The following is a 141,521-nucleotide window of genomic DNA, read 5'->3' on the forward strand; positions in this document are numbered from 1 at the left end:
GGCCTCTATCGATTTAAATATAACACAGGGAAGACACCCATTTCTCCACAGCATCTTTCTCATCCATCCATCAATGACAATTGACAAACAAACATTCATTCCTAATCCTACTTCATGTAGAGTCTTCTTGTGCTTCTTTTTTTTCACCTTTGTGAAAAAATTAAAGTAATACTTCCAACGCCATTTGACTCCCTCCATTCTGTAACATCTCCACCACCCACCTTCCCAAAAAAATAGTCCATTCTCTTCTCTCCTTGAAAATGAAGAACCATAAAACAAAGAATTGGCCTCAAAATTTTCCCTTTGCCTCTTTCTTCAACCCCTAGGTCACTGCCACTAAAAATCTGCAGAAAGAAAAAGAAAACCCACATTTTGAGACAATCTCACAAACAAAGAAAAGTCGCTGAAAAATGATTAGAGAGAGAGAGATAGAGAGAGAGAGAGAGAGAGAGAGCGGAGCCAATTTAGGTTAGCTTTTGTTAAACATACCATCATGTTTCTTCAGCAGACCCCTGGCAAACAGCAAGCAAATGACCAGAAATCCAACCCCAGCAGCCCCTCCTAATATAATAGCCACTGTCTTCCCTGTGTTTGACCCTGACCCTACCACCGTTTCATTAAAACTTTAGCACTAATCCTCAAACAAACATGTTAAAAAGACAGAAAGCTTCACAACACTATCTTGAGGGATAACAAAAAGCTATGAACTTTACACAACTATAACAATTTTGATAGCAAAAAATTCCAAGAAAAACACACGACTTGTCCTGTTTTTTTATCCCCACATTATACAGCAGAAATTCAGTGTGGCCTAGGGATTTAGTGTATATATGTTCTAACTCATTCTCTCCCTCATTACCTGATGAAGAAGACGAAGACGAAGAGGAGGAGGAGGAGGAGGAGGTCGATCTCATGGGAACCCCATTTGGGTAGTAACTATAGCTCACGAAGCACTTGTGCAGGTAAATCTGCCCTGAGATGGAGCTCCCACATTCCACCTGAGCCCGCTGGACAGCACTCTTCACACAATCGCCACAGTCGGAGTCCCCAACATCCCCCTCACACTGACCCAACACATACATCGCCTGGTAGCTCGTAGTGTAGAACCCGTGACCTGACACCACGCCGTTCTCCAGCACCGAGAAAGCCGTGTCCCTCTTCTCCTGGAACCCCGCCCCTGCATTTGCATTCGCATATCAAATTCGGGTCATGACTTCTTATCGGTTTAGGTCGTTTACTAGAACATAATAACTTGGCTAAAAGAAATAGCTTGACATTTCCTATATTAACATTACACAGCACAGCGCTTTCACACTTGATTACAACAGAACAATCGTAACATCGTAAAAACATCACATTTTAAGACATGCCCTGTTCCATTTTCCATGGAAATGTGTCAAGATTGTGCCTTCTTTTGGTAACGAAAATCGACAGCCCTTACCTGCGATGTTGTTGGCCCCGCATGTCTTGTACAGCAACTCCATTCCCGAGACCTGAGTGAACCCAGAGACCTCGTAGAGCAAGTAGCATCCTGATAGCTGAACCCTCGCGGCGATGGTCCGTCCACAGAGCTTGTCGGTCAAAACGGGGAGCCCGCTGACGCAGCTGTAGCAGTCGGTGTTGCTCAGATCGCCTCGGCACTGGAACAGCCCGGTGATGCTGGTCTGGCCCGACCCCGAAGTGGTCTTGAAGAACTTGGATTTGGTGGACTGAGACACCAGAGATCCGAACAGGGCCGAGAGGGATTGCGAGTAGACCCCTGTCGGATCCACGAAGGCTTGCTTCGCACACCCTTTGTAGACCAGTGAAGTGTAGTCAGTGGCAGATTTGGCAAGTGGGACTTGAGGGAGGAACAGCAATGCAGAGAGAGAGAGGAAGAGGAAGAATAAAGGCGAGGGCTTTACGAAGAAACCCATATTTCAGGGGGGTTTGATGGATCAAATCATGGCTTGCTGCTTCTTGGAAGTGAATTTTGGGGGTTTTGGAGAAGTGGGCTTTGGTTGAATCTGGGGAAAGATTGAAGGGTTGTGCTTGAAGCTTTGATTCTTTAGCTTCCCTGTTGCAGCTTTTCTTTTTTCACTTGGAAAAGACTGGGATTTTTGGGTGTTTCCGTTGGGGCGCTTGGGGATTTCACTTTACTTTTTCTCGGCCTCACAAGGAGCCCCAACCTGCCTCTGTAGATGTGCAGAGAGATGAGGAAGCATCTCTTTTTTTTTATTTCCCCCTTTTTCTTTTCTTTAGGGGGCTCTCTGTGCCTAGGGAAGGATTTGCAATGGGGTGCAATTGGTGGGAGAGAGAAATTGGAAAGATAAAAGAATTGTTTTCATGCCTGAACAGGTGGCCTTTTTTTTATTTTGTTTTTGTCTGCCTCGTTTAGAATTTGTGAGGAGAATGAGTGCAAGATGGTCTGAATCTGAAAACTACTTTTTCTCTTTTATGAGGAAGAACTGTCTTTCCACAGAGAGAAGACAATGAGGAGGGTATGAATGGAGGAGGGAATCTGATTTTGTGACTTGGAGGAGCGTGTGAAGTTTGACTCACAGTACTTCGTTACCATCACTTAAGCTAGGGTTTTGAATCGAATTGAATAATGGAGTAGCTGTTAAAGTCTGTTTCCTAGTTTTCCTAAAACCAGCACTATTGTCATTTACTCTGCATTGAAGTTTTTGGGTCACTGGCACACAAGAAACAGGTGATGGGGTCAAGATAAAGGAGGACAGCATTCAAGATCTCTCTAAACTTGAGGCTTGGATTGGAGCTATGGTCTCGCTTAACCTTTTCTTTGACTCGAATCATTGATTTGGCAGATTGATTTGTCTAATATAATTGCTGCCTAGGCTCCATTTTGTCTGATTGTCATGTGCTTTTAGAGGTTGAGAGTGAAGCAAGAATCCCTCTTAAGCAGAGATCAAAGGGGGTATTAGATGGTCTACTGGTGTTGCATCATGACAAAATGGTGTTAGCGATTATGGAGGAGGAGACAAATTTGGAAGTCCAGAAACCAGTTGTTAAGAGTAAAGATTTAGGAGGTTGGTAGGCTTCTTCTTCTTCTTCTTCTTCTTCTTAATTAACTGTGCTAAAAATATTGTTATGTTTGCCAATTGGCACACGCAAACCGCGTGAAGGAATAAGTAATTTGATGGTAATTTCTTATCCTTGCCTCTTTATTCATGTATGTTGTCTTGTGAACGGCCCTGTTATTTTCTTTAATATTTTTATGATCTTTTTCCAAATTCATGTTATTAGAGGATGAGTTTATAGAGCCCATCATAAGTATATCAAATGATTTTTTTTAAGAAAGGGAAAATACCATCGAAATCCCTAAACTATGCACCCTATAGCTAAGGCTATGCAACTGATCCGGCTCTATCCGAGAACTGAACTGAACTGACCATGGAAATAGGTCTAATTCCCGGTTCCAAAATTTTGGAATCGGTACGGTGTGGGTAGGTTTCAGGTTTTGGGTGCTACCGATCAAAACCTATTTAATGAAGTTAGAAGAAGATAATTTATCGTTTTTAAATGAACTTAACTTTCCTATTGCTTTAAATTTATATTTGTTTTGTATCGATATTTTATGTAGTTTTGTTGCTCATACTATTTTGCCGTAATTGCTATTTGTCTCAGTTTGTAAAAAAAAAAAATCTATTTCTGAGTAGACCCTAGAACCGGATCAGAAAAATAAGGCAGGTTCCCAAGCAAACGGGGTAGATTCCAAATTTCGAAAACTAGGAACCGGTTCTAACACGATAGGTTCTAAGTTCCAAGTTTGGAACTCACCCACCCTAGACCGATCACCCCTAACTATGACACCGATATCCCAAACTTTTTTTGTCATAAAAAATCCTAAATTTTTCCAATTACAACACTAATATCCTAGTGTTTTTGTCACACCGACTACAAGTTTTGGTTATAGGTGACACGAAAAAAAAAGTTTGGAGTATTTGTGCTACAGTAGACAAAGTTTAAGGTTTTCAGTAGAAATTAAGGGTACTTTTGTCACGCCGGAATAAGTTTGGAGTATTGGTGCTACAATGGACAAAGTTTAAGGTTTTCAGAAGTAGTTAAGGATATTTTTGTCACACTGGAATAAGTTTGAAGTATTGGTAGCATAGTAGACATACTTTAGGGTTCTTGGCAATATTAGCCCTGTAAGAAATAATATCACTTAAATGATGCTTTTCACAAGAAATGTTACAGCAGTAATAATTCTTAGATAAATGATTAAGTGATTTGTCTTTAATCTACTGTGAGATTGATAGCCTATTCTAATCCATAAAAAAAATTGTAAATTGTTGTAGAGTATACTCTTTCAAAAATTTGTGGCTCACTATATATTGTTACTCTTATAGTGGCCTACAGTCAGTTATGCTAGCAAAGCTCTAATTCATAAGTCGAAAACTTCTTGACAATTTAACCAACAAGTCAATTCCGAGAGTCCAAAACACGATACAATGTGAATAGGAAAAGCCGCTATCTGGATGAAATTGGCCATACTTCATGCAAAACTTTTCAAAAGTAAATAAGATTTGCTTTTGTTTAGTTAGCTTAGATCAACAACTCCTCCTCTCTCTTTTTTTTCAAAAAATGTGAACATTACTGGGCCAAGTTTGATTAAACGCCCAATGACCATAGTATAGTTGAAGACAAGGCCTAGGTTTCTTCTGAATGACGGCCCAGGTTTTTCAATAGGCCGTTTGACTAAGATTCAATGAATTCATTATGCTAGGAAGAGTGATAGTCCTGTGCATGAAAATTGACTCAAGATATCACCATACTACTATGGTTAAAGTACATGTCGTTACGCCCTTAACAGGTAAGCGATCCATTGGATGGTGATTAAAAAACTGCTTTCAAAGGCGAACAAGTACTTTACCATATTTTAAGTTAAGTTTGAATGTAAGTGATGTTCATGTTTAAAACCGCTAACCCGAGACCTAGTTGGAAAGCGGAGGATGTCATCTAGTTCTATGATATGTTTGGATGGAGTAACATATGAGAAAAGAAGGAAAAATAATAATTACTTCAAGTTATTTGGACGATAGGAAAAGAGTTGAAAGGAAAGAAAGAATACAAGCATAAATTTAATAAAATGATATAAAGCATGAATAACTCTCAAAACCCTCGAAATCAATCTACTTTCCAATAAAAGTTCTTTGTTGGGAGCCCTAGCATTATCTAGTTCTCATTTCCATTACCATGAAAAACAAGTTGCAGATAATGCCCTTTGATTGACTTCTGATGTGGATCCAAAAGCGGTTCAACGGCCAGAAATATAACTATTTATTGAATTTGATCGACAGAAATGAGATTAAATTGTGAAAAGTGTCCAAAAAGTCTTAATCCTATATTGTACGGCGGTCAATTCAATCATAAACCTTTCAATTATGCCAATTTAGACCAAAGAACTTTGACGATTTGCCAATGTAGTCCTTCCGACCAGTTATCCAATTAATAAATTTATGACTAAATTGGCAAATTTTCAAAAAGTATAGAACTAAATTGACAAATTGAAAGGTTTATGACTAAATTGGTAAATCGTCCAAAGGTTTAGGACAAAATTGACATAATCGAAAGGTTTAGGACTGAATTGGCTGCCGTACAATAGGTTTATAACTTTTTAGACAATTCTCCCGTATTAAACTGTAGCCTGCTCTCAAGTATGACAAATGTTTTAACATTTAACTCGGCATTATTAATCAATGTTCGGTACATTAGGCTCAAATCCGTGCAATAATCCCCCCTTGAGAAATGAGAAAAATATCTAAAATAGACTCCAAAAGAGGGTGGTGATATATCCTCACTTGAAGAAAGGGAGTCATAGCCAACATGGGAAAAGCTAAACACTCGTGCTTCGCTACCCAAAGAATGGAATATTGCGACTAGTTTGTCATATGATGTGAAGCCTCTTTACAGGTAGGGAAATGGCGTTTCCAAAGAGGTGAAGGACAAAGGATGCGTTATTGGATATTAGTAATGTGAAAACTGTCCAAAATGGGTAAAATTAGGTGGCTGACAGAAATAATCTATCTGTCTTTGTGATAATTCAACGAGCATCTGCCCTGTTGGGTCCTCCATGAGTAAGGAAGGATCTCTTGAAATGTGGACATGAAATTATCAGTAGTATTGCTCAATGTAGGGTTTGATTTTGGTGCTCTTTCTCTAGATAGCATAGTTTTTGTATATCTCGAAAAAGAAGTTTCATCGAAATAAGAAGTTGGGTCGACAAGTATGGAGACACTTATTGATGCCTCAATAAGTTTCTCATTGTTTAAAATGGACACTTACAGTTCATCAAATCATGTTGTAAATTATCGGTTTTGTAAGTTTGTCTTTGAAACCCTAACCCCATTGTTCATCTTGAAATTAGAGACAAGCTAGGGTGAGATATATTTCTTAGATGGTATATCTTGTTCTCAAATAGATGAATTGTGGTTTGCTCATAGAGATGAGAATCCTTTTGTAATACAAGCTGTCTTAAGACAAAACTCGTTTTTTTCTTTATAAATTCACGCAGGTTATAAAAATTGCTTACTTTGTGTGCCTCTTAAAATCGATACAGAAATACTACAACAACGATGATGAGGAGAAGAGTTGCGCCGACGAGACTTTTCCCATTAAGTGGGGCTAGCTAATAGCTACATGGATTTTCTTATATAGTCATACTATGTACTCTATTTAAGGCACATATCAAAAATTGTGCTACTCATCTCTTCATATTTCGATTACTTCATCATTGAAAACGCGCATGGTCCGTGTAAAGATTATATTTCGAGTTTGAACTCATCCACCGAAACTCGACCGCATAAGGAAAGCCTGAAAGTGGACTTTCATGACCGACTTGGTGTTTGACGGAAGTTTGGTCTTTTGGTTTCTCCATGTGCATTGTTTTATGGGTTTGTCATTCACTTCCACGGTTGTGCAAGTGTTCGTTGAATCACATCCGGCCAAAAAATCTAAGATCGCTTTCGAGTTAATGTAAGAACTCGTGCATTCTATTGCAAAATCGGGATATTACTTTGCGAGGAGTTCTGAGAGCTAAACCCTATGTGAAATGTATAAACAATAAAAGTACTTGAATGGCTCGAGTGTAATTTTAATTTATGTTATACCGTTCGATCTATTCTATACTACTCACCCTCGCAAAGTAAGCCTTATCGAGCGAACCGTGTATGTCAAGTGTCCAATTTCAATCTGGGCTTCCTTATTTTTTGCTACGGTCCATTTTATCCCAAAGGATCGGTGTTGCACCTTTCAAAGTCATGTCATCATATACCCTTTATCTTCATATCCGAACAATAAAATCGGGACTTTGGGAGTACATATCCTCAATCATAATGCAACTGAATTCATCTTTTTTGTTGGGTGGCTCTTTCGAGGTAGTCATTTCAATTTTGGCGAGGACAAAAGAATATTCAGAAATTCGAAGGAAATTATTAACATTAGGGTTTCCGTAAGGTCTATTTATACCCAAAGGGGAAGTGATGGGGAGCCTCTTAAGAAAATGCATTGACCGGATACTATTCTCTTGCCTTTCCGTGGCATTATCTATATTCTTCACTATGCTTTTTCTTTCTTTTCCTTCCTTTTTTGTCTTTTTTTTTCGGATTAATATCACGAAAAATTCCAAACTGATACACATGCGATAGATTTACCCCAAGCTAATTTATTAACCACCAAAAATCTTAAATTTGTACCCCTTTGACAAATTTACCCATCATTAGTTTTCGTTAAATTTTACTAGCAAATTACTAAGTTAAATGACACGTGAGAGCTGACGGGTATATTAGTTTGAGATTTTACCCTCCGTTTATCACAAATGTATCAGTTTGTGATTTTTTGTGGTATTAATCTAATTTAACGGAGGGTAATTTTGTCACAAAATATACCTATTTTGGGCTTTTGGCAGTCAAAAAATTATTTTTGGGTAAATTTGCCATATGTGTACCGGTTTGAGATTTTCGGTGGTTAAAAAATTAGCTTTGGGTATATTTGTCCGAATGTACCAATTTAGAAATTTTCGTGATATTAATCTCTTTTTTTTTTTATCTTTTTCCTGTCAATCCATTTAATTTTGTCTCTATCAATTCTGTAATTGAAAAGGCGTTTCAATGGAGGCCAAATTCGAGGTCCTGCTCACCGATTTTTCTTCTTGTGATTTCATGGAGGTCGCCCTCAAACTGACATTGCACGTGAAAGGCATCTATCCAAATCACCTAATCTGATTGACCCTTTTGCTATGTTTTTTGCTCCATTCATATTGTTTAGTCTTTGATTCTAGAAGTTAAGTTTGTGTGCTTCTTAACTTGTGAAACAATGCATGTCTTGACTAAACGAAATAAAATAAAAAACCTTTTTTCGGTATATTATTAGTGTCGAAATCAAATTAATCCCTTTTGCTAGAATAACAATTTGAAAAGCATAGAACATGATTTTATAGGTAGCAATCTATGGAAAAATAAATTGGCTAATTGTTGATGCTGTGCGATCGATACACCTTACATGTTGTCATTTGTTGTCATTCTCATTAGGAAATGAAACATCCACCTGATTTTATAATAATGTCTTGAAAGCTGTTATTAGAGTAGATTTGCAAACATTACTTCATGGATTTTTTTTTCGGGTTAACTGCTGATGCAAAAAAGATAATAATAAGTTTCGCATAGACCGTTGGATGGACGACACGTCATTCTACACCCACAGTTGACCGAATAATACCGTATATTCTTTTTAGGTTATTCGATTCAAAATTAAAGATGTTACATCTCGCCATCGCCGGAATGCCACGTGCTTCGCCGGAATGCCACATGCTTGAAACGAGCCTACGCGAGAAAAAGTCAAACACACATCCAAAAAAATTAAACACCCTAGTTACCACTTCTGAACTATCACGATCACCTTTTCTGGGAGAACTTTTTGATTAATTTCTTGTCAATCATCTTTTATGATTGACGAGAATCAAGCAACACCCCTCTCATGCTTATCTTCTTGAAAACATTCTCAAATAATGAGAATATAAACTTTATAGAAATGGTCTTAGATGCTCCATTCTATAGCGACGTCCTTAAAACTATTTTCTTCCTGTTCGCTTCCGCTTCCAAATTGAGCCCATGCTTAGCCCTTTGCTTTGCATATTTTTCCTGAGTTTATCTAGATTCTAGGGTCAAAATCATCTTGATGTTGCACAAACTTCGTAATTTAACCATAGATTTTCATGAATAGTAGATTTATCGTTGGTGAAGTTGCGAACATTTCGTCATTAATTAACAAACTTGAGAAAGGCAGCTCCAGTCATACCACATGGAATACGAATTGCTCTTTTAACTCATTTTTATGTTGTCGAACTAATAATATAGATGAGATTAGACGCGTTTTAATACGCTAGAAAGTCCAATCAAATACTTAAGCTATCGGATAGAATAATATTAAATGTATGTAATATACGGTATACATCAAGGACGGCTTTGGATAATTTTCTTAGTTGGGTCCAAAATTAATTAATGACAGATCACAAGAAAACCAGGCGAATATGTTTTAGTAATTAAAATAGGGTTCTTGAGCCTAAAAAGTCCGCTAAAGATTAGAATTTTCTAAGTTTGGTTTATCCTAAGCAACAATGCCATTGTAAGTTGCTGTACATTTAAGTAAATGATTTGTGAGGGCATTGTGGAAAGAAAATATGTAATCTCTGCTTGACTGCAATATCTTTTGAAAAATTGCCGGGAGCAGAACTTATTTTTTAGGATAAAATTACTTAGCATGGCTTCAAAACCCTTAATTCATTCAAACTATTAGAAATATGACTCGTACATAATTTTGTAGACGAAAAATATGAGATACTTTAACACAGCCTTATCGCCAATAAATTGACGAATTGAGCGACGTGAATATGGCGTCACGTAAAGAGAGAGGGGTGAAGAATTGAAGCTTAATTCCAACTTCATTCGCGAACGCCGTCAAGGCTAGCATCGGATGCGCCACGTCAGCGGGGAAAGGGTTGAAAGGCAAATGCGGTGAGCCTTCAATTTCGGGTTGACACAAACAATTAGCCAAGTTGACAACTAAGTATGGACAACCCCCAATTCCCTATATATAGCCGGAGCTTGACAACCCAATCCTTCCATTTTCTTAGCTATCTACAACCTTCCCTCCCTTCTTCACACATATCATTACAAAGCTTCAAACACATCTCTCTCTCTCTCTCTCTTTGAAACCCTATTTTTCTCTACCTTTGATTTGTTTCATTCAGATTTTTGCTTGCTGAGGATGTTCTTTGCTGCTGCCTAGAAAGTGAGTCTCTCTCTCTCTCGGGTCGGAGCTTGCGAAGGGGAAAGGAAGATGATAGAGGACGTGATTGGCGATCCAGAACAAGTGCAACTTCCGATCGTAATATATTCGAAGCTCTCGAACTCGTTTTTTTTTTTTTTTTCTGTTGATAATGCATATGCATGCATGCATGCTTTCTTCCGGAAACGGCGTGAATATACATGCGAAGAACATAGCAACTTCCAAAAAAAAATGTCGGATGATCTGGTCATTTTGATCTCAATCATCGTTTAGGTTTCCCTGTTTGGTTTGACATTTGCAAAGAATATATGTTAGAGATACCGTAGAGATTGGTTCATAAAGGGCTGTTCCAGCTTTCACGAAAAGTAAGTTCTTACATGCACGTAGCTTTTACGATGCTGAAAAAGCTTCCTTGAGCACAGATACACAGAAATGCGTCGCTGTTCTTTGAGCCAACCTTATTCTTCATTATCAATGTTCTTGGTAGCGTTTCTGTTACCTTTGAGCATTGCGAGTTGCTGTCTTCTTTTTGAGTCTTGATGGAATTTTTCAGTCTCCTGAACTTTCTTGTCAAGTAACACACGTCAAGGAAGAATCTGAACTTAATAATACAGGTCCGAGTTCCCATGCTCGTCGGCAAATTATTCACGACCTTTACGAACATTTAGAGAGTATCATGAACATCCGTGGATGCCTTGAATGACGCAGACGCAATTTAGATGGGCAAGTAGAACGAGGGAACTTTCTGTACGAACCGGTCAAGTGATGAGTTCGATGGCGTTCCCTTTTGAGCTTCAATTAGATAACGATGTTTCGGTGTCGTATATGCCCATAATATGTCATTTTCCAAGGGTCACAATCACCACCCAAAGCCTTAGTTTAGTTGATTCCATTCATTCTTTTCTAGTTTGGGTTGAGTAGCTTTCAATGCTTCTTCTTCAAGCTTTCTCTGGTTGAGCTTATTTGAGTTAGGATTAACTTTTAAGTACCGTGAAATACATCTAATAAGCGCGCACCGATATTCCGCTTGTAGTATAACAGAGTCGTCGTATCTATGCACCGTCTAGGGCGGATTAAGTCGGGTTGGCCACAAAAGAAAAGCTTGGTTGTTCACAGCATGCCATAAGTTCTATATTAGCTCCCTTGATACTTTTCCATTTGTATAATTCCTGCTTCTTACATTTAGTAGAAGTGTCTGTTTCCTAATTAATCTCACAATGCGCCAACTATCCACCTTTTTAAGCCTATGCACAAGCACAATGCCTAACACATACGGCTAATTAATGACATTAGGTAAATCCGCTACCTTGACGATGACAAGCATCTGAAAATATTGACCATAATAAGAGAACACATAGGCTTATGATCATGAGTTATCGACTATCTTAGAGAGATTACTGATTTTTCTTTACACTAATTTTACAGGAGGAACTTTCAAGCCCTCTGAGTGCTCAATTACTGGAGTATTGTGAGGCAGAGCTATTAGGAAGCGAAATCATGCAGAGTTCTGAAACCACCTCATGCTCAAATCGTTGCTATGAAGACAACACCTTCAGCACTCATCTCTGCTTGCCCCCAGACACTGAAAACATCAATAATTTTCAAGACAACAATGGCAATGGTCATTTCAACAGCAACACATTAATGATCACAACTCCATCCACTAGCAATAACATCCCCACCAATGTAGCTCACAACAACAATTCCAATTTCTCAACGCTCTTCGGTGATTCCCCGGTCGATGAAGTCGATGACATCTCTGCCTCAATCGACTTCTCCACCTCCCCTCCCTTTTACGTCCCTCCATTCTCCAGCACGGCTCAACAAGAGCATCAATTCGACTTCTCTCCGGCACAACCTCAAATCCCGTTAACCGATCACATCATCAACGGGGTTATTTCCCCATACCCACCGCCATCGACCAACCAAGCAGGAGCAATCTTATGCCCGGCTCCGCCCCCGATTGTTGAAAACTGCCTATCTTCGATCCCGTCTTACATCCCTTTAAGCCGGCCATTGCCTTCTTGCGCTTTTCTAGGCCCAAACAACTGTGGGACATATAGTAATAATGTACCTGGGAACTTATGTGGCGACACTTCTGGGATGTTCATGGGAAGTCTTCTTGAACTCCAAGCACCAGAGCTGGATTTTCGAGGAGATAGCGCTGGGATTTATTACCCGAACCAAAACCCGCAGATACTGATCAATCCGGGCGACATGCAGGTACTAGAATTTTTTTTCCTACTTGACGTTGTCCGACTTAGACTTACGGAAAATGGTTAACGATTAGCAATAATAACTTCAATTTGAAGGCCCTTAACACGCTTGTATAGCTCTCTATTGAGTCACTTTTGAAGAGAAAAGCAGTAGATTTTCTTGATCTATTTCACAGAATTTGTGGCCTGAAAGTTAGTTTTCTTTTTTGTGGTGAAGGCACTTAATATTGAAAGTCAAAAGCTGATTAATGGCCCGGCAAGCTCTTCTTCACCATTAGCGACAGAGGCTTCAAGCTTTGAGGACTCAGCATATAAAGTGGGGAAGCTCTCCATTGAGGAAAGGAAAGAGAAGATCCATCGGTACATGAAGAAAAGGAATGAAAGGAACTTCAGCAAGAAAATCAAGGTCCTCTCTCTCTCTCTCTCTCTCTCTCTCTCTCTCTCTCTCTCTCTCTCTCTCTCTCTCTCTCTTTCTCTCTCATATCAGTATCGGCCTCTTTGCCTTGGCAAATAACTCATCAATCAATCTTATGTTGATATTGTAATTAAACTGTTTATATGCAGTATGCTTGCCGCAAAACTCTAGCAGATAGTCGTCCTCGGGTGAGAGGAAGATTTGCGAAGAACGACGAGCTCGGAGAAGCATCTAGGCCTTCTTCTAGCACTCATGACGATGAGGAGGAGGATGAAGTAAGATTGTCTATGACTGTCACAAGCTAGCATTGCTGCTAATCAAGACGCTATCGCTAGTTTTCAATAATTTGTCGTCTTGTTATTGTTGATTTGCTTTCGTACTGACACTTATCACTTTGCCGCAGGTTGCAGTGAAGGAGGAGGAGGAAGTGATGGATTCTTCAGATATCTTTGCTCATATCAGCGGCTTAAATTCCTTCAAGTGCAACTATCCGATCCAATCATGGATCGGACCAGCCTCAGGATATTGATTGTGCCTGCAATAAGCAATTTTGGAAGACCCTGGTTCAATCAGGATCTGGCTTTTTCCAGGCTCAGGGAAGGAAATGAGTGAGGTCTTGGTAGGAAGATGTTAGTTTCAACTAGAATATAATGTAAAATTGCAATGAGAACCTAGTTTGTTCTACTTTTTTCCCTTTCTTTGTTTGATATTGCAAATGACAATTTACAACGAGAAAATCCATATGATATTTGCAAGGAACACCATGATACAGTGTTGTGGTTCGTGTCCCAGATCCCGCTCATTGATATGCTAAAAAGTAAAGCGATACATAGCGCCATAATTAAACAACAAAACCAGGGGTCTTCCATAATTCTTTTGGTTGATATTCAGGTCGCGAAAAAACTAGCCCATTTTCGCATTCAGAAGAAGGGCGCATTCAGCACCTAAGATTGTGCATTGTCAATGCTTACTAAAACTCGCAGATAAAAGGTTTTGGGTATAGAATGCGTTTGATGCATAGCGTTAACAGAAACGGGTCATTTATACACAGGTTTTTTTTTGGGGGGCCGAAAATTTATACACGGTTAACTCACTTGACTAACGGAAAATCTTCTAGCTCGTTCATTATCCAACATCCAAACAAGATAGAAAAACACATCTCAAGGGCTCTCCACTTACAGATTTTGACATCTCCATCTAATCTCAAAATAGCGTACAGCATGTCAACTTGACTTCAGATAGTTTCTTCTAAAAGCATCAACCATAGTTGGTACCCATCGTTTTCCTAGGTCAATTGGAAACTCTATAATACTAGGTATCAAGAAAAAGTCATCTAATCCAAAAGCATCAACCATAGTTGGTACCCATCTATTTCCTAGGTCGATTGGAAACTCTAAAATACTAGGAATCAAGAAAAAGTCATCTAATCTACGTCAGGACCCTCAAATTTTAGGTATAGAGAGGACTGTATCATCTCACAGATTTGATTGGTGCATGTGCATGCGTGCGTGCATGTGGAGAGAGAGAGAGAGAGAGAGAGAGAGAGAGAGAGAGAGAGTTTACAAAAATAAGCAACAAAGTTTTACTAGATAAAAGAGACAAACATCCACATTCTACAACAAATGCAAGACAAAGCCCTCGTGTTTGTCCACGATAACAGAAGACCAACCTTTTTATTACCATACCCAATCCGCTATAGACACCAGTAGTTGGCCCTTAAATCAAACAGCCCTCCTCAACATAAGCTTCAGATCTTACAGGCAAAGGTAAGCCCTTCTTCTTTCAATTGCTCCAAACTTTCAACTGGAGGTTGAAGCCTTGCAATTTTGGCAATGGCCTTGTTCTCTTCTGGGTTTCCACCTTCAAGAAAAGCTCCAACAATCTTATCATCTTTGATCCAATAAGATCCGAATTTTGGCTTTGGTGACGTGGGATTGTTGTCTCCGAAAAGCACCGTATCCCCAACATTATCACCGTAGAACTGCCATGAGAGATCAAAAGAACGGGAATAGAAGTACGGAAGGTAATCATACTCATCAATTGGTTTTCCCTCCTCACTTGCCTTTATGGCCTGCATAACAACAGAAATAGCATAGGTCAAGACTTGAATTGTCATTGTCTATTTATACCAGAATCATGAGATGTGCCTGAGAAGTAGAAGGAATGCTCATAAAAACTCGGGAAATCATCTTGGTTCCAAAATTCGTGTACCAAGACAAACGACAATAATAACCATTTGTTTTTCCACACTTGAAGTGAAAGCGAAGATGCTCAAACCATAGAGATGTCGATATTGGTTATCCACAATTCAAACTAAAGCAAAAATATTTAAATATGAGAGAGAGCCTGTACCTTTACAGCCTGCTCAGCTGATTTACGAGCATGATCGACATGTTCAACTCTTCTCATTTCACCATACAACTTCATCGGGAAAGTAACAACATCTCCAACAGCATACACATCAGACACACTTGTTTTAAAGAACCCATCAGTCTGCAATCAATAGAACAGCATCAACAAATTAGATCTGTATCCTTGCCTCGGCATAAGCCCAGAATGTCGAAAAAGAACACACAGATTAAGCTTCCCTGTGGATGATTACAAACATGTCGCCAAATATTAGAGAGACATGCACTGTTTCATAGCCAGAACAACCGGTACCCATTAGCACATAATGCTTTCACACTTTGTTTAGATGATCTATTCCCTTTCTTGCCAAAAAAGATATATATCTTCCTCAAAAAAATGAATTGGGCGCGTTGCACTCATAAGCCCTGAAACTAAATCTCTATGGAGAGTATGACTTAGTAATGTAAAACGTTGTTAAGGCCCCACTAACCTTTATTCCACCTTTCTCCTCTTCAACTTGCCCTTTGAAAAGTTTTGTGAGGGGCCTACCACCGACACCAACCACTACAATGTCAGCTTCCAAGACCCTGCCATCCTTGAGTTTCACTTCTGTTACCTGGACAATGGAAATAACAATAACTCTTGGAGTAAGAAAATGCCCAATTACATGAAACTGCTGGAAAGCAAAATTAACAGATTGGAGAACATGCCTCTCCGTTAGCATCAGAGGTAAATCCAACAGCAACTGTTCCCTTGATAATATTAATTCCTTTGTTAGCATAATAGGCCTCATAGAAGGAAGCTATACCAGCAGTAAAAAGCCGAGGCACTGCAATAATAATCTTTTTTAGGGTGGAATCCACGAAAAATAACTTGCCATGAAACCAAATAATTGTCGATAGGGGTCTTTATGTATACTTACTGCACCATGGTTCAGGATAAACCATGACGACATCCATGTTGTTCATTTTCATAACTGCACCAAGCTCAAGTCCTATGTATCCTCCGCCAACAATGACGCATTTGCCATTCTTTTTAGCTTTGATGGCTTCAATTAGCTGATCGGCATCATCAATATCTCTCAAGTAGAAGATGTTTTTGGCATCAGCTCCTTGAACACCAAAATCTGTCAACTTAATCACCTACAACGATGGGTTGGCGTATCAGTCTCTCCGCCCGGAGGACAGAAGAGAGCTTGGAGCTTCAAAGAAAATATACTTACTGTCGAACCGGTCGCAATGATCAAAATATCATAATTGAAGATCTCTCCAGCAGCACTTAGAAGAGTCTTAGCAGCAAGATCTGCTTGCACTATCTCTGTGCTAAGAATCAATTCTATTCCTGCAATCATCCATAGAGAAATACATGTGACTACTTTGAGAATGATGTTTATCCTATGACGTAGATTAAAGGGAGCAAACTCAATGCTCTGTCAAGTGACCAGGGAAGAAAGTAAGAATAAGAGCATTACCTTTCTCTTCGTACCACTCAGGAAGCAGTCTCTCGCCACCACTTCCAACACAGCAATGGAACCCCGGGAGTCGTGCAAAACCTGGGAGGGGGGGAGGGGAAACGCTCAGCCACTATTATATTCAAACAGATGAGAGTTCAACAATAATCAATATATTATCTTAAGTATTGGGCCTGTTCGTTTAGACTAATGAAAACCAACAAGTAATTGTTTCTTTTCTTACTGCAAAAATCTAAACAATTATTTAAACTTTAAAATATAAGGAAAACTTAAAAAGGGAATCTACATGTCAACATTTATATATTATAAAAGTTTCAGGTACCTAAGTTTAAAACAAGGTCAAGATGCATACGCTGCGATAATTGGAAAAAACAGATAGTAAAAAGGCAGAAGTCGCTCCAGACACATCCTTATATCATTTGAGAGTGTCTACCATATGGTGTTAAAAGTGCGCATCGCAATATTGCTTGAATTTTCTGATATCCATGGTCGCTTGCTAGACAACTTTAGAAAGCTACTTATAAATGTGAAAATGCCAATAAATTTGAAGAAAACAACGTCAGTCCATTAGCAGATAGTAGATGCTTACCCACATATATTTACAAATTACAAGAAAACAATATTCGCGTGCCATTGAGTTACATTCCATGTAAATCACAGAAGTCGCATATCAAAATATTTCCAAAAGTTACTACTGTATTATGCGTGACCATATTGCTGAAAGCATTCTATCCAAGATAGTGTGCATTTTCTAATATTCGAGGTCATTTACTACAGAACATCAGAGAGCTGCTTACAAACACGAAGATGCCTAGAAATTTGAAAGAGAGAAACAATGTCAAATGGACAATTCAAAACGAGCAGATATGTAATCCACATAGAATTACGAATTTGAAGAAAAGAATGTCCCATTGCCATTGAATTACGTTCCTTGAGTGTAACCAATAGTTGCGCATCAAGATTCTTATTAGCACTATTTTGTCATTGGCTAGCATGTCAAATGGACAAAAAGGATGAGCCCAACACTAACCCTCTGGAAAGAGATATGCTTTGCTGAGTGCAGGGCGTTCATAAGGGGCCACCTGAAGTACAGCATAAATAAAGTATGAACAATGAGTTTAACCATCAAAGCATGGAACAAAGCGTGTAACTATGACGCCCAATACATGGGCTAGTTCTAAATAGAATAGACAGAACCTGCACCGGAAAAGGGATGAAGACAATGACACACAGATAGGCGGAAAGCATTCTTAGACGAGGCACAACGGCGAAACGAACAAAACAAAACCCCCCTGCGGATCTTATCTCGCCTCAAAAGAGTACTACCACTACCAATTACTCGGCCACCCCATCGGTAGCAGCAGAAAATGCACACGCCTCGCTATTCAAGAGAAAAAAAGCTTACGGCTTCTTTGGATATGATCGCAAGCTCGCCTGGCTCAAGCCCCTGCTTTGCAAACTCTCTGGCTGCATACCCCTGCGAAATCGCAGCACCAAGCAAAAATCACACAAAGCTGCCTCATTTTGCTACTAAAATCTCACTTCAATTAACACACCCACGTCCAAAAAAACGGCCCCACACACCAAAATATAAAAAGACGAAAGCAAAACAGAAAGATGAGCACTTCCATGCATAAGAGAAATTAACACTACAGATGACCAGAGACCCAATGTTGATCTATCAAATCTGTCTGCACTTTCCCAAATTTCAGTACGTTGCCATAACCACAGAGCAGAGCAATCTAGTAGGGGCTTCAAGCGGTCAACGCCATCAAGAACAACATCAGAAAGTCTCCCCGGCACACGATCGCGAACCATCTCCCCCCATACGACCGTCGATCGACAGGCCCAGGCACCAAAAGCAACTAAATATAGACCAATCGAGCTCGCCGCCGACCCGATTCGCCGAAATCGAGATCCACAGGCACCCCGAGCCGGAATCGGGACCACGTTTCCTGAACCGATTCTCGCCGGGGCAATGAAGGCCACAAACAACACACAAAGACAAGCGGCGGAACCCCCGACGAGAGACGGGAGACGGCTAGAGAGAGAGAGAGAGAGAGAGAGAGGCGGAGGGAGGGAGGGAGGGGGAGCCACTCACGGCGGCGACGCCACCGCCGACGATCACGTACTTGAAGCTCTTCTCCGCCATTTCGATGCCTGCAGAGAGAGAGAGAGAGAGAGAGAGAAATTTTTTAAAAATATATATATTTGCAGGAAATGATGATCGGTCGGGCTCGGCAATATATATAGGGGCGAGCTCGCCCTCCGATTGGCTGGCCTCGTTGGGGGGAAAATCGGACGGTGCGGACGGGATCGCGACGCGTGGCGGGGCCAGCTGCCGTCCGTTGCGGCCGACGGGCGCGATCGCCAACGACCGGCGCCGCGTGATCGGTTGACCGCGAAAGATTGTCCGGATGGAGGCGTTCCGACCGTCGGTTTATGTTAAGGTTTTGAGGATTGGATTTCCTTTTATTAGCGTTCTCATTCCCCCTTTTTTTTTGGGGGGGCGTGGCCACGGAAGCGCTGCACATGTGACTACAAAATGTTCGATTTGAGCTAATGACTATTCAGTCGGCCCCGTAGCTATACGAGCCCGTCACTGCTGCCGCCATTGAAGTGCCGGAAATCAAAACGTCTCTCGACACGAGACAGCAAATGCCCCGAGGCACGGGTCGCCAGAAAGTTTATTCACGAAATGGCCCGAGCTTGTAATCGAATATCTTAATGTGTCAATTCTTCCCCTAACGACATATGTGCATATCGTTTTCAAACTTTGACTTTCATCGAGTTCAATGTCCGGATCTATCATCGATTTCCTTCCTAATTGTGCGGTAAAGTTATTACCGTATCCAATTTTCCTTTTTATTTGCCTTCCTCCTTGTCGAAAGCAATTTATATTAGAGGTACGTACACGCGCAGACATGGGGCGATACATTTAATAGATAACGCAGTCAGCATATGCTAATCCGCCACATTTCATAAAATATCTCGGGAATTCGATAATTAAAGACCAATTCCTTACTAATTTTACAAAGTCGTGATCAACGGAGAGGATAACACAAGGTCGATCTTTTGAAGTACGAGTCCACGATGCCGGGAGCAAAATCCCAATAAATTCACCGTGCCCAAAACCCGGATGGCGGACGAGATACATGATCCGACCGACGTTGACAAGCTTGGATCTGACGGTCGACAAGGCCATCGATAATCTTTCCCGAACATAAGATCACGGGGAGGGTAGCCTCGAACGGAGTTTCTTACCATGTTCGTATTTGAACTTTTGCCGACCTTATCCGTTCATGTATATGGCGACGAGGATGTATCGGGTTCAATCGGGAAAACGAAATTACCAAGAATCAATGCCAATTCATGGTGTTGATAGCTCCACCAAACATAGTCTTCAATGGGTCAGCGTCGGAGTCGTACATGTTAATTTATTTCGTTAGATGTTGTCATTCTCAACTCATATTGCAGAAATGAATGAAGTGAATTACAAGAAAATAATGTGAATATATACATATATATATATATAATTTCGATAGTTGTATTCTTTCCTATTCTTCGATTTGTGAATTAAAATCATCCGTTTGAATTTCACTGACGGTTGATAAAAAAATTTTGGGAAAATGACACAAATAGTTCATGAACTTTGGCTCGATGTGTAATAGGATTCATGAACTTTTAGTTTATTTAATGTGGTCCCTGAATTTTTAATTTGTTCAATGTGATATTTGGACTTTTTGTACATATTCAATTTTGTTTATGAAGTCTATGAAAATGTTCAATATAGTCCTTCTATTTAAAAAAAATTCAAGGACTACATATAGTTTAGGGACTACATTAAATTAAATGTGTATCAAAAGTTTATGGACCATATTGAGTATTAGGTTTAAATTCAGAGACTATATTGAACAAATTAAAAGTTCAGGGATCGCATTGCGCATCGGATCAAAGTTGATGGATTGTTTGCATTATTATCCCAATTATTTTTCTTTCTTTCGTCTCTATGCATTTCATATTTCCACGTGTGCACTGCTATGTCGTGACACGTGGTACTTTCTTCTCGAAACTCAAACGTGCAGGTTGCCAATTCAAATACGACAGAACAAGAAAGGGGGATCTTGCTCTGTTCACACTTGTCTTGTGGACCGTCAATTTCAAAGGATTTCTATTTTTTTATTTTATTCAAATACGACATAAAAAAATTAAATAAGATTAAATAAAAAAAAATCCAAATACGACAGAACCAGAAAGGGGATCTTGGTCTGTTCACACTAGTCTTGTGGACCGTCAATTTCAAAGGATTTCTATTTTTCAATTTATTTTATTTTATTTTTATTTTGGGGAAAATAATCTCCAAACGTGAGAAGCAATTTGACAAGGAAACAAGTATTTGCCGTCAACGAGATGGCGTATGCCCGGTTGGTAATGACTAGGGAGAAACATCTTTTAAACTAGAACTTTCAAGAGCAAACCGGAAATGTAGTTGCAAAGGGTGCGATCGCTTCGCGAAAAATAAGTGTTTGGATAAGAAGAAGCTCTTGTATCGTCTTCAAAAATGAATAAAACAAAAAAGGTATCTTCATCGTTCACGGAAGTATTTAGACATAAATTGTTGTCGATGATGAAAATATTTTTCATTGACGGATTATTTCAAGTGATTAATTTTTAGGAAAATATAATACAAATCATCCATTTTTTGCGAAACAAACGGAGCTTAAATCTCAACGGGAGTTCTTACAAATTGCATTGCATGATAGGAGCGAGCAATATGAATCGCCCAAACCGAGAATCGCTCGGACGGGATGGAACCGGCCTGTTCTAAATGGTTCTCGGAGGCACCTGTCCGGTTCCCGATTCCAACAAATTCGAACCTGTGATTTTCAGTCCAGTTCTCAATTTTGGTTGTGGAACCGCCTAGTCGGACCACCAACACTGGACTGATTTGTTCTTTTAATTTCTTAGAAATCTGTAAAAACTAAAAAGCCCTAATCGCATTCTTCATCTTACCCTCTACTCAAATCTTACCAATTACCCTTTGCCGCTCGACTCTTACCCTCTACTAGCCTTGCGTTGCTCGCTCTTCGCAAACCCTAATCGCATTCCTCATCTTCACAACTTTACTCGCCTCTTCTTTGCAAGTATTAGCTTTCGTTCCCTTCTTCTCCTCAACCCCTTGAGCCATTGCTACTTCCATCTCATCCTGATAAAGACCAAAGCAACACGAAAACCAGTTAACAATAGTCCTGATCGTGGCGGACATTCTTAGGCGAGCATGTTCCACAATGCAAAACCAACAATTGCTTATCGAACGAATCACATTGTAGCATAAGAACTCGCGGCAAAACAAACCGAGCTGCTGAGAAAGCATCCGAAGGCAATAAAAGCGAAGAGAACTGAGTAAGAAAGGAAAGGCAATGAAGCATCGGAAGGTAAACTCGAATCACCAGTTTCATTAGCCCACCCGGGAACCGCGATCCGGTCCAGTCTGTTTCCAGGACCAGGTGGGTTCGAGTTTGGCAATACCATTGTCCAAACCCGCCCAAAAAGTCTTCGGGCTCTTGTGGCTCTGGTTGGGCCCGAAACTCCCCGAGTGCTGGACCAGTTGAGAAATTTTTACCCTTTTTCATTGGGCCTTCTTTCGTCTCATTAAGCCTAGAAAGACGAACGGCCCAAGGGAGGATTGGCACCAAGAGGGGGATCGCCCAACCGAAAATTGCATATATTTTTAGGCCCAAAATATTTTCAATTATATATATAATATATATGTGGCATGCTCAATTTCCCAGTTTGCCATGGGCCATACAATTGGACTTCAGGCCGAAAGGCAACACCCGGTGAGGCCTCCAATCGGCGACCACGATCGGGGCTGCCATGCGCCGTCCTTTTCGTCGGGCCGACTTTGCACGGCCCACGAATGCTTCTCCAAAACCCTACTTTGGGATTAGACCAGGAGAGGTATATAAAGGTAATGATAATAACCTTAAGGTGTAAGTCTCATATTTTTCTGCCTCTAAGGGTCTCTTCCGTAAGCAGATCCTTTCTCAAAGTTTCTCTCTTTTCATACCTCGTTTACCTACTCACGTATCATACGGTCCTCTCGAGGTCAAGCTCACGAGCTCATGAGAAACCGCGCATCGTCACATACTCAACAAAAAAGTCGAAATTTTTTTCAACGGGGGTCTCGTTAAAGAGTACCTCCGGGACATCCATTAAACATATTTAATGAAGAACATTTCAATTTTCAAGCTAGCGGCTGAAAATCACGCTTTCGGAGGCCGAAACATTTAACCCTTGTAACAACTGACCTCGATATCGGAAAGGGAATTCAAACAGCTTTCGAATCATGAGACCACCATTCTTAAGTGCCACCAAGCAATAAACTAAAGGTGGAAGAGGACGTGACGACGGTCCCAAGAACAGGGGCATGAACAGAGGAATGTAACGTAAGGCTTAGCCCGAGGCTTCGTCCCACGCCCTTCTGCCTTCGTCGTTTCCATCCCTTTCACGCGTTGGCGGAATCATTTACGGAATGCAAAATCACGGAATTCAAAGCCAAGATGGAGACAAAGGTCGACGTCGGATTCCGCAGCAACAAGCATTTGATAAGTCGGTACAGTAAAAGTCAACATTGACCGTGTAGTTCTTGAGCATCTGATATGATTTAAATTTCTCTATAGTCTCCATCTATATAGCCCTTTTAAATTGGGATGCTGACGCTGTTCGAGTATCTAAACTTCTTCTTTTTTTCTTAGGCACGTTGTTAACTTTTCTTATGAATTCCTGGCTAATGTCAGTCCAATCTCGAGCCGAGTCCGTCGCGAGAATTTGAAGATTTAATGTAGACATCATCATTGTTGAATACAAATGCATCGTCGCAAGGACGCGTGTCATATTGCCGTTCTATAAGGGCAGATGCCGCCGGAATTTTTGCATCCTCCGTACCATAGTCGGCTAGATGCTTTGTTGGTTGCCAGGCGTATTCGAGAGATCGCGAGATTGGCATGGAGAGATTAATTTGTGGGCTGCTCGAACATGGAGATTTGGACGCAAAGATTACTCAAATGACTACTCGCAAGGTTTAAAGGCCCCATTTGTTTCGAGGAAAATGAATGATTTGAAAAAATATTCTCCTACAAATGATCTCTTGTATCAATTACAAAAACGAATAAACGGAAAATATATTTTTATCGTTTGCGAAAATGTCTAGACATAAATTCATTGACAAAAATTAGTAAACTGTGAACTAAACCCTAAGTGAACTTCATTGACATAAGTTTATTGACAAAAATTAGTCCAATGTGAATTAAACCCTAAGTGTTTGATCCAAAAAAAAAAAATTAAACCCTAAGTGACCAGTTCTATTGAACTGGACGGGGAACTGATCACCCCTAGTGCATATCGTTTTCAAAGTCTTTGGATCTTTTATCGTAATCCTTTACCTTCATCGAGTTCAATGTCGGGATATATTATCAATTTCCTTCCTAATTGTGCAATAAAGTTATTAGGATATCCCATTTTTTCTTTCTATTTGCCTTTCTTTATCAAAAGAAATTCATATCAGGGGTACATACACGCACACATCAGGCAATACATCTTATAGATAACATAGTCGGCATATGTTAATCCAGTACATTTCATAAAAATATCTCGGGAATTCGATAAGTAAAGACCAATGCGCTACTAATTTCACAAAGTTGTGATCAACGGAGAGGATAGCATAGGGTCGACCCTTCGAAGTACGAATCCACGATGCCGCGAGCGAAATCTCAATAAATTCATTGCGCTCAAATCCAACGATCGACACTGACATGTTCTAAACCGGATGGCCGACGAGAAACATGATCCGACCGACATTGACAAGCTCAGATCTGACGGCCGATGAGACCGTCGGTAGTTTTTCCCCCGACATAAGATCACGGGAGGGTCGACTCGACCGGAGTTGCTTACTATGACCTTTCCATAGGATGTATCATTTCGCAAAAGGAAGTACAGGTTCAATCGGAAAACGAAATTACTAAGAATCAATGCCAATTTATGTGCCGATAGCTCCACCGCCAGGAGACTTCAATACGTAAGCGTCAACGTCGTCAAGACGTAACTGGTGATGCCAAAGATTGTGGCCTACTTTCCTCAAAAAAAGAACGTCGCAATCGAACGAGTCGTCCATGTTAATTTATTTCATTAGTCAATTTATATTCGAGAATTTTCGGAATATATGACGGAAGTGGATTAATTGAATGAGTCGTAAAAAGAACGTCACGATCGAAAGAGTTGTACATGTTAATTTGTCTCATTTGATGTTGTCATCGTCAAATTATATCGGAGAATTTGTGGAGTACATGAGCGAAGTGAATTACAAGAAAATAACGTGAATATATATGTATATATAATTTCGATATTTGCGTCGTTTTCTGTTTTTCGATTAAGTAATTAAAATCACCCGTTTGAATTCCATTAATTATTTGATAAATATTTTTTCCTTCCTTTTGTCTTTCATGCATTTTATGTTGCCACGTGTGCGCTGCCGTTTGTGACACGTGGCACTTTCTTCTCCGAAACTTGAAGGCCAATTCAAATACGATAGACCAAGAAAGGGGGATCTTAGTCCGTTCACACTTGTCATGTGGACCGTCAATTTCAAAGAATTTCTATTTTTTTTTATTTTGGGGAAAATAATCTCAAAATATGAGAAGCAATTTGACTAGGAAACAAATATTTGTTGTCAACGAGATGGCGTATGGCCGGTTGGTAATGACGAAGGAGAAACATTTCGTAAATTACAAGTTACTAGAACTTTCGAGAGCATCCGGGATTACAAAGGATGCGTTCGTTTCGCGAAAAATAAATACTTTGAAAAATATTTTGGTAAGAATGAGCTCTTGTATCGCCTACAAAATTGAATAAACCAAAAGGTATCTTCATCGTCCACGAAAGTATTTAGACAGAAATTGTTGTCGATAATGAAAATATTTTTTATTGACTAATTATTCCAAGCGATCAATTTTTGGGAAAATACAATCAAAATCATTCATTTTCCGCAAAACAAACAGAGATTAAATCTCAACATGAGTTCTTACAAATCGCACTGCATAATAGGAGTGAGCAAAATGAAGTGCCCGAACTGGAACCAACGGACAAGATGGAACCAGCCGGTTCTAAATGGTTCCCGGGGTCACTTGTCCGATTCCCGGTTCCAACAAATTCGAACCTATGATTTTCGGCTCGATTCTCAATTTTATATGTGGAACCGCCCACTCGAACTACCCAAGCCTAATCGATTTGTTTTTTTAATTTCTTAGAAATCTGTAAAAACTAAAAAGCCCTAATCGCATTCTGCATATTACCCTCTGCTTGACTCTTACCTAGTACCCTTTGCCGCTCGACTCTTACCCTCCGCTCGCCTCGCGTTGCTGTCTCTTCACAAACCCTAATCGCATTCCTCATCTTCATGACTTTGCTCGCCTTTTCTTTGCAGGTATTTGCTTTTGCTCTCTCCTTCTTCTCAACCCCTTGAGCCATCGCTGCTTCCATCTCACCCCGATAAAAGACCAAAGCAACACAAAAACCAGTTAACAACAGTCCTGATCGTGGCGGACATTCTTAGGCGAGCATGTTCCGCAATGCAAAACCGGCAGCTGCTAATCAAGCGAATCGCATCGTAGCATCAGGGCTCACAGCCAAAACAAACTGAACTGCTGAGGAAGCATCGGAAGGCAATGCAGCGAAGAGAACTGAGTAAGAAAGGAAAGGCAATGGAGCATCGGAAGGTAAACTCGAGTCACCGGTTTCATTGGCCCACTCGGGAACTGCGATCTGGTCCAGTCCGGTTCCAAGACTAGGCGGTGTCGGGCTCGGCTTACGTATACCGTTGCCCAAGCCCGCCCAAAAAGTCTTTGGGCTCTTGTGGCTCGGGTTGGGCCCGATACTCGAGGACTGCTGGGCCAGTTGAGAAATTTTTACCCTTTTTCATTGGGCCTCCTCTCGTCTCATTAAGCCTAGAAAGACGAACGGCCCAAGGAAGGATTGACACCGGGAGGGGGATCGCCCAACCGAAGATTGCTTATATTTTTAGGCCCAAAATATTTTCCATATATATATGGCATTTACAAGAAAAAAAAAAAGAAAAGATTTTTCCAGCTCCTAAAGCTCAATTTCTCAGTTTGCCATGTGCCATATAATTGGACTTCAGGCCGAAGGCGAGGCCCGGCGAGGCCTCCAATCGGCGACCACGAACGGGGCCTCCATGCGCCGTCCTTTTCATCGAGCCGACTTTGCGCGGCCCATTAGGCTCACTAGGGGTGTCAATGGGTCGGGTCGGGTCGGGTCGGGTTTTCGTGATACCCAACCCGATCCAAATATTGGACATATGTGTTCGACCCGACCCGAGACAAGACCCGAACAAGATAAAGCTACACGATCGGGCCGGGTCATATCGGCTCGGGTCGGGGCGGGTTTTGTGTTTCAAACAATGAATTCAAAACCCTATTCTCATCAGAATGCCAACACTCAACTCCAGTGAATCGACATATGAAGCCTTCAGTGGTGTTCTCGAAATTCCATGTATAGTTCAAGTAATTCAGGGGATCCTGAACCGACGCTAAAGCTCTTCAAGCAGTTAATATCGGTCACGACGCAGTCGATCACGCAACAACTAAGCAAGGCCCAGAGAAATACCGCCGCCCTAAGTCTCAAAACTCGATTCTGCAGCTCCATCCCCCGCGAAGAAGCCTTTCGACTTCCACAAACGGACACCTCCTCAATTCGCTACTGCCACATGCTGAAATGGCTCGATTTCGGACACTCCTCCCACTACGAACGCAGCCCAATTAATAAAAAAAAAAAAGAACCAAGAAACCAAATCAAGAGAAGCAGAATATCCAACCCAGATGCACCGTTTTCTCAAACAAAAGCACCTAACAGGAGACATATCTCAACCATCGGAAGAGCCACAAAACCAATCAGCACACAGATACAGGAACAGAAGACCTCCCGCGGACGACTCAAACCAAAGACCCACGACCCAAAAGTCGCCGACCGCACGCGAATTCCATCAGTTCAAAACACAAAAGACGAAAGAAGCCGTGGGGGACGGGGGAGTCGGGGGCGAGGAGGAGGCGGTCGAGGTGGACGAAGTGGCCGAGCTGGAGGCGGTTGGAGAGGATGAGGTCGGCGTCGCGGTCGGAGAGGGAGACGTAGGTGGAGTGGAGGGAGTCGGAGAGGTCGAGAAAGAAGCCGTGGTTGGGCCAGAGGAAGCGGTCGCCTGCCGGAAAGGGGAAGCGGTCGCCGCCGCAGGCGTCGGCCGTCGATCTCGGCAACGCCGCTGAGGGTGATGTTGCCGGCGGCGGTGGCGGCGGCGCGGCGGAACCCGGGGAAGAAGAAGTCGGCGGCAGAATCCTAGGAGGAGGAGGAGGAGGAGGAGGAGGGATCTTAAGGGTTTTGCTTATTGTTTGGGTTGGCTTATTATTTGGGTTGGGCTTGAGTACCCAAGCTCAATAGATCCAAACAATACCCAATTTTTTTTATTGTTACCTAAACAAGTTGAGATCCAACCCGATCCAATAAGAAAATTTCGTGTTCGGATCGGATCGGTTCATGTTTCGGTTCGGATATTGTGTTTGGTTTTGACACCCCTAGGGCGCACGGCCCACGAATGCGTCTCCAAAACCCTACTGTGGGAATAGACCAGGAGATGTACAGAAAGGTGATGATAAGAACCTTAAAATGCAAGTCTCGTATTTCCTTGCCTCTTTGGGTCCTCTTCTCTAAGCAGATCCTTTTCTCAAAGTTCTCTCTTTTCCTTCTCCGTACCTCGTTTTACCCAGCTCACGTATCACACGGTCCTCTCGAGATCAAGCTCACGAGCTCGTGAGAAAACCGCGCATCATCACATACCCAACAAAAAAGTTGAAATTTTTTTAAGGGGATCTCGTTAACGAGCGCCTCCAGGATAATCATTAAGCAAATTTAACGACAAAAAAGGTTTCGATTTTCAAACCAGCCGGAGGAAATAACGTTTCGGACGCGAAACACCCGACCCTTATAATTTGATTCCGCAGCAACAAGCGTTTGATAAGTCGATACAGTAAAAGTCAACATTGACCGTGCAGTTCTTGAGCATCGGATATGATTTAAATTTCTCTATAGTCTCTATCTATATAACCCTTTTGAATTGGGATACTGACGCTGTTCGAGTATCTAAACTTCTTCTTTTTTTCTTAGGCACGCTGTTAACTTTTCTTATGAATTCCCGGCTAATGTTAGTCCAGTCTCGAGCCGAGTCCGTCGCGAGAATTCGAAGATTTAATGTAGACATCATCGTCCGTGAATGCAAATGCACGTCATATTAATGTTCTATAAGAGCGTACGCCGCCGGAATCTCCGCATCCTCCGTACCGCAAACTCGGCTAGATGCTTCGGTGATCACTCGATGTGTTCGGGACATTCGCGAGATTGGCATGGAGAGATTAATATGTGGGCTGCTCGAACATGGAGATTTGGATGCAAAGATTACTCAAACGACTACTCGCGGGGTTTAAGGTTCCGTTTGTTCCCTGGAAAACGAACGATTTGAAAAAATATTTTCCTAAAAGCGATCGCTTGTATCGCTTACAAAAACGAATGAATATCGCATTTTTCCATATATTATCCGGTCAGAATCTTGGCAAATATCGCATCGCCCCTTGGAAAATTAATGTAACACACTGGCCGATCTAAACAGATTGGAAATGTATGATATTAATCATAGTGAATTCACACTACAGTTTTGCTCGAGGTGAATTTTACTTTTGAATTGTGATATTTTATTAATAGATGGTGCTGACAATTGCCTCCTATAAATACATGTTGAGCATACTTATTGTGGGAAAACTTCAACTTTCAAAAACATCGGTCAAGTGTAATACTTAGAAAAATTCGGCGCCATGAAAATTATAAATCGGTGACTTACTTAACAAGTGCCTTTAGGGGACTTTTCTAATATCTTTACTTTATAAATTTTGCGGCTCGCGCACTTCAACTATTTAGAGTGTGCGACCTATTTCGAGACTAATCTCTATAAAGGTCCTCTCGTGTTGGGCTTGCATATCACTAGACCCTACTAAAGCGCCTACCGGATAAGAGCCCTTTTATACTATGGCTCCGTTTGTTTTACGAAAAATATTTTCCAAAAAAGTCGTTTTCTAGGAAAATGATAATATTTTTTAGTATTGGGCCGAAATCTAAAAAATAATCATAAAATATATTCCATCATTTGGAAAGGAAATTTTGATTTGATTTTCATATATAGATATACATTATTTGGGTGCTAGTAACTTGCGCACAGGTAGCCGGGAAATCAAGCATGGGCATCGAGGCCCCAAGTTCTGTCGAGAACCCGATCCCAAGTGTTGGGGTCCGGAACTCTGGCTCGATGGACCCCGGCTCGAGCTCTAAGGACTTGGTCCCGAGCCCGGCCCCGATGGACTTGAGCGAGAGGGATCCGGGCATGGGCACTGGTGTCTTGAGCTTGGATGTTGGTGACTCGGGCATGGGCATTAGGGTCTCGGGCCCAATCTCGATGGACTTGAGCTCAAGTGTCAGGGACATGGGCATGGGCATTGGGGTCCCGAGCCTCGAGCTCCATGGACCTCAGCTTGGCATAGGAGATCTAGGCACGGGCATTAGCGTCCCAAGCTTGACCTTAATGAACTCATATTTGGGCTCGGGTGTCGGGGATCTAGGCATGGGTTTTGAGATCCTGAGCCTGGCTTCTATGGACCCGGGGCCAGCCTCCATGGATCAAGGCGTGGGCACCAGGGTCTCGAGCTTGGCCTTTGTGGACTCGGCTCGGGGCGCCAAGGAGCCAAGCAATGGTACAGGGGTATTAGGGCGGCCTCAATGGACCTAGGCTCAAGTGCTAGGGACTTGGCCATGGGGACCAAGGTCCTGGGCGTGAGCGTCGGTGCCCCGAGCCCCATCTTTATTGACTCGAGCCTGGCCTCTTTGGACTCAGGCTTGGCCTTGATGGACCCTGGTGGACCTGACCCCAGCCTCTAGACCCCGGTCCATTACGAAGGGCCCGGGAACAAGCGATGAGGTTCTCGTGACCAAGCGCAGAGTTTCAGGTTCAAATGCCGATTTTTAGTTATATTTTGGAAAAATGATTTTCAATTTTTTAAAAGAAGTAACATTTTCTTGAATTTAAGTACAGGTTTTCCGTTGATTAAGAAAATATTTTCTATTGACTCATTACCAAAGCAATCCAAATGCCGCCTGGAAAATGAGGAAATTTTTTTTTCGAAAAATATTTTCAGCGAAACAAGCGGAGCCTATGTGTTCGTTCAGAGGTCAACTGATTGGATTCGTCGGATTCGAACCTTAGACCAATTGAACTTGAAGGGAAACCCTTTTGAAGTAAGCTTTTATCCAACTATAGATATAAGCACTCGCTTGTAAATTTACGAGCATATCGAATTGGGCAAATCTTCGAATACTTAGATTTTCGTTGGTTTCACGCAAAACGAATGAAATGGTCACCTGTATTCATTTGCAATAATTAGTTAATAAATTTTTCTTTTCATTACCAACAATAATTTATATCTAAAATATTTCGTTAACGATGAAAATATTTTCCGTTCATTCATTTTAATAAGCGATATAAACAATCATTTATGGGGGAAATATTTTTTTAAATCATTTATTTTTCGCGAAACAAACTGAGCCGACCGCTCTCAAAATCAGACAAGAACCACACATGTCGAGGCAATCAATGATATAATTCGAAAGCAAAATTATGAAAAATGTGAGGACTAGTCAACAACTTTGTACGATGGGGGGGGGGGAGGAGATATGGGCACGGGTGGAAGAATCTCGATGTCTTGAAGTGGGTTTTGGTCTCGTCAATGGCACGGAGGACTTCGATGGAATGATCCATGATTAGATCAAAACCATGTGATCTGTCTCCCGGTACTTTAATGTTCTCGTGCCATAATTAGGCCTTTTTTTTTTATTTTTTTTATTTTCCGCTGTTTGGAGGTAGCCCGGTGGAATCATGCAACCGATGCTTTTAAGGTGAACAGTGATTCAGATGGAAAATTTAAAGGAATTAATCACTAAGTTGGATGATCGATGCTCGGACTCGGGTGTTTACAGGAAGAGTAGACTTTAATAATGCTCGGGAACTTCGTCCAACCCTATCGCGCATGGGGCTCATCCTTGGTCGAACCATCAAGATGGGTTCCGTTTGCCGCGTATGAAAAAACATCGAGTGTGGTGCGATGCAGGTTGGGAGATATATTCTAGCGAAAATTTTCGGGGTTGCAATTGAAGAGAGGTCTTATGTAATTATAAGCTTTCGACTATACATCTGGAAGAGGCGGAGCGGGCCCTAGTCGAAAGCTTACGACTGCGTTACTTATTTTAACGTATTGGTACCCGCACGTCTAGCTCCCTAATCGGAAAAATAGTTTTTCCTTCCCTCTCTTTCAGGAATATCCCCGAATTTTACGTCCCAAAATTCAGGCGAAGTAGTTTTAGGGCTTGCTCAGGTCCATATCTAGTGAAGTATTAACAATAACAAAAATCGATGCAAATCTTTTAAGCTCTAGATAAGCATTTAAATTTGCGGGATATAATTAAACATACCACGTGGGAGAAAAACTATCGCAATGTCAGACGAAGTAGTTCCAGGACTTGCTCGGGTCCACATTTAGTACGGTATTAACAATAACAAAATCGAACTATAAAATTACTCGCGGCGCAATATTTTAAGCTCTAAATGAGTATTAAAATTTATGGGGCACATCGAAACATACCACATGAAAAAAAAAAAAAACCCTATCACAACGTCGTCCTTCAATTTTAGAGGATTTGTACTCCTAGCCCTCGTCGCCTTCCTTCTGGTCGGACCTGAAATTTAGACTTTTCCCTATTTTGGCTTCGCGCAAATTTAATTAAAAAAAAATAAAAAAAGGGGAGGAGGAAAATCACGCGGGAAAAAAAGAAATCGTTTCTAGCGACGTGGGCCCCACAGAACACGGTAAATCCCCCGCCCCGCATGTTCTGGTCTTTGCTCCAGCGCAATTTTCCCAACGACGAGACAACGTGGCTTACGACCGCCCGTCGTGGGCCCCGCGCCACCTGTCTGTCTCCCTCTCCCTCCATCTCTCTCTCTCTCTCTCTCTCCTCCGTTTCAGTTAAATCCCGCACTTTCTCTCTCTCTCTCTCTTGCTGCCTCTCCCTAAACCGGCAGCAGCATCAGTTGGGTTTTAGAGCGCACGGACCAATGGCTTAATCAGCCCAGCGCGCATTTGCTTACTTTTCCCCCCCCCCCACTTCCCCCCTCCTCGCGAGCTCGTGCTCTCTGCTGCTGCTGCTGCTGCTTTTTCGGGAGCTCTTTCCGGGCTCGCAAATTCGCCTCCTTTCCCCCCCGCGTTTTCGCCCCCCGCGTTTTCTTGGTTTTTCTTTGGCGAGGGGAGAGAGAGAGAGAGAAGGAAAAAGCTCGAAGCTTGGAGGGGTCTGATGCCGGGGAGTTTCAAGAAGATGATGGCTTGTTGGGTGTGAGCTGGAGGAGGGGTCGTTCGTTCGTTCGTTTCTTGGATCCGTTTCTCTCGAGTAAGGAAGCAATGGGTTCGATTTTTTATTTTATTTTATTTTTTTGCCATTCTCTTTTCGGTGATGTGATGATTGTGGTAGTTTGCGACTTTTTGCTGGGTCTCTGTTTATTGGGTTTCTTTGGGTGTGTGGGGGGTGGATATTGCGACTTTGTGGGTCAAATGGGGTTGGGACTGTTCTTCTTTTGACGTTCTTAATCGAGTGGGCTTTGCGGGGTTGTGGGGGGGTTTTTTTTTTTCACCACGAGAGAAAAAAGGGTAAAGTGGAGACGGAAAGGAAAGATTGAATCTGGGCTTGGGTGTCGAGAGACCGATCTGGAGGGGATCCTTGTGGTGTTGGGTCGCTTCGCCTTTAAGGAAGTCCAATTGGTTTGAGGTCGCGCGAGCTGCATTTTCCGTTGAAGTTATCTACGGCTCGAGTCTTAGCATTCCCCTTCTGTTTCGCATGATATAAAGCAAATTAGACGTGTGTCCTCGTGATGATGTGTAGGGTTTTAAGAGAATGTGCCGTGTCGGAATGTTGAATTTGGTTCCCTGTTTGCTTTGCTGCTCCCGTCGTATTGAAACTTACTCGATCGTGAACTAGTCAGTTTGTTTTTCGTATTGGCTATCGCAAGACGGAGATTCATATTGTGCGGCTACTTGGCAGGTTTGCCTCAAATTTCTGGAAGCTGCGGAGGGAACGGTGAGTTTTACGCTGTTGATGCGGGTATTATATTTGGAGGCGCGATATGGAAGATGCTCGTGCAAAAGCTTGGAGAGGTGACAAGGTGAATCAAGCCTCGTCATGTAAGTCACTGGAGCAAGCTTCTTTGGATTCCATGGGAAGCGTGAATCGAAACCAGTCTCTTGTATTAAATGTCAGGAGATCAAGAAGCGGCAAAAGATGCATAAAAAGCCCAACTTACCAAGGCTTCTGTAGCCTAGATAATTCGATTCCAAAGCATTTGCTGAGTCTAGATGAGAAGTATCTTCGAAATTGCCTTGAGGCAATACATCTCAGGGCATCGAAGGCCACGTCGTGTAACATCTCTTTGAATTTGAGTGCTTCGATGACGAGCATCTTGTCCAGTGGCTTGTACCTGGCTAACGTATTGAATGAGAATGACCGTGATTCTACCAAGCTTGCTTTTGCTCGCTCATTGGTAATTGGGGCTCCAGACGGAGGTGAGAGCCTTGCTGGCAGTTGGATTCTAGGTTCGATTATGGGGAGCGAAAGCATGCTTAATATAATGCATAGCCCTTTAATGCACCGGGTTGGTGCCCTCGAATGTGGAGCTAACTTTAGAAGATCAAACGTAGATGCGGTTAAGGATCGTTTGCATCACGACACGAGTTTTTCAAACCAGTTAAGCATCGGTTCCTCACAGAAGCTAGAGAAGGAAACACCAATTTCGGGTTCATTTAATTGTGAACCCGAGCCAAAGCACACGAGATTCTTTTCGATGTCAAGCGTGAACTCCATGAGTTCCGAACTATCTTCTTCCTCATCCTCCTCATCTTGCTGTTCTTCTCCTGCTGCTTCTGTGTCTCAAGGAATGCTGCATTGCACATGGAATGGTGGCATTCCACATTTTGTTTTCTCTTTGGGTGATCAGACAGAACTGTACATAGCTGATCTCGCAAAGGTTTCGTCTGCTTTAGAGACACCGGGTTATATGTACTCTTTCTATTCCAAAATTCAAGGTCGAAAGGAAAATGCGGTCCGTCAAGGGGAGAACCCGGTTGTTGGTATATTGAAGGTATCGAGGAGAGTCGTTTGTTGTCAGAACGATTCAAAGATCAATGAGACTGAGTTTGTACTATATGGTTGTGAAATTTATGCGGGAGGTGGAGAGACGGAACCTTCAAGCAAGAACCTGAAAAAATACAAGAGTTTGTCAAAGAAGGTGATGGAAGTTTTCAAGAACGGCCAAATGCACAAGCAAGTAAGTGTTCCCATAGTTGGGGGAGGTAGTACCATTTTGGAAAATCACTGCTCTAATAATTGTCAGGATCTCTCCAATAAGGTCGATGCTGGTAATGATATTCAGGAACACTATCTTCCTACGAACCTTGAATTGGCTGCCATTGTCACAAAGGAGCACGTCAAAGAAGATAAAAGGGAGCGTGCAGGAGGTTGGGGATTGAAATTTCTTAATAAGTTTGGACACAGTCAGAACCTTGATTCCCCAAGACCGTCGCCACCTTCCCAACATCGCACTCAAAACAGAGGCCATAGCTCAACTAGTATGGATGTTATAATCTCAGCAGGTATCCATGGTGGTCCAAGAATCCCGAATGGTGGCCCTTCTAGTCTTGTAGAGAGATGGAGGTCCAATGGATGTTGCGATTGTGGTGGGTGGGACCTGGGGTGTCCGCTCACTATACTAAGCAACGCATCAAACAAGGAAGAGATTTTGCCACAAGAGGAAGGGCAAGGAAAGTGCAAAGAATTCGATCTTTACAAACAGGTGGACATATGCTTTGTACATCTTTAACACTTTAACATTTCGAATGGCATCTTTTTGACAGAATTAGCAGATTAAGTGAGCAGGTTTAGTGAGCTTGCCGCTACATATCGTCTGAGAAAGCTTTCCATGTTTGGAGTCTTGCCTGTCTAGATAATTCTCGCACTTGCACGGTTGTAACTGTTGTTGATCTTGTTGTTGCAGGGTTCGGAGCATTGCCTCCCCACCTTAAGGGTGACAAATGTGAGCGACAGTTTGTACGTTGTACATTTTCAATCAACTCTGTCGGCTCTGCAGTCTTTCGCAATCGCAGTTGCATACATTCATACACAGATCCGCTCTCTACTACCCAAAAATGTACAGGAGTTGAAGTAACAACAAACAGCGGTTCGGTCTATACCGCAGTTCTAAGCTTTTTTTTTAACCAACTAAAGTGTGAGGTATATTACAATTGTTGTGATTGCTTTGGCAGGGTCTGACGTTGTTAGTCTTTGATTAGGTTGTCCTCTAGGTATTTTAGCTATTTATATCAGGTACAGAAATTGGAGTTCTGAATCTGGTAGTCAAAGATCATGTAATTGCTCTTCTTTTTGACTGAAGGTTCAAATGGCAAAAGGAGTAGATTTTTGGGATGCTTCTGCTATAATTTGAGTTTAAAATGTCTCACCTGGGTTGTAATGAAACTCGACTTTGAAGTTAGCAGCTTGAAGATTGGATTTTGTTTCTTACCGTTTACCAGTTTTGTCGATATTGAATTCCATCCTCAGGATTTGATGATAATTGGCATTAGATACTCCAGAATATGCTTTGATAAGAATCGCTAATCGAACTACTTTTTGGTCCGTGGATGCAAATTTTTCGTAAATTTGAACGTTTGTGGCAATGAACATTCTAAGGTGGTATCGGTCAACAGATCATTGACTAAACTTTGTCAGAGGTTGGTGTACTTATTTTGTGGCATAAGTTTTCCTCTTTAAGCCTTGTGCTCGGCATTGAAGGGTACTTATTTAAAATTTGCTACACTAGCATGTGACACGAATGTTGTAGTGAGAAAGATATCGCATTCATGCTTCTGCTGCCTTTTCTCTACATTCTAGAGGATTGCTGCAGTTTGTTGTAGTTAAAATCCTACTTTTGTGAAGACGCATCGCTAGCCCAACCGTGCAGAGTCTTACTATTGAGCTGGGCAAAGGAAAAAAAAAACCCACTTTCAAATGTGATTACCATTTGAATTCATATCTGTTTCCCTGCATCTTGTCATAAGAGTCTTAGGTTTTTCAGTGACCAATGATTTGTTACAACCCCAAGATGTAATGTTTGCCATGTAACTGGAGATGCACTGTCATCAGGCAATTTGCTTCCTACTGAGAGCACTTGTTTCTGTATTATTTGTGCCATTCTTCTCCTGGACAACGTGGACAAATCATATCCTTGGTATTGAAACTATGTTCTGATAATCTTCTGATGCATCTATTCTTTTTTCCTGATCTGATTCACTTCCCTTGAATGCCTATAATGCCTTGTGGCTGAGAAGATACATCTGATGGTCCTCTGGGTTCAGCACAGCCCATCAGGTAATTACAGTGAGCTCGTGTTCCGAAGTGTAGGGCACTTTAAAATTCGTTGCAGAGGCTCGACGTTAATGTTTATAGTCGGTTTCTGCATTTCCATCGCCATCAAGTTACGACGTTGGTTGTTACCGCTTTCATGGTTGATCTTGAACTTGAACTAGTTGAATTCTGGATCGGATGACGTCGTTTGTGGGATGCTATGCGCTTCCTGGCTGGGTTCACTTGCGCAGGCACTTCCGGCTTGGTAAATTTAACTGTTTACGGTTTGGAACTAGTGATCATACTCTTGTGAGTTGTCGGCGAAAACGATTCGATGATGAGAACAGGTAAAAGGTTAGGGAGGGCAAGAATGGGGCAGATGGTGTGAGAATTTATTATGAGATGGCTAAAAATGTCCTTAAAACTTTCGGTTGGTTGATGAAAACTATCTTTATTTGACAGATTGGTCTAAGTTAACTCGATAAAATGAATATGCCAACTTCTTTGCTGTTTCTCCATTAAGCTATGCACTTGTTGCACATCAATCTACTAAGAATCAGTAGGATCATACTGAGGGCTAATTCCCTTAGAAACCCCAAACGTTAGGTCAATCTCAATTCTATCCCGTTTTTTTTTTTCAAGTTTCACTTTAGTCCCCAAATCTACCCACTCGTTCAAAAATTGCTACTGATTTTTTGAAGACTATCAATATTGGAAGGCTGTTATAGTTCCGTACAAATGTGAGGGTGTTGATGAAGACGCAGGTTTTAATAACGAATTTTTAATTGGCCTTGATGTTGATAATTTTGACGAAACTAGTGGGCACGCATGGGCAGATTTGAGATAAGAGCGAAAGATAGGGATTTTTTTTTAAAAAAAAAAAATTAATGCAAAACTGAGATTAGACCTGAAGTTTCAGTTTTTTTATTTTTTATTTTTTTTTGAATTAGGCCATCCTACTGGTGATAAACAGAGGCAAATTGTTGGACAGAGAAAGAATTCTTTTGCATTAGAAAAGAAAAAAGAAACAAAAGCATTTTGGATTGTCACATATTTTTCCACCCCCCCATTATTCGATTATCCTTTAGACTTGGTTGTCTTAAAAGAACCTTGTAATGATAAAGACATCGAAAATGCGTGACTCGTGAAGACTTCCATGTATGATTTGGTTTCTTAAGTGATTTTGCCAGAATATTATCGGTTCACTAGTATGATCCACTTGTTTGAAGGGCCAATTACAATCCGACACGTTACTTAGGCTCCGTTCGTTTGGCGGAAAATATTCTCCTTTTGGAAAATATTTTCCCGGAAGTCATTTTCCTGGAAAATGTTTTCCCGGAACATAATTTTCCGGTGTTCAGTGATCAATATGAAAAAGTTTCGGAAAATATTTTTCGCCGGTGGTAGCGGCGGCGGCGGCCGGCAGCGACCGGCGGCAACCGGCGACCTTAGTGAAGAAGAAGAAGAAGAAGCTCCAGAAAATGACTTCCGCTTCTTCAGAAGCGGAATTCATTTTCCATAGACTTAGGCTATTTTGTGACGGGGGAAGGAAAATATTTTCCCACGGAAAACGTTTTCCGCCCCCCGAACACCGGAAAACCCGGAAAATATTTTCCGGAAGAATATTTTCCGCCAAACGAACGGAGCCTTAGTAAACGAATTTCATGAGGCGAGCTTAGAAAGTCTAGCATTGCTTGATGATTGTGAATTACGGGTCAGAAAAAACACACTTTCGCTTGGTGTTTCATTTCATCTTCACTCCATTAATAAAATTGTGTATAAAACTTATAATTTGCTGCTTCGACCAGGGCTATGAGGAAGATGAGCCCGTAATCGGCATACAACGGGCATTCGAGTGGCGAAGAACGCTCTCTTCAGCACGAGGGTCGGCTCACGAGCCTCGGCTATGCTTCGAACTCGTGACCTCGTGAATAGATAGGAAGTATTCGCGCCACTCGGCCTATCGTGCTCGGTCATCGTTTTAGGGTGCGTTTGGTCCAGCATTCTCGAGGGACTTTGGGGGAATGCAAATACCTTTTAACTTAAACTCCCTTGGGGAAATGGAAATTGCGTTTGATAAAAAAATCCTCTGTGAAACTATTTTGGCTCAAGCAGTATTTGACAAATCTTATTTTGCAAAGGACTTTGGGATTTTTTTTATGAAAAAAAAAATCGTCCCGATCTGGCCTCGGGCGGCTCTGGCCGGTCGCCCTCCGCCCAAAGAAGATGAACAGTCATTAGGGGCAAAATTGGAATATTGAAGAATCAGCGAGGGTAGTTTGGGAAGGAAAAAAATTGGTTTCAGTATTCCCAATGCTAGCTTTTGGCCGAAAGCTCATTGGAAATGCTCGCTAAATGCCTCGGCATTTTCCCCAAAGGGGTTTTCGAGGCCGAAAGCCCCTTGGGAATGTTGAACCAAATGCATCCTTAATGAGTTTGAGTAAACAAAAATCGAAGATATCGAGCCGCTTAAGATTTGGGCCCTTTTCCACGTTAAAAATCGAAAAGTACGCACTAATTTTGGGGATCAAGGAAAAAAAGAGAAGGCGAAGCCCAAAATAGTGAGGTGAATGGGGGGCCGTCATTAGACTTAATCAAGCTCGATGGGACTAATTTGGGATTACCGAAAAGATGGGGGACTTCAATGGAATTAAGCAAATCTTCCCGTCAGCCTCGTAGAAAACCCTAGCCGTCTTCTTCTTCTTCTTCAGCTCGCACGCTTATATAAAAGCTCAAAAACCCTAAGCGTCACGGCTTCCAGTCTCTCCCCTCTCAGACGGCGCGAAGATGTCGAAGCGAGGTCAGCTCTCTCTCTCTCTCTCTCTTTCTCGCTTTTCTAGCTTGTCGATTCGATTCGCAGTGTCTCTGTTCGACGTTTCGCGTTGTTTTTCTTGCAAAACTTTGGAACGAAAGCGAGGGGATCGCTTGCTAATCATAGTTTTTGGCTGCTTCTGATGATGGAGTTGAAGCTTTTCGTTTGTCGATGGAGGCGTTTCTTTGTTGGCCGATGCCTTGGGTTTTGTGTTAAGGGGCCAAATGCTAGTACTTTGAGGTTTAGATGGGGAAAGATCGCTTTTTTTTTTTTGCTTAGGGAGCAACGAAATTGGCTGGGACTCCACTGAATTCGAAGAATTGACTGGGACTCCACTGAATTCGAAGAATTGACTTTGTGGGTGCTTTGATCGAGTAGCTTTGGGATCTCTCTGGGTGCTGATTTAACTAATGTCTGATCTAAAAAGTGCATGGTTAGAAATCATATGTTGTGGAAGTGGAGGAGCTTGAAGCAAGCCTGGAAGAAAGGAATGATGTGTAATGAGTTGGAGGATGTTGAATTGGTGGCCTAAAACTGCTTGTATTTCTTGGGTTCCAGGGCGCGGAGGTTCGGCGGGTAACAAGTTCAGGATGTCGCTGGGTCTGCCGGTGGCGGCCACGGTGAACTGTGCAGACAACACCGGGGCCAAGAACCTGTACATCATCTCCGTGAAGGGAATCAAGGGGCGCCTGAACCGTTTGCCTTCCGCTTGCGTCGGAGACATGGTGATGGCCACCGTGAAGAAGGGGAAGCCTGACCTCAGGAAGAAGGTGATGCCGGCCGTCATTGTGAGGCAGCGCAAACCGTGGCGCCGAAAGGATGGGGTTTACATGTACTTCGAAGGTGATGTATTGATTTGTGATATTGCGAAAATATATCTGACTGTTTCTTCTGACACTGGTTACCGTGTCTTGAGTGTTGGTATGAACTCTGGTCCCATTACCATTTGTCTTCTCTGTTATCGCTTCATGTTTTTGGAAGGAAGCAAAAGGAAATTGATCAATGCACACTTTTTACGCATCATTAATCCTTTTCGAGTGTTTGGATCCAATGAAGCAGAGAGAGGGAAGTGGAAGGAAATCAGTGGAAATGAGAGATCTGAGCGACTTTCCATTTAAATGAGATCTGAACAACTTTCCCATTCTGTCAAACGATTCCATTCCCCTGTTAGCATTAATCCTTTTCCAGTGTTATCTCGATAGCCTCTTCTTATCCCTTCAGTAGATTTTTTTAGTGTCTGATCATTCTTTTCAATGTTGGTGCTCTTTTACTGACATGGTCCTCCAACACTGGGTTAATTACCAGCTTTTGATTTGAGTAAGGTTTTTATGAGGATTGTAGAGGCCTGAGGTATTTTCCAGACATAAGTCCAGGTATCTGCCTTGGTTTGGTGGTTGATACCATTACGAGTCTGGGGAAAGTAAGAGAGTCCTTCTTCACAGATGTTTCCGCACCATACAAGGTTGCATCTGCTCCATTTGGGCCCACATGTTTTTCCATATATGATGCTCTAGACAACATGCTCTAGCTGGCCCATTGCCTGCCAACTCCGATTAAAGATGCTCTCTATCTTTAGTGTTATTTCTCTTGCAATTCTTTCTTCATTACCTCATTGGAAGAAGCTGGTTTTTGATCATGTCTGACTTTAGTTGCTGCCCTCTTATTTTCTGAAGCAAGATACCATTTTCTAAGCGGAGATCTGCTCTTTCTTGCAGATAATGCTGGGGTCATTGTTAATCCAAAGGGGGAAATGAAAGGTATGACTATTATATAATACATAAGCAGACATCTGATATGAAATGATAGGATGTCTCTCTTCCATTAGGGGTAATAACTAAATCAAACCTAGGTTGAGTATGTCAGTAATTATCTCCGCACATGAGTCCGTGCTTTGGCAGTTGTGTTTGTATGTGTTCAAGTCATTGAAGGCTTGCTGTTGTCATGTCCAACTGCATTATTTTTTACTGTATTTAAGAAATGTTCTCAGTCATTGCTTTTGAACTTATAGGTTCTGCTATTACTGGCCCTATTGGAAAGGAATGCGCCGATTTATGGCCGAGGATTGCAAGTGCAGCGAATGCAATCGTTTGAGAGTTTGGTTGCTCGGTTTTCACATGACGACTAGTGGATTCACTTTTTGATGAAGAGTGATGTGGGTTTGTTTGCAGTTACCGAATTTTGATAGGTATTGTTTTTTATGTAGGACTTTTGTGTTGGATGGTGTTGACGTGTCAATGCTTAGCTTCGGATATCTGAACAGTTTAATGCCTTAAGGGAATGACTTTATGTTTAGAGATGTGATCAATGTTCACGAGGATATGGTTCTTTCTTTTCCACTGGGTATAATTGCACGTTACTTCGCGTATCATTAGGTCTGAAATTGTTTGACATCCTTACTGGGAGGAGTTGATGCAATATTCTCCTCGGTTCGTTGGAGATGTTTAGATATAATCATCAAAGTCTAGAATTTTTGTAATGGTGAAAGTTGGGACAGAGAATTTGTCGTGCCTGGGGTTGGAGTAAACTTCTTCCTGTCGAGACTTGATTACAGCATGTTGCACCACAGTGTTACAGTGCAACACAACTCCAAGTTGAAGAACAAGGACTTGCAGGGAACTTGAATTTGAAAGGTGGGGAAGAATTTCTCCTTAAAAAAGCGCATTACACCTCAAACTAAAGATTAGCAAAGTTTTGGCCGACTCAGGCAGGAATGCTGCAGCCAAAGATGCAGGGTACTTAAATTTGAAAGGTGGGGAAGAATTTCTCCAGAAAACGCGTTACACCTCAGGCTAGAGATTAGCAAAGTTCTTGAAAGAAACGGAAAGTTTTCTGCTGAGGTGAAGGGATCGGAGGTGCACTAGCTTGGCCCAAAGATGAAGGGATCGATCCAGATAAAGCCATTGTTTTGGAGGTCAGAATGCCATTAGGATAGAATGGTTTCCCGAGCTTGATTGAATAAGGCGCAATTGAAAAGAAGGCAAATAAAAGCCGGTAAAAAAATAAGAAAAATCGGCAATAAAAATGTCCCTCATATGAGAATCGGTAACTCAAATGCTGCGTGGTAATTTAACGGGTGAAAAGTTGGTGAGTTGTGTTAATTTAAGTTACTAAAAAGACTTTGTAAATGTAAGGGATTGCTACCTAAGGTTAATAAAAATTAGTGATTCAATATAAAAAAAGTCGAGGAAAATTTCGAATAAGAGCTCAAATGGGTCATTTTCTCTCAAGAGGGTTTAAAGTAAAATTTATCTTAAATAAGGGCCTGAACTAGTCGGCTGAACTCGCCGGTCTTTCGGCCGCCGGAGCAGGAACACTTTTGCCCAATAAAATTATGAGTAAAAAATAACAAAAATCCCTAAAAACAGAATCCCCCGAAATTGGTATTGCTGTTCCTCTTCTGCAATTTTTCTCTACAAATTTTCAACTGTAGCGGACCTCCTCCTCGCTTTGCTTTGCTTCGAAGCGGCCAAGAAACCATTCTCACATGGGTGGGACGGGACAAGAAAATTACTGGGCATGAGCAATTCTTTACTCGATATCGCTCTAAATCACAGATATTGGATTTGGACACACCTCTTGCCATCAGTGAATACGAATTCGTAAACTAAAAAAGTACGATCATCGGTGAATAACTTAAACGAGAATTGATAACCCAGAACTAATTGGTAATTTAATCAGACAAAAACTAGTAAGTCACTCAAATTTAGATTGGTAATTCAATAAAAGGGTCAATAATTTCGAAGGGGTAATAAATATATATATAAACAAAAGTTGGTAAATTAGAACAAAATTGTAATTTGCCTACTGTAAAAGAAAATTTATAGTTTTATATAAGTGCTGGCAAGTTAATAATAAGTTACTTGAAAAATAAAAGTCACCAGTACGGTTTTTGGACACTTACCGATACTTATTGAAATTTAGTAGCACGAAAAGAAGATCCTTTATTATTTAGCACGGAACAGAAGAATTCTGCTAATATTATGTGCACGTTTCCGAGTACATATATAAAAGCTGAAGATTTTTTACAGCTGAAACTGCTTATTCTCTGTATATACAAACGCTTAAAGTCATGAGAAATTTTCTTGACATGTTTTAGAGTTTGATGGCTTCAAATTGCCTCCGTATACGCAGAGTACATCATCAATCTAATTTTGTATACTTAAATGCAGAAGAGAACTTGGGAACGGTTAACCACCGTCGGCGGAAGCGCCGGAACCCGTGAATTTTAATCGGGGAGCGCATTCTCTTGACCTTCTTGGTGAAATTCCGACATTTTCGTCTCAGCGTGTTAGTTTTCGAAACACTAACGAAACTCTTGATGCAGCCACATCCTGCAACTATTACAAGAACAGATACTTAACTGTCTTTGCATATTATCTTAACTACTTGTACATATGGCAGGTTAAAATACAGTGATTTAAGACATCTTGGTCACAAGTTTTTGTTCTTCCTTCTTAGATATGCACGATTAACTTATAGTCGAACTGCATGGTATGTGCTGAGATAAGGCTAACTAAGAGAGTACCTTGGGCATCATCGACATGTCCACCCTCTTCTGAGCTTGCCATGTGCAGAATCTGCAATTTGCAGAAAGGGGAATATCAAATTTGATGAAGGATAGAAAGACTGGTTTTTCTTAGTGTCTTTTAGTTCATCACCTTGACAAGATTGTCCAATCGCTTTCGCATCCTCCTCTGTATGAATCCCCGAGTGCACTAAATCGGAAACACGAGCTAAGTCAGTTTCCGGTAACATCTATCAGAAGCTGAGAACTGAGCCAGTCTGTGATGATCAAAGTCATACGGATCACCTTAACGTGATACTTTACGAAGGCGTAAAAGTTCAGCAGATTCCACACGGTTTTGTCCAGTCTTTTGCCTTTAACATGATGTGGCAAAATATCTGTGCCATACAAATGCATGTTAGATCACCTGAAGGGATTCGAGGTTTCAGTGAATCGATCAATCTGAAATGGTATATGTGAAGTTATATGCTTGTCAAGATGAAATAAAGCATGACCGCATGAATCATGTTACATGTATGATTTAACATGCCGAATGTGCTTAATCAGTACTCCTTACCGAAGGAGACGAACCCGCAGTTGGTGCTCAGGTCTTCCATTTGTTCTCCTCTCAACTCTGGAGGTGGAATCGGCGACCATGTACAGAGGGGTACCTTGGCCCACGCTTCAGAGCTTCCGACGTCCATGAGTTCCTGTTAAAGCCACCAACGCCGAATCTTTAGGACAAGCAGACCTTAAGAACTTCAAGTTAACGGTAGAGAAGCTGACTAGCTTTTCGGATGCCACATGCACCTGAAAGAAGGCAGTCGCGATGATTACATCCGTGTTTTCTTGGAAACGCATGGGGAACACTGCAGCGGTCTTTTTGGGCTGTCAACCGCAAGTTTCTTCAATTCAGTTAAAGGGCTCTTTCATGAAGACTCCAAGCTATTGAGCATCGGAAATCATCGGTCCGAGCACAAAAACAAGTGCCCGCCTATGTCTGTGTTTTGATATCAAGAGACTCTTTCTTTTACCGTTCTCACGAAAAGAAAATGATCATATACATATTTTACCTGTTTGACCACAAAGAAAGGCTCTCTCGGGTGATACACAAGTTTAATCGGCTTGTACATCCCTTGAGATGTGTCCTGTGAGGCGACATTGCTCAACATTTCTTTCAACTGGCAACTCAGTATCGCCGCTTGAATGCCGGCGAGCTCTGTTATGATTTTGGAAGATTCTGATTGCAAGGAGTGATAATTCAATATGCCAGTAGGCAAATATATGTTCTGCATCAAGTAAGAGGCAAGATACGCATCAAACCTTTGCCTTGCGGGATCTTATCAAAATTGAGCCTCAAAGTGAGCTGATATCCTTCTGTGGCGGGCTCAATGAGCTCCACCATATCTGAGTGAATTCCTTTTATCATCTGTACCGTTCCTTGTGAAATTCCTTGAGCGAGGGACACTTCCTGAGATAGTAATGGAGTAGATATGGACAAATGGACATACTGCGGATCTGATGCTGAACACTGCGAAGCATTGCAAATAGCTCTTGTGAGCACTTCATTAACCATTCATTTCCTTAAGCAAAACAATCTGTCATCAACGACACTATCCCACATAAAACCTGAAACTCCATGTAATTGAACCTAGGATTAACCCTGTTACTGATGGCAAAATCTCAAACACGATAGTGGTACAGAAAAGATTGAAAGCAAAATATAAGTTTATTAGGAAATTATGCGAATTTGAAGCTTCCTGGAATATCAAACTTTCGTGCCTGGACCATTTACATGCGTGATTATTTACCTTTATATGGTACTCCACTGCCCCAAATTCGAACAGGTGCTGATCCATCTCTGTGGGCTTTTTAGCTCTGCACATCCAAACAATACCCCATTGTAAGAATCATCTGTTTGTCAAGCATTGTAGCTGTTTACTCCAGTATTTTGATAAGCTGTTATAGTCTTTTTCTGATTTAGATTTATGGAAGCAGTACTATTTGTGACAGTATCTACTCCACATCTTACACCTTTTTGACTAGCAAGGGACGCATTGGTTGAAAAATTTGGAAGCATGATGCTGATTGAGCTCGATTGTGGAAGCAGGACGCTAAGTAGTTTTGAATGGTCCTTTCCAATGCGAGCTTCCAAGCATGTTCACATGGTCGGCTGACTGGCGGTGCCGTCAAAATGTCTACTCCTTCATGTAAACTAATTGCCATTGGCAAGTCTACTATAGGGAAGTACTAGTCTTGGAGAAGAGACTTTGCTATTGTCAATGATTCCTGGTGTTTAGCGCGCATGGATTGTTGTATGTCACCATCAGTAAGATGTTGGAGCATTTTGGCAATGAAGTGGATTTAAAAGTTCAACACGTGGCCATGGCATTGTTCATTGTTTCAACATGAAAGGGGAAGTATCTCAAACCTGTAGATTTTGAGCAGCGTCTCCTTCAGTGCTGGTGATGCTCTATCAAAGCATGCCATCCCCTCCCTCTGTCTCTCTCTCTCTCTCTGGATGCAAAGATTCCAAGACATGAAGCAGCAGAATGTCTGCACTGCAACTTACTGTTATTGGATCTGAGGATAGTGGAGTTAGGTAAAAAAGATAGTCCAGTGTTGCCATCATGTTTAGCAATCTTTGAAGCAAGAACCTCTCTCTCTCTCTCTCTCTCTCTCTCTCTCTCTCTGTGAGATTGCCAGATCAACTTGTTTGTGTTGCAAGCAAAAGTAGTTCCCCTGTCCAATGTTCTGGTTCTGCTAGATGGCATTGATGAACAGGATTGTGTGTGTTTTAACTGCCATGTCTGTTCTTTTGGTTGATTTGGGCTCACTTTAGTGATTATTCCATTGTGGTTAAAAGTCTTATGCCTTATGACTAGCAAAAACAAAGTGCTGATCTCACTTCTTTTTTCTTTTTCATCGTTGACTAGTACAAAAAGCTCTGGTTCACTCACATTTCTGAACTATTCAAAGAAGCAGGATTCAGGAGAGTTTCACAAATAATTTAGCTATTCATTAATTTTTTTTTTTTTAGGAGAGAGAGAGAGAGTGCACATAGCTGTGAATCCGGAAAATTATTAGTTGCGTCCGTTGCATATAGGCCAAGTGCATACGATCCATTGGATCGGGCATGCCCCACCGACGCGATGTCCACATGATTCAACGGATCGCATGCGTTGAAGTCGGAATGCCGGCAATAATGTCGCTCGAGTATCCGGGGCTAAACCGGGTACTCCACATTAGTTGCTAGGTCTCTGTCTCTCTATCCATCATTGTCGTTCTTTGGATCAGGAGGACATATATTTGGTCTCATTAGAAAACATGCTTTTGTTCTTTCTTCCGGTATCAATACCCCTAGGTTTATCAAACTGTCTTTGACAGGACCATTATACTGTCAGAAAGGGCCATCCTCCCCTTTGGAATGGTATAGGTAACGTACTTGATAATTCACTAAAAGGGAGATACGTGAAGGTTGATGGATCCGGAAGGAAATGACTCGTCTAGACTTTGCCGGTTTCGCACTTCCGGCGACTTGGTCGAATCGGGTTTAAGCGGCGGCACAGCGGGTTGGCGTGCCCATGCAAGCACCTCGACCGCGCGGTGGCGGGATGAGAGTGAGGCGACAATGAGATTCGAAACGGAGTGACATCGTACCTGCGTCGTGCTCGACGTTGGATTTGGCAAGCTAGACGGATGGATCAAGGTGTGCAAGATGTGGCGTCAAGCACGATGCCGGATGTGGGGGTTGTGCTCCGACATGGCATCAAGCTAGACGTCATTGTCCTCAGTTGAGAAGATGTAGAGGGGAGAGAGAGACCGGACCAAGAAGATTCACGTGAACAGAGGCGGGGGGCTCAAGTCGTGGAGGACGTCGATGATGCGGTCGATCGAGAGAGTGGTGGCGTCGATCGATGGTGAGGGCGGCGAGCCCGGTTGCCAATTTGGAGAGTTCGAGGCCGACCTCGTCGTCTCTGAGCGAGGCTCGCCCTTGCCATTGGCCGGCAGGGGTGAGCTTTGCCAGAGGCCGACGAGACTCCCCAGCCCTTGCCTCTGACCAGTTGCCGAGGCCCGGCAACTAGCCAAAGGAAGAAGGGAAGGAAAAAAAAAAAAGAAAGAGAAAGAAAGGAAAAAAAAAGGGAAAATAAATAAATAATTATAAAATTATATTAAAATATTATTAAAAATTGTCCACAGCAGCACCGGCTATGGCGGCACGTAACACAGTCCTCTAAGTATAAGAATGATCACACATTTTTATAGGGTTGCGCTCGTCGCTGGACTTAACCCAATACCTCACGGCACGAGCTGTTTTTCTGGCGAAATTTTAAGTGCATAAGTCCTCTAAGTTTCAGCTTCCGTGCGAATTTGTTCCCCAAAGCTTTTATTCGGTGCAATCAAGTCATCTATTTACCGAAAATTTGTTTTCCTTTCATTCTTAATTTAATTTTCAATGGTATTAACTTTACAACTTAGAGAGCGGTCGGCAGCCGAGTCTCTTATTTTGAAATTTAAGTAAGTTTCCCTATGTTCGAAAAAAAGTTTGATTCTACTCCAAATTAATTTTTAAGAGTATGGATCGACGTTTGTATTTTTTGGAGTATTCGGGGGTTTACAGTCAGCTGCTCTGCCTCTTGTAAGCTAATATTGATCAAATAACCATATACAGAATTTTAAAATGACCACATATATTATCCGGCATTTTATAAAAATAACCCTTTTTTTTTTCATGAACTTTGATTGCACCGAACCTTATGTCTCCATTCAACTTAGAGAGGGACTTATTTTTGTACGTTCATTTAACTATACCATGTCGATCGTGTTAGAAATTAAATCGAGAATCAAAATAAAACATTCTCTAATATATGTTTTTCGTGCCTTAAGTCGAAGGATTCGATTAATTCCATTTCCCTATTTCTCATTTTCGTATATTCTTGGGTTTCAATTTTGTCGGAATATCTTACCGTAAACAATCATTTTTTTTTCTTTTCCGACAATATCCGATCCAAATAAGTCCGATCATTTATTTATTTTTTTATTTACCTATTTTCGACCTTAATTTGGTGCTAGGTGCAATCATATGAAAACACGATTTGATTTCAGTGAACAAATTGGAATTGGATCTCCCGATTTACATATTATTGCCGCGATTTTCAAAAATATTTCATCCTTAGATTTTTGGGAAAATGATACAAATGGTCTTCGAACTTTAGCTTATTATGCAATGTGATCCATGAACCTTTTATTTGTTCAATATGATCCCTAAACTTCAGCCTAATGCGCAATGCCATTCGTGAACTTTCAATTTGCTCGATGTGGTTCTTGAACTTTCGATATATGTTCAATCCAGCCTATGGACTACACGAAGAATGTTCAACGTAGTCTCTGAACCCGAATTAATAGAAGGATGGCATTAAATATTTTGATATAGTTGAGGGACTAACCCGAACACGTACCAAAAAGTCTGGGGACTACGTTGAAAGGACTATCGGCGTAATTATCCTTGAATTTTTCAGCGCGGAACATATATATATATGTATTTTTATATATATAACAATAAATTCCGAGCTGAATTTTCTACCTTCGCGAGAGAGCTGCTCAATCAGAGCGGCGGCGGCGGCGGCGGCGGCGGCGGCTGAGCATCATCCCACCGGAAAGAAACACCCCCCGCCCCCCCCCCCCCCCAGATCGAATCCCACCCGTTCGCTACCCCCCGTGCCCCGGCGAATCCCGACCGTCCAAATCGAACACTCTTTCGATTTCCACCGTACTCCCTCACCCACCCAACCAAAACCCTCTCCTCCTCCTCCTCCTCCTCCTCCTCCCTTCCTTCCCTCTTTCTCTCTCTACAGACCTGAGTCGGCCTCCTCCGCAATCCTCTCGGAGCCCCTTTTGCCCGAAACCCTAGAAAGCCCAGCACTTGCTGCTGCTGCTGCTGCTCCTCCTAGAGAGAGAGAGAGAGAGAGAGAGAGAGAGAGGAGAGAGGTAGAGAGGGTTAGGGTTAGGGTTTGGGGATTTTTTCGGTTGCTGCTGCTGCTGCTGCTGCTGGCGTGGGGAAGAGGGTGAGGGTGTCGAGATGGATTCGGATCAGGGGAAGCTGTTCATCGGGGGGATTTCGTGGGAGACCAACGAGGACAGGCTCAAGGACTACTTCGGCCAGTACGGCGACGTCCTCCAGGCCGTCGTCATGCGGGACAAGGTCACTGGCCGCCCCCGCGGCTTCGGCTTCGTCGTCTTCGCGGATCCCGCGGTCCTCGACAGGGTCCTCCAGGACAAGCACACCATCGACGGCAGGACGGTATGGAGACCCGCGTCGTGTTTGTGTTTCTCGTTTCCCTTTTTTTTTTCGGGGATTAGATTTGTGCTCTCGCGGTGGTGGGGGTGGTTGATTGGGGGTTTTCGTGGGGGTGACCTGCCCTTCCTCGCTTTTGATTGTTGACGTGCTCTTGCCGGCCGGGTCGATTTTGCTCTTTTCTCTATTGGTTGGTTCCGGGTGTTCAGCTCGTGCTTGCTGCTGTCGGTATTTGTCGAATCGGTATGCCTAAAAGAAATGGTGTGTTTTGTAAGGGGGAAGCATAACTGGGTGCTTGCCTGGTCCGATTAGGGATGCCGCCGTTTCGGGTTCAATCCTTAGCTACTTTTGCCTTAAGGAATAGAGAGAGCTGTTACGTCTAATACCTTTGTTCTGTACCCAAAGTGAAGGAACATGATATCTAAATGAAGTACAAGCTTTTCGTCTATCCCTAGCTTCCGTTCATCCTGCTTCACTCTGGTGGATATAGAGTGACATGGTGTTCCTAGGGCGCCTAAGATTTCATCACGTGGGGCCAATCTTCTAATAGAAAATCGGCGTCGTGCACTACCGTTTGGAAAGATTTCGAGATTTGTTTATATCCACATCATGATTTTAGGATGCCCCATTTCTTCATCGTCTCGTCTCCTATGTACTATTCTCGCCTTTGCACCTTTAAGCGTGTTTTTAAAGTTGGTTACGTGAGCAAATAGATATCATGCTCAGTTGGAAGGTCCTCCTCTCGCGAGAGAACTTCTTTAGTCAATTGCAGCTTCTAAATGCTATTGGATCCACTCTTTTTTTTCAATCCTGCCTGTAATTAACAGACAGCTTGGTATCCTGGCGTTCTCTCCGTCAAAGAAGTTTATTTTCCTCCTTAGCAGTCAAATTTATTGTCTTTGTCAGTTGAAACAAAGAGATTGCTAGGCTGGAACGATGTGCGCTAGTTGTGGTGGCTAACAAATCTTTTTCCTTTTTGGATTGAAACTTCACCGTGCCCCTATATGAGGCCATGTAGATGGGATGTGTATCGGTTAAATCGTGGGCGGTATTTACACCTGGCTAGAGAAATGCCATCAACTAGTTGGTACACAAGTTTGCTCTCCTCTCTTTATCCATTGATTTCAAAGCTCACACTAATCTATTTAGGTGGAATTTATCTTTTCATGTACTATTTGGATTCATAATAGCCGTGGTGCTCGCTTGGGAAAGACTAGCTACAGCTTCCCTTGCTACTAAGTTTTTCCCAATGAGCTAGTTCTATGGCTATTATCAATTTGGACAAAAAGTACGTAACGATGAAGAAAAGATTCCATCTAAATAGCTTCACATGAGTCGTGAACAATGATAAAATGATGGATGGTGAACTTGTAGACTAACTGGTTGGTTGCATTGCTATGGTTAGCTGTAAACATGCCTTATGACTTGATGGATCCCATCATATGGTCCCATGATGACTCAGAACGAATTTTCAACCCGAAACCAAGCCAATGAACCAGCTTCAATGTGAAATATTGGTTTTCAGAGTCATAAAGTGTCTCTATGCTTTATCTTTGTTGCTATTTTTCTTTTTCAGTCTTTAATTATATATTTAAAAAATAGAATGTTAGGCCATACTTTCTATGGGCTCATCTAATTATTACATGCTCTCTTGATATTTGCTGAAATAGAACAATTGGCTTGCTCTTGAACTCTCTCTCTTTCTCATCCGGTCGATTTGTAGGTTGAGGCTAAGAGGGCTTTGTCAAGAGAGGAGCAGCAAACAAATGCAAGATCTGGAAACCAAAATCCTGATAGAGGCAGTGGAGCTGGTGGAAATATAAGAACAAAGAAGATTTTTGTGGGAGGTTTGCCTCCCACTTTGACTGAAGATGGCTTTCGTCAGTATTTTGAGGCTTATGGTCATGTAACTGACGTAGTAATCATGTATGATCAGAATACTCAGCGACCCCGGGGTTTTGGGTTTATATCTTTTGACACAGAAGAGGCTGTAGATAGGGTTTTGCACAAGACATTCCATGATTTGAGTGGGAAGCAAGTGGAAGTAAAGCGGGCACTTCCAAAAGATGCTAATCCTGGTGGAGGTGGCCGTAGTATGGGCGGTGGAGGTGGTGGTGGTTACCAAGGTTATGGTGGTTCTAGTGGTAATTCAGGCAGTGCATATGATGGTCGAATGGATTCAAATAGGTATATGCAGCCACAGAATGCTGGAGGTAGTTTTCCGCCCTATGGTTCTTCTGGATACAGTGCACCTGGCTATGGTTATGGTCCTGCCAATAATGGCATGGGTTATGGTGGTTATGGAAGTTATGCTGGCAGCACTGGATATGGTGGTCCTGCTGGTGCAGCTTATGGTAACATACCCACTTCTGGTTATGGAGGTGGTCCTCAGGGTGGGCCTAGAAGCTCATGGGGCTCACAAGCTCCCGCTGGATATGGAGCTATGGGGTATGGTGGTGCTGCTCCATGGGGTGCTGCAGGGGCTGGTGGTGGTTCGACTGGTGGTGGTCCTGGTTCAGCGCCTACTGGTCATTCTCCTAGTGGTGGAGCTGGATATGGCAATCAAGGTTATGGGTATGCTGGATATGGTGGAAGTGATGGATCTTATGGAAATCAGGGCGGGTATGGTGCTGTTGGAGGGCGCTCTGGAAGTACTCCAAACAGTGGTTCTGGTGGAGAAATGCAGGCAAGCGCTGGTAGCTACATGGGAAGTGGTTATGGTGATGCAGGGTATGGCAATGCAGGATGGAGATCGGACCCATCACAAACTTCTGGAAATTATGGTTCTCAGTCGAACGGTCCTCATGGTGGGCAGGTTGGTTATGGTGGTGGTTATGGTGGTGGACAGACCCGCCAAGCTCAGCAGCAATGATTTGTTGTTGACCTCAGTTCTGAGTGCATCCTCATGAAGCATTGCTCAAGTTGGATGTCGATACTTTGGGACTGGTTGGATTGCTTAAATCCCTGTTTTCAGTATCTGTTTTGGTAGTCAGTAATAAGTAGTACATTTCGAGGCATACTAGATGCCCTCTTATTAAGCATTTTGCTGAGTGTAGCTTTTAAATTGGCGTGCTTATATTTGTCTACTTGATGATCTGGGATCTATTTATCATCTAGTGTTTCAGCTATAGTGTTGTTATTGCCGCTATATTTGAGCTTGTGATCTTCAAGTCTTAATTGTCATCCTTTTGTTAGCTGTTTCCGACTCCTCCCCTCGTCTATCAAGAACCAAATGCTCTAGAGAAGGTTAGCTGCTATTTCTTGATTCGATATTACCAAGTAGGAATAGAAAGGAGTAGTGCAGCTTAATGTTTTTGGAGCTGTGGGCCTTGAGTTGCAGATTGGGTAATGGGTAGCGGTAATGATAGTCGTAGTTGACAGTTTGAAAATGGCATAATCATTTCCCCCCTGTATTTTCCCTTGTGTTATACAGGAGGAGATGCTCGGGTTTAAAGTGCACTCAAGTTTCTTCACATGGCCATGGGCATTGTTGTGGTTTTTGTTGTTAAAAGCTTGGGAAGGAACTTGGAGAATTGTTCTGTCAAAATTATGCATTAACTCGAGAGAGGCCGTTCCGATTCACAGGCTATGTCACTGTTGTCAGTGTTTGCAGATTCCTGGCATTTCAAGTCATGGATCTCCGATCTTCGTCGAGATTTGTGGTGAGTTGACAAAATAGGTAGGCCGTGGTATGTGATACATGTCGCTTAGGAGCAGTCCTATATCAGTTTGAGGTGTTAGTTTGCAGTGAGATACTTCTTTTTAAAAGACAGATTGCCAAACTAGAAGCTGTGGTAGACTTCAACCATTTTGTTTTTTGTCCAAACGAGGTTGGATTTGTGCACATTCTACATTAGCAAGCCATTTCTGTGGACAATTTTTTTGTTCTTTCTAATGATGGAGATATAAGTAATAATAGGTCAAGGCAAGTGTAGGTGGATGGATGATACTTATCGTTGACTTGGCAGAACTTTCAGCGGAAAATCTTTTGATATTTGAAAGGTCCAATTATGGAGTTTCTTTCGTGTGTCTCTGCTTAGGGAAAGTGAGTCCTTGGTTATCAATCTTATTAGTTTAACCACCGAAATGATTGAATTCTACTGCCATTATGATTATTATGGCAGGTTTGGGTGTTGTTAGTCTTTATTTGGTTGTCCTGTTAGCTATTTATATTGCATCTGAATAATTCTTGATTCTTGGATTCAATGAATATAATGTTGTGCCTTTTGATTTAGTGTTAACAGTTGTACATGATTGAATCTGATATCAAAACGAAGACTAATGAGTTAATAGGTTGGAGATAGGATTTTTTTTGTTAACAATTTGTCAATTGTAGATTTAGTATTTCCGTGGTCAGGGTACTAAGAGACTGTTAATGGCGATAGATACTTCAGCCTATGCTTCGCCAATTGACCTACTTAGTGGTTGTTGAATGTGAATTTCCCTAATCTTTTGTTGTTGACAATAAATGTTCTGAGGTAGAATACTTTTTTGTTTTTGACTAGAAATAGAGTTGGTCAACAGATTGCTGAGTAGTTTTTCTCATAGGATTGGTGTGGACCCACATAATTTGGGCGCGCCTATTTCTGGGCATGACTATTCCTCACTAAGGCTGGTGCTTGACATTGAGGCCATTTGAAGAGATATTTGTACTGCTGCTGCCTTCTCTTTTCATTCAACAGTGTAGCTGCTCATGGCAGAGTCTTTTGTGTCCATTGCATCGCTAATGTGGTGTAATGATTTAATTACGATACCTGCATGTTATTATTCCCACCAACTTTGCATTTGAACTTTGAAAAATATCATCTTTGATTGGGCAAGCAGAATTCTCCGCATGCAAGGAATCGATAAACTTTTCATTGACTAAACAAGAATTCTACCGTCCAGTGGAGAATCAGTATATCCTCGAATCATATGAGTATGAAGTCTCTCCCATCTTTCTCCACAAACTTAAGGTCCCACTACTGGTGCCGTATGCCGTTAGTTTGGACTGTTGTCAAACATCAGTAGCATTTGCTTAGATGATTGAATCTAGCTTTGCTTGTTGGTAGTTAAGTGTAAGTCTTCCTACATTTGAGGATTGAACTGGCACCGATCAGTTCCCGTTGCAGCTTCTTTTTGCAGGTCGTCGCCTCATCAAGCCAGCCACATTCACAATCGTTGCTGTTTCTCTCGTAAATGTCGGTCTTACTTGCCACCTGCAGTGATCCTCTTGTCCCAGTCCTTTGGCCTAGGGCCGTTGATTGATCTAAAGTGTCAGTTGCTGAGAGCCAGTGTTGTCATTGCATAAAAAAATTCGTGTTCTGATTTTAACTTCAATGTATGGTGGAAGTTATGCGCGCGTTATGCATCTGATTGGAACCTCGAGTTTATGCGACCAAATTACCAAAATCTGTATTCGATTGTCTTTTCTCTTATATGTAACTAGATTGAACGAAGGCAAGTAGGGCTAAAGATCATACGGTCCCGAATTTTAGCCGCGTGGGGGATTTGGGAAATGAGTTTGATAAATGGGTGTATCATCCTATCTAGAGTCCGGTGGTTATCTTGACATGTCGGAATACTTTTCCGCCCGGTTGAGTAAATTTTTGGGTGCGCAAAAAAGCAACATTCATCGATGTTTTGATGGGGTAGAAATCGAAATGAAGGTAGAAAATCTACGTTTGCACTATAAAAGTCAATTAGGTGCATAATCAAAGCTAATCTTAGATAGCTCTTGTCCATCGTTCTCTTCCCCTTCTCAAATTTTTCATCGGTTCCGGATTAAATCGAGTCACATGACAGCAACGGATTCGGGTAGGATTAGGATTCAAGATTACGACATCGGTAAAATTAGTGAACGGAAAAAGAAGTGACCTAGTTGTTCGATGTCGGCTGCCGCCGTTCTCCTATCCATCTCTTCCTGGAGAGTTTTGAGCATGGGAACTTTAACAACTGAGAAGGCCAGCACAGTCAAATTGTTTGTTCAACTCCAGGATGTTGACCCGAGTGTTTTCGTCAAGGCTCAATTCGTTTATCCGTCTGGAATTTGTTCTATTTATGCATACCTGATTGGCCACGACATGATTTTCATCTGAATTACAGCTGTTTCAGCTGGAGAAATAAGCTCCCCATGTCCCATTTGCCACCCTTCTTTCTCGCTCTCCATGCAACATCACAAGTTGGCAAAAACCATCCGACGCCCAATCTCTGTCTCTCTCTGTCTCTCTCTACCCCCCCCCTTCAAACGTTGTCATAACCAAAAAAACAAAGCTCAAATCAGGTGCCTCTCTAACCGTCCCTCTCCCTCTCTTGAAGAACATGCGTTCCAAATTCTATCGCTCTCTCCCGCCGGATCTCTGATCACGCCGTCGCCATATGGCACACGCCGCCTGCCGAGAGTCCTTCTCTGCGGCCACGGACCTCGAGTGGCCCTTCGGGAAGCTCGACGGCCTGGACCACGACGACATCCGCGAGACCGCCTATGAGATCTTCTTCACCTCTTGCCGTTCCTCGCCCGGATTCGGAGGCCGCACCGCCATAGCTTATTACTCGTCGTCGTCGCATGCGTCCGACAATGCGGAGGGAGGTTCGTCGGGGGCCGGAGCCCAGGGCAGGGCCAATGGGGTGGGGATGGCGCCGAATAGTAGGGTGAAGAGGGCCCTAGGGTTGAAGATGATCAAGCGGTCGCAGTCGAAGAGGATGGTATCCGGTTGGGCCAACGTCGGCGGGATGTCCGCGCCATCTTCACCGAACCGGCACAGCATGGGGACCAAGCTGTTGAGCCCCGGGTTGTTGCACACAGTTCCGCCTTCGAGGGCGAGGCGGCCGCTCACGTCGGCCGAGATCATGAGGCAACAGATGAGGGTGACGGAGCAGAGTGATAACAGGCTCAGGAAAACGCTTATGAGGACTCTTGTAGGCCAAGTACGTGAATCGTTATACTACTCTAATTTGACCCTTATCTTGCACGATACATTAGGATTTATATATGCATGATTTGATGGTTAAATGTTGCCCTTAAAATCAGATGATGTACCAATATCAAAGTAGTGTCATCTAAATCTTGTATCTTCAAATCAGATGAATGTTCACCGATTTCGATTCAATGTCTTAGTGTATTGCCTTGTTCTCGTCATAGATGGGAAGACGAGCAGAGACCATAATCCTTCCGTTGGAGCTTCTCCGGCACATCAAGCCGTCCGAGTTCAGCGACTCGCACGAGTACCACCTTTGGCAGAAGCGCCAGCTCAAGGTCCTCGAGGCCGGGCTCCTCCTCCACCCCTCTATCCCGCTCGAGAAGTCGAACACTTTCGCCGCGCGCCTCCGGGACATCGTCCTGTCGGGCGACACGAAGCCCATCGACTTCGGGAAGAACACGGACGTCATGAGGACCCTGTGCAATTCCGTTGTCTCTTTGTCTTGGCGGAGCGCGAGCGGGACTCCGACCGACATCTGCCACTGGGCCGACGGGTTCCCGCTCAACGTCCATCTATACATCACTCTCATGCAATCGATCTTCGACGTGAGGGACGAGACGTTGGTCCTGGACGAGGTCGATGAACTTCTTGAGCTCATGAAGAAGACATGGTCCACATTGGGCATCAACAGGCCTATCCACAATGTGTGCTTCACTTGGGTGCTTTTCCAACAATATGTGGCGACGTCGGAGATGGAGCCGGACCTCCTCTGCGCCTCGCACGCCATGCTCGTGGAAGTATCGAAAGATGCCAAGAAGCCGGATCGAGACGCCATATTCGTCAGGATCTTGTCGTCGGTGTTGTCATCGATGCGAGAGTGGTCGGAGAAACGGTTGCATCACTACCAGGACTACTTTTCGAGGGGGATGGTGGGATTGATCGAGAACATCCTCCCTATGGCGTTGACGGCCTCGACCATTAGCAGCGAGGACGCCATGCTACCGGTCACGGCAGGCCACGGGAACAAGGACTCGGTCCTGGACTCTACCGGCGATCGCGTGGACGACTACATAAGGTCCTCCTTGAGGAATGAATTCACAAAGGTTTGTGTTTGAGGCTGAGCTTATCATCTATTAGACTTGATGTTCCCTAAATTCCAATCATCGATTCAGTATTTCATTTTGACGTATCTGTAATCAGATGATTCAAAGCGGCCATTTCAATCACGCGATGGATTCGAAAGAAGAGGCGACCGAAGCTCTTCTCAGCCTGGCGAAAGAGACGGAGGATCTGGCCTTGAGAGAGAGGGAACACTTCAGCCCCATCATGAAGAAATGGCATCCGTTCGCGGCGGGGGTCGCGGCGGTGGTGCTGCACAATTGCTACGGGGCCATGCTGAAGCGGTACCTGACCAGCACGCCGAAGCTCAGCAGCGAAACCGTGAGCGTGCTGCAGAGAGCTGGGAAGCTAGAGAACTTCCTGGTGCAGATGGTGGTCGAAGACTCCACCGAGTGCGAAGACGGCGGCAAGTCCCTCGTCCGAGAAATGGCGCCGTACGAGGTCGATACCATCATCCTGAAGCTTTTGAAGCAATGGATCGACGAGAAGCTCAAGAAAGGAAAAGAATGCCTCCGTCAAGCCAAAGAAACCGAGGTAAGTCCCCGTAGATCGTCGGCGAATCGATGTACTCACTTTGAGCGTGTACTGAAACGGTGATGGTTGTGAATGTGCAAACAAGACATGGAATCCAAAGTCGAAGACGGAGCCGTACGCGCAATCCGCGGTGGAGCTGATGAAGCTGATAAAGGAAACCGTGGACGAGTTCTTCGACATCCCGATCGGAATCACCGAGGATTTGATTCAAGATCTCGCCGACGGCCTAGGCCACCTGTTTCAAGACTACATTTCATTTGCTGCATCATGTGGTAAAACTCAATTCATGATGTCTACACTCCTCCATCCACCAGATTCATTTGAGCCTCATCCTTCAAGATCACTCCAGTCCTAACTCACATTCCATACCAACCAGGCTGCTTTTCTTACTTGGGAATCTCTGAGTTACTTGCAGCAATTTCCTTAAATCTTTCATCAGTTTGATTATTGTTTTACCTAATGTGAGAATTGGTGACAGGATCAAAGCAGGGTTACATTCCCTCGCTCCCTCCTCTAACAAGATGTCACAGTGCCTCCCAACTTGTCAAGATTTGGAGGAAGGCCACTCCTTGCCGGGTAGGAGCGGAAGATGGACATACGGTCGGGGCCAACGACGGCCACAACCCGCGGCCGTCGACGAGCCGCGGCACGCAGCGCCTCTACATCCGCCTCAACAGCTTGCACTACCTCCTCACCCACCTCCACTCCCTCAACAAGACCCTCACCCTCTCGCCCCGGGTCTCCCCGTCCCGGAACCGCTTCACGAACCGGCGGCAGCAGGGCAAGACCTCGTCCTACTTCGACATCGCCCGGACGTCGATCCACGCGGCCTGCCAACACGTCTCCGAGGTCGCCGCGTACCGCCTCGTATTCCTCGACTCGAACAGCGTCTTCTACGAGAATCTTTACGCCGGCGACGTCGCCAATGCCCGCGTGAGGCCCGTCTTGAGGATCCTCAAGCAGAACCTGACTCTACTGTGCGCGATCCTCACGGACTGTGCTCAGCCGCTCGCGGTCAAGGAGATCATGAAGGCCGCCCTCGAGGCCTACCTCATGGTGCTCCTCGCGGGCGGCAACTCGCGGGTCTTCTACCGAGGGGACCACAAGATGATCGAGGACGACCTGGCGAGCCTGAAGCGGGTCTTCGCCTCCTGCGGCGAGGGGCTCATCGCCGAGGACGTCGTCGACCGCGAGGCCGAGGTCGTCGAGGGCGTGGTGGCGCTGCTCGGGCAGCCGACGGAGCAGCTCATCGAGGACTTCAGCATCCTGACGTGCGAGACGAGCGGGATCGGGGTGATGGGCGCGGGGCAGAAGCTGCCGATGCCGACCACGACGAGGAGGTGGCACCGGTCGGACCCGAACACCATCTTGAGGGTGCTGTGCCACAGGAACGATAGGGCGGCGAATCATTTCCTCAAGAAATCGTTCCGGATGGCCAAGAGGAGATGAATGTGCAATTTGCATGTCTCTCTTATCAGTAGTATGTACTTGGCAAAAAGGTGGAAATCATGTCACGATTTATATGATCTTGGTCTTACCTCATTAAGTGGGAAAAAAGTGGCGCATGCATGGGAGAGAAAGAGAGCGGCACATCGTGTTGTATTGTTAAAATTGCTATTCACATCCATGACACGATGGAGGAGATTTGCTTATTAATTTTTCTTCTTTGCTTTTTTGCTTTTGTTTCTCTGTATATTCTACAGTGATGGGACAAAATTTGGGTTCAGATGAGTTTTTATTTTGTCGATCGTTATAATTTTTTCTTTTTTCTGAAATTAGAGTGAAAAAAAATGTGAACAATGAGGTGAGCATGCACAGCGTATTGCTCACGTTAAGAACAAATTTCTCTATTAGAAATTGCCAAATTGGTGACATAAAAACAAGGGAAATTTGCTAGTAATACATCTATATTTTTTTCTGCCCTTTTGTTATAGGAATTGGGCCGACACACCAATCCCAACCCAACATCGAACGACAACGATACATTGGACTAATGTAAAAGTCGAAATTAAAGTGACATGATAAACACTGAATTATTCGGCCATATGCTCTATTACTCGGTACTCTTTCCCAATTCCTTTCCATGAGTCGCATCGCATGCATGCATGCATGCAACGTGAAGAGTTTCAGTGGTGTCCAATTCCACCACCCCCGCCGCCTCCTCCTCCTCCTCCTGCACCTCCACCGAAGCCGCCTCCGGAGCCTCCTCCTATTCCTCCCCCCTTGCCGAATCCCCCGCCGATTCCACCACCCGAGCCTCCCCCGGCTCCTCCCCCGAATCCGCCACCCTTCCCGATCCCACCGCCGAAGCCACCACCTTTCCCGAAGCCTCCACCAGCGCCGCCTCCGATCCCACCACCCGAGCCTCCTCCAACTCCGCCCCCGAATCCGCCGCCCTTTCCGATCCCACCACCAAAGCCGCCGCCTTTCCCGAAGCCTCCACCAGCGCCACCTCCGATTCCTCCACCAACGCCACCACCCTTACCGAATCCTCCGCCTACTCCTCCACCTTTGCCATATCCTCCTCCGGCACCGCCCCCAACTCCGCCGCCCTTGCCAAAACCGCCACCAGCGCCTCCTCCGACTCCGCCACCTTTTCCAATTCCTCCTCCGACACCTCCACCAATACCACCGCCTTTTCCAAAACCTCCTCCTACACCACCACCAACTCCTCCGCCCTTTCCGATCCCACCGCCGATCCCGCCGCCTTTCCCAATGCCACCTCCAACTCCCCCTCCTTTTCCAAACCCACCACCCACTCCTCCTCCAATTCCACCACCCTTGCCAATGCCTCCACCAACTCCGCCTCCTTTTCCGATGCCGCCACCAAAGCCGCCGCCAACTCCACCACCCTTGCCAAATCCTCCTCCCGCACCACCGCCAAAACCGCCACCCTTGCCAATGCCTCCACCAACTCCGCCTCCTTTTCCTATCCCACCGCCAATCCCGCCACCCTTACCAAATCCACCACCAGCTCCACCACCCTTGCCGAACCCACCTCCAACACCGCCGCCGACACCTCCACCCTTGCCAATGCCTCCACCAACTCCACCTCCTTTTCCAATGCCACCACCGAGGCCGCCTCCTTTACCAATTCCTCCACCAATACCACCACCTTTACCAATGCCGCCGCCTACACCACCACCCTTACCAAACCCACCGCCTACTCCACCACCAGCACCATGACCACCACCTAAGCCACCCCCACCCCCGGCACCTCCACCGGCTCCACCGCCAGCACCACCGCCGCCGCCAAACCCACCGCCCCCACCGCCGGCACCTGCACCAGCTCCACCGCCAGCACCACCACCACCACCACCTCCAAACCCACCTCCTCCGCCTGCTCCACCGCCGGCTCCACCACCTCCGCCGAACCCACCTCCAAAGCCACCGCCAGCCCCACCTCCTCCCCCGAACCCTCCTCCCTTGCCACCACCTACAAACGTCTTCTTATCATCCTCACCAGCACTCACAGCATGTTTTGCACTCACACTGACCACAACAACATGTAGACAAAGCAGAGATAGCAAAGCAAAGGCCTTCACCATCTTTTTCTAATATCTTTTTTGGATGACTGAACACGCACACTGATGAGTGAGAGCCTCATGTTACGAAGGCTTTATATACAACGTATGTTTCGATATAGCATTGAATGTTCACAACAACTAACTGTGCACCAAATTTAATGTAACGATTGGCTCAACAATAATATTCACGCGTCTTTGGGGCATTCTTGATTTTAGGGCTTTGCCACTTTGGTTTTCGCAGCAAAAGAAAACCCTCAAGCTAGAAAATCTACGGGACACCTCTCCGACACACCCATTTCTTTTCCACGTGGATAGCTAGTTCTGTGGACCAATCATACATGCATATGTCCAATGCATCTAGCTGGGAAATTAGAAATTTTCTTCCCATTTGTAACAAAAAAAAAAAGAAAAAAGAATGATAGAAAAATAATGTGGCTAGCTGGGTTGCTGTTTCCGAGTACATCAAGTGAAGCAACTAAAAGAAAAAAAAGAATGATAGAAAAAAGAATGATAATTTTTTGGTTCCATATATAGGCCAATCTCTTTCTTAAAATTTTCGACAACTAAAGAACAAAAACTTATATTGTAGGTCTTGAAACATCATATATTATGTGAAGGTTAGTAGGATGGTGAAAGCTTGACATGTGGTTGAATGAATTGCTAGAAACACAAGAGGTACAGAGGAAGCAGATCCATATGACTTAAAAAGATGATTGTGAGGAATGGAACTACTTCAGTTCTAACTCTAGTGTCATTCTAAAGTTGAGTGTGCAACAATCTTTCTAATTTGACACCAATATAAAAATTCTCAGAGTTTGGTTCTTCATATCCACTTCACCCTTGTGCATGCTTCCCTTGAGCTTCACCAAAAAATTCATTCGATCGCAAGTATTTGTTTCGCAAGCTCAAGGTCTTTTAGTGATTTCTACCGGTCTTTGTATGAAACAAAGTATTTAATATATAAGATATGTTCCATGCTGTTTTCTAACAGTTTCAACTTTTGTAAAAGATAATCATATGTTAAAATTTAATAACAAATACGCTAGAAATACAACTTCTAATTCTCACTTATTGTTTTCAACTCCAATATTTTGAAATTTATGTATGTCTTAAAAAATTATGGAAAGACAGATATGATTTTGCATGTCAATATCCAAATATTTTGAAAGGTTCGGGTGTTCGCATCGAGCGGAACTCCAAATGGCGACGGTCGCAAGTTCTGAATCTGAAAAAAGATAAAGTAACAAACCCCTAGGTTAAGAATATCTCCCTATGTATAATACATACTATCATTTCCTTTTAGCATACAAGCCTTCATAATAAACATTTAGGATGTACCTAGTGAAATCAAGGACTAAAAACCCATGATGATTGAAACTTTTGCTCATTAAAAACTTTTCTAGTGGCGCACATGGCCACCAATGCATCCAGATTAGAAACTGTCTCCACTAATCTAATTCAAACACAAATTACTACTTGGGCCAACAAAAAAAAAAAACAAAGAAACCTTTAAATTGCTGTTTTTCCCCATTGAAAATGTACGGAAGCAGGTTCGTCCTAAGCTGACCCACTTCCATGTGCCTGGTAGTTGAGAAATTTATTGCATTTGTAACCCAAAAAAATAAAGAGTTCTGTCAATTTCACCACCATTTCAATCCCACTTGAAAAAATAACAAAGGAAACTTTCATTTGACATCAATAGTTTGTCGGCATTTGCGCCGCTGATGCCTCAAAAAGGGAGTTTGATATTCGTCCCCTCCTGTCGATTTCAATGTATGATTTTATGAAGCACGTCTAGTTGTCCGAATTTAATGGTTAGACTTTGTTCTTAGCTGTAGAGAGTAATGTCGTTGAAGGACTGCCTCCCCCATCAATGTTGGCAAATCATGGAGATCCGGTGAGATAATGACTCACTCCCCACCAAATTTGTGGCGAAATGGAAACGAAAGGATATCATATTGCCCTAATTAATTTTGAGATCAGCTAAATTAGATAATTGAAGTGCAAAAAACAAATGAGTAGCCCAAAGAAAATGAAAAAAAAAGGATTTTTAGCTCGAGAAGTAGACCATTACGTCGTCATTATAGTCTTCCACGCCAATTCCCCTCAAAATTATGACGTGCTATAACTTATTTATAACTTAGTTATAGCACCTCAAAATCAGTATAGTTTTCATTTTGCATGTTTTTTTGGTCAAACATTTTGCATTTATTAGGAAGTTGTTTAATTAAGTATATTGTTGATTCTTGTTTATAATACATAGATACATTTAACTTGTTTTTTTTATTTATCTAAATGTTTTTGCATTTGAAAACAGTGTTTGGTTATGCATAATAATAAATTATTATTTTACTTTATTTTAATTAAATAACATATGTCATATCTAACTACTAGTTCTACTGCTTATATTTTGTTGCTCCATGATAATTTTCAATCGTAAATAATAGTACTTATGGTATAATATCTTTATTTTATTGATAGCAATAAGAATAGTAGTATTTTCATGTAAAAGAATGTTTCTTGGTCAAAACAAGACAGTTTAAGTAAACATGGCTTAATTCCAAAAAAAAACACCAACTTTAGGTCAAGGGACAATTTTGGCCCGAACTTTTTTTTGTTCCATAAAAAAGCATCAACTTTAAGTCAAGGGACAATTATGACCCCAACTTTTTTTGTCCCGTAAAAAAACACCAACTTTAGATCGAGAGACAATTCTGGCCCAAACTTTTTTTTGTCTCGTAAAAAAGCACCAACTTTCACTTAAATCCCAAATCTGGCCCTTATTGACTTAAAACAATTGATTTTCCAACTAGACTATTCCACATTAGTAATAAATCCACGTGACTTGCTGACTGGATTTAAAGCATTATTCATTGTCTTATTCTTTGAACCACAGCTTGAAGAATAACGGTAAAACTGTTCGTCTCCTTCACTTCATCGGCAAGTAAAAAATATCTCCAGATTGAATCTTTCTAGCCAAACTTCGTCGTTTTGTCGTAATCTAAAGCTGTAGACCACCGCCCGTCGACAGACGCCATGGAAGAGATTCGCCAGGCTCACCACCATAACTTTTTTTCTCAAACAAGGGTAACTTCATACAGAAAGTCAATGGGGGGCCAAATTTGGTATTTAAATGAAAGTTTGTGCTTTTTTACGAGACAAAAAAAAGTTCGGGCCAGAATTGTCCCTCGACCTAAAGTTGGTGCTTTTTTATGGGACAAAAAAAAGTTCGGGCCAGAATTGTCTTTCGACCTAAAGTTGATGTTTTTTTATGGAACAAAAAAAAGCTCGGGCCAGAATTGTCCCTCGACCTAAAGTTGGTGCTTTTTTTTGGAATTAACCCAAGTAAACATAGCCAGACGACCTCTTATTTTATTGATATTTTCGAATTAGCAAAAGTGAGAAAAGCCTGTCAAAGTCTAGATATCGTTCAAATATTTTATTTGTGGAAAAAAAAATCAAATTACAGGGGTGGTTGAACTAATAAACGTTTTAGTTTCAGATAACTTTTTAGGATTATCACCACATAAAGCAAGTAGGTTGTTGTTGGCGTTGTAAGGCTCCTTCGCATTTTCGAAATAAATGTTTTTCGAAAGCATAAACAAAAATATGTTTTTGCCCAACAATATCTTTAGGGTTAATATCATGAAAAACCCTAAACTGATACATTTGTGACAAATTTACTAAACTAATTTTCTGACCATAAAAAACCCCAAACTAGTACACTTATGATAAATTTACTCCCAAATTAATTTTTTTGACTATAAAAAACCTCAAAATGGCACATTTATGATAAATTTACCCTTCGTTAATTTCCGTTAAATTGGATTAGTACTACGAAAAATCACAAACTAATACATATATGACAAAGAGAGGTAAAACCCTCTACACCCGTCAACTTCTACTTGTCATTTATCTTGACAATTTGACGATAAAATTTAATAAAAACTAATAAAGGGTAAATTTATCATAAATGTACTAATTTGAGGTAAATCTATCACTTATATACCACTTTAAAGTTTTCCGTGATATTAACCCGTACCTTTAACTTATTGTTTTCAAAAAGGGCTGCGATGAATCCATCCCCAAAATGGCTCCGTTCAACCCTAAAAAAATTAAAGGACGAAAATCACCCAAATCACCAAATCGTGGATCCCACTCCCCACCTTCTCTACCTCTCATCAATTCCTCTGCATCTCCATACTTCTGTCCCCCTCTCTCATTGCTACTCATGTGCGCCTCTACCCTCACCTGCCAAACCTCACCGCTTCGAGCTCAAAGCCTGAATTGCTCGGGTCGAGGTCGTTCGACCAGAAGAACCCTTCTGGCTGTTTGCTTGGATTTCCAAGGTCCAAGAGGATGTAATGCAACTGGAGATGCTTTATAATTGGGCACTCCAATGGCCACTCTGTTGGTGATCACTTCCATGCTGAGAGTTTAATTTTAGTTGTTTGAATAGTTGTTTTATATTCTTTGCCTGGCTGTATAGTTCATGGTGTTGGAGTTGATCCGTTGATCGGTTGCAAAGTTAAAAGAAGTATGACATCAATTTCTTAAAAAAAAAAAAAAAGAGGAAAACACAGGGAAAGAAAAATTCTTGAACGGCGGAGGAGGTGGGGGCGGCAAGGCCAGGGAGGCGGTCACGGGGTTGGGGAAGTCTAGGTGTCGAAGCCGAGACTTAGAGGGGGTCGGGTCGGCCATGGCGGAGAGGGTAGCAGTGACAACAAGTGATGCCAGATAGCGGCGGAGTTGAGGGGTGGTACTCTTGCCTTTGGTGAATCGGCGGAGGGGCGGATTCGATGGCATGCGACACCTCGAGGTACATGGAGTGCGGGACCGAGCGTGCCTGCCTCGCTTTCACGGACTGCTTCATGCACCTCTCTTCCTCGCTCTGCATTGAGACATCATTTTCAATAATGGGGCATTTCGCAATGTTCGAGCTTGTCATTGGCAATTTCATTAATGGGCTTGACTTTAGCTCGCGTACATGGTTTTGTCGATCCCACAATTTGCTTCGGTGTGGTCATCACAACTTCAAAACATAAAAAAATAAAATGTATGGGCCCCTTGCCTGCCATTATTAGGAGAAGGCAGTGAAAAAAAAAGGACAAAATAGAAGTTAGGCGGCGAAGCACGAAGACCTGATGGAGACAAGAGAGGGTAAGGAATGGGACCCATTTTAAGAGTGAATTTATAGCTAACCTTTTTTCGTGGTTTGATATCATGAAAAATTTTAAATTATTTATAATAAATTTATCTCAAATTATTTTTTTTGATTACTAAAAATCATAAATTAGTATATCTGTAATAAATTTATCAAAATTTAATTTTTTAAACCACTAAAAACCTCAAATTAGTAGCTTTGTGATAAAGTCACCCTCTGTTAAATTGGATTAATACCATGAAAAATCACAAATTAGTACACATGTGACAAACAGAGGGTAAAAACCCAAACTGTTACACCTGTCAACCGTCATGTGTCATACAACTCAAAAATTTAACGGTAAAATTTAACCGAAACTAATGAAGGGTAGACCTATCAAACGGATGGGTCGGATCGAAAATAGTCCGATCCAAATAGACACATTTAACCTGTTTTAACCTATTTTTATGTAATGCAAATCTATTGACCCATACCCGACCCAACTCACACCCAACCCATAATCGACCTGATCCATTTTGCTAAAACACTTCCATATTTAACTCAACCTAAGAAAACTCGAACCCAAATTGAGATGAGAGCACGGAGTGAGTGAGGGCGAGAGAGATGGAGTTGTAAATCCATCTACGACCCATTTAACACTCGTATTATGTTTATACCCATTTACGACTCATTTAGTAAATATAACTAACCAATTTATGACTCATTTACTGATATATGGGTTAAGAAATGGGTTTATAACCCATTTTGACAGGTCTAACGGAGAGTAAAATTGTCACAAGTGTACCGGTTTAGGGTTTTTAATGATCAAAAAATTAGTTTAGGATAAATTTATCACAAGTGTACCAGTTTGGGATATTTCGTGGTATTAACTCTTTTTTTTTGTTAAAAATTTAGAGCTATCCTTTGAAAAACGGCGAAAAAGTGAAACGATCATTAGTGTATATTCATTTATGGTAATATCTACAGTTTGGACGCAGGAAACGAGAGAACAGTCTGTGCCACCATGTTTTTCGTAAAAAGATTACAACAAACAATTGTGTCTATCAACGATTTATAACCGATAAATTAAAAATTCTCAATTTGTTAGTTGATCCCATTAGTGAAATCTTCGCATTATTTATGTATAAATCACCGTATACGACAATCTATGGATGGACAACATGTTATCTTTATCTGAGTCAGCGATTGAATGTCTTGCGGCAATGGATTTTCAAACATTAAACAATAAGTAAATATTTCTAAATCGAATTCTTCTTTTACAAAGTCTATGAGAGTCACGATCAAATCCTCAAGAAAATATCGGTATCGATTCCTTCTTTGTCTATTTGCTTTTCTTTAATTTCATCCTTTTTCTATTTATATTTCTATAATTCCTATTTGTCTTTTAATCTCATGGGTCCGTATGGACTAATCCTAAGCCCATCACGAAGTGAGATGGGACTTTCATCATGGACTTTCCACAAGGTGGGCTCAGTTAAAGTAGGCCATAAATTGAAGCTCATGGCTAGCAAGTGCCGTAAGCGTTGACCAGTCTAAGCTTTGACCAGTCGCACCTGATCTGTATCTTTCGTGTCATTGGCTGTATTGCTGTCTTAAAAAAGCAACAACAATAATTCTCAGCCGATTGATTAGGTAATCACATTAAATAACAAGAGATGTATCATTCTATCTTGAAATCTCTAACTTTCGATTGGGTTAGCACGTGATATTTTCATTGTCGTAGATGCTTTCTCGCCTACAATGAAGCGAATTACGTATCGAATCCAAACCTCATTGTTTATGTAAAATGAGACGACGATTATCACCAGCGATCGCATTATTGGGCTTTACTATTTATGAAAATTGGAGTGCTACCGCGAGATCGTGAAAACACGAGACGCTTGCGACCTTAGGCGAGCCATGCACTCCCAGGGAGGTTGCCCACCTCATAAAGAGAGAGAGAAAATTAAAAGAAAAAACAAGAAAACGAATACATCCAAGTCGTTAAAGTAAGCGAAACCTAGTTTTTGTTCACGTACTCTCACATCTCTAATTAAATCCCCGTAGTTTTAATTTATCTAATTAATATCTTGCTATTTTATGAAACTTTTTACCCGTTCACATGGGTATCCATATTCGCTAAATTTTATCCGCATCATATTTTGTCATTATTTATATCGAGTAAATTTTTCGGTACATGTCCACAGGGACATCTGCATGTTTTATTCACACCATACTTTGGTGTCGTCTGACAGTCACGTCAGCTGAATCTGGCCGCTGGTGTCAGAAAGACTTGATTAGAAAATTCGTGAAAGTAAAAGAACTCGATTAGATTAGTGAGTATACAAGGACGAGAAGTATAATTTTTTTTTAAAATCACGTGCCCTCGTCTCAAGAGAGAGGATGACGAAATATGTATCAAAGACTCCATCTTGATATACCTCAGAAAATACATCGCGGCATATGGATATCATTTACGGTATAGATTACCATATCAAGTTTAGCGGGGCGAAAAAGGTAAGCGATCCGAACCAAAGCATTTCAGATCTTTTCGGGTCGGGTTTTCCTTTTAGCGCGAATTGTAAGTAAAACAACGGGACTTCTGGTGATTGTTTCGGTTTCGACTCGTAAACCCGAACTGACCCGACACAGATTATTGAACTTGTTTACACTTCAGTAATGTGTTTTGAACTTCTTTTTTTCATTATATAATCGTTTCTTGATTCACGTTGCATCGTAATATCTCTGGCTGGGCGCTGTATGAGCGGTAACGTCCACGGACGGTTCTGCGAGAAGGGCGGCGGACGGAAAACTCACTCTCCGGCCATAAACTCCGGTCCAAAACAAAGCAACCGGTTTCTCACAGGAGCGAACCACCGCGAACCGTCGCTCCTCCGGTACCCTAATCATACCAGGAGCCCTATCCCATTCACGAAGAGACCGACGAACCTCGGCTCCGCTCCGGTCCTTTGAGGGCGGACCGGAGCTCCAACAGCCCCGCGAGAGAGGTCCACCGTTATTGGTTGACGACCGGGGAGGAAGCGGAGAGGAGGCACTGAGAGATGGTCTCGCGTCCGGGTTGGGAGTCGAAGCCAATGGGGTTCGTAACCCCATCGGGGCTCCGAGAAGATGGAGATGACGGCGAGCCTTTGGAGAGAAGGCTGCGGAAGCCGGGTTTCCGAGAAGCGGAGCATGCGACTCCATCTCTGCAAGTGCGGTGTATAGAGAGAGAGAGAGAGATGGCGATGCCTGAGTTCTATGACTAGAAATTGCATTGTTGTTTCCAGTCAAAGAAAAACCAAACACTCAATAACTCGACCCGACTCGACTCGATCCGAACCTTTTTTTCTTTTTTTTGTGTGGTTATGTGCGAGTTGGGTCTCGGGTCATTTCACAAAAAAATAAAATATTTACACACTTCATATCTGGATCAGATTATGTTCTCGGGGACCTGAATCGAACCGTCCCGATGACACCCATCAAGTATCTATTTTGCTTGCAGTGCTATAACTACCCTTCTGGTTAGCTGATTGGTCCCCCCCCCCCCCCCTCGTTTGCAAATATATAAATTTGTGGGGGCTCAAGCAACTAGAGGTTCCCACGAGAGACAAAAATGTACAGAACATGTGCATCACGCTTCGGCACATTCGCGTTAGAAAAATGAAACAATATACGCATCACGTTCATGTGCATAACACCACCTGTGAAGAAACTGTCATTGCAAAGCTACGCACTTACGTTAGATCCCCATTGCGTGTCTGCCGATTTGACAACTGCTTTTAATGGTTTCCCCAAAGTCAATAATCTACCTAACTTGAAAAATGAAACTTTACCCGCGCGATTTATGCATGCCGAAGAATCCATAATTTGCCGTGTTAAGAGATAACCTCACCGAAAAAAGGGGAGTCGAAACTCCTACAGGGGCCTCCGCAACTTGTCCAGATCTTGCCGGGCGGGCTCCATGGATGCGTTCCTTGTATTAACGTGTCGGTATCCGCTTTTTCTGTATATTCGTTTTCCTTGAAGAGAGGGAATACCCTTTGGAAGTTTTACATCCTGGTGATCCCGAGATTCGGATGAGACCGAGATAAAGCCTATGAAGGACACGCTTAGGTCCAATCCACCTAACTTGAGAAATGAACTTTCTTGCGCAATTTATGCATGCTGAAGAAGGACCCGGAATTTGTCGTGTTAAGAGTACGAAAGTTTGGAGCTCTTAAGGCAGCAACGAGAATCCTAATTTTGGTGTAGATTACAAGATCTATCCTATATCAATGTAAGATCTTAATTTTCATGTTTTTTTCTTCTTCTTTTCTTAGTTTTCGGATGTCGGGATTTTTACCTAAATTGTTATATACATTTAGCTCCCGTAATTGTGAGTCTTACATGAATGAGGTCTATTGGCCTAGCCTTTGATGAATTAACATGGAAAGCATATTGAGCATTTCATGTGAAATCCCATTCTTTTACCTACTCTAGAAATAGAATTAGCTAGCAAAAGATCCATTTATATATATATGTACACATAGTATCTTAATGTACAAGAAATTTGAAATTGAGGGAAAATAAAATAATTCTTTTTACCTTTCAACCTTCTGTGCAGTAGTATTACGGTATGCGACGAGAACCAACAGTTTGATATTATTTAATTGCAGCAATTATTACAAAAATGCATATATAGAATCTATATCTAAATAATTTCCAATTCACAACCCCAAGAGCATAGGTTTGCTTTCGTGCGTGTAGTTCGAATGTACAGATCTCATGCTCGAGTTTAGCCTAAATTCGAGCTTTACCCATATGAGTTTAGCCTAAATTTCCCGCCCCATTAAGTGCAAATCATTCCGTGTTTTGGTCACTTACGCGAACTTTGGTTCGACTCTTAGCTAATGGTGAGAGAAGATTCGCGCGAATTAATGAGTCCGAGGTTCACCTACTTAAAATAAGCTTACTTATCAAGAAATTACACCCAATCAAGTAATCCACATCATCGATAGTAAATGAAGGAAATCAAACTATACATGGCTTGAGAAATGTTACCTACATCACCATTCACATCGATGGATTGCGTAATTGCAAAAATATGGTCATTGGTCAATTGCACACTCAATCTCTTTCAACGTTATAATCTCATGATCACTAGTATAGATTTTATCAAGATACATTAAAGTTTTTCTCGATTGGGCTCAAATGTCAAGATACAATATGACGACGTCGAAAATCCCTTTTTAAGTTGTGTTTGGTGGATCGAATATAATTGTGGATATCTTATCCAACGTTCGGTGTAATACGAAATCCGAAACTATTCGACCATAATCGGGATAAAAAAACTCTCACTTAGAGGTTCGATATATTTTCGAATAACAACAAGATAAAGAAGGGCGCCTCATTGCGCATGATCGCCATGCACCACCAAGGACGTTGATGGTGGCATCGCTAGGGACTACCGCTTGGTGGTCGCCACTATCGGGTGACCCCCGCTCAATGGTCGCGACGATGGTCACCTGCATTAAGAAACTTTCTTAAGTCTCTCTGATTTAGATCTGAAACTTGCAACCACCGCAGGTAATCACCAACCTTAAGTGCCTACGGTGGTCGCACCCCATAGGCAATCACCACAGCAGTCATCGTCGATCTCCCGAAATCACTTGGGGAGATTCTTGCCCCCACAACTAAGACAACCACTACTGTTGTGATCACCGAAAAGAGGCGACTACCACAATGGTCATCGCCGCCTCCAATGGTACCTATTGCAGTTACGGTGATGGTCCCGGAGGTGGCCATATTGAAACAAATTATGATATTTTCTTCGTGTCTTTTCTGGCCTTTTTCAATAATTTTAATTTAATTTTGTTACTTCTATCGTGGGTACATCAAACACATGATGGGATCATCATAATTTGAAAGATTTTTTTAATTTCACTTTATGCTATCTTATTCCGACCCATCTCCATAATAAGGGACGAGTGATCAAATAAACATGTTAAACTAAGCTTTGGAAAAATACTTGATAAAACGAGATTGTGGTCAAGGATTAAAAAGAAAAAAAAGAAAGAATTAAAGAGATTGGTTGAGTGATGGAATTATACTTCGTACTTCACAAAACGTTACGAGTACTCTTTCGAAGGTCTAAATCAGTGGAGAGATCCAGGATCCACGGTCGGGTCCGCTAAGGACGAAAAACGATTATTATTTTAATTCATGTTCTTTACTCTCTTTTTTTTTTTTGGATAATGATACAAATAATTTCTGGATTTTAGCCTTTTATGTAATATAGTTTATGAATTATTGATTTATTTAATGTGGTTCATGAACTTTAACCCAACGTGTAATGTGGTCCATGAACTTTCAATTTATTCGATGTGGTCCTTGCATTTTTAGGACATGTTCAACTTGGTTCTTTGATTATATGGAAATGTTCAATATTATTTTTCTATTAATTCAAATCCTGGGACAATATTGAATATTTCTATATAGCTTAGTCCAAAATTCCATAGATTACATTTAAGAAATCGAAAGTTCGGAGACTATATTTCAAATCGGGTCAAAATTTAAGAACCATATTGAACAAATTAATAGTTCATGGACTACATTATACATTAGACCAACATTTATGGATCATTTATGTTATTTTTCCTACTTTTTTTTCCCTATTTTAGATGTCTTCACTAAAGAGGACTTTTACATGAATTGGTATGTACATTTTTCTCATAAATTGGTGGATCTCGCATTAGCACACGTCGATTAAATCGAGAGCATTTAATGAGTTGACACGAAATCTTTCGTCTGGTAAGGAAATCTTCACATAACCAAATCACCACAGTCCACAAACAATCAATACGAAACGAGATTCCAAACATGCGCATCGTCATGCTTAGGCATATCTATCACGGACTTCCTCGGAGTTCTTTCGTGGAATTACGTCGGTATTTCTTTTTCTCTATAGTGTAACACGACCTCCGACTAGTCCCTATAAATGTGATTACTTATGTATTGCTTCGAAAAATCGAACTTATAATTTTGGATTAATCGGTTGAGCTCATCATACTTTCTTAAAATAATGTACATGCTAGTTTTCTTGCTTTCATATCCCTGACATTAATGAAGAAGTCTCAATTCTTAAATGTAGGCATGCATATTAGATGTATGCACAGGATTTCAAGTAATGACGATCCAACTGTCCATTACCAAAGAAGGGTTTGCATTAATCCCACTCTTATCCTTGTCCTCCACTAGAATTTGCAAGCAAAAGATCAATTTTGGGCAAAATTACCTAATCAGTCCTAAGCTTATCGTGCAGGCATCAATTCGATCCTAAATTTTTTTAATTTTACCAATTTAGTCTCAAACCTCTGCGCGAAATTCCGATATAGCCCTTCTAGTCAATTTTCGTGGAAAATCGCTGACATGACAGTTCAATCACTACTGGTCGACCTATATGGCACGTCGCCCAGAAGGGCTACATCGGAATTTTGGGCAGAAGTTCGGGACTAAGCTAGAAAATTTGAAAAGTTTAGGACTGAATTGACATCCGTACAATAAATTTAGGACCGATTGAACAATTTTCCCCATCGATTATGTGTGCATAGCATACCCTTATAGGAAATTTTGAAATGAGGAGACAAAAAAACAGGATGTTTGATGAAATAACACAAAAGCCCTCTGAATTGAAAGTGCTAGGGCACACTATTACACAATGAGAGTGATCTTGCTTGGGCTTAAACTTCAAGACACAAAATGACGAAGTTGGAAATTCCCCTTGGAGTTCTCCGGAACAAGGGACGAGTGCTCCAAACATTTTAGAACTAAGCTTGGGAAAGGTACTTCGATGGAATGAGATTTTTGGGGTTAAGGATCAAAATAAGGGACAAATTCTACTTTTCCATCTCTACATCTTCGCCGCTTTTTTCAATATAGTCCCTACACTTTTAATTTTTCCGATCCTTACCGTATCTAATCAAAGCCCGTTCGAAGTAAAACTTGTTCAGATCCAGCTGACGTGACAGTCGGGAATGCCGGAGCGTGACGGGGATTATATATCGCCTATGTGGACACACCATCACGGATAGTGAATTGATGGGAGCAGCCCAATCCTTTCATTTCTCTCGACTTCGAGCCCCGGTGCGTAACTCAGCAAAAGGAAACAACATAAAGGACATTCCTAAAAAGTTTTACATTTTGTGACCACTCACGCGCCTCTATTTTCGGGATAACTTATATCCTTCTTCTTTTTCCAACTTCGCTGACACGCCACGCCGTGAATTTCCTCGTAAAAAAAAAATCACAAATTCCCTGAAATTCGCGTGAGAAAAACCTTGTGAACTCTCCCAAAAGGGGGGTTAATTAAAAAAAAAAAAGCACCAATTTTAGGTCAAGGGATAATTTTGGCCCGAACTTTTTTTTGTTCCATAAAAAAGCATCAACTTTAGGTCGATGGACAATTATGGCCCGAACTTTTTTTTGTCCCGTAAAAAAAGTACCAACTTTAGGTCGAGGGACAATTCTGGCCCAAACTTTTTTTTGTCTCGTAAAAAAGCATCAACTTTCATTTAAATTCCAAATCTGGCCTTTATTGACTTAAAACAATTGATTTTCCAACTAGATTATTCCACCTTAGCAATAAATCCACGTGACTTGCTGACTGGATTTAAAGCATTATTCATTGTCTTATTCTCTGAACCACAGCTTGAAGAATAACGGTGAAACTGTTCGTCTCCTTCACTTCACCGGCAAGTCAAAAATATCTCCAGATTGAATCTTTCTAGCCAAACTTCGTCGTTTTGTCGTAATCTAAAGCTGTAGACCACCGCCCGTCGACAGACGCCATGGAAGAGATTCGCCAGGCTCACCACCATAACTTTTTTTCTCAAACAAGGGTAACTTCAGACAGAAAGTCAATGGGGGGCCAAATTTGGAATTTAAATGAAAGTTGGTGCTTTTTTACGAGACAAAAAAAAGTTCGGGCCAGAATTGTCCCTCGACCTAAAGTTGGTGCTTTTTTATGGGACAAAAAAAAGTTCGCCAGAATTGTCCTTCGACCTAAAATTGGTACTTTTTTATGGAACAAAAAAAAGCTCGGGTCAGAATTGTCCCTCGATCTAAAGTTGGTGCTTTTTTTTGGAATTAACCCCCAAAAGGGGACAAGGTTTGAAGGGACCCGGACCTCCGGACGGTTAATCTTAAAAAAGGAAAAAGAAAAAAAAAGGGAAGGGAAATGAATTGCCCCGGCACATCATCCGAGAGCAATTCCGGAAGCGGGGGGAGGGCATTCTCGTCATTGCACATTCCGGTGGCATTCAGCCGTAAATAATCGGGACGAAGAGGGGCAATTCCGCAGGGACAAATCCTATATATGTTGGCCCACGCCTCGCTCACTTCCCCTCTCTCCCCTGTCATTCTCTCTCTCCTCCTCCCTTCCTTCCCCCCCACCCTCTCCCTCTCTCTCTTTCTCTGTCCGCCCCCACCCCCGTTCTCGTCTGAGCCCAGGGGCGGCGCCGCTGCCCCCCCCCCCCCACCCACCGCCGTCCGAGCTCCGAGATCCGCCGCCCACCCCCGACCGGCGGCGGCCACCGATTTCTGGATCCGACTTCCTGTAGTTTTTGGCCCCCTCTCTCTCTCTCTCTCTCGTGTCGTCCTGCCCCTCTTCCTCCTTAATCGATTTGTTATAAATTTATTTTTATTTTATCCGTTTTTTCTTTTGTCCTTTGAAGGTTTTTGGCCTCCCCCCCGATTCCTAAGTCTCTCTTTTTCTCCATTTCTTTTCTTCGACTTTATTCCCGTCTTTTCTTTCTCCCCCTTTCTTTTTAATTATCATCATTAATAATTTAAAATTTTTCTTTTCTTTGTTTTTTATTTATTTATTTGGGTTTTAACGTGCGCCACCATCGGTGGGGCCCCTCCCTCGTGTCGTTTTTTTTTTAAAAGAGAGAAGAAGGAAAGAAAAAAAAAAAAACCACCCCCCTCCCGTTGTGGACGTTTTCTGGCTTCTCCAGATTAGACTGATTTGACGCTTTTACCCTAAATATCGGGCGTCCGGAAATTACCCATTTCGCCCCCCCCACCCGGTTGTTGCCCCCCGCGTCGACGTGGCGTGCGCGCGGGGCGGGGGAGATGAGCTACCACCCCCGTAGGATCTTGCCACCTGGCGAGTCGAGGAAGCGCAAGGAGAGGGAGTCGTTTTACGGCGCTGCCCCCGGCGGCACCGTCGCCAAAACGACGACGACGCCGAGGCCGCTCCTCGCCCCCCGACCGGCTCCGGCCCCGGCACCGGCCCGAGCCGCCGGGAAGGCGAAGCCGGCCGCGGAGAAGGGCGGCGGCGACAACCGGCTCCTGGCCGGCTACATGGCTCACGAGTTCCTGACGAAGGGGACGCTGCTCGGGCAGGGGTTCGACCCGGCGCGGTTCGAGGCGGCGGCGCCGGCGCCCCCCGGGAAGCCGGCCGAGCCGAAGAGGGCGAAGCAGGCGGGAGCCGAGCCGAGCGGGGGCGCCGCCGAGGAGGAGCACGCGAGCTACGCCGACGTGGCGGGCATCTTGAAGTCAGACGGGGCCCACATCCCGGGGATTGTTAATCCTACGCAGCTCGCAAGGTGGATCCACCAGACGTGAGGGGGCCCCGCTCGGACCACGTGGCGGGTCCTCATTGGCCGCGGCGGCGGGCGGAGGTTTTGAGGAAAGAGGAGATCAGAGAAGAGCGGGGAAAAACCGACGTCGAGAGGTGGTGAGTTCCTGTCCCCTCCCGAAGCCAAGTCGAAAGCACAAAGGCGCTCCTTCTCTCTCCTCCCTCCCCCTCTCTCTCTCTCTCTCTAGATCTTTCTCTCTCTCTCTCTGCAACGTAGCGTTGCTACATGCAAGTCATTGTACAAAGGTACGTACTTTTTTGTGTCAGGTAGATTCGGAAAGTTCGGAGGTTGGCTGTTTTCGAACGCTTTTTCTTTTCCGCTAGATATCCAAACTGTTGCGTGTCTGTTGGATGCAATGTATAGAGGTAGAGCCTCGGACGACGTGCTGTTGTGGTTTCTCGTCGGGCTGTCTGGATTCTGGGATTGTCTGCCGCATGCATGTCTTTAGATTTTGTCTGTTCTTCGTCGGGTTCTTGGTCGTTTTCCCGTCGACCCGACCAAATCAAGAAACTATAAAATTGCTATGAAAACGCTTGGCTTCGACTAGAAAGTAACGAAATGCGTGATGCTTGGCTGTCCGTTCTGCGCTGTGAAAGTCATCTAAGATATCCGTGGGTCATTCTTCTTCGTGTGGATCGTGTGTATCGACGAGGGTCGATGCGTACTGCGTGCCTGGGAGAGCAGACGGGGAGCGTGTTGCGTTTTGCGGCACTTCAGTTGTGTATTTTGCATCTTGCATGTCTGTATTTGGGTTTCGAGTTCTTGGGACGAGAGTGAAGAATAACATGCGTCCTACGTGAAAGTGAACTTGGGTAGGTGAGAGGGATCGGAGTGGTGGTTCCTGGTTTTCAGATACCATCGTGTGCGTTTCTTGGTGGGAATAGGATCGAGTGAATTTCTGGAACTGAGTAATGCAGGCAAACATAGGGTGTGTGGATCCATTGTAGGAGGAGAAGACTCATGTGATCATAGTTCAAGAGATTGTGTATTGGGGTTTAGGCTTGATCTCACCAAAAAAAGCACCAGTGACAGATCTTTTCATGTTTTGTTCAATGTGATCAATCTTTTCTGGCGGATCAAGTGCGTTGCATGATTGGAGCGTTTTCCGCATGATATCATTCTTTAACATGATATCGGAGCCGGAGCTATCCGCGACCTTCTTTCGGCGTCCGAATCTTTTGTTTTCCATTGATTTCAATGTGATCAATCTTTAGCACGGTGGATATTGTCGCCGTCGCCTAACGTGTCGGAATCTACGTACTCGATGCGTTAAGGTTCTACACTTAAAATTGATAACTATACATTCTCCGATAGTGTTGGACTGGTGAAAATTGTGGGTAGTTGAATTTCCGGATGAAAGAGCAAAGGGCATTGAAATTGCAGGGTTCAAAACTTTAAAATATGAAATAAATGAATGGTTGAAATTGGGTTTTTATGATTATCATGTTGACTTCTTCATTAGCAGTATTTTAGAAATCAAATTGTCAAATTTTGTTTGGTAATGCTTTTGGGGCGTTCAGTGTTAGGGATTCATCTATAGAACATACGAATATACATGGTTGTATTACTACATGTGAATGAGATGCACTCTCTCACTTCGTTTCATTTTACCATTTGGGAAGATTCATCTAAAAACTCTCTCTTGTATAGCTTAAATTTAGAATTTCACGGAGAAATTAAATATTACAAAACGCACCGACTAATAAAAGTTGTCTCCCATCCTCTTCCTTTCACAATCATGTAGAAATTCTTGAGAGTCATCAGCCGGTTATTCCCGGCGTTTCTTTGATCTGTTGAGCGAGAGCCTTTCCACACCGGACTTCTGGGTCACTTTGACCGGTCTGATAAGTTGACTTTTGACTTGCGAAATATATATCTACGTATGTTGTCATTCTAGATAGCTCAAATGGGGTTGACTTGGAAAAAAAAAAAAACATTGATCAAATGAAAACAGAAGAAAGAAAGGCAGCTCAACCTAGGAAATTTTTCCAAATTACTCTTGGAGGGTCACGCTAGTCGCCTACTCTAGGATGACAATTTTACGCGCCTCGACGTATACTCACGCTGCCTGCCCTCAATAGGACAGCCAGTGAATCTCACACCTTATGCTAATGAATCTGTGGGAAATCCACATACCTATGGGTTGGGGAGGAGGTACACAAGTGCGTGCTACACGGAGCATGGACCGAGGACGAGGGATCTCTAATAATGACGGGGCGGGCACGGGGGATGCAACTCCCACATCCGCCCTGCCTCGGCCCGTTGCCACTCCTAATATGCTCGATCGATCACGAAGTAAGGAACTTAGAGAGCCTTTTTTTTTTATTTTTATGGGTGGAAAATGATATAGTACAAGATAGGGTTAGTGGAAAATTAGGTTGACAAGAGAACATGATCCTTCCGGGGCATCTTAAACATCGCCCGTGAAAGTAGGTCCGCAGACGTTGAAGTTTCTTGACATGATCGAGACAAAGGCTCAAAGTTTTCTTGTTCGGTGGGGTTCTTAAAGAACGCAAGTTGGCTTAGGAACGAGAGAGAGAGATCATGAATCATAACTCCGAGTCATTAAGAGGGGGTTCAACTTGGTTAACATGAAATTGTGCGTTTGTTTGACGGAGAATGAAAAACTTGGCATGCATTTCCGTAAAAATGATCGCTTATATCGCTTACAGTAATGAATGAACAAAAAATATTTTCATTGTAAATTGTTATCGATAGTAAGACATTTTTCATCGACTAATTATTTCAAGTAACACAAGTGATCATTTTTAGAAAAGTTTCCAAATAATTCATTTTCTGCGAAACTAACGAAGCTCAAAGGGAACAAATATTTCCAAAGAGTAGTTCAATCAGACCCCGAGTCCGTGACTTGATTAAACACACGCCATCCTAGAAGACGAAAAAGACGGAGCCCACGGTCACATTTCTTTTCCGGCTAAGTAACGGGTAACCTTTCCACTGGTAAGTAAGAGTCCGATTTCCTTTCGTCTGGAAAATCACCTTGGTAAATCATCGTTTTCACCAACTGGTCAAATAATCTATTAGTAGCAGTAAACTAGTAATACTAGTCTGCCTACTTCTACCCCAATAATGCAAAGATAGCCGGTTTGGCAACTATTTGGGCTACTTTTGGAAGTGTATAGCCGTGCCCCATGTCACATAATGGTCGTAGACCTCTACGTATTCTACGCTCCAACGGGAATTGCATCCAAAGTTAATTTGTTCTCAATTGATTTTCAGACTTTCTCGATGACTTTTTCCACTTGGTATTAATTCGGGAACGGATTTCTGGTCAGCTTGTGCAGCGTCTGCTATCTCGTGTAGAGAAATTTCACGACTTTTGGCACGCTGACGGTGCATGCAGTAAGAGGCTTGACAACACTGAATCTTTTGATTTCGGTGGGAGAATTACCTAAAAAGTCATTAACCTATTATACGATTGTCAATTCAATCACAGACTTTCTAATTAAGCCAATATAATCCATAATATTATGATGATTTTTTCAATATAGTCAATCCGACCAATTTAGGTCGGGACAATTTAACGTGTGGAGATTTAATAAGCATTGACCATCTTACATTACATGACGGGTGCTAACGTGGATCATCGACCATCATTAAAATAAACAACAGCAAAACCAAAACCCTAAACCACGTCAGTTCCCTTCTTGGGTCGTTCGAAGGCCCCAGAGCGATTTTGACGATTTTTCCGATATAGTCAATCCGACCAATTTAGGTCGGAAAATTTTAACGTGTAGAGATTTAATAAGCATTGACCATCTTACATTACATGACGGGTGCTAACGTGGATCATCGGCCGTCATTAAAACAAACATCAGCAAAACCAAAACCCTAAACCACGTCACTTCCCTTCTTTCGTCGTTCCCTGAAGGCCCCAAACCGATCTCGTCCGAATCATGTATAAACCCTAAGTTTGATCAACAGGAGGAAATTTTTCCCTCAAATTCGATCCCTTCTTGCCATTTCCCTCACGTAAAATTCTTCGACTTTTTGATGAACATTGAAACCCAGATCTCGGTTTGGGATTTTTAAGCCTACCCTGTTCTTCAGCTTGTCTCTGCTTCATCCTAAGAGCTCTTCCTCTCTCTCTCTCTCTCTCTCTCTCTCTGTGTCTCGCAGTGGGAAGCTCGGCCAATGGAGAATCTCAAGAATCTCCACAAGCACATCGCCGAACTCCTTGCTCACCTTCCTCTCCATGCAGGATCGAATTCTCAAGAATCTTCTTCTCGACCACGGTTTTGATCCTGCACGACGGCGTCCTGCCGAGGAACTGAGCCTCGATGGCGTCGACGCACTTCAAGGCCATGTAGAAGTTGCCATAGGAGAAGGTGGAGATCGGCCCTGGAGCAGAGAGATCCACGAGGCCGACGCAGGAGCCGGCGGTGAGGTTGATGTTGACGGAGATGTTGCCAGCCTCGAGGCAGGCATCGAGGGAGTTGAGGAGAGGGAGAGCGACGGACTGGAGGGGCGGAGTTGGAGCGGGAGAGGGCGGACGCGAGGGGGACCGACGTGGGAAATGGGGTGGTCGTAGGTCGCCGACGGCGAGGATGGGAGTCCTGGTAGTGGGCCTTGTGGACGTTCCTCGATCTTGGAGGCTGTTGGGCTTGCCGATGGAGAAGGCCTTGCGGATGAAGGGGCCGAGGTCCTCAGTCTTTTTGCAGGTGGCGGAGGATAGGACGAGCTGATCCCGCTTGTCGTCGGCGGAGTTTCCGCCATCTGCGGCGGCGGTGGGGACCACCGTGAGCCGTGGCTTGGTGGCAGGTTGCATCTTCTGCGTCAACACGGTGTCCGAGAACACACACTCTCTCTCTCTCTCTTCTGTGGAGAAAAATTCCAAATCCAGATCTGCGTTTACCCAGTTAAAGAATAAAAGAAAGAAAAAAGAAAGAAAAAAGAATAATTAATTCAAAAAATATTCTGAAAAATGACATTGTTTGAGCCGAAATGATCACGTTAGATCGCCGATTGTGGCACGTAGGGCGGCCGGCAATAACTTAACCATCACATCAGCAATTTCTGGCCAATTTAGTGTAGGAATATACTAGTCAAATGTGAAAATTTATAATTAAATTGACATTCGTATAATAGGCTTCAAATTTTTTTGGGTAAGTTTCTCGATTCCAATAGACCGACTAAGCAACTACGACTCAAAATATTCTGCACATAACATATGTAATGCCTTTATAGAAACACCAATATGGAGTAGTTGTGCTAATCGCCTCGCCTACCCTTAACGATGTTATCGCCCACAATGAAAACAATTTATCCATAATTGTAGGACGATATCTAGATGACACGCGGTGCATTGGGAGCATGTGTTAATATACGAGGCCATATGCAAGAGTATTATTATAATTCTTAGCCTCAATTTATTTAACGGAAAATGTGATATTTCTGAAAAATATTTTCCAGAAAAATAACAATATTTTCGATATTTAGCTCAAACCTAAAATGAACTAGAGAAAATATTCTGTCGTTTGGTATGGAAAATTTGATTTGATTTTGTTAGAGTAGAATTATTTTTATTTTCTAGGTTTTATTCCTTTTTACATATATAAGGGCATTATGGTCATATACAATTCATATTTAATATAAATATATCGTGATGGGTGTAGGGTTTCTGTTACACACAGAAACCAAGAGCCCCTTTCTTGGATTTTACAATCTCTTTCTTTCTCTCTTCTTCTCCTCTCTTTTTCTTCTCTCTTCCTTCTTTTCTCTCGTTATTTTTCTGCGGGTTCTCTAATCAGCTTAGTAACAGATTTTCGTAAATAGACATATGCTATTCGGACGCTAGTAACTTATACATGAGTAGCCAGGGAACCAAGTACGGGCACTAGAGTCTTGGGTCCGGCTCAATGGACCCCAAACAGGGCGCTAGGGATTAGGGCACGGGCAATTGGGTCCTGTGCCCGGCCTCGATGGACACGGGCATGGCCTTCATGGACTTCGGCATAGCCTTTATGGACTTGGGTGCCAGGGTGTTGAGCATAGGCATCGAGGCTTCGGGCCCAGCCTCAGTGGACCCGGGTGCGAGCACCATGAATCCGGGCATCGGCACCGGGGTCATGGGCCCGGTCTCGATGGACCTGGGCTCGAGCGTCGGAGACCTAGTCCTGGATGCCAGGGATTCGAAAACTAGCGTTGGGGTTTCCATGTTCAAGCATAGAGTTTCGGGTCAAGCGTTGATACCCGGTTATATAATTGGAAAATGATTTCCAATTTTTAAAGAGAAAATCATTTCCCGAATTTAAGCATGAATTTTCCAATTACTCATTTTTCTAAGCGAACCAAATACCAAAAATCGAGGAAATTTTTTTTTCGAAAGATATTTTCTGCCAAAACAGAGCCTTAATTACAATGAATGAGAGGGGCTTGTGTTATCGAGGGCCCTGGCATCGACCTCTTGATGCTATATTTATAAAATCTCTTATAAACTTCTGCATCTCATTGCCCCTAAATGGACATTGCAAAAGCTTTTATCTCGCCCCCCTAGCTTTATGTTTCTATATTTGGCGCTGGCTATTCTTGAATCTGACTTATTTACTATTAATTATCTCCACCAAATATACAATTTTCATTAAAAAGAAAAGTTATACGTAGTTTTGGATTAGATTGTATTTACCATTGTTATTTCAATTACCATGTCAATAAAATTGAGGTGCTTAATGTTGCGATCTCCCTTAGCGTTGAACGGGATCAACAAGGCTAATGGATTGTTAAGTTTAAACCTAGAACTTAACTTGGGCTCAAGCCCATTACCAACTTGCGACTTAAGGTTCAAGTTATTAACATGTAAATCAATTTTTATCTAGAAGCTGCCACTAATCAATTTAAGGTGGATTGATTAGATATCCAAGTAAGGCAACGAGAGAATTGCCTTACTCCTACATACCACAAATTCAAATGAGTTAAAGGACTTGGTTACACTAATTAAATAACTAGTGCCCTTTCGGTACCTTTATCTTGTTCAGTTCTGAAAACAATTGTCAGGCATATTAGATTGATTTTAGACCTATCCACTAATATGTGAGGTCATCAAGCATGTGCACAATCATTAAACTAACAATTGGCAACCAATATATGCATGTAGTCTAGAGTCCTAATCCTAACTAGGGAGACATATTGAAATCGAGCAATCAAAACAACAAGCACGAATAACAACATGGCATTCATTTTTAGGACATTCATAATCCTACCACGTAGCCCTAAAAGCTTGCTCAATTTAGACACGGTTTTTTTGAAAGATTTTCACATGTCTTTAGGAAAAACTACTCAAAATCTAGCTATTTGAGCTATTTCCTAATTTTAGAAAAAATAAATTTTTTTCTGAATTTTTTTAATTTAATAATCGCATCCGAACCAGGTCAAAACCAATCCGGATCCGTGAACCCGACCCAAATTGACTAACCCGGGTTCCCCATTGGATCGGACTCGGCTAGGGTCCGATACGATAAAAAAAAGAAGAAGAAAAAAGACTGGCCCAAAGGGGGTCAAAACTGGTTGAGGAGGGCCTGTAGTTCGGTTCAACTGGGACTGTAAGCCTAGTTCAACCCAATTCCCACGTGTTTCTAGCACGCGAGAACGTTGGCCAAGCGAGACCTAGCGTCTCGTCGGTGGACCCAAGCCAGCTTTAGCCTGGTTTTCACCTTTAGAGGCCATCATAAGGCCTTATCAGGCCACCCAGATCGTCGGCTAACCACCTGCTCGTCGGCCGATGACCAAAACAAATTGGCCTCTCTTGGGCCTTTTATCAAGCACTTGGCACTCATGGCCAAAATAGAGGATCCGCAACCTATCTCAGGGCTAAGGCTTGCTCCTCCGACGGCGGCCACGACTCGCTTTCGACGGCCACGAGTGGACCGAAAAGCAGGGTCAGTATGGGGCCGACATTTGCACGAAACGGCCGGTGCGAGTCCCGGCCAACCTGTGCACATGAAAACAGGGGCAAATAAAGAGCTGCGAAAGACTTACTGGTCCAGGCATGTCTAGGGGGTCACCGGTCGGTTATGCTGGCGACGACGAGGTTGTTTGGCTTCCTCTTCAAACGCCGCAAGCTCTCAACACTCCATCACACCTCCTATTTTTAACTCTCTCTCTTTTCACATAAACTGCTCAACGTCTCTCTCTTCTCTCTTCGGTTTATATACTGGCCATCGGCCAACTGCTCCCTCCTTCTGGGCTGCAGAACGTCTGCTCTACTATGCTCTCCCTCTTGGCTGTCACGAATTTGCTTGGTGGAACGCCGTTTAGCTGTTCCTCGACTGAACGGCGTCCAGCGCGACAGGGGAGAGAGAGAAGGAAATATATTCTAATAATGCAAAATGCACCTAATGTCTACATGCCATGCAATTAAATAGAAATATTTTTATTTTAGGAGTTGGAAATTTAATTCCTAAATTTTGTTCAATTAATTTAATTGAGCAAAAATATAGGTGTCGACACTTAAATTTATGAGAGCCGTTTTCTATTCTATAGGAGAAAGTAAGCACAAAATTGTTTAAGTAACGGTTGCATGAGCTCTTTTGTATCAAATCGTTCGAATGTAAAAGTTACCCGTCATCACGTTCTAGTATGAAAAAAGCATGTCAGAGAATTACTATATATAATTATGTTAATGTTCTAGTCATAATTTGAAATGGGTGTTCGATGATTAGTTGTCCACCGTCTCTCTTGGTGTAAGTAGGACCATCAAATTGGTAGGTTGAATCATGTTTGGATTGGGCTGAAAATGATCTAACTCAAATTGACCCATTTAACTTGTTTGGACAAAAAAAGAAAAACTCGTTTTGACCCATTTATATATAACACAAACTTAGTAACTCGACCCATACCCGACATGACCAGTTTACTAAAATACTTCCATGGTCAATACAACATATGAAAATCCGTATCCACCTAGTTAACCCACTTTAAGCTCTTCATGTGTATATGTTATTCGGATAAAATCGCTATTTCGACTATAAGATGCTAAAGAATTGGCCCTCAACATTGTATATAATTTTTCATTTTAGTATTGATTGATAATGAAGAAAAAGAGAAACTTAGTACTTGGTAGTAAATTTATAAAATCACAACAACAAATTATGTGGAGAAATTGAAATTTTAATTAAATAAAATGCAATAAATTGACCATGGATATATTTTATGTTGACCATGGATTGAAATGACAAGAACTAAGATTAGAATATTACGTAAAAATAACAATACAAATACAATCAAGGAAAGATATACTCTAATAACTAACAGCAAAACTTACAAGATTAATAAAAATAAAAAAATAATGGGGAAAAAAAAGAGAAGTCTTGATTTTTTCAGTAAGGGTGAAGTCATACCCATCTTGCATGCCCTCCAAGACTTGTCTGAATTTGGAATAGTTCGAGGAGTCCATTGTTTTCTCGTAGAGGTTGAAGAAAGAGTCATAAAAGTGGGTTTGATTTGGGTAAACTGTGAATCAATTTAACACAAATTTATTTTGGGTTTTACCATTCTAACCCTATAACTCATTTACTAAATTTAACTAACCTATATAATGACTTAGTTCATCAAATATGGTTTAACAAACAGATCTTTGACCTATTTGGACAGGTCTGCGTGTAAGTAACAAAGGTATAAAGGCATCCCCAAAGAGTAATTTATCGATATAATTATAAATTATACAAAGGAAAAGTAGCTCCCATGTGGGTAATTACTGATTTAACTACGTGAGAAAGAACCTTTCAATGAAAAATGAAGGGGTAATACATCATGTAATTGTATCAAGTACATTTTCAAATATGTTTAGGAACTTTCCATATTAAAAAATAAGTATTAAGCTGTCAACATACCGTAATTTCTCTACGTGGTCAATAACTTTTAAAGGGAAAATTATCCAATTAGTCCCGAACCTATTATATGCATGCCAATTTAGCCCTAAACTTTCCATTTTTGCCAAGTTAATCTTAAAAATTTGTATGAAAATTTTAATGTAGTCATTCACGTCAATTTTAGTCGAAAATCGCTGACATGGCGGTGTGCCACCTAAGATGACTAGTCACATAAGCCATTTCCTTCAAAATTTGGCCGGAATGATTACATTTGAATTTCATACGAAGGTTTATGACTAAATTGGTAAAATTGAAAAATTTAGAGTTGAATTGACATTCATATAAATACGTTTAGAACTGATAGGGTAATTTCTCCAACTTTTCAGACCATATAAGGAACTTCCCATGTATGTACAATTCAAGTGGTAGGAAAATTTCTCCTATGGAAAAGTAAATTAATCATAATAAATAACATCAACAGTGGTTAGGATATTTCGGATTGGAAAAAGTAATTATCAGATAAAAAAATACATTCAATGCTTATTCTTTATAAGCTAGGGACACAAAGGCAAAGGTTTGGCCACCAGGCTCATGAAACACCTTACAAGCTCCATAAGTCAGTTAAATTCAAGTGGTGCTGGTGGCCTTGATTTAGAGTAACCTGAACACAATTTGCGGGATCCTAATATGACCTGCAGTTTCTGACGTGTAAATCTCTAAAAGCTGGAAGAAATTGCCTTGACCATGACGCGTTATAGTTAATGATTTTCTTATGTAGCTAATAACTTTTTACCGAGGAAACTAACTTTCTACTCAAGAATAACAAAATCTTTCATATTGGTTAGTTCCGGAGAGACCGACCGTTAATGAAATTTTCAATCTTTTCACAGGCGTGGTACTTGTTTATTAAGATTATTAGAGGTTTCAGTCAGTAAAATAATACACGAATTTCTTCTTTTTTTTCTTTTTGTTTTTTTTTCCCGATTTTAGCCTAAGGAAGCATAGGAACAACCCTAAAGTCTCCCAAAAGACAAAAGCACGACCAATTCATATTCACATAATTATTTTCCTCGAGTCTTGTCCCAAACCATGTACACACTTCCCAGCTCTGATTGTAACATTTCATGCTCCATTGTCACTGTGTCATTACAAAAACAAAAAAAGAAAAAAAAAGAGACATTTACTATATATTTTCCTCACCACCTAATCTATATATATTTTTATATTGTTTATATATGTAATATATATTAGACATAAGGAATAATAACAGTAGAAGTGGGTTGGAAATCAGAACAAAATTTTCCCACAGATGATGCTTGGAATAGGAGGACCATCATTATTCCACGCCAATTTCCTGAATTTTCTTTTATGTGGTTCTTCAAAACATCTTGATGTTACTCTAATTTCAATCTTGAACAATCTCGAGCTAGCTGAGATTCATTTATAAAGCGAGTGATGTGATATTTTTTTCTTTTGTTTCGTGGGGTGTTAGATTTGATTGTATCGTTTGAATGTTCATTTCCTAGTTGCTGCATCTTACTCTAAACCATTTTTAATAAATCGATGGTAACTAAAATCATTCTTCTCGATGCACTTCTTTTACAGCGTAAGGTGCTCTATGGCATTATCCGAGTTAGAGATTTAAATGAATGTTTTGTTTCTCAACTTATCAATGCATGAAATCAACTATGAGTTTCAAATACGGGAAACTCATAATAGTTAGTATGGTATGACGGAATGGATGCAACGTGCAGTGGCTGCTAGCTTTGAGATGCTACGACTTGTGCATTTGATAATACGTGTTTCGAACTGTAACACATTGAAGTTAGATTACCATAGCTAGGGCTTTTTTTTGGGATAAATTTGACAGAAAGATGAGAGAGAGTTGATTACCTAGGTCACTTCACTCAATCTTGATTAATTGAGAATGGGCTGAGGACCGTGGACTAAAAGTATGTGATAACATTGGGCTTGCATTTTTCTCCGTCCCGGCCCAAGTGTTTTTACAAGTCCTTATTCGCACTCGGGCCTTAATTATGTAAAAAAAGAATGTCTAATTTGCACGTTCTTCATTTTATTTTCCTACTAACCGAACTATTTGCTCTTCTGACTAGCCCCAAAATTCTTTTGGGTTCTAGATCTTTTGTCATTTTCTGTCATTTTTAACAAGAAAAAAGGTCAACTTGTTTCATAAATACTATGTAAAAGTTGCGCGCTGTAGAAATAGCCGAATTGTTCGGTTACATTAGTCTTCAATATAGTGTTGTTAGTGACTACTCTCGGGCTACTGTCAAAAAAAACTATTTTGATTTTCAGGTTATCAATTGTACATAATAGGAGAAAATAGTAGCATGTATTGAAACTGAAAACTTCCCTTATTTGGTTGTTTAAGTGTATTGGAACACTCATTACCAAAATCACAATACATAACAACAACAATTAATTAACTGTTGATGGTAACCAGCATCATGCAACGATTTATGCAGTTAAACTCGACAAACGAGTACTCTCAACTAATCAAGTTAAATTCTCATAAGTATGTTTTTCAACCGTGTAGGATTGAACGATAGTGATTGGAGATCAAGTAACGATGCTTGACGCCAGCTCTATATTAATTAACTTTTCTAAATTATACATAAACATGGAAAAGTGAAAGATTATATTTATTAGCAATAATTCTTCGCGAAATGAAAATAAGGCAATACTTATAGAACATTTACAAATAAAGTTAGGCATGCCGAGATAAGGCCATGTAGATAGTATGTTAAAAGATACGATAGGCTCTTTAAGTGAGTATTTAGTTAAGCGAGTCGTGTTAAATGTCAGATTTATGATATGCTGATTTTGCAATTCGAATTTTAGAAACTTTTCTCTTCACTTTAACGACAATTGCCGATCGTCCTTGCGTTCCCATGTTTTGTACTTCCTTTCTCGGTTGACTTTTCTCCGCAAAAGATCCTTTGTCCTACCATGTTTGTAGTTTCACATCATTTGTCTATGCATGACGTTATTCTCTTAGTGTTTAACACTGTTAGAGCCTCCCAGTGACTTCTTTTTTGTTACATATACCATTCTAACGAGTGACGTCACCGTGGTCAACTCTGAATCAAAATTATTGGTGTCGCATTCCACGGTGATGCGATAATCCGAAATTCAATGTTGCCCTCAACCTAAGTTAGATAATTAATCCATCGGGAAAAGTGCCAAAAAAGTCCTAAACCTTTTGCATTAGTGCCAATTTAGTCCTAAATCTTTTTTTGGTGCCAATTCAGTCCTAAACCTTTTGCATTGGTGCCAATTTAGTCCTAAATCTTTTTTTGGTGCCAATTCAGTCCTAAATCTTTTAAATTGGTGCCAATTCAGTCCTAAACCTTTTGTTTTTGTGCCAATTTAGTTTTTCCGGCCAATTTTGACCGGAATTTGCCGACGTGGACGCCTGCCGGCCGGCGGCCGGTCACCGGCGCTGACGTGGCGCCGACGTGGACAACTTTAATATTTTTTTGAATTTTTATTTTTTTTCCTTTTTTTTCTTTTTTTTTTCCACTTTTTTGTTTTTGGTCTCTCCCTCCTCCCACTGGCCGGTCGCCGGTCCGGCGGCCGGCCAGAGGCCAGAGGCCGGCGAGCTCGACCTCGCCGGCCACTAGCGAGGGCAGCCTCGCCTTGGTCGGGCGAGGCCCGACCTCGCCGGATCTGGCGAGGTCGCTGGGTGAGGCTCGCCCTCGCCGCGGCCTCCGGCGAGGGCTAGAGCCTCGCCTTGGTCGGGCAAGGCCCGACCTCGCCGGATCTGGCGAGGTCGAGCCTCGCCCGACCAAGGCGAGGCCCGCCCTCGCCGGGCGAGGCCGTCCTCGCCAGTGGCCGGCGAGGTCAAGCTCGCCGGCCTCTGGCCTCTGGCTGGACGCCGGTCGCCGGACCGGCGACCGACCAGAGGGAGGAGGGAGAGACCAAAAAAAAAAAGTGGAAAAAAAAAGAAAAAAAAGGAAAAAAAATAAAAATTCAAAAAAATATTAAAATAATATTAAAGTTGTCCACGTCAGGGCCGGTGACCGGCCGCTGGCCGGCAGGCGTCCACGTCGGTAAATTCCGGTCAAAATTGGCCGGAAGGACTAAATTGGCACAAAAACAAAAGGTTTAGGACTGAATTGGCACCAATTTAAAAGGTTTAGGACTGAATTGGCACCAAAAAAAGGTTTAGGACTAAATTAGCATCAATGCAAAAGGTTTAGGACTGAATTGGCACCAAAAAAAGGTTTAGGACTAAATTGGCACTAATGCAAAAGGTTTAGGACTTTTTTGGCACTTTTCCCTTAATCCATCATATCTATTATTTATTATAAGTTATCGAAACCCTAGGATTCTTATATAACCCTATGCCTCATTGCCTCGTGTCTTTTTATGATTTTTTTCCAATTAGATGTGGAGCTTTTTGCATTCACTTGTAAATATGGTACGCGAAATATGAAATAATTTTACAGGTCGCTAAGATATTTAATCTAGTCATGGCCACGGTTCGGAACCGACCGGTTCCGGTTCGTGGCCAAGTATGAACCGGAACCGGACGTTTCCGGGCCGGTTCCGGTTCCGGTTCAGGTTCGGAACCGGTTCCGGGCCGGTTCATAATTTTTCTTTTCTGTTTTTGTTCTTTTTCTTTTCCTTTTCGTTTTTTTCTTTTCTTCCTCCGCCGGCCATAGCCGGGCGGCGGAGGTCGCCGGCCTCCTCGCCGGCGTCGGGCGAGGCCGCCCTCGCCGGCGTCGGGCGAGGGCCGCCTCGCCGGCGTCGGGCGAGGGCCGCCCTCGCTGGGGCTGGGCAAGGCCGGCCTCGCCGGATCGGGCGAGGGCTCGACCTCGCCGGCGTCGAGCGAGGCCGGCCTCCCTCGAGGCCGGCGAGGTCGAACCCTCGCCGAGATCGGCGAGGCTCGACCTCGCCGGCGTCGGGCGAGGCCCGACCTCGCCGGCGTCGGGCGAGGCCGACCTCGCCCGCAGCGGCGAGGCCGGCCTCGCCGACGCGGCGAGGCTCGACCTCGCCGCAGCCAGCGAGGCCGGCCTCGCCGACGCGGCGAGGCTCGACCTCGCCCGCAAGCTGCGAGGCCGGCCTCGCCCGACGCGGCGAGGCTCGACCTCGCCCGCAGCTGCGAGGCCGGCCTCGCCCGGCGCGGCGAGGCTCGACCTCGCCCGCAGCCGGCGAGGCCGGCCTCGCCCGGACGCGCGAGGTCGAACCCTCGCCGGATCTGCTGAGCCTTCTTCTTTTTTTTTTTTTTTTTTTTTTGAACCGGCGGTTCCGGGCCGGTTCAAAAATTTCTGGAACCGGAACCGGGCCCGTAGGGCACGGGCCGGTTCCGGTTCCAAACCGCGGGCCCGGGTTTGACCAGGCCCGTTCCGGGCCGAAACCGGCCCGTGGCCATGACTAATTTAATCGCTGTCGTGGCTTCTTGTATATCACTACCATGTTCTACACAAAAAATAAAATAAAATATGAAGAACTCACAAAATGTTTCCAATCTGATGTGATGGGAACATGCTCGCTTTTGATTGAATCTAATAGAAAGTGAATGGTGCGTGGTGTATGCATAATTAGATCGAGAATTAGGTCTGGATAAAGATATGGTCCTTCTTTTATCACTTTTGATTATTTTTTTGTGCCCAAAAGAAAAAAAACTTTGTCATAGATCCACCAATACATCTCTTCCCAATTGGCTGCTTAGCCGTGGTGTGCGGTAGTGTCTTCATCAATAATCGATCTACACAATATAATCCACCCCCACTGAAACTCCTCCCTATACTTAGTGGCCTCTTGGCTTTTCCTCTCATTTTTGTACACAGTAACAAAAGAATTTCTTTGTTCTCCACTCAATGTGATGTCTCCATTATAAATGTGAGTTGGTTGCCTTCTTTTTTTCTTGTTTTTCCCTTCTTGGTGTGAGACCCCCTTTTTCAATCGGGCCCAAGGGGTCAGCCTGTGATAGAATGTCGGTCTCAATGTTCATGTATAGCTGAAATCATCACTAACTAGAAATAGTACACGGCCATTTCTTGATCACAAGAACCGAACCCCAAGATTCTAGAACCAGATAAGTTTAATGGGGAGATAAAAAGGGGGTTTGGAGCGAGGTACCACCACGAAGACGAGGGTGGTAATGATTCGAGATGATTTAACGTGTCTCCATGATGCTTGGGCAAAGTTGACTCAAGAATATGGGAGACTCGAGGCTTTTTTTTATTTGCCAAGAGCTGTGTGCCATGCATGTATGGAGAAGCCAAATGCAAATTGGCATTGAATGGGTGGAATAGATGAGGATGTAACCTTCCTTAGAGGGGACCCAGAAGAGAGAATGCGATGAATCTCTTGTATTTTAACTTGTAATAGTACCTCTAGGAACTAGGGTTCTAGTCCTAGAGGAACTATGCTTTAGGATGCTATGGAATCGAAGGGATTGAGCTGGAGTCCATTGCACTTGAGCAGATACGTGGTCTCTTCTTTTTTCGGGGAAAGGAGAATCTCCAATATTGCTGCTCTCCTCAACATTTTCTGAATTTAGTATTGAATAATCTTGATTCTCTTTTGAAGGATGCAGATGATTTGATGGGGCCTCCCGGCCTGTTTGATTGTGGTGGAGCTCATGACACACTTTGTATAGTGGGGGTGAGCTTTATTAGGGTATACGAAACAGGTGTATTGGCGTGTTTGATGGTACATAAGCAAATTTCTTATTCATGCAAAAGAGAGACCCATTCTGCCCAAGTGGGCAACAAGCTTGTGAAACGAAGTATTTTCCAAGACCATAAGAGTTGCTGGTTAATCAAACAAAAAAAAAAAGGTCTAGTCAAATGAAATATCCGCGGCCGACATTGGCTATCCCGCCGCCGATGGTGGCTGAGCCGCCGATGGTCGCGGCCACCTTCGACAACAATTGTGGCCGCCACCCAAGAGAGAGCCAGTGCAAGTTGCGGAGGCACGGTGTCGACGATGGCAAGCCGCCAGTAGTGATGGTGGATACGAATTGTGGGACAACATAGATAGTGGCGATGGCTGGTGGTGAAGGAGCGGGCCGTCAGTGAGGGTGTAGATCGAGGAAGGAAGAGGAGAAATACACCTGACATGGTGTTCCATTTGACAGATGGACCAGATTTAGTTAGTTTTGAAAAGTTTACGACTACGTCAAATCAAAGTTAAGGGATTAATAGTATACAGCGTGAAACTTTGCCTTTTGGTAGTGTCTGATTAATCGAAACTTAATTGGTTTCAAATGTTTTACCTTAGACAAAATTCAACTTGTGAAAGTCATAAGATTTAAAAACAGTAATAGGTAAAAGAATCGCCCAAAAACTTAAAGCGAGCCAATTTGAAAGTGGGAGCGGAGTTCACTTACCCCTACTTGATTGACCCTAAATTTCGAATAGAAATAATTCAAAAAAGTTGATTTTGTACTAAGAGCCATTTAGATTCGGTCCATAGGTCAGGAAAGGCTGGGGTTTGATGCCGGCAAAAATAAGTATATCTCCTAAAATGGCATGGTCTCAAAAACATATATTAATATCACTGAAAATCTTATATAATGTCCACCGTGATACTAATACTTCAAACTTTTTTGTGTGACGAAAATTCGTAAACTATGCCCACTGTGTCTCAATACCCCAAAGTTTTTGTATCACCAAAACCCCTAAACTTGTACCAGCATGGGATAATTACAAAAAAAATCATAAATCTATTGCACAGATGTCAATTTAGTTCTAAACCTTTCAATTTGGCCAATTTAGTCTTAAACTTTTGACAATTTGTAATATAATCATTTTAAGCCAATTTTAATTGGGAATCGCTAACAATTTTTGTAATTTTTAAATAATCTTTCTCTTTTTTTTTATTTCATTTTCTTGTCTTTATGTTTTTTTTACTGCGACTGATGAGGGCTTGCGTGCCCTCGTTGTGGCTAAAAGAAAAAGGTAACAAAAATTTCTGAAAAATTATTAAAAAAAATTGTTCACATTCACGTAGGACGGCCAGTGTCTACATTAGCAATTTCTAGTTAAAATTGGCCGGAATGATTTCATTGGCAAATTGATAAAAGGCTTAGGACTAAATTGGCCAAATTAAAATGTTTGAAACTGAATTGACATCTACCAGTGTGACAAAGTACCCTCCTCCGTCTATCACCAAAAACCCTAAACTTTGGACTCTAAAAAATTCCTAGTGGATTCCGGCAAAAATACCCTCCCTCACTAGTATAAATCTTGGGGTACAGGTGACACAAAAAAAGTTTGAGGCATTGGTGGTAAATGGAGGGTATTTTTGTCGTATTGATACAAGTTTGGGGTATTGGTGACACGAAAGAAAAGTTTAGAGTGTTGGTATCATAGTGGACAAAGTTTAGGTTTTTTTTTGTGGTAGAAGAAGGGTATTTTTGTCACACCAATACAAGTTTAGGGTATTAGTATTTTTCCAAAAAAAAAAAAATTCAAGCTGCTGGAGTCTTTGAGAATAATAGATGGTGTTGAATTCCAAATGTAATATTCCTATTTCGTCGGAAATGTCCGCACGACGAAATATAATTCACCGAAAGTCGTTTTTCGGCTCTTAATGAAAGCAGACTGAGTTCTAGATCCAATTCCGGATAGGAGCAATCCAGGCGTGATTAAAGAACTTGATTTTTACAGAATATTCAGGCAAAACCATCCAATTGCTGATGGCGTCCAAAGTTCACAAAGACCTAAACAACTACAGCTAGGGAAACTGAAAGTGATAAACTGGAGAGTAAAGACTACAGCTATAGAAACTGAAAGTGTGAAACTTGGAAGTAAAGATAAAAGACAACATTTGTTTTGTTCATGTGTGCGGGGGGTTCTTCTGTTGATAATCAGACGCTATTTATAGCACAGACTTGGTAACTGTTCTTGGTGTTGTATTCGATATCCATCGTTGATTTCATCTTCACCGTTCATTTAATGACACCTATTTATCAACTGTTATCGATCTTATCTTTTGTATGAAGTGATAACCGCTCTTGAGCCCTTTTAGTCTCTGAAACGATAACCGTCATCGAGCCCATCGGTTCTCTAAAGCGGCAACCGTCATCGAACTTTTCTCCGTTTGACACCTGTCTCTCGGGATGATAACTGTCATCGCGCTTTCTCTCTGTCTGATCTGTCTCTCGGGATGATAATTGTCATCGAGCCTTTTCTCCGTTTGACACCTGTCTCTCGGGATGATAATCGTCATCGACCCTTTTCTCCGTTTGACACCTGTCTCTTGGGATGATAACCGTCATCGAGCCTTTTCTCTGTTTGACACCTGTCCTTTGGGACGGTAGCCAATATCAAACTTTTCTCCGTCTGACATCTGTCTCTTGGGACGATAACCGTCATCGAGCCTTTTCTCCGTTTGACACCTGTCTCTCGGGATGATAACCGTTATCGACCTTTTTCTCCATTTGACACCTGTCTACCAGAAATAAGGACCTTCGTCGAGCTTTTCTGACTTGACATCCATCATCCTTTTCATCGATTTCATCGATGAAAAGCACATTTGGTACTTGGACATCTGTCTTTTCTGGAGCAAAGGCTTTCATCGAATCTTTCCTAGCTTGACATTCGTTCTTCTCCTTGTCGACATCTTCGATGAAAATACCTTCAGCATTTTTTATCCCCATCCATCTGAATTTCAAATTTCCCGTTTATGACTGCCCGTACCTACCAGCTGCCATTTAGTACAGGTGACGTCATCTCTTGTCATTTTATTCATCTATCCTAAGCGTCGATATCTCTAATTAATTTCAGGTGTCAACATATGCCCCCTTTTAAAAGAATTAATTCTTTTGTTTAATTCTTTTAAAACTAATTTTTGACTTGAATAATTTTACTCTTAATGCCTCATAACTTGTATTTGCTCATCCTTCCCGAAACACTTCGCTTTTCTTTGACACGTCATCTCGAGCATTTATGACCTAGCAGATCTTCATGATAGCGAATCACTTGAACCGTCGTATCCTAGTGAAAAATTGCAACTTTTGACCTTCCATCTTCTTCTTCGATTCTAGGTTTTCTTCTCAGTTTTCCACTCCTTCGTTTTCCTTCAAATTTTTCACTCAATCCGCACTCATGGCCCGCAAATATTCTCCCAAATCATACATTGAGAAATTTGATCAACTACGTCATGATCAAGAGTCTTCGAACTGTGACTTTCGACTATTGCACTTGGTCGATGAATCCTCCAACCAACTCATTCTGGGTCCTTGCTTTCACAATCATCACCAGATTCCCGCTTCTCTTCGTCCCTGTTTTCCAAAGAGAATAGGAGAATTGCTTCCTGTTCAGAAGTCGTCGGTTGCAGACATCTGGTTTCCAGAAAACTCACGATTTCGGGGGTTTCCTTCTCTTGAGATGGGTTTTCACCGCTGGTATGTGAAATTAAAGGGAGATATAACTACTCGCCTTGCCTGGATAAGAGCTGGTATTGATACCGCTCTAGAAGTCAGCATGCTGTCGTATGATTTAGATCTAGGGCTTTTGGGTGCTGCCATCAGTTTCTGGTCCCCTTCGACCAACTGTTTCTTTTTTTCCTAGGGCCCTATGTCTGTTACTCTTTTGGACATATATGCCATTACTAATTTTTCTCCGATTGGGACCCCCATAAGCGATATGACTTCGATATCAGTACCCTTTATTCCTGATGAACATCTTGCTTATAGTAGATTTTTGGAAACATATTCTCTTAGTGTTGAACCAATAAACTCTGACGAACGTACTTGTTTTCTTCTCTTCTGGTTGTCTAAATATGTTTTCCTTGCTCCCACACTGAAAATTTCCAAAGATTTCTTACCACTTGTAGCCAATCTTGCTGCTGGTAAAACACTTGCTTTGGCACCATTAATGCTAGCTACTCTGTATCGAGGAATAACTCATGCATCTTTATCAATGACGTCCAAAGATGAAGGTACTTTGTTTGGACCATTGTGGATACTTCAATGCTAGATGGTGCATTACTTTCCTTTTCTTTCCACTCACGCTCCTCGCACCTTTCGTCATCATTCCTTTCCAGAATTCCAGCCACCAACACCCCTTCCCTTTGGATGTCGTTTACTCAGTTATTCCTCATTAAGTATCTCGGCTTTTTACCTTCATAAACTCTTGACAGTTCAACCAAATGAAATTGAATTTTTTGCTTATGATGCAAATGAATTCAATTATTATTTGATTCGATAGCTCGCCTTAATTCGACTAACTTTTGGCTGCACATCCTTACTCCTGTGGACCTTCCTCTAAGGCTATCCCAGAAAGGCAAATTTTACCATGACTTTGAGATCTATTCTCCTCAATACTGCGCCAGGCAGTTTGGTTTAGTTCAAGTCATTCCCATGCCAATTCCTTTTTCTCTTGAATTCCTAAGCATGGTGAAACAAAAATATCCTTTCAAGAAGGATGCCCCCTTCGCATGCTGTGCTGAAATCACTCGGCTTATGTATGCCAAATTTGCCCCTGATGTTGATGACTTCGAACCTAAGCCTGGATGTACTCCTGCATGGACTTCTTGGTGGCTTTCTTTCTGTCTTGAAAGCCCTTATGAGGAGGCTACTCAAACCATGCTGACTCAAATAGCAGGAGGCGTATTTAAGCCAAGGAGTAGAGGTAGGAAGGGTAAGAAAGCCCTTTCCATAGGATTGGATGTCCCAAGTTCTGAATCAGGGCAATTGCGGATAACTCAAGGGACACAAATCAAAAGTGCTAAGGCCAAATTGACAGTTTCTTCCAAGAAAGTGGTTCCCCAAAGAAGTGCCCTTATTCGGACCCGATTGTACTGTGCTACCGCAATGGATCAACCTTTAACCGATGATAACACATCTCTTCGCAAGAGGAAATCTGATCCGGTGCAAGGTATCCATTTAATGCAGTCTTTTCTATTTCATATAATCCCCACATTACCTCTTAACCCTGGTATTTGTTCTTACAGAATCTCCATCATCTAGTCAGTCTATTGAGAACGCAGATGAAGAACCAATTGCTGTATTGATCAAAAGAAAACGTCTTAACCCCTCAACTACATCAGCTTCTTCTTCTATGGCCACTGTCAATCCTGTAGAGGTTTCGGATTCTTAGGTCAATCTCACCCATTCTGAAGACAATTCAAATGGTATACCTTTGTTGTACCATTCTTTACTTGTTCTTTTTATTCAATGCAAAGTGATTAGATTTTAGCAATTCATTACTGGCAATATAAAGCAGGACTTTCTGTTGACCTTGATCTTGAGGTTGCAACTGTTGATCCGCCCATATTACTCCTCACAGCACCGAAATAGGGTATTTGTGTTATAATGGTATGTTATAATTCACTATATGTCTCAACGACTGATTTTTTTTCTATTTTCAGGATCTTTAAATGATTCGATACCACTAATCTCAGCAACTTCAGAACCTCAGCCAACTGCCAGTACTGCACCCATCGATAGCCACATCACCTCTGGTTCCCCTGTCCATTCTACTGAAGTCAACCCTTCTAGTTCAACTTTGGCCCTGGCCACTGCTCTTGTCCCAGTACAGAGTTCTGCTCCTTTGACACAGCCTTCTTCGAGCTATTCAATTCCTTCTGCCGAAGAAATAAATTCTCCGGAGTCTCTCTTGAAAACTAAGCGCATGCTAGACGAGGCTTCTCATATACAGGGTTTTACCTCAGATGTAGCTTCCCCAAGGCAGATGGCTATTGAAAAGGTCAGAGATAAACTATTGCGACTTCTAGACCTTTCTAGTGGGGGTTTTTCTATGCTTCTATGCAATCAGATAGCTTTTGATCGACTGAAATTTCTACTTGATGAGCTATGTAGTGCTGAACCTAGTGAAATACTGCCCCTAGAACTGAAGGCCAAACTTGATGATTTCTCAAAAGCTTTTGTCAGTAGGATAGAGTCATATCAACGTAATTATGACCTAATTATGTCTTTAACTCTTTCTGATCAACCTTCTGCCGAGAATAATCAAGTCATAAACGAGCTCAGTCATACTGTAAAGGAGAGGTAGACTAACCTTCACGCCCTGGTCGAAGAAATATCTGGACTCGATGAGGAAGAACTTCATCTTGAAAAGCAGAAAGCAGAGATTGAACAGAGGTTGGCTTTTCTTCAAGATACTCGGCAACTCAAACACACACAGAGGCTTCGACTGGAGATGGACTTTGACAAAGATATTACCATTCTCAAAGACCTCAAGCAGACTGAGCATTGACGTCGACTAGCAATCGAAGCTGAAAATCGACGTACCAAAAACAAATGTATAACTGAGAATGGTCAATTTGACCATAGTATGTTGTCCCTTCAAAGTGATGTAAAGAAACTGTTGTTCCCCAAGAAAACTTCTAATCAATAAAGTCTCCTCCATTTCTTTTGAATTTATTGTCTTTATTTTGATATTTCCTTTCAATAAATTATTTTCAGCGGGAACTGTTTCATTCAAATTTTTCCACGTTCTTCATCGTGGGTGAAGTTGGTTACCACGTTGGGTCTATTTATACCCTTCTACCTCCATTTTTACTTCATCCGCCTCAAACATGGCGTCCAACTTTCCTTTCTTTTCTCATGCCTCACCTTTCACCGAGGAGTTTATCTCCTTGTGGAACGACATATTGTGTCGCTTGTCCTTCACCTATGCCTATCTGTCTGTCGAATCCCGGGCTGTGGACGAAATCTTCACTTTCCTCAAAGAAGCTGAACCTAAGTTCCTTCCATCTGACCATCCTTTCAGATTTGACTTTAATGAATTTCGCAGCATTTTTCCCCATGGTGTTCAAGCCTTTTCTGAAAATAAACTGACAATCGAACAACATGCAATCGTTGAGGGTGATTATTTCAACAAGGTTAACCTTGTCACTCAAGCTGAGAAAGTATACTTTGACCGGCTCAAAGTTCTGGAACCTGCTCGTGCAGGACTAAGTAGTTTGACTCGAACAAGGGAAGCGAAAGCCGATCTACTGGACATCACCACCCGTCGTCTCCGAGGCAAGTTGACATCCGAAAAAAGAGCAGCGGAAGAGAGAAAAGAAAGGGCTGATTGAACTGCTAGCCCAGATAGACGAAGACATCAACTCCTACAGGTCGCTGGTGGATTACTTGGACGAGCAGGCTAACGCATGATTCGCCAACCTCACAGCACTAGAAGCAGAGTGTAACCAGGCCTATTCGGCCAGGAACACAAGTTCTTCTGCCTGTTTCCATGCTGAAGACGAGAATCGTCATCTGGAGAGTCGTCTGTGCAGCTTTGTAAACAAGTTTAGGCGTCATATCGGTTTAAAATGATCATGTAATGATGCCTAAACTATTTCTGTAAATCCGACCCCTAGGTTTGGCTAGCTCGACCCCTTCGACCATTCAGTTTGCCAACTTGTTTTATGGACTCTTATGTTGAATGACTATCAATTTCTTCATTTTCCTTCATCTCCCACATAGTAGGGTAATATTTCTTTAAGTATTTTCCGTTGATTGATCTAGGCATTTCTTCAAGCCCGTCAATATCCATCAAATGATAAGCATTTCCACTTAAAATTTGTGTAACTAAATATGGACCTTCCCAATTTGGTGACCATTTTCCAAACTTTTCATTATTCAAACCCACTGGCAAAATAGTTTTATAAACTAAGTCACCAACGTTGAAGCGTTTTTCCTTCACATGTTTGTTGTATGCTTTAGCAACTCTATTCTTCTGAGCAATTAATTTCTCCAAAGCCATGACTCTGTTTTCTCCCAATTCCTCAATGTTTCCATACATCAATTCGTCATATTCTTCCTTGGTCATGCCCCCTTGTAATTTTACCCTTAATGATTGTACTGTAATTTCTACAGGTAGCACAGCTTCCTGGCCATAAGTTAACATGTATGGGCTTACTCCCGTACTTGACCTCCTCGATGTTCTATAGGCCCATAATACTGTCGATAAGAGTGAATCCCATTCTCTAGGGTTTTCTTCCAAATGCCTTTTAATAAGATTAATAATAACCTTATTAGATGCCTCCGCTTGCCCATTCGCCTGAGCGTAGTAAGGAGTTGAATGAAGCATCCTGATTCCCCTGGATCTGGTAAACCCCAAAACTTCTTGACCAGTAAATACAGTACCCTGATCTGCCGTTATTGTTTCTGGTATTCCATATCGATGAATAATTCTTTCCTCTATAAATTCCTTTACTACTTTCTGAGTTATGTTCTTATACGAGGCGGCTTCGACCCACTTGGTGAAATAATCCGTAGCAACCAATATGAAACTATGTTTTTTAGATGATGGAGGATATATTTTTCCAATTATGTCCATTGCCCATCCTCGAAATGGCCACGGTTTGATAATATGTTGCATAATTGCCGCAGGGACATGTTGCAGTGGTCCATGTTTTTGGCATGCTTCACACCCTTTAGCATAATCAATACAATCTTGAGTCATTGTTGGCCAAAAGAATCCATGGCGCCTTAATAACCATTTCATTTTTATACCCGCTTGATGCGCACCGCATATTCCTTCATGCACCTCTGCCATTGTTATAAATGACTCTCTTTTACTTAAACATCTCAGCAAAACATCATCAATTGTTTTTCGATATAATTCTCCATCCAACAGCAGATACTTCAACACTTGCTTTTTAAAGGATTTATCATTAGAAACTGGGTTCTCTAGATATTAAATGATACGTCTTCTCCAATCTTCTTCATCAACATCGATATGCTCTCTATTGGACTGTATAATCATAATTCGATTGTCTATCGATGGCAAAGTTTTTGTTTGTGTAACAATAAGTTTTGCTAATTCTTTTGATATTTTATACCCAGATGCCATTTGAGCTAACTCATTGGCTTCCGCATTATCATTTCTTTTTATATGCTCTAGTTCATAATCAAAGAACTCGTTCAATAAAACTTTCGCCATATCGAAATATCGAACAATATTCTCATTGAAGCATTGATAATTTCCCGATAACTAATTGATCACTAATTGGGAATCCCCTTTTATTCTTACAAACTTAACGTTCATGTCAGCCAATATATTAAGGCCAACAATTAACGCTTCATATTCTGCTTGATTATTGGAGCAATCAAAATCAAGTCGACACTGTCGCGACCTAAAATTTCTCAGGCTAATGGATTGTTAAGACTGAGCCTAACTCGGGCCCTCCCAAGCCCTACCAATTCGCAACTCAGGGTTTAAGTTTTTTAACATGCAAAAATTTTCATGCTTGGAGTCGCCACTAATCTATTTGTGGTAGGTCGATTAGACACCTAAATAAAACATAGGGAGATATGTTTTATTCCTACGAACCAGAGATTCTAAGCTCGGGGACTTGATTACGCTAGATCTAGACTAACGCCCTTTCGGTACCTTTTCTTTTCAAAAAAATGTTTATGCATGCAGTTTGGATCCATTTTATTGCCTAATCACTAACATGTGAGATGTTCACGCGGGTGCGCAAACCACCAATTTAACACCCAAGAAAGCAGTAAATAAATAGCAGGATAATATACCTTAAAGCCACGCAAGCATCCGCATTGTTAGTAGAAAATCACACAGACAATCCTAATATGATTTCTAATTAACAAAGCAAGGTACTCAAGGTGTTCATTAGGGTTTGCGATTTATTAAAATGCAAACTAATCTATATGCAATGACGTGCAAAAAATGACATGCGATTAATGCAACATAGCATGCGAACTATATGTCATGCGACGACGTGACCTAATTCTAATGACGGACAAATGATTTATTTTTGAATGGATTTCGGAATTAAAAAAAATGCCTAAATTAACATGCAATCTATTCTAAAAAAGGATAATTTAATCTATCCTAAAGTGACTTCTTTTTGGTATTTTTATGAAAATTCGAAATCAAGAATTACCCTAAAATGAACCATCGAGATCAGGATAATATCTAAATTAAACTAGGAAATAAATTACTCTAATTCCTAATTTAAATTAAAAAGTCATCCTATCGACTTATTCAAAGAAAGTTATTCTAAACCTATCTTAAACATGCATCATTATCTTCTAAAAAGATCAATTCAAATCCTAACTAATCTTTTTTGGAATTTTCTTTTTAAAGGAAATAAATCAAACAGGCAGATAACCACCACGATCAAAATCAATCCACGCGATCCGCAAGATTTGTTTTATTATCTTTGAATTAGGGAAACGATATAAACTGGCGATCATATCCATGTGGTTATGGATATTGATGGAAGGCTATTCGTTTGAATTTGGGAACAAAATAAAATCTACTATCGTATCCAAATAGTTATGGATAAGATAAAGATTTTCCGTGCCACCGAGTATCATATCTCATGGTTGAGATCGGATAGTCGTCCCGACACATTGTTAAGTTAGGAATTTCCTAACTTAGTGTATTTTTTGGAATCTTGCGAATATGCCATGCATCATTCAAATATATCTACTAACCAACCAAAGACAACAAAATCACTCGAATTAGGAATTTAAATATTTGAAACGATATCGGATAAAGTTTCTTACCTAATTTACGGATAACTTTCAAATTCGAGCTTGATGCCGGATCGGGTTTGCGGATTTCTTTCCAAATTTGAATCGCCGGGATTGCGGATCGGGACGGTGACCGACGGTGGGTGATCGACGGTAGACGCGGCAGCGATGATGAGAGCCGGCGGCGATGGTGGTGGCTCGCGGATGCGGCAGCTTGGCTAATCTGGACTCACGGACACCACATCGGCAGCGGCGTCGGTTCGACGGGCCGAGCGGCGTCAGTTTGACGGGCCGAGCGGCATTGGTTCGGCTTGTCGTGGGCGGTACAGCATCGACAAGGACGTTGGCTTGACACAGCAGTGGCAGCTGCAAATCACAATAAAAATATGGAGGACGCAAAGGAGAGCTTGCTGAGGACGTCACCGATCGAATCAACGCAAACGATGGTGCTTCGTTGGAGCTGGGCTTGCCGAATGTTTCTTTTCCTCGTCAAGGCCACCTGTTGGTCTCAGCAAGGATTCCTCTCTTCAAGCGATGGTCAAAGTCCTCCCTTTTCACCACTTGACCCTCTCTCTGTGCTATTTTCTTTTGAATTTTCTCTTTGAGCAGGTGCTGGAACTCTCGGCTCTTGAATGTCTCGCTAATGTTGATGGAGACCGGGTTGGATAGCGTACCGTGAAACCGCGGTAACGTCAGCAGGAAATCAGCAACCTTCAGGGACTGAGTTGGGGAACTCGCCGGGATTGTTTGTGGTCTAGCGAGAGGAAAACAGCGGCGAGTCGTCGGGGGGTGCGGCCACAGGTCTGGCCACGAAAGGATGGGGGCTTGGCCGTGGAGGATCAGGCCAAGCTCTCTCTCTCTCTCTTTTCGCTCACGCTCACGTGTGTCTCTCGTCCTCTCAAAAATCGTGTTCTGAAAATTGTGAGAGTCCCCCCATTAATTATGACGCATAACGACATATTTATATCGCAACCCTAGGTTAATTAACCGGGCTTCCTAGTCCTAATGTGCTTAGACTTAGGCTTTATCATTTAATTTTATTTTAATTCCAAATGGGCTAAATTAATTCGGGCTGATTTAAGCTCAAACTAAAACAACCAAAGCCTTTTAGACATGTGAATTTTGGCCCCCAATCCCTTGAGTGAGCCGAGTGCTCGAGTTCGGTTTACGCGATGAATTTTCAGCTTACTCGCCACCACCGGTCCGATACGGAATGCAACTAACCTAAATGAACTTAAACTATATGCTATGCAATTTTAATATTTTTGTTTAGGGGTTAAAATTTAATCCCTAATTTTCTATGCAATTAATCACTAAATGGTTAATCAAAATTTAGGTGTCAACAGACACATAAGTTTTGTTCGATGTCCCTGAGGGGATACGATCAAGACCCCAATACCAGATGTTATTGTCGTACTTGATCCATCAAAATACAATGTCCATGGTACCACCTGTATCGATCCCTCGACATTCTCCTCTTCCAGATGTACACATGGATATTCTGCAATAAAGTCGGCAACCGCCTGACCTTTAACTGCTTTAAGCGGCACGTATATCAAATGTATTTCGGATAAAGCGAAAGCCCATTTGGCAATTCTTCCTCTGATAATTGGGCGAGTTAACATATATTTAATAATATCTGTCTTACAAATTACCTAAACTGTTGTCGGCAACATGTAATGACGTAATTTTGTACAAGCAAAGTATAATGACAAGCATAATTTCTCCACCGGAGTATATCTTTTTTCTGCATCATTCAACATCCGGCTGAGATAATATATTGCTTGCTCTTTTCCATTGTCACTTTCCTGTGCCAGCATGCTTCCAATGGTATTGCTAGTTGCCGACAAGTAAAGCTTCAACGGTCTACCCGGCTTGGGTGGCATCAAAACTGGTGGACTGATCAAATATTTTTTAATCTTCTCAAAAGCATGATGATGCTCTTTCCCCCAAATGAATTGATCTTGATTCTTAAGTTTAAGCAATGGAGAAAATATTTCTATCTTACCTGACAGATTAGCAATAAATTGACGCAAGAAATTTATCTTCTCTATCATCATCTGCAATTGTTTCTTACTTATGGGTGGCGGCAATTCTAGAATAGCTTTAGTTTTATTCTTATCTATTTCTATTTCTCTCTGATTAACCATAAACCATAAAAGTTGCCAGCTCTTATCCCGAAAGCACATTTAAAAGGATTCATTTTCAATTTAAATTTCTGCATCCTTATAAAAGCACGCTTAAGATAAGTTAGATGACTTACCTGGTCTGATTTGATGATGATATCATCGATATAAACTTCCATGAAATCCCCAATCATATCGTGGAAGACAAAATTCATAGCCCTCTGATAAGTTGCTCCGGCATTCTTTAATCCAAATGGCATCACCAACCATTCGAACGTCCCAATAGCTCCTGGACATCGAAATGCTGTTTTATGCACATCTTCCTCTGATATGAATATCTGATTATAACCCGAATGACCATCCATTAATGACATAATCTCATTGCCAGATGCTGAATCAATTAACATATCTGCCATTGGCATTTGATACTCATATTTTGGGGTTGCTGCATTTAGATCACGAAAATCTATACACACTCTTATCTTTCCATTCTTCTTTTTAACTGGTACGACATTTGATAACCACTCGACATATCTTGCAGTTCTAATAAAGCCGGCTGCCAACAAACGTTCAACTTCCTCTTTGACCTTCTGCACAATTTCTAGTGCAAACCTTCTTGGTGGTTGTTTGTGTGGTCGGAATCCTTTCTTAATTGGCAATCTATGCTCAACCACATCTCGTCCTAATCCCGGCATTTCATGATAATCCCATGCGAAACAATCTCTATGCTTTCGTAATAACTCAATCAACTGGGACTTTGCAACCTCATCTAACAATGCACTGATGAAAATTGGTCGATGGTGTTGGACATCTCCAATATCAACTTCTATTAGCGGGTCTTGAACTTCAATAAGTTTATTGTCCTCTCTGAGGGGTGATTCTTCAAATTCCATAATGCAGTCTTTAAGATCTTGACTACTTACTTCGGCCTTATAGGCCGTATACCTCTTATTGAGGTCGCATAATAATATAAGGTTTTCCATGAACAACCTTGTCCAAACACCCCGCCAGGTCAGTTTTGGGAATCCAATGGACATTTCCCTTGTCAAACCGGCAGAATGCAACATCCCTTGAATCAATTCTAGGTGGTTCGATAACGCATGAATTATCATCTGGCATCTTCCTTAACTCTCGATCAGTCTTTAAAGCATGTGCCCATGACACATGAGCCTTACTATTAGTTTTAACATATTCAACTTTGCTTTCGTTCCAAAAAGCTAACATCTGATGAAGGGTCGATGGTACACACTGATTTCCATGGATCCAATCTTTTCCTAACAACACGTTATATGAACCATCTGCCTCGACAACACAGAAAGCTGTTCTAGAAGTTTTAGATCCTACAGTCAGGTCAGCCACAAATACTCCTTTGACCTCTGTTACTTCTCTTGTAAAATCCGACAATTGTATATTCGATGGGATAATTTCTTCATCTCTTTTTCCTATCTTTTTGAAGAACTTATATGGAACCAGATTTAAAGTGGATCCTCCGTCGACCAGAACCTTGGAAACCGGACGGCCATCTATCCTAGCGTTTATATTAAGTGCCATCAAATGTTTGGATCCTTCGTAAGAGGGTTTTTCAAAGTCCATTAATTCTTCTTCATTTTTAAATTGAAATTTTGCCTTGTCTTCCTCATCAATAATTGAACCTCCATTGGTTATTGAGTCTACAGACGTCACTCTATATTGCAATGGAAGTCTAGCTTGAACCATGCATGAACTTAAAGGCGAAACAGATCTCGATAATATGGCAGGTCTAAGTACAATTTTGTCATTAGTCTTAGCCTTTTTCTGATCATTATTATACTTATCTTGACTAGAATCCCCAGGATTCCTTTTCCATACTAAATTCCTAGCTCGGAATTTCTTAGGTTTATAAGGCATTGATGGAATTTGAGTAATATGAATCTGATTAACCTGTCTTTGTAGTTCATGCATCTTCTTTCTTTGTAACCTCCTTTTTTGAGTCCTTGTTACATTGCCCCCTGGACCCTGAACTTCTCCTGATTCAAGCCACTCATCTTCCGGTGGATTGCTTGGTATTTTCAGAGTCCTAGTTTGGTGAGGTGTCAAAGCCGGCTTGGTCTCTCTTTTAGGTGGGTCATCGAATTCCTCACCCGATCCAGTTGCAACCACTTCCTCCGAATATCTAGGAGGTGGACCATAGTCAACATAATAATCGAATTTACCACTAAGCTCTCCTAATGTTCCAATTCTAGGGTCGCCTTCTTCATAACGTTGCTTGAAAGACTTCCATTTTGTTGGGTATTGTCTCGAATTATTGATAACCTGAGCATTTCGCTCCCGATTCGAACGTTTATTCCTATCTTGAACATTTCGGGAACGACTCCGATATTCAGTCTTTTTGTTATAATTTTGGTATCCAAATTGATCCCAAAAAGTCTTTTCTTGTGAAACACCCTGCGTCAAAAGATGCTCTCTTCTTCGATCATAATTGATTTCTTCTTTACACCGAGCACATAGGTGTGGCTGCATCATTTTTCCTTTAGGTTTTAATGACACCATTCCCGTCATCACAGGGAATGGATCAACATCCACCTCCATATGAGCCTTTTCTTTGTCATCTGTGAATTTGATTTTGCCTTGTCGAATCGCTTCTTGAATGTTTTTTCTTAACACAATACAATCAACTGTATTATGACTCCATGAATGATGCCACTTACAGTATTTCTTTCCTCTCACATCCTCTGGACTTGGTATAACTTGGCCCTCAGTGAGCTTGATTTGCCCATCAGCCAAAAAAAAATCAAATATTTCATCAACCTTATTTATGTCGAAGAAATAATACTGGACGTCCTTTGACTTGACCATGACAGTTCCCTTTTCTTTCGTTTTGGCTGGCTTTAAAGCAGGGCAAGTGTATGGCTTTTCTATTATCATCTTGGCAACTGCCACTTCAGCGTACTCTGATTCATTTTCATCGACCAGTGTTTCATCGACAAAGTTTACCTCATGTCTAGTATGCTTTCGATCCTTTTCTTTCAAAAAGTTTTCATGCTTCACAGCAATGGTAGTCAATGAGAACAAATTATAATAGGCTTGTCCTACCATTCTTTCCCTAATGGCAAACTTTAGACCGTTAAAGGCAAATTCAGCAAACGTTCTCTTGGGTAATAGTACAAGACATCTATTTCTTGCCTTTCTAAATCGAAACATGAACTGATCAACTGATTCATTATTATATTGTTTCATTGCTGATAAATCTGCTACAGACATGTCTGGCACTGCCCTTTGGAATTGACTATGAAACATCATTTCCATTTGATCCCAAGAGACTACAGAATGAGGTGGTAGAGATGTGTACCAGGTAAAAGCAGTTTTGGACAACGATAATGGGAATAAACGCAACTTCCAATGATCTCCATACGTAGCATCTCCACATAAAGCAGTGAATCGATTGATATGCTCCTGTGTTGACTGATCATCTTCGCCGGTGAACAAGCTAAATTCTGGCATCTTGAATCCTCTTGGGTACGGAACTGCATCCATCCATTCTGGGTATGGCTTCCTGTACACTTGCCTAAAAACTCCTGGTTCACCACCATATTGCCGTAACATTGGATCAACTGTGTATTGATTTTGTCCTGTTGGGATCACAACTGGTGGTGCGTTTTGTTGCAGTAGCTGATGCATCTGATATTGAGGTATTTGTGCTTGTGGGATTGGTTGTAGTAATGGATACCGTGCTGCTGGCTGTGGACTGTGGAGTTGGATTTTGTAATGGTGGTTGTGGATATTGTGGAATTGGCTGTGGTGGTGTTACATTCCTCCCCGGACTATCCGTATTTACATTTGGCCTAAACAACATTTGAGGAATGCTTGGTTGAGCCGCAAAACCACCAGACAACACGTTGTCGTGTAATTGGTACGTAGCAGTATGCTGAGGAACCATATTTGCGGTAGTCACATTTGTTTTAACTGGACCAGACAAATTTACTCCGTTGGCTGGTAGTTGACCCGTATTGATATTCTCATTCCGATGTGCCGGATTAACCGTATTACCTTCATTTGTCGACAACTGGCCGTGTATTTGACTTCCAACGCGTTTTCTCCTCTCTGAAGAATTCTTACTGGTGCAAGAGGCATAAGCTGCCCTACTGTTGCACTGGCAGAGTTTGTAACTATGGGCTGTCCAAGACCTCCTACTACACCTGGAGGTACGACGGGATAATTTGTGGCTGAGAAGAATTCATTGATGGATTCGGCCTTCCAGTGATCTCCTAAACTGTATTGATAAACAATGGCCTAACAGTATCAGCCACACATCTAGTGACTAGATTAGCCAAATCATTATGTTGTTCTTCCATGATTCTTCTCATAGTAGCAAGTGTAATTGGATTTGGTTCCAATTGCCTTCTTTGCTCTTCAGTAAGGTGTATGGGAACAGCTATCTCCCCCACTTGACCTTGCTCTGTAATTGTTCGCCCGTTTGACGATTCTGCGCGCGTCGCTCGTTCTACAGCAGGATTCGGGGGTGCATTGCTTCCTAGAACATTGCTATTATGATCTAATTGGCTCTGACTTCTCGTTCGTGCCATTATTACTCCTCCAATTGATCTAAGGGTCCCACCGGGCGTGCCAAAATTATGTTTCATCGGAAATGGCCGCGTGACGAAATATAATTCACCGAAAGTCATTCTTCGGTTCTTAATGAAAGGAGACTGAGTTCTAGATCCAATTCCGGACATGAGCAATCCAGGCGTGATTAAAGAACTTGATTTTTACAGAATATTCAGGCAAAACCATCCAATTGCTGATGGCGTCCAAAGTTCACAAAGACCTAAACAACTACAGCTAGGGAAACTGAAAGTGCGAGCGGAGAGTAAAGACTACAGCTATAGAAACTGAAAGTGTGAAACTTGGAAGTAAAGATAAAAGACAACATTTGTTTTGTTCATGTGTGCGGGGGGTTCTACTGTTGATAATCAGACGCTATTTATAGCACAGACTTGGTAACCGTTCTTGGTGTTGTATTCGATATCCATTGTTGATTTCATCTTCACCGTTCATTTAATGACATCTGTATATCAACTGTTATCGATCTTATCTTTTGTATGAAGTGAAAACCGCTCTTGAGCCCTTTTAGTCTCTGAAACGATAACCGTCATCGAGCCCATCGGTTCTCTAAAGCGGCAACCGTCATCGAACTTTTCTCCGTTTGACACCTGTCTCTCGGGATGATAACTGTCATTGAGCTTTCTCTCTATCTGATCTGTCTCTCGGGATGATAATCGTCATCGAGCCTTTTCTCCGTTTGACACCTGTCTCTCGGGATGATAATCGTCATCGACCCTTTTCTTCGTTTGACACCTGTCTCTTGGGATGATTACTGTCATCGAGCCTTTTCTCTGTTTGACACCTGTCGTTTGGGACAGTAACCAACATCGAACTTTTCTCCGTCTGACATCTGTCTCTCGGGACGATAACCGTCATCGAGACTTTTCTCCGTTTGACACCTGTCTCTCGGGACGATAACCGTCATCGAGCCTTTTCTCCATTTGACACCTGTCTCTCGGGATGATAACCGTTATCGACCCTTTTCTCCGTTTGACACCTGTCTACCAGAAATAGGGACCTTCGTCGAGCTTTTCTGACTTGACATCCATCATCCTTTTCATCGATTTCATCGATGAAAAGCACCTTTGGTACTTGGACATCTGTTTTTTCCGGAGCAAAGGCTTTCATCGAATCTTTCCTAGCTTGACATTCGTTCTTCTCCTTGTCGACATCTTCGATGAGAATACCTCCAGCATTTTTTATCCCCATCCATCTAAATTTCAAATTTCCCGCTTATGACTGCCCGTACCTACCAGCTACCATTTAGTACAGGTGACGTCATCCCTTGTCGTTTTATTCATCTATCCTAAGCATCAATATCTCTAATTAATTTCAGGTGTCAACAATTCCAAACATTTTTCTCATGGTGTTGCATTCCAAATGTAAAGTGCAGATTTTTAGAAAGTCCAAAGTAAGATATTTCAAAATGAAATGGTGGAAAGTATCGGTATAAGTAAAGTCAATGACTGTTTTTTTTTTTAATTTTCCCCGACAATTATGAGGAAGCAATAACCATATGAATTGGGAAGCTGGAAGTACATAAATCTATTGCCAAAAAAATAAAAACATATCTAAAAAAAGATTGGGGAAAATTTTTAACTTAATTTGGGTTGATTCTCACCTATGTGACAATGTTTCTGTTTATGAACACCCAAGAACTAAAGTTCTCACAAATCTACAATGCCATTAGTCCGTGCCAAAAAAAGATTGAATGGGATTGTGGCAAAGGGAAAAAAAAGAGAAGAGGGAATTGGACAATTATGGAAGAAATTAAAGTTGACAAGTGGGAACAAGTTATTATTGGCAAATTTGTTCAAAAAGTCATAAATTTACTGTATGAAGGCCAGTATAGTCCTAAACCTTTTGACGATTTGTTGATTTAGTCCTAAACCTTTCGACGATTTGTCAATTTAGTCATTCCGATCAATTTTGAATAGAAATCGCTGACGTGAATGCCAGCTATCCTACACAATACGACCATAGGACAGCCAGCACTGACGAAGAACTTTTTTTTACATTTTTTGAAATTTTTTTCTAAATTTTTTATTTTTATTTTATTTTCTTTCCCTTTTTCTTCCATTCTTCCTCTGGTCGGATGCTCCGCCTTCACAATGGCCTCGGAGCGAGGCTCACTCTCACCAAATCTGGGGAGGGTCGACCTTGCCAGCCCGATAAGGCTTGGCCCTCCCCAGAGGCTGGCATGGCTTGACCTCTCCAGTGGCCAGCGAGGCTCGACCCTTGTTGATAAAGGTGAGGTCAACCTCGCCAGCCCTCACCTCTAGCCAGTCCCCGGGCAATGGCGGGCAACTGGCAAGAGGAAGAACGAAAGAAAAAAAGAAAGAAAAGAAAAATTAATAAAAAATAAATAAAAATTTTCCACGTCTATACTGACCATGCCACGTAGGATGATTGGCAGTGCAATTTCTAGCCAAAATTGGTTGAAATGACTAAATTGGTAAATCGTCAAAGAGTTTATGAAGAAATTGACACAATTGAAAGGTGTATGACTAAGTTGACACAATTAAAAGTTTTAGGATTATATAAACTGCTCTACAAAAGGTTTAGGAATTTTTGAACAATTTTTTTCAATTATCATCACGTCGTCTATTCAATTATATGGATGATGACTTTATTCCTGATTAAAATCAAGAAAAGAAAATCATTGCGATGCACGCATTATAATATAGTGGGCTAGCAAATTGATAAGACTTGAAACGAAATTGCATCTCAACAAACCGTTGCAAAAGTCTGGGGGGGGGGGGGAACGAAGAGTAAGATTTAATATATGAAAATTAGGGATTTTGCTATATTAAATCCATTATTTGGAATTGTAGTAATAAAACGAGATACTTTCATATCCTATTATGTCCATTGTTTGGTGTAAATGACATGTCGATTTAAATGAACCTAAAAATGCATAAATGGAGATGGTAAGAATCTCTCATGATTCATTACTAAAGAAATTACATATGCACAAATGGAGATAACATCCATCAATCGATCTATAAATTATTGTACGATCTAAATCTTAAACTCACTGCAACATTCGAGAGTCACAAGTTTGACTATGACAAGAAACATCGACGAGGTAAATCAGCCAGCGAATGCCAAATTCAATAACAAAGAGAAAACATATCTATTCACCTTTTGATTTCGAAAAGCATAATATTCAACTCTATCGACATTTTCATGAAGCTTCAACATGAACCGCAGAGTTATGAAGAGGAAGGAGCTTCAACTCTTTTGCTGCTTTCGTGAATTTTTTACATAAATTAAAGAGCTATGAAGGATAAAGAGTTTCGACTCTCTTGTCATTTCATAGAGTTTTGACGTGAACCAAAGAACTATGGAGGAGTCATGAAGCTTCAACATGAACTAGATATACAGAGGAGAAGGAGATGACAAGGGTAGGGTTTTTTTTTGAAATCTCATTACCACTCATTTTTCGAGAATTAGAAAAATCCTTTTAAAGTTTGAATTTGTTCATTTAAATTATAGGTTTTTCTACTTCATTTTTATTTCTTATTTTTCACTCTTTTTTTTAATTTCTTCTTTATTCCCTTCCATCGTTCTTGAATAAAAATTTATTAAATAATAAATTATACTAATGTACGTAAAATATGTAATAAATGTAAATACTCAATATATATAATATTATGGAATATAAAGAGATCCAAGTATATAGATAAAAATATGAATAAATAAAAACGAAAGTTGTTATTATTTTGCATTTTCTTTTTTTTTTATATTAGAACTCAAATATTACTTATAATTAATTATTATTTAAATTTATTAGTTTAAGAAATTTGTTATTTGAGAAAAATGACTTTTATACCATTATAAGAATTCTATCGACTTTTATCCTACCCCCATGGAATATTTTTATCTAGATAATATCACTTTTATATGCGACTTTATCCAATTTTGGGCAGGAACCAAATATAGGATATAATAAATTTTATCTCATCGTGACTTTCAAATGATTTCGATAGTACATTTAGGCTTCTTATGTTTAAATCTCCTCGTGTAAACACTATTTTTTTTTAACAAAAAACAATTCTTGTTTATCTCAAAAAATTGGTTCAAGCTCTATTTACTTGCAAACCAGTGGTAGAACTGACGGTTCATAACCTCTAACCGGAAATCGAATTGGTTAAGGCTGGTTCCCGGCTTTGTTACCCATGAACCTACCCAATTCACCCTCAAACCTGCTTGGAATCGACTGATGAACATCTGTATCAGATAGTCGATTCATCGTGTCCATGGTATTGGATTATAAGAAAATGATATATCCCTCATAAATGTAGCCGTTAAACACTACCTTTCTTCTATTTGTTTTCTTTGGCTCGATCACAACTCATTAATTCCACTGCTAACTTTTGAGCCAAAAAAAGAAAAACTCCATTACAAACAAAGACGACCAAAGCAAAGTGGATTCTCTAAATTACTTTCGATTCCATAACGCCTCATTGCCATTGGCGATTCGTGCCAGAGCAAGGATCAGTTGTGCTTGTCGTATCTCCTCATCTTTGGAACGATGCATGCAGAATACAATGAATCAATGTTCGCCAATCTCTCCATCTGATATAGCTGTAAAGAGCAGTGAGTGATACAGCTCATCCTCAGAGGCCACCAGTTGATTTTCCTTTTCTCGTTCCCTATTTATTTCTACATATTGTTAGGATACAACTTGCATTTAGGGGTCTAGGGTTTAATTTTGATGGAGACTTTGTATGTGCTCAATAGAGCCAATATAAATCCACTGGGGCAATGTTTGATGACCCGTTTATGTGTAGGGATTATAGGGACGTCTTGGACTTTATGTGGTGTTTGACAACGGCAGTATGATCATAGCTATCTAAATATAGAGTCGAAAATGAGATATAGCCTTCAAAAGCCAAAGAGGACGGTTTCAAGGGTAATTGAATCATAAGCAATGACGACCTTATAGCAGCAGCAACTTGCGAGAGACGTGCATGGCTCTCTCTCTCTCTCTCTCAAATAAGGACCCAATTGAATGATTGCGGAAGTAACCGGGACGAGAGGGTTCGGATAATGTGCCAGTCATGTTATTAAACTAAGACGACTGGAGCAAGAATGAATATCAACGGCGCATCGAACATGAGAAGTATTGTTGAGTCATATATGTAAAACTAGACATAGCTCCTAAGACTTTTTTTTTTCCCGGTTGTTGTAATGATTAACATTACGATTTCATTGTTAAGTGTGCTTGGATGAGCGTACATTAGGTTGAGCGACCTCTTGAAAAGTCCTTATGTGGGCTGCAATCATATTGAGAGATAAAACCTTAAAACTCGATATGCAATGGGAGAAAACTAATAGAACCTTAAGTGAGTTCAGCGTGGGTCTTACAATATGGTATTATAACAAAAACTCTTTTTGTGGGTGTATGATTTGTGGACAACCCATGTGAAAGTTGGCAGGGTAATGAGCAAGTCCGATGAATACGGGAAGTAATTGTGGAGGTCAAACATTCTCGGATGAAAGAGGGGCTCCTCTAAGGCTTCAAGGATAGTGAAGATGGCAAGAATGAATCAGATTACACATCGAACATCGAACAAAGGGAGATTGTCTCTTGATTATATATGTTCAACTCAATAACTCACAATAGGCCATCTATAGTGTAAGAGTTTGGATTAATGATGGAACATCAATGTTAAACGTGCCTAGGTGAGAGCATTCTGTGAATAGTTGTCTGGATAAGGAGAGGCTACACTTACAAAAAGGACAAACAGTGAGACTCAAAACATGCTATGAATGAAAACGGACAATATCTCAAGGTCTATTGTTAATACCCGATTCAACTCTACTTCTTAACCCGACCAAAAAAAAAAAAAACTCTACTTCTTAACATTAATGGAATAGGAAGTTATAGTCGATGCTACAACTAAAAGCATTCAAAATTCGTGGTTAAATTTTATAGAAGATGTTGCAAGATTAAAAATGTGAAATTATGTGAAATATTATAAGACGAATGGAGGCAGTGCATCTCCAATTTTTTTTCCGTTCAAATTCCATCATATCCTTGTGGCAAAAGGACACTACAAGTGCCATAAGTTGTGTACGGAGATCACTTTGGTGCCATAACTTTTTTTTCGGATCACTTTGGTGCCAAGTCGGAGGAAAAGAGATCACTTAAGTGCCAACTCCGGTAAGTTTGGCCGGAAATCCGACGTGACATTTTTTTATTAATTTCTGACGCCGACGTGGCTCGCCGAAGGGTGAGTCAGTGTGTATAGTCAGCATTTTTTATTTTAAATAATTTTTTTCCTCTTCTTTCCTTTTTCCTTTCTTTTCTCCCCTTGCCGGCCGGCCCGGGAAGGGCTGGGCGAGGGCGGCCTTGCCCATGGCCGGCGAGGGGTGACCTCGCCAGATCTGGGCGAGGCGACCTTGCCGGCGACAGGCGAGGCCGCCCCTCGCCGGCCATGGGCGAGGCTGGCTACTGGTGAGGCCGCCCCTCGCCCATGGCCGGCGAGGGGCGGCCTCGCCAGATCTGGGCGAGGCGACCCTCGCCGGCGACAGGCGAGGTCGCCCCTCGCCCAGCCCTTCCCGGGCTTCGCCGGTGGCCGGCGAGGAGAGAAAAGAAAAAAAAGAAAAGAAAGGAAAAAGGAAAGAAGAGGAAAAAAAATGAAAAAAATTATTTAAAATAAAAAACGCTGACTGTACACGCTGACTCATCCTCCGGCGAGCCACGTCGGCGTCAGAAATTAATAAAAAAATGCCACGTCGGATTTCCGGCCAAACTTACCGGAGTTGACACTTAAGTGATCTCTTTTTCTTCGACTTGGCACCAAAGTGATCCGAAAAAAAGTTATGGCACCAAAGTGATCTCCGTACACAACTTATGGTACTTGTAGTGTCCTTTTGCCCTATCCTTGTAGTATCTAGCATTTGCTTCCTTAATGAGCGGTGACCATCCGTAATCTCCAATGTTGGAACAATTAGTTTTATCCGATTTCTATATACACAAATCAACATACTAATCCGAAATATTACACATGACTCACGGTCTAAATCTGTTGTTCAATCCCAAGGGCCATGTTAAACTAAGTTCTTAATTTTTTTCACGAGTTGCCTTTTTCTCTAAAGGAAGAATCCAACATAAGCCTAAAACACCACCGAAGCAGAGACAAAAATTAAATAAAAAAAGAGCCAATAGTCTTGGCGAAATAGAAGTCGTGTAATGCACAACACAATCGACACATTACACGTAACTGGGATTGGTTGCCAGCAGACGCGCACGGCACGAACAAAGATTTCTATATTCCTTAGGATTTGAGTGTCTTGATTAGGACATAAATTGGGAACTTACCTAAATCAATGGAAACATGCCAAAGGTTTAGAAAGAAGCTTTTCTGATTTGGGGCTGCGATTTAGGTCAAATTCGATCATGGCCTTCAAGATTATCCATCCATATTTTGGTTGACATTGTGAAAAACAATTGTGTCTACGTGGAAGGATGGTCACAAAATCATGTTTGTCATTGTTGATTATATATAGAATTGATGGATTAGTAAAAATATGACCGCTTTATAGTAACGCAAGTGGCACGCGTAGAAATTAAACAAGCAAAACAACCCTATTTCATCATTCTTTTATAAGTTAAGACAAATATATAGGGAGAATTAGGGGTGCGGGACGTGCGGGCCATGCGGCCACTGGCACATTAAAATAAAGAAAATAACATTTTTTCATCATTCTCTTATAAGTTATGTATCGTTCAAGGGCGGTTTTCATCTCCATTTTAATTGATGACAAAACTAAAGATTTAATTGAACATAAGGATGTAGTTTGTGCATTTTAATTTGTTGTGCTACAACCGTAATCTTTTATATTACATGTGATATCGTATCACTTATGAAGTTCAAATCCCAAAAAAATATACGAAGAGAGAGCTTTTGAACAAAGCCACTTATTTATGTTATCTTCAAATAAGTAATATATACAATAGCGCAAATGATATAATTAAAATTAAAATTTTTAATTATAGCTTTCGTCACACTAATGATAAAACAAGTTAATACATACAAATATTACAAATGATAGTTTCATTACCCTTAAATTCAGACTGAAAAAATAGAAAAAAAAAACGACAAAGTTACAGTAACATTCCAAAGCAACAATGAAAGATCCACAAAGCTGTTTTAGAGTTCAATTTCTAATGCAATTACTTTCCTTCGAATATATACTAGATTAATATTGCTTACTAAAGTGCTTCGTAAGAAAGTTACCTTTGGTATTTAGATTTTGTTTTTCTACGCAATAAGTAATTTTCTAATTAGAATGTTGTTTACTTAGTATTCCTTTATCAGCAAGATATTTGATTTTCACAATTATCACAACACAACAAAAACATTATCGCTATGGAGATATCCACAACTATCAAAACGAACCTGGCAATGCGCGAAGCGCCGGTGCTAGGAATCTAGTTTCAAAGCGAATCTAATGATTAATTAAAATGCGTTCGGCACATCATAGGTAATCTTAGCCTCGTCGGATGCGGTTATAGTGGATCATGGGAGATCATTATAACCCAAGACAGACAGTTAATAGCATAAACACGCCAGATATAGAAAGTCAAAAAACAAAACTGAGGTCGATAACAATTAGTAAACGTTCCTGAAATTTCAAAGTTGATTTGCTGACCAAGCCCACTAAAACTGTCGGGATAATAAAAAAAAATGATAACAAAACAAGTCCGGATTAAACGAAATTCCTAAATAAAATAAAAAAATAAAAGATACCATGAAAAGCATGTTACGGTACGTATGGAGAAGCTATTGGGCACAAGGAAGACTCGCTTAAATTAATTAAATTATTCGACCCAAAAAATTAATTAAATTAAATTAATAGCCTGCCACTCCATCCAACCCCACTATCATCTCCACAAATTACCATCAAGCATAAAATTCCTAACGCACTTCGAGATTTTTCATCACCATCCGGATGATCAATCAATTAATCAGTTAATTAATGAACTAATTGACTAATTAATTAATCATGTGTGCACATGCACGATCTCATGTGCAACAGAGATAATGGATTACACACCATCCCTCTTACAAAGCCGCACGATGTCTCCCAAAAAACCGATTCTCATTAGAGGAATCCTTAAACAATTGCAGTAACTTTATTACAAAAAAAAGAAAGATCGAGCAAAATAAAAATTTGCAGAAAAAAGTTAGATGACGCACATCTGACAAGGGAAAACGAGGCACGCCCACCTTAAACACGAGTGATTAAGCTGATTTGGTTAAGTGGTTCGAGTGGAAGTTGCACTAACTTTATTTATATTCTTGGATGATAAAGTGAAAGTCAAATGGAAAGATGACCAAGAAAGGCTTCCTTTTTCTCTGTTAGATCTCTGGGGGGAAAATTTGTTGTCTGATTTATGGGATTATTTATGTTAAGCACCTAGATTTTCGGGCTTTATCTAATTGTTTTTTTCCTTGATTTTTTGCTGTATAATTTTTCGAGTTTATTGACCGGATTCTCTCGACAAAATGTCAAAGGGTTATGTAAGAAAGGCTCATTTTAAGGGACAAGTGGTCAAATTGTTCGTACAATGTTGGGTCATTTCTTTAGCAATAATTTGATGAACACATTCCACTCCTAGGTTTCGACTGAGGAAGGTGTCAACAGCTAATTTGGGGAGACTTATAAAAGATCATAAACTTATTGTAATTATATCAATTCAATTTTAAATTTTTTTGCCAATTGAGTCCTAAACATTTTGCATATGTGCCAATTCAATCCATCCGATTAATTTTTAGCCATAAATTGCTAATACGGACGCTGGTCGTCCTATGTGGCACGGCCGGCACTGACATGTATAATTTTTAATAATATTTTAATATTTTTTCAAGTTTATTTTTTCTTTTCTTTCTCTTTCTGTTTTTTTTTCTTTCTGTTTGTTTTCTTCATGGAAGAAAAAAAACAGAAAGAGAAAGAAAAGAAAAAAAGAAAAAAATTTGAAAAAAATATTATTAAAATTTGTCTATGTCAGCGCTAACTGCGCAACGTAGGACGGCCGGTAACCATGTTAGTGATTTTCGCCAAAATTGGTAGGATAGACTAAATTGATACAAATGCAAAAGGTTTAAGACTCAATTGACAAAAAAAAAAGGTTTATGACTGAATTGGCACAATTGTAATATGTTTATGACTTTTTTGGTAATTTTCTCACTGATTTAATGGGGGGCAAAAATCAGTATTTCAAAGTATCGATTGTGTGGCGAATGCAGTGTGACTTGAGTCAATTATAATTTTCATTTGATGCACATTCTAAATAATTTTACCGTTGAATTCTCTAAACTAACTTCAAACTCGGCACCTCCTCTTAAGATAAATGGAAATTTCATGGGATCGCACACCCAACCGCTTTAATAGACTATTAGATAAATGCGTGGTTAATGCTTAAGTATTCTTGCATCAACAATTGAGATATAAGGGGGGAAAATCGTATTTTAAGTATGGGAAAATGACACAAATGGTCTTTGAATTTTGATCCAATGTGCAATGTGGTCCTTGAACTTTTAATTTGTTCAATGTGGTACTTAGACTTTTGATACATGTTCAATCTAATCCCTGAATCATATGAAAATGTTCAATATTGTTCATGAACTTGAATTAATAGAAGGATAACATCGAACATTTTCATATAGTTCAGGGACTGGATTGAACATGTATCAAAAGTCTAGGGACAACATTGAACAAATTAAAAGTTCAAGGACTACATTGCATATTGGGCTAAAACTCAGGAACCACAGTGAACTAATTAAAAATTCAGAGACCACATTACACATCAAGTCAAAATTTAAGAACTATTTGTGTCATTATCCTTTTAAGTATCGAATGCATGGCCAATATAGTGTCACCTCAGCCAATTGTAATATTTGTCTGATGCACATTTAAATCAATTTTACAGCCGAGTTCCTCAAAATAACTTCATTTTAATTCTTCGTGTGTCATTGTAGAATGGTACGATTGTCCAAAATTTGGCTCTTGCCTCTAAGGAAAGGGCCAGATCTGCCCCCAACTTTGGGGTATCTTCAGATTCCGGCCCTGTTTGGTTCAGCTTTGGGAAGGGGCTTTCGGCCTCGAAAGCCCCTTCCCAAAATGCTGAACCATTTGGTTCGGCTTTCCGAGTCCGGAAAGCCGAAAGCCAGCATTTGGAATGCCATTGGAATGCCGAAAGCCCAAAACTGGTCCGGACCAGCTTTGGGCTTCAGCATTTGTGGAATGCTGAAGCCTATTTTTCCTTCCCAAATTGCCCTCACTCAAATTTTAATTTTCCGGTTTTGCCCTGTTACTGTTCATCTTCTTCACCGTGAGGGTGGTCGGCGAGGGTGGCTGGCGAAGGGCCGGCGAGGGCGGATCTGGCCGGCGACGGGCCGGCGAGGTCGCCTGACCCAGGTGACGGCCGCCTGGGGTCGGGCGACCGCCTAGGCGCCGTCGCCTAGGTCGGCGGTCACCTGGGTCGCGCGACCCAGGCGGCGATCGCCTGGTCGCGCGACCTCAAGCGACGGTGCCTGGGCAATTGCTCGACCCTAGGCGACCTCGCCGGGCCTTCGCTGGCTAGATCCGCCCTCGCCGGCCACCCTCACGGTGAAGAAGATGAATAGTAATTGGGGCAAAATCGGAATATTAAGAATAAAAATTGCCAAAGCCCTTTGCAAAAAAAAATTTACCAAACACTACTTAGGCCAAAGTAGCTTCACAAAATTTTTTTTTACCAAACACTACTTGCATTTCCCCAAATGGCTTTCACCTAAAGGTATTTGCATTCTCCCAAGTTGCATTTGAAAAGCCGAACCAAACGGCCCTCCATCCTTTTTCTCTCATCTTTTCATGTAGTTCCAAATTGTAGAGTCGAGACTTTTGTTTTGCCCTCCTTTTTTGCTCGCCCCTTTTCTCGTTTTCATCAACGAACAGCCCTGTCTGTCCTTGGTCAATGGGTCAATTCATAAGGTGCCGTGGCTCTACAAATAAGATTTTGGAATAATATAGTTCTCTTGGGAGCAAGTACAATCTCGGTGCTCTATGTTTTGTTGTTTGTGCATTTCAGTCCTCCAATTTGTTTCGTGCAATCTACTATTCTTGTTTTTTCGGTTACAAAGGGAGGCAGAAACCCTAGCAGGATATTATAGAGCTAATTAGCAAGGCATCTAGGCAAATACGACCTGTTTAGAAATAGATGGTTGAGTGTCTTAGGAGGGACCCTCATCGAAAGTGCTTGTCGTTAGGAGAATCCTCGTGACATGTATGCTTCAAGAGAACATGTCCCTCACATACTCACACATGCATCTCTACTAGCTGCCCAAACACATGGAAGTTTTCTTTATGTAAGAGTTCGTTGATCCCAAATTAATGTGATTCTTTGCAAACTCTTTGAATCTATATTTGAAAAACTTGTGTATTGACGTAGTAGAAATGGAAAACGAAACATCCAGACATATTGTCTAAATTCCCAAAAATTTTGAAAATAGGTTAAGAATGTACACTGCGTCATCTTGAATCTATGTAATAGTCATTTTTTTGACGAGAAATCATTGGCTGCAGCTGATGTAGTAGGCCGAGTGTATCGGATTCGTTGGACGGATCGCATCAAATGAGCCTACGGGGCTCCGGCCGCAGCTGATAATTTTCTCCATCCAATGCCTTTTTTCCAATTTTTGTGTCTGAATGACGTCGGAACAGTGCACACCTTTTGTTCCCCCATCGTTGTATATCACAATGTTTCCCCCAAATTTCTTATTCCAAGAGGCATATGGTTCTCGTTGTATTTCGAGGGTTCTTATTTCTGGTAATGAGAAGACCGGCAAAATCGTGCTGAGGACTCCTCAAAAGGCAAGTGTTCTACTTAGGAAAAGACCCTTGTCTCGTGCTGTAGCTACTAAGTATTAGGATACATGGGTGAGTTACGTTAGAAAAATCTCACGTCGAAGAATTGACATGGTGGAGACCAGTTAATATATCTAATTGACTCATAACATATTAATTTAAGCTTTTGAGCGAAAGTGAATCCAACTGTATATGTCGACGGACTCGGATTTGCCCTCCCTCTTGGCAATCTCGTTTCCCGAAGATATCAAGCTTCTACTGTGCTCTCCCAATAAAGAATATCTCAAAGAAGGAATCCGGTGACCAATACACGTTTCGGACTGTGGGCGTTGTGGCGATTTCCTGATTAAAGGTGTCGGGCTTCGGGAAAAGTGCCAAAAAAGTCCTAAACCTTTTTTTGGTGCCAATTCAATCCTAAAGCTTTTGCATTGGTGCCAATTTAGTCATAAACCTTTTTTTGATGCCAATTAAGTCCTAAACCTTTTAAATTGGTGCCAATTCAGTCCTAAACCTTTTGTTTTTGTGCCAATTTGGTCCTTCCGGCCAATGTTGATCGGAATTTGCCGACGTGGACGCCGGCCGGCCAGTCGCTTGACGCCGGCCGGCCAGTCGCTTGTCACCGGCGCCGACGTGGACAACTTTAATAATATTTTAATATTTTTTTGAATTTTTATTTTTTTTCCTTTATTTTTTTTTTTGGTCTCTCCCCCTTCTTCTGGCCGGTCGCCGATCCGGCGACCGACCAGAGGCCAGAGGCCGGCGAGCTCGACCTCGCCGGCCACTGTCGAGAGCGGCCTCGCCTAGCGAGGGCGAGCCTCGCCATGGTCGGGCGAGGCCCGACCTCGCCGGCCGCGGCGAGGGCTCGAGCCTCGCCATGGTCGGGCGAGGCCCGACCTCGCCGGCCGCGGCGAGGGCTCGAGCCTCGCCATGGTCGGGCGAGGCCCGACCTCGCCGGCCGCGGCGAGGGCTCGAGCCTCTCCATGGTCCGGCGAGGCCCGACCTCGCCGGATCTGGCGAGGTCGAGCCTCGCCGGCCTCTGGCCGGTCGCTGAACCGGCGACCGGCTAGAGGAAGGAGGGAAAGACCAAAAAAAAATGGAAAAAAAAGGAAAAAAAATAAAAATTCAAAAAAATACTAAAATATTATTAAAGTTTTCCACGTCGGCGCCATGTCGGCGCCGGTGACCGGCTGCCGGCCGGCCGGCGTCAACGTCGGCAAATTCCGGTCAACATTGGCTGGAAGGACCAAATTAGCACAAAAATAAAAGGTTTAGGACTAAATTGGCACCAATACAAAAGGTTTAGGACTGAATTGACACCAAAAAAGGTTTAGGACTAAATTGGCACTAATGCAAAAAGTTTAGGACTTTTATGGCACTTTTCCAGCCGGGCTTCTATTGCTCGTTCCCTACACTAAAGACTCAACTGAAGATTCTTTTAAACATGATTAAATTAATTAAGTAGGACTGATTCAGATAATCACATGACACTGACACCACAACCATCGGTTCTCAGAGATCCCACTAAACCCCACCAGCTGAAGTCCCTCGTCCCGTCGTCTTTCACTGCTAGATCAAGGCCCAACAGAGCAAGATCAGATTCTCATACCCTGGTCGGCGAAAGGGAAAAAAAAAAAAGGAAAACAAGATGCGACTGTATATTCTCTCGATACACAGTGAGCGACCGTATATTCTGGTGAAGAATCTGTACACGTGTTCTGGTTCTGGTGCGCCGAAAGAGCACCCCTCCTCCCTCTTTTCTTAATCCTTTTGCCATTTCGTTAAACTGCCATCTGTAACTTTCCAAAAGGCCACAAAGATGATGCAATGAGTGAATTGTAGAAACTCGAATTGCCCCCATCTCCATCGACCCGAACAGCAAAACTCGTTCTTCTTTGTCGTTCTAGATCATACACCCTGAATACCCGTAAGGACATGTGTAACTGTATAGATAAAATAGACTTTTACCCTAGTTGGCAATTTTCATTGCTTTTGGTTTTGTATTTTTTGGTGAATAGTTGCACATTTGGACGTACGTGATATAATGGCTTACAACTATACAAGAACCTAATCTATGTTAGAACAGTTGCTTTGCGGTAGAGTTTCATCACTAGTTATCTTTCCTACACTTCCATTTATATTCTTCACATACATGATGAATCTCAAAGGCCTATAACCCTAATTCAACGTCCGCCTTGTATTTCGTCTCCATGACGTCAAATGAGCGAGTTGCTGAATATGAACCGATACCAAAGATAAAATGATCGTGACTCGAGTTAATTGATTATCGAGATATATGTCTTTTGGTTTGTGATTAGGTCGCGATCCTGAACCAATCGGAGAAAGACGAGAGTAGAGAAGGCACCTCTCGATCCCGTGGTTCCCAAGTCCAGAGGGTATCGAGTTTAGTCTCGAGCATGTGTATTAGCCATGAAGAAGCTCAAAGCAGAAATCTATTTGTGAGGCTTGAGAGAGCGCTAAACTTGTCGTTTAATCTCATGTGACTAACTAAACTGGGGCTTGTGAGATTAATCTCATGAACTTTATACTGAAACGGAGTATTCGTCTCTCCCCATAGACGTAGGCTCCATAGACACCTCCCTCGTTTAGTAAACCAAATTAGCTTACAAAGAGTGGCATCATATAGTTTGATTATCCGATGTAGCGAAATTAATGTCCAAATTTATTCCATCAATTTCTTATAAAAACTACGACAGATGGAAAATATTCAAGAAAATATTGTTTATCCAAACTCAAATGCTGGGACCTGTTTACTATGTGTTGAAACACCTAGTATTATTATTATCATTACTACTATGATTTTATTATCATTGTTGTTATCATTATTACTACTACTACCACCACAGAAACGACACTGAATGTGGTCCGGCGTGAATATCCAAACCAAGTGATTATCTCATTTTGGCAAAGTGGTTGGTGCTTTAAGCTATAGTACATCTCCCTTTTGATAGGAATATTCGCTGTATCGATCCCCCTTTAATATTTTCTAAAGCTCGACCACTTTTTGGGGTACCCACTCGATGGAAAAGAAGCTAAACGAAAAGTAATTGGCTCGAACTGCCAAATCTTCATCTTCAATAATTGTTGTTGAATAAGCTAAAATCGATTAATGCAGTGGAGATCTCAATCGTTAGATCCACCTTGGCATAAATAAAGGTCAATACTTAGGCTCCATTTGTTTTGCAAAATATGTGAACATTTTTGAAATATATTTTCCAGGTAGTCATTTTCTAGGAAAATGACAATATCTTATGGTGTTTGACTGAAACCTGAAAATGAACTAGAAAATACATTTCCACTGTTTGGTATAGAAAATTCAATCAAAAAATTTGAATTTTTTGATTTCTTTTATTTTTTCATTTTCTTTTTCCTTCTTCCTCGATCGGTCGCCGGCAACCGGCCACAGGCAAGGGACAAGCTTGCCTTAGGTTGACAAGGCTTGACTTCGTCAGATTCTGGCAAGCTTGAGCACTGGCCTCAATCGAGGCTCCACTTAGCCAAATCTGAAGAGGTCAAGCTTGCTCGAGGCCAACGAGCTCGAGTCTCACCAAATCCAATGAGCTAGGCTAGGCTTGAGCTCACCGGAATCTGGTGAGGTCAGGGAGCTCGAGCCTCACTGACCTAGGGCGAGTTTGTCCCTCACCTATGGCCGACCACCGGCCGTCGCTGTGGTTAGCCGAGGAAGAAGGAAAAAGATAAGGAATGAAAAGAAAAGAATAAAAATAATTAAATATTCGATTTTTTAAAAATATTTTTATTAGAACGAACGTTTCATTAACTAAGGACTCGAGCCTGAGCACCAAGGACCTGAGCACGACCTTCGTGGAGCCGGGCCAGAGTGTCAAGGACCAGAGCTCGAGCATCAGAGACCCAAGCATGGCCTTTATGCACCCGGGCTCGGATGCTGGGCCATTGGGCACAAGCACCAAGGTTTCGGGCCATACCTCAATGGACTTGAGCGTGGGCACCAAGGGCCTGGGCCTTGATGGACTCGAGCCCAAGCGTTGGAGACCTGGTACTGAACTCTAGGGATCCGAGAACTAATGTTGGGGTTTCCATGCCCAAGTGTAGAATTTAGGGTCTAAGCACTGAGATATATTCATTTATTTGGAAAATGTTTTCAAATTTTTCAAAATGAAATCATTTTCCTAAATTTAAGTATAAGTTTTCCGTTGATTCATTTTTCTAAGCGAACTAAATGTCGAAGGGGGTTAATTCGAAAAGACATTTCATTAACTTTCACGAGATATTAAATTACTCTAGGGGTCACTTTTATAAAGGAGAAGGTTCGATTCTTGTCCCTGAATTTGCACTTTCTTGAAATTAAATTCTTGTAAATGTAATTTTTCTGATTTAGTTAAAGCAAACTTTTGCTAATCAAGTCTTTAACCAAAAAAAAACTTTTGCTAATCAAGTCCATCTAACTCAATCCAGTTACTTGGTGTTGGGATCGGGTAGCAGAGACCTAATACATTCATCTGGGGAACCTAAATCTGAGTACATTAATATATCAAGTTGGACCCACATTTACTCAAAATTTTGAACTAATGAATTATGAGCCAATTATAATATATTAACTATTTCATCCAACACCAATTCTCTGATGTTGAACTTTTTCTTATACAAATTATATGTGCATCTCAACAATGTCGAGCGCTCCCAACACTTGGAGCTGAGTTGTTCCTTGATCCCAAGAAAAGTCTGGTGTGGAAAGCTCAAGCGTGGTATCTACGTCCAGAAATCTCATTGTTTAAGGTTTCATTGCGGTCTTCATCTGGGGCTTTCAGTCTTGCACATAAGCTTATAATTGATGATCCCATAAGGTTTTTCCCACATCATCATCTTGCCGGACCCGATGGACAAAGGATTCCGGTTAATCGGACTCGATGAGAAAAGTTATGCGAATTGAAGAACTAAACTGGACAAATTAGAAGTTCAATACCTTGATCGGAAAAAAATGCAGAGAGTTTGCGGAAAGTCTTTCTATTTTGCAATTCTCTCTTCAATACCAAAGCACTTGAATCACATGAAATCTAAAAATTATGAGATAAATCCAAAATTGATCCCCATGTGGCATATGATTTAGCAGGTAAGAGTCAATTTAAAGCGGAGTTAAGCCATGTTATGTGGCAGGTGAGGAAGCACAAGAGTTAGCTTAACGTCATGTATCAATCACATTATCATGGTACCTAACCCTAATAGAACCTTGACCAGGCACACGATATATTCCTTTTTTGCATTAGTAGCAACTAATCACATGCTTTTGGTAAGTAAAATATCTTGGCAAGTGTGATAATTAGCAAAGAGATTGAAAATTTTGTTATAAGATCCCCCAGATTGAGAGCAACTAATCGCATTGTTTAGAAAAAGACGAATAACTATCGGGAGAACCAAGTAAGGTATAATATATTGTATATACACAATTTCATCCCGAGAATTCATAAGCATGGTCATGTATAGTAGCTACGCCTAATTATTCAAAACTATCGAGATTGCTCAAATAATAAGCGTGCCCATCCATTTAATTCGGACCTGAACTAGAAGTAAGGGCTTTGGTCCACTTCGGGAGTGAGGACTTGTGTGCTACTGCCGTGACCAATTTGAAGTAGTCGAGTGCTCGAAAAGCGCAAAACATTGTTAGCCAAAAAAAAAAGGGCGAAAATTCTCGTTCCGATTGGCCCTATTTGATATCAACAGTTGTATACGCAATTCTCGGCCCTCAGTATTTTCGCACATCCACATTTTATCGAGGACCTTGGGACCAATGTAGAAGTCCAGGTGTGTATGCTCCGGTAATTACTCGGTGTGTGTGAAAAAAAGGCTATCGAACCATATCGGAGCTAAACGAGGTATTTGAAAAGCTAGGAAAATAGTTTAGAAAAAAGGAACGGGGGGATTCGCTAGGTAGAAGTTAATGTCAACCGTTGTATGTCTGGTTTGTTTGGCAAGCCATACCTGAAATGTAGATGCTGCCAAAATGATTCGTGCGAAGGACAACTACACATTCGTCTAAATTAGTGAAGATACGAGAGATTTCGGCTGTCATTGAAATGAACCCACTAAATTTGGCTAATTAGGAGTTACATTTCTCGATTCAAGATCTAGTTTTTATATAAGTTTAGTGACACCAACCACACAGAAAGAAACCCTAATTCCGAAATACTGATCCCCAACCAAACCCTCGAGCCTAGACCACCTTCGGCAGCTGTGGCCACCAATGCTATAGCCATAACTCCGGCAACCGCTTCCGATGACGTCGCTGGCGACATCTCTCTCTCATTTTCCTCATCAACGGATACCGTTCAGGATCTTTGTCGATGACCGTTGTTCGCCCTTGTTTGAGGTCGGGCACTGCCATGGACCAATTGAGAGAGAGAGAGAGAGAGAGAGAGAGAGAGAGCTAGGTAGGTAAGTGTGGTTATGGAAGATTTCATTTTGGTATCTCTCGCATGACTATTTTTAAGGTTGATGCGTCAACGTGATTATTACGTGAGTTACGGTGGTGGTCCTCTGGGTGAGGGCATTCAACCCCTTGACAGTCAGCATAAAATTTGGGCAAGGCAACCTCGCCCGTGGCTGGCGAGGGGTTCGCGGCCCCGCCCAGTGGTCGGCAAGCTTTGCCATAGTGAAAAAAAGAAAAGAAAATAAGTTGATAAATGTGACACACTTATGTATAAAGATGATTTTTAATGTATATTAGTAAGTGTTGCGGCGAAACTCATAAACGTATAATTATCCACAAGTTTTTTTTTTTTTTGGTAACCCAGGGAACCCCTGCACGGCCGACAGCCGGGAAGTAAACCCTGGGGGCGACACGTGCTAGCCACCACACACATGCCACCGGTTAAGTCACCCTGCGGCGCCCGGGATTCGAACACTCAACCTTTTGCGAGAGGAAGAGTGCGCGCTCCAGCAGCGCCACCCAGGCGGGTGGTTATCCACAAGTTCGTCCTCATAAAAATTAAGTAATTTTTACATTTAGTTATTTTTTAGGGACTCGACCGTCTTGATTACGAAAGGTTAAATGTGCACTAATATGGGGAAAATGACCCCAAAAAAAGTCATAAACCTATTGCAATTGTGCTAATTCAGTCATAAACCTTTTATTATTGCTAATTGAGTCCTAAGCCTTTTATATTTGTGCTGATTCAGTCTATCTAGCCAGTTTTGACCATAAATCGCTAACATTAAGGCTAGTTGTTTTACGTGGTGAGGTCAACGCTGGCGCGGACATTTTTTAATAATATTTTATTTCTTTTTTCTTTTCTTTCTCTCTTTTTTTTTCTTCCCTTCTTCCTCTAACCGATCGTCGAGGTCCAGTGGCTGCCCAGAGGCGAGGGCGACCTCGCTAGCCATTGGCGAGGGCGAAGCGAGGTCAAACCTTACCCACCCCTTGCTAGGCTTGGCCTTGCCCTGTCGCTGGGCGAAGCTCGCGCTCACTAGCCATAGATATATGGTTGGTTGAGGCAGGGCACTTCCATGGCCGTGGTGTCGGGGTTTGGCTCAGTCGTTTAGGTCAATTTTTGGCTGCGAATGAGAGGAGCTACAGGATCGTGAATGAGAGGAGCTAGAAAACTGTGAATGAGGAGGGAGAGAGCAGCCATATTCGTGAGCTCAAAACACAATTGACCATGGCTTGGAGCTTGGAGATTTGATAGCCACGGTCGCTAGTGAGAAGCTAAAGTGCCCATGGCCAACAACTCGGAGCTCTAGCAGCCACGGTCGACCCTAGAGCTCAAGCGATCCGATTTGGGGCAGGCGAGGCTCACTCTCGCTAGCAGCCGGCAAGGTGGACCTCGCCAACCCTCATCTCTGGCTAGTCGCCGGCGACTGGCTAAAGGAAGAAGGGAAGAAAAAAGAAAGAAAGATAAAGAACATAAAAGAAAAATAAAACATTCAAAAAACATCAAATATTATTTTAAAATGTCCATGTTAGCGTCAGTCGCGCCATGAAGGATGGCTAGTGTCCATGTTAGTGATTTCCGGCTAAAATTGGTCGGATGGACTGAATTGGCATAAATGCAAAGGGTTTAGGACTGAATTAACACAATTATAATATGTTTATGATTTTTTTTTGGTAACTCTCCCCACTAATGTGACATTCTCTCGTTAGCATTTTTTCCTAAGATGACATTGTTTATACTCCACTTGCCGTGCACATGTCCCCCACATGCGTCATAATAGTCATAAGAATTTCGAACAGCTCTAATGCTTATCAATTCGTGCTTTTAATCTTGTTTCATTGGAAAAGAAGCACAAAAGGGAGAAATCTCATTCGGTCTGATAATGTTTCCTTTCCAATGGTCAGTTCACGTAGGACTCTTAGCACACTATTGATAATACTATTATATTTTCTTCATTATGATCGAAAAAGTAGTAGATTATCATTGCATGTTTTTCTTTAAAAAAATGAATAGACTTTTATATACATGGTGGCTTGATATGCATGTACAACCTCGCTTTTTAGCTTTAGAAATATGATTAATACTACGAAAAACCCTAAACTGGTACACCATGACAATTTTATCCCGAACTATTTTTTTGACCACAAAAAACCCCAAACTAGTACACCTGTAACAAATTTATCCCAAACTATTTTTTTGACCACCAAAAACCCCAAACCGGTACATTTGTGATAATTTTATCCCAAACTAATTTTTTTACCACTAAAAACCCCAAACTGGTACAACTGTGACAATTTTACCTCGAACTAATTTTTTGACAACTAAAAACCCCAAACTTGTATATTTGTGACAAGTTTACCCTCCGTTAGTGTCCGTTAAATTGGATTAATATCACGAAAAATCATAAATTGATAAACTTGTGACAAACAGAGGGGTGAAACCCCAAACCGGTACACCTGTCAATTACCATGTGTCATTAAACTTAGCAATTTGACAGTAAAATTTAACAGAAACTAACGGAGGGTAAATTTGTCACAGATGTATCAGTTTGAGGTTTTTGGTGATAAAAAAATTAGTTCGGGGTAAAATTGTCACAGGTGTACCAGTGTAGGGTTTTTGGTGGTCAAAAAAATAGTTTGAGCTAAAATTATCACAGGTGTACCAGTATGTGATTTTTTGTGGTCGAAAAAATAATTTGAGATAAATTTGTCACAGGTGTATCAGTTTGGGGTTTTTCATGGTATTAACCCTTAGAAATATTTACGAAGCTGTGGTCAGTAGTTAATTCTTACGATGATGAAAATTTACCAAAATTACGAATCAAGGAAAAGGATTGATTGGCCCAACAGGTTGATATTCTTTCTGTTGGGAGCAGCCTAACATGTTTGGGAGTCCATTTGAATTTTCCCGATGACTGCTCATAAAAAAATACCTAATAGGAAGGAGTATTATTATGGTAGGACGCTGAAAAAGAAGAAATATTAAATAAAGAGTCTTATTTAGGAAGAATACCAAGATGTAATCAATTCTGGTGATTGCTCAATCAATTAGGGAAGATTCTTAACTTGGATGGAGATCTACTACTATAAATAAAAGGGCATGGGTAGAGGTTTCTGTGTACACCAGAAAATACTCTAGAGAAATCACAAAAGTCTTCAACAATGTGTGTAAACACAAAAGATCTTGAGAGTTCATCAAGTGAGGATGTGTTTTGTGATAGTTGGGAGGATTTATTGTAAGAGAACACCATTAGAGTGTTAATTGTAATCCTTTGATTATAGTGGAGCAATTCCTGAATAAGAGTCCCGTGGTTTTTTCCATATTGGGTTTTCCACGTAAAAACTTCTGGTGTATCGTTCTTATTTTACTGTGCTATTTATGTTTTTCTGCAAAGAGAATATACAATGGCATCTTGCGGAATTCTAACAGTTAGAATTCCGTTGTGATCGATTGCGATTCGACTTAATTTACAACACTTTTTTCTATAGGCAAAAGGCCCGAACTGAGAGGATGTGCATGAGCACCGGTTGATTCAGTTATCAGCATAAGCTATCTAGATGATTTTCATAAATGACTCATGGGACTCTATATTAGAGGCGATCAATGTCAGGGTGGGTTAGTTTACACACTAAAATCAGGAACTAGACTGGGTAGGATCGGTTCCCCATTCTTGGAACCGGGAATCGGTCCACCCGGTGCTAGAACAAAATCAGATCGGACCGACTGATCCAGTCCGGTTGTAGGGTTGGTCTCGGAACCAGAGATACTTTTTTGGTTTCTTCTATTCCCTACAAGTGGGTTAAAAGAAAAAAATTAATTTATTAATTAGGGTTTACTTCAGAATAAAATATATAAAAAATTAAGAAATCTTGACCAATCCGTCAGTCCAATCCGGACGGTCCAATTCATTACGTGGAATCGGGAATTGGACGAATTGATCCCTGTTCCAAAAATTTGGAATTGGGATCCGAATCGGTCCCCCGAAAACCACCCATAACCGGCCACTTCGGTTCGATTTTCAGGTTGAACCGGGACTGATGCACACCCCTACTCTAGATGGATTCAACACTCATGATTCTATTCTATTAGATTTTATACATCAAAAGAGGAATACCATATACTTTAGTGGTGTTTTCCACTGTTTACTCCCATTACCATAAGCAAAATTTTCCACTAATTCATGATGAAATAAAATAAAAACAATGAATGAGAAAATCAAAAGAATGTTCCATTACCAACAAGCAACCCCTCTCTCTCTCTATCACACACATCTTTTTTCTCTACACGACTCTTTGCTTTGTGTGTATATAAGCCTCCCGATCACATCCCTCTCACACCTTTAAGCTCGTCCTCTTCTTCTTTTTCTCCTCAGGACTTGTCTCTCTCTACTGAGCTTCTTGAAATGGTGAAGTTCTCAAAGGAGCTCGAGGCTCAGCTCATCCCAGAATGGAAGGACGCCTTCGTCAACTACTGGCAACTCAAGAAGCACGTCAAGAAGATCAAGCTCTCGAGAAAACCAAAGCAACCTCAGCAAGTCGACCGTGACTTCGGCCTGTCCATTTTCGACCCCATTCGTTCCATGGTCAAGAAAGTTGCCGGCAAGTTCCGGAAGTCAGCTAGCAGCACGGATATTATGCAGGTACGTAGACGAGCATGCATGTTTTGGACACGGAAATTCTTCTCATCCATGATATTCTCTTCCAAATCGAAACTGCTAAGGTTCAAGCAAAAAAGGGTTGCATGAAAACATAAAGCGCGACAAGTTTCGAGTAATGCTAGGTATACTAAAACGAGCGGTAAGCATGTCGGTCTTGATATACATCCCTAGAGTTATTGGCGAATCTTGTGTTTAGCATTTCGAACAAGAGTTTTATGGGTGATCTTGAGTTGTCGGTCTGTCTTCCATTCTTTTCGGTGTCTGGTTGTGTTGCGTGCTCGCGGTCATACGGGAGAGAGAAAAGGGAAGCTTATTCGGTCATTTTCGGGCAAAAGTTCAGGGGTGTGTCCACAAATCCTAAATCGACACCGCTGTTTGCCTTCTTTTCGGGTACTTTGGTCTTTCAGGGTCTCCTTTTTACGTAACTTTGATCCCACGGACCTCTCTCTCTCTCTCTCTCTCTCTCTCTTCTGGGGATGAAGAAGAAACCCAAAGAATTACTTGCACCTGGCGAGTCGCGAACCACGTAAAATTCCATTTGCCTTTTGTCCTTGTGAGTCCAAATTCAATTCCACTAAGATGGTGCTGATCGCTGGAAAAATTAGCTGGGGAGCGCCCCATTAGCGAAAGTGACTGAGAAGGAAGCACTACTGAAAAGGTGGCCCTTAAGTATGTTTAATTTAAACTATATACTATACACCCACACCCACACACCCATTTGTATTAGCTATAGTTGTTTTTTCAATAGGTTGACGACAGCCAGTGTCCTATTCAACGTGATGTTAGAATTAATTAAGGACTAATTATTACTAAAACCGTTATGGGTTCCTCTTTTCGCTGCCCAATAAAGTTAATTTGGTTTTTGCATCCGCATATTTTATCTAGTTTAATAAAAGAAAATTCTTGATTAAGGATACCGGGTTGGCGACTGCGCCGGCAAATAAAAAGATTAAAGCTGTCTAAGCAAATTTCCTTTTATAGTTTTATCAAATCCAAATTCTGATTCTTCTCAATTAGACTCCAAGAATATCGTGACCTTATTTTTGGAAAATCCATTTTTCTTCGCTCATAACCATGATAGAATTAAACAAAAAAAAAAAATTTTGGTACCTTTCTGTATACCTTCCACGAGTTTTGTGAGTGTAACTTTTTTTGCACTTCCTTCAAAATCGTGAATATCCCTCGTAAGTGCATAGGAAACGTTTCTAAGATCTACATGTTCACGATTCAATTGTGAGGGAGTAACAGAAAGAGTGCGAGGCTTGCCCCGACGAAAGAATTACAAATAAAGACACCCTTTTATTAATTAATTAATTTATTTATTTACACATGAAAAAAGTGAGTAGGATGAAGAGCTTCAACCTAAATTTTCTACAGAAGAAGAGCACGAGGGACATGGAGGACGGAGAGGAAGAAGAAGAAGAAGAAGCGGAGCACGAAGTCTACGAGAACGAGCTTGTTCAGTTGTTTTCTGAAGAAGATGAGGTAACTTCTGAAAGGGATAACATCACTTACTTAGTAGATTAATCTGTCAATTGTTAAACAACAATTATGAAACAAATAATTATTATAATAGTTACATGCTGTCTAATGAGTAATATCTCGTTAAATTAGGTTAACGTATTTTTCGAGCAACTGAACGAGGAGCTGAACAAGGTGAACTGGTTCTACCAGTCGAGAGAGGATGAGTTTCTCGAGAGAGGAGATGCGCTCAACAAGCAGCTCCAGATCCTGCTGGACCTCAAGCAGATCCTCGCCGACCGGCGCCAGAAGAATTCCCAGTCATTCAGGGGGGCGAGCGGCGGGGCTTCTCTGCGCTCCTCGTGGCCATCCTCGACTCGAACATCCAGTTTTTCAGGTGACTCTTCTGATGCTTGATCGGTACTTTCTCGTAGAAATTCATGATATTGGCTAGCCAACTCAGCAAGAATGATTATGGTCGGACATAGTGTTGAACACAGATGAAACTGCAAAGGGATGGTCAAAATTGAACTAAAAACGGTTTTGTGTTGCTGACATGTGACGTGCATTTTAGTTATCTTTGGACATCGCAATTAAGTTACAAATCATAAATTACTTGCTTATCGCTTTCCTCTTCATGACTCGCAATTCATGAGGACAAGAAAGCCAAAAATCTCACGTATTAGTCATGGTGATCATATGATATTGTTGTCGGGATAAATCTGGACCGATAATTTTTCATGAGAAATACTAAATATAAGTTTACGGTGACAAAGGCATAAAATATTCCCTTTACGCGATATATGATTTTCAAAACCCTATTAATTATCATCACAAATCGCGAAATTTCTTTTCCAGGAACATTTTTAATTATTAAATTTTAATGGGATACACTCAAGGTCCATCACGTTGATAGGGATACCCTAAATTCAACGATTTAGATGAATTTGAGATCCTCCACATGCAATGTTTATATATCTGAACATGGTTTGACACCTTTGACCTTTTTTTCTACGCCAAAGTTTGACAGCTATGATTAAAGAGATAGGTCCGAACGATTCATCAGAAAAGGAACTGTCAGCAAATGTACATCGTCGAATTTCGGCAAAAAATCTGAAGCATATAGGCCCGCTTCATCTCCATTATTAAATATTATAAGTCCACATGAGCTTCACATGATTTAATGATCGAGATGAAGCGAACTTACATGTACCGAGTGCATGCAAACACTCTCTCAGAATTCCAAGTGCTATGCTGACTTCAGCGTTTAATCTTATATACCCAGTTGCGTGACCAAACCATACACTAAAAACCCAACAGGTGATGGGCTTTTTCATCTTACTCTTTGTTCGGAAAGTGACCCAGCAATGTGGAAAATAACATATCATCAATCAACTCAATACTTTAGCTTTGTGACCAAAAAGATAATGACCATAGAAACTTCAACATTAAATCATAGTGTTAAGGTGATAAATCGACTCAATTTATTAAGTTAATCAAAGGTTTCATCGGCTCAATTAGTGTTAGGGTGCTCGCGATCTAAACAGATGCTATGTACATGTCTAAGCAAAATATTTATATGTTAGTAAATCGAAATCTTTTGTATGTCATCTTGCCACAGAGGCCCCAACGGAGTTGCTCGAGACCCCCACGGAGACCTCAGAGACGGACGACGTGATTGCCGCGTTCGAGAGGAACGGGGTGAGTTTCGTGGGGGCCGCGGCGAGGTTGAAGACGAAGAGCAACGGGAAGCCGAAGATGACGATGAGGATCGACATCCCGGCCACGACGCCGACCCGGATGATAACCGCCGTGACGTCGATGCTGTGGGAGGACCTAGTGAACAACCCAAGGAAAGATGGGCCGGCGGATTTCATCAACAGGAAGAAGGTACAGTACGCTGAGAAGATGATTAGGGGAGCTTTTGTGGAGCTGTACAAAGGCCTTGGTCTGCTGAAAACTTACAGGTAACACTATAGCTGTACTAAGATCATTTTGCGGAATACCACGACAGAATCCTATAAATAAAATTTGAACAGGATATAAATTAATTAAATGTCAACTTATTTATCTGTCATAATATTTAGTTGATTAATTAATAACTCTGCAATTAGTATTGGTATCCTTGGCATTCCTCCAAAAAATATAACTTATAGCGCCAAGAATTAATTTGTTTTTAATTAATATTAACAAGGCTATCACAAGATAGCTTGCCCAATTGGAGAATGTTGCATTTATATATATATATATATATATATATATATATATATATATATATATATGTATGTATCTACGTATGTATGTGTAGGACTCCATTTAATTGTTTTGAATATGTTATGGGCACAAGGCCTGATATAAATTTGCTATTTTTGGCAGCTCCTTGAATATGATGGCTTTTACGAAGATACTCAAGAAATTCGACAAGGTAAGGCCCGAGCTAAAAACTTTTTGGGACTGAAATATTTTCTTAATTTTAATCGTGTTTACTGCTTTGCAAAATGAGTGCATAAGAATTGTCTAAATATTTTTATTGATGATAATAAACATTTTTTGTTAGCACTTTTTTTAAATAATTTATATGATAAAAATCAGAAAAAAAAAATTTCGAAAGGAGATTAAACTAAAGCTTAGGTTTTTTCTTTTTGGATGAGCAGGTGGCAAAGAGACAGGCATCGACAAGTTATCTAAAAGAAGTGAAGAAATCTCATTTCATAAGTTCAGACAAGGTATGTGCATTCGACTTTCCATGATGTTGTTATATTCTGTACATATTCTAAATCGAATTTATGACAAGATGCGCGAATGGGTGGAGATTAGTATTATTAAATTTGACTTTCGATTAAGGTGATTTTTGGAAAATTGTACGAAGATGACGTGCTTTGATTTGATAATTAAGGTGGTGAGGCTAATGGACGAAGTGGAGTCCATCTTCACAAAGCACTTCGCCAACAACGAAAGGAAAAAGGCGATGAAGTTCTTGAAGCCTCAGCATAACAAAGAGTCTCACATGATCACCTTCTTTGTTGGTAAAGAATTAATTAATATTGTTACGATCATACACCATTAGAAAAATATTAATATCACGATGCTAATTTGTAAATCAAACCCTTTTAACCCTTTTAAGTAAAATGAATGTATGCTTTTTTTTTTGCCATGCCAATTTGAATTGAAATTTGACTAATTTTACCTTTTTGGGGTTGCAGGTTTGTTCACCGGTTCATTTGTGACATTATTTAGCATATACGCGATTTTGGCGCACATAGCTGGTATTTTCAACCCCAGCACGGACATGGGCTACATGGAAACTGTCTACCCTGTCTTCAGGTGTGATTAATATTTTAATGTATTGGATCTTTCGATT

At 41.6% G+C, this 141,521-nt stretch overlaps 12 protein-coding genes across 14 annotated transcripts in view; 7 read left to right on the forward strand and 5 right to left on the reverse strand.

Annotated features, from left to right (window-relative positions):
* Positions 1-246: 246 nt before the first annotated feature.
* LOC115688344 (plasmodesmata-located protein 2-like) lies at positions 247-2,513 on the reverse strand. The gene is made up of 4 exons (XM_030614142.2): positions 1,442-2,513; positions 860-1,177; positions 490-603; positions 247-344 (listed from the first exon to the last, which is right to left on the reverse strand). The coding sequence occupies exons 1-4, from the start codon at positions 1,914-1,916 to the stop codon at positions 337-339; spliced, it is 915 nt and encodes a 304-aa protein (XP_030470002.1). The 5' UTR covers positions 1,917-2,513; the 3' UTR covers positions 247-336.
* Positions 2,514-10,141: 7,628 nt separating this feature from the next.
* On the forward strand, positions 10,142-13,664 carry LOC115688343 (uncharacterized). Its single transcript, XM_030614141.2, has 5 exons — positions 10,142-10,386; positions 11,713-12,510; positions 12,721-12,909; positions 13,068-13,193; positions 13,322-13,664. The coding sequence occupies exons 1-5, from the start codon at positions 10,339-10,341 to the stop codon at positions 13,445-13,447; spliced, it is 1,287 nt and encodes a 428-aa protein (XP_030470001.1). The 5' UTR covers positions 10,142-10,338; the 3' UTR covers positions 13,448-13,664.
* Positions 13,665-14,476: 812 nt separating this feature from the next.
* On the reverse strand, positions 14,477-18,933 carry LOC115688365 (monodehydroascorbate reductase, seedling isozyme-like). Its single transcript, XM_030614166.2, has 10 exons — positions 18,840-18,933; positions 18,144-18,215; positions 17,769-17,820; positions 16,739-16,819; positions 16,490-16,608; positions 16,190-16,409; positions 15,978-16,096; positions 15,758-15,883; positions 15,271-15,411; positions 14,477-14,989 (listed from the first exon to the last, which is right to left on the reverse strand). Exons 1-10 carry the CDS (start codon positions 18,888-18,890, stop codon positions 14,666-14,668), a joined length of 1,305 nt encoding a protein of 434 aa, XP_030470026.1. The 5' UTR covers positions 18,891-18,933; the 3' UTR covers positions 14,477-14,665.
* Positions 18,934-33,211: 14,278 nt separating this feature from the next.
* LOC115688359 (uncharacterized) lies at positions 33,212-36,518 on the forward strand. Its single transcript, XM_030614159.2, has 3 exons — positions 33,212-33,334; positions 33,983-35,786; positions 35,988-36,518. The coding sequence occupies exons 2-3, from the start codon at positions 34,065-34,067 to the stop codon at positions 36,156-36,158; spliced, it is 1,893 nt and encodes a 630-aa protein (XP_030470019.1). The 5' UTR covers positions 33,212-33,334; positions 33,983-34,064; the 3' UTR covers positions 36,159-36,518.
* A 3,466-nt stretch (positions 36,519-39,984) lies between these two features.
* Positions 39,985-42,481, forward strand: LOC115688363 (60S ribosomal protein L23). The gene is made up of 4 exons (XM_030614165.2): positions 39,985-40,133; positions 40,704-40,988; positions 41,861-41,902; positions 42,154-42,481. The coding sequence occupies exons 1-4, from the start codon at positions 40,121-40,123 to the stop codon at positions 42,234-42,236; spliced, it is 423 nt and encodes a 140-aa protein (XP_030470025.1). The 5' UTR covers positions 39,985-40,120; the 3' UTR covers positions 42,237-42,481.
* Positions 42,482-44,142: 1,661 nt separating this feature from the next.
* Positions 44,143-47,318, reverse strand: LOC115688362 (actin-related protein 2/3 complex subunit 2B). 3 transcript variants are annotated; one of them, XM_056317294.1, is made up of 10 exons: positions 47,081-47,318; positions 46,461-46,527; positions 45,973-46,180; positions 45,723-45,889; positions 45,460-45,537; positions 45,227-45,359; positions 44,956-45,047; positions 44,804-44,860; positions 44,671-44,722; positions 44,143-44,476 (listed from the first exon to the last, which is right to left on the reverse strand). In XM_056317294.1, exons 1-10 carry the CDS (start codon positions 47,188-47,190, stop codon positions 44,286-44,288), a joined length of 1,155 nt encoding a protein of 384 aa, XP_056173269.1. In that variant the 5' UTR covers positions 47,191-47,318; the 3' UTR covers positions 44,143-44,285. The 3 variants fall into 3 exon arrangements, with proteins under 3 accessions (XP_056173269.1, XP_056173267.1, XP_030470024.2); XM_056317292.1 differs by having other exon boundaries at positions 44,143-44,482; positions 47,081-47,316; XM_030614164.2 differs by lacking the exons at positions 44,143-44,476; positions 44,671-44,722 and having other exon boundaries at positions 44,792-44,860; positions 47,081-47,313.
* A 3,365-nt stretch (positions 47,319-50,683) lies between these two features.
* LOC115688361 (heterogeneous nuclear ribonucleoprotein 1-like) lies at positions 50,684-54,092 on the forward strand. Its single transcript, XM_030614161.2, has 2 exons — positions 50,684-50,950; positions 52,668-54,092. The coding sequence occupies exons 1-2, from the start codon at positions 50,729-50,731 to the stop codon at positions 53,814-53,816; spliced, it is 1,371 nt and encodes a 456-aa protein (XP_030470021.1). The 5' UTR covers positions 50,684-50,728; the 3' UTR covers positions 53,817-54,092.
* A 372-nt stretch (positions 54,093-54,464) lies between these two features.
* On the forward strand, positions 54,465-61,019 carry LOC115688358 (protein unc-13 homolog). Its single transcript, XM_030614158.2, has 6 exons — positions 54,465-54,606; positions 56,056-57,850; positions 58,065-58,946; positions 59,044-59,496; positions 59,582-59,768; positions 59,975-61,019. Exons 2-6 carry the CDS (start codon positions 57,302-57,304, stop codon positions 60,943-60,945), a joined length of 3,042 nt encoding a protein of 1,013 aa, XP_030470018.1. The 5' UTR covers positions 54,465-54,606; positions 56,056-57,301; the 3' UTR covers positions 60,946-61,019.
* A 308-nt stretch (positions 61,020-61,327) lies between these two features.
* On the reverse strand, positions 61,328-63,077 carry LOC115688377 (glycine-rich cell wall structural protein). The gene has a single exon (XM_056317341.1). It carries the CDS (start codon positions 63,042-63,044, stop codon positions 61,623-61,625), a length of 1,422 nt encoding a protein of 473 aa, XP_056173316.1. The 5' UTR covers positions 63,045-63,077; the 3' UTR covers positions 61,328-61,622.
* Positions 63,078-78,240: 15,163 nt separating this feature from the next.
* LOC130137968 (uncharacterized) lies at positions 78,241-79,859 on the forward strand. The gene has a single exon (XM_056310724.1). The coding sequence runs from the start codon at positions 78,277-78,279 to the stop codon at positions 78,769-78,771; it is 495 nt and encodes a 164-aa protein (XP_056166699.1). The 5' UTR covers positions 78,241-78,276; the 3' UTR covers positions 78,772-79,859.
* A 23,119-nt stretch (positions 79,860-102,978) lies between these two features.
* LOC130135796 (uncharacterized) lies at positions 102,979-103,884 on the reverse strand. Its single transcript, XM_056305584.1, has one exon. The coding sequence runs from the start codon at positions 103,882-103,884 to the stop codon at positions 102,979-102,981; it is 906 nt and encodes a 301-aa protein (XP_056161559.1).
* A 32,547-nt stretch (positions 103,885-136,431) lies between these two features.
* Positions 136,432-141,521, forward strand: part of LOC115688393 (phosphate transporter PHO1) — a 7,164-nt gene continuing 2,074 nt past the window's right edge. Inside the window, exons 1-8 of the mRNA XM_056319924.1 lie at positions 136,432-136,701; positions 138,091-138,184; positions 138,314-138,557; positions 139,782-140,127; positions 140,537-140,585; positions 140,815-140,886; positions 141,057-141,186; positions 141,364-141,484. Coding sequence (XP_056175899.1) covers positions 136,445-136,701; positions 138,091-138,184; positions 138,314-138,557; positions 139,782-140,127; positions 140,537-140,585; positions 140,815-140,886; positions 141,057-141,186; positions 141,364-141,484 — 1,313 coding nt within the window. The 5' untranslated portion in view covers positions 136,432-136,444. The remainder of the gene's footprint in view (positions 136,702-138,090; positions 138,185-138,313; positions 138,558-139,781; positions 140,128-140,536; positions 140,586-140,814; positions 140,887-141,056; positions 141,187-141,363; positions 141,485-141,521) is intronic.

The sequence above is a fragment of the Syzygium oleosum genome, unplaced genomic scaffold (assembly GCF_021117445.2).
Source record: "Syzygium oleosum isolate NSW1041296 unplaced genomic scaffold, Sole_v2.1 Sole_v2.01, whole genome shotgun sequence".
NCBI classification, from domain to species: Eukaryota; Viridiplantae; Streptophyta; class Magnoliopsida; order Myrtales; family Myrtaceae; genus Syzygium; species Syzygium oleosum.

Excerpts from the sequence above, each read along its gene's own strand:
- LOC130135796 (XM_056305584.1), bottom strand. The coding sequence starts at position 103,884 with ATGGACATAATTGGAAAAATATATCCTCCATCATCTAAAAAACATAGT.
- LOC115688363 (XM_030614165.2), top strand. Across the intron at positions 40,989-41,860 it reads GGTTTACATGTACTTCGAAG|ATAATGCTGGGGTCATTGTT; the intron begins GTGATGTATTGA and ends TCTTTCTTGCAG. Across the intron at positions 41,903-42,153 it reads TCCAAAGGGGGAAATGAAAG|GTTCTGCTATTACTGGCCCT; the intron begins GTATGACTATTA and ends TTGAACTTATAG.
- LOC115688361 (XM_030614161.2), top strand. The coding sequence starts at position 50,729 with ATGGATTCGGATCAGGGGAAGCTGTTCATCGGGGGGATTTCGTGGGAG. Across the intron at positions 50,951-52,667 it reads ACACCATCGACGGCAGGACG|GTTGAGGCTAAGAGGGCTTT; the intron begins GTATGGAGACCC and ends GTCGATTTGTAG.
- LOC115688343 (XM_030614141.2), top strand. The coding sequence starts at position 10,339 with ATGATAGAGGACGTGATTGGCGATCCAGAACAAGTGCAACTTCCGATC. Across the intron at positions 10,387-11,712 it reads AACAAGTGCAACTTCCGATC|GAGGAACTTTCAAGCCCTCT; the intron begins GTAATATATTCG and ends CTAATTTTACAG. Across the intron at positions 12,511-12,720 it reads TCAATCCGGGCGACATGCAG|GCACTTAATATTGAAAGTCA; the intron begins GTACTAGAATTT and ends TTTGTGGTGAAG.
- LOC115688359 (XM_030614159.2), top strand. The coding sequence starts at position 34,065 with ATGGAAGATGCTCGTGCAAAAGCTTGGAGAGGTGACAAGGTGAATCAA. Across the intron at positions 35,787-35,987 it reads AATTCGATCTTTACAAACAG|GGTTCGGAGCATTGCCTCCC; the intron begins GTGGACATATGC and ends TTGTTGTTGCAG.
- LOC115688358 (XM_030614158.2), top strand. The coding sequence starts at position 57,302 with ATGGCACACGCCGCCTGCCGAGAGTCCTTCTCTGCGGCCACGGACCTC. Across the intron at positions 57,851-58,064 it reads TGAGGACTCTTGTAGGCCAA|ATGGGAAGACGAGCAGAGAC; the intron begins GTACGTGAATCG and ends TTCTCGTCATAG. Across the intron at positions 58,947-59,043 it reads TGAGGAATGAATTCACAAAG|ATGATTCAAAGCGGCCATTT; the intron begins GTTTGTGTTTGA and ends ATCTGTAATCAG.
- LOC115688362 (XM_056317292.1), bottom strand. The coding sequence starts at position 47,190 with ATGTCTTGGAATCTTTGCATCCAGAGAGAGAGAGAGAGACAGAGGGAG. Across the intron at positions 46,181-46,460 it reads CAGTGGAGTACCATATAAAG|TGTTCAGCATCAGATCCGCA; the intron begins GTAAATAATCAC and ends AATGCTTCGCAG. Across the intron at positions 44,861-44,955 it reads TCGTAAAGTATCACGTTAAG|TGCACTCGGGGATTCATACA; the intron begins GTGATCCGTATG and ends TTTCCGATTTAG.
- LOC115688344 (XM_030614142.2), bottom strand. The coding sequence starts at position 1,916 with ATGGGTTTCTTCGTAAAGCCCTCGCCTTTATTCTTCCTCTTCCTCTCT. Across the intron at positions 1,178-1,441 it reads CGGGGCCAACAACATCGCAG|GGGCGGGGTTCCAGGAGAAG; the intron begins GTAAGGGCTGTC and ends ATGCAAATGCAG. Across the intron at positions 604-859 it reads GTCTTCGTCTTCTTCATCAG|GGTCAGGGTCAAACACAGGG; the intron begins GTAATGAGGGAG and ends AAACGGTGGTAG.
- LOC130137968 (XM_056310724.1), top strand. The coding sequence starts at position 78,277 with ATGAGCTACCACCCCCGTAGGATCTTGCCACCTGGCGAGTCGAGGAAG.
- LOC115688377 (XM_056317341.1), bottom strand. The coding sequence starts at position 63,044 with ATGGTGAAGGCCTTTGCTTTGCTATCTCTGCTTTGTCTACATGTTGTT.
- LOC115688365 (XM_030614166.2), bottom strand. The coding sequence starts at position 18,890 with ATGGCGGAGAAGAGCTTCAAGTACGTGATCGTCGGCGGTGGCGTCGCC. Across the intron at positions 17,821-18,143 it reads CGATCATATCCAAAGAAGCC|GTGGCCCCTTATGAACGCCC; the intron begins GTAAGCTTTTTT and ends GCTGTACTTCAG. Across the intron at positions 16,097-16,189 it reads TTATCCTGAACCATGGTGCA|TGCCTCGGCTTTTTACTGCT; the intron begins GTAAGTATACAT and ends TTATTATTGCAG.